At 36.2% G+C, this 121,896-nt stretch overlaps 1 protein-coding gene across 1 annotated transcript; it reads left to right on the forward strand.

Moving 5' to 3' along the window:
• Positions 1-33,261: 33,261 nt before the first annotated feature.
• Positions 33,262-120,322, forward strand: LOC128812810 (nebulette-like). Its single transcript, XM_053987457.1, is given in 28 exon segments — positions 33,262-33,324; positions 33,420-33,491; positions 39,865-39,969; positions 42,086-42,196; positions 48,440-48,550; positions 56,224-56,325; positions 57,941-58,042; positions 64,741-64,848; positions 66,352-66,456; positions 69,911-70,015; positions 71,056-71,163; positions 72,129-72,239; positions 74,889-74,999; positions 76,777-76,887; positions 77,556-77,666; positions 77,917-77,942; positions 77,944-78,016; positions 78,539-78,643; positions 81,812-81,904; positions 85,025-85,117; positions 85,512-85,603; positions 87,510-87,603; positions 89,813-89,917; positions 91,346-91,517; positions 95,576-95,668; positions 96,630-96,758; positions 114,012-114,127; positions 119,676-120,322. Coding segments are annotated over 28 exon segments (2,904 nt in total). The 3' UTR covers positions 119,853-120,322.
• The last annotated feature ends 1,574 nt before the right edge of the window (positions 120,323-121,896 follow it).

Raw genomic sequence — 121,896 nt, forward strand, 5'->3', positions numbered from 1 at the left:
CACTGTGTGTGTGTGTGTGTGTGTGTGTGTGAGATACAGGAGGGAGGGGAGGGTAGCCAGAAATTTAGCTGGTTTCTGTTGCTTTTGGGGCAGTGTATAAATATATGCCAGATGTATAAATGAGACTTGGGAATTGAGTATATCCCACAGGTATAAATGAGACTTAGGAGTTATCTGCTATGCCTGTGTCTGTCGGAAAAGATATTCCTTTGGTTTAGAACAGCATGAGGAACTTGGGGAATCCTAGGAAATCTGCTCCATGTGGGCAATTTGTTTATATTTTGCAACATGACCTTTTCTGACATAACTCTAAATAAAATGTGCAGGTTGAGAGCTGAGGCACACAGTCCTTCTCTGTTAAACTAATAAAGCTGGCTGTTAGAATGTATCCCATGGATCTGGCTTTTGTTCACCTGTGTATCCTGCTCAGTGTTTGATTTCTATTCTCAGATATGTACTGCACAGAAATGGAGCCATTTTCTTAGGCTGTTTCTTACTGGTTTTCAAGAACTGGCTGGAGAGAGGAGAGGGGTTTCAGGAAGTGTTTTCTATTGTATAAGCATTTTTACTCACTGCACTTAAGAACATTGCATTGTAAAGGCCACTGGGGCAGGTCCTTAGCTGTTGTCAGTATTTGCTCACAGAAATCTTGTCATGCATATTTTAAGCCTGATCTTGAAAGCTTTCAGATTTTTTTGCCCTAAGTGTCTATCCAGGTGTTACCTGAGGTGTTTCTTGTTTGTCAGACAAGTTCTCTTAGACATGATTGAATGTATGGATCAACCATCACTGATTTGTATGAAGATGGGGCAATACATCTTACTACAACTGGATTTGGGAAGTCGAGTCTTTATTCCTGATTTTTCTGATGACATTCTTTGTTGCCTATGTCAAGCTACTTCAGTTCTGTTTCCTTTCCTATACAATGGAAATAATTGTGCTGAGGGCCTTTGGAAAACTCTCTGAAGTTATAAGGAAAATGGTAGAACAACTGAATGGTATGGCTGCTGGTTGTTACTTGTGTGTGTAAGTTTTGGAAGTGGTAAATTGGGAGCACAGGAAACAGTGGAGGTAGTGTCTTGAGTCATCCACTCTAGTCTTCTCCTTAGGAATGGCATATCATAAGAGTTTTCAAAACACATGTCAAACTCTGTATTAATCTAATTACAGCTTTAGCCTACGCTTTTTGAAGACAGTTCCTTAATTTCACCTGCTGCAGGTAAAAAGCCTCATCCAATTTTCACAAAATAGTTCTTTATGGCAGGGCGACCATTGTCTTTTTGTTTGCATGGCACTTCTGCCTCTGTTATGTGTTGAGAGAGGTGTCATTCTCAGACTTTTGTTACATGAAGCTGAACAAATGAGTAGTTTTCATGTGCCTTTGCAAAAGTCTCACTATTCCACAGTCTTGACTCTGACTGTTCTGGTGGGAACTCACTTTTTTTTTGAGTACAGAGGCTGAGAGTGTTTTTCATGCTACTGTAAGTGAGATTTAAAAACTACCTGATTAATTTCAGGATTTTATTTGATTTTCTTCATGGCTGTTTTGGTAACCTGCAATTACTATGTGATTAATTTGGATATGCAAGTACCTCTCTTTCCAACTATCAAACCTATAACTTGCAGTAGAAATTCTCTGAAGAGCATATTTTTGCATTAAGTAATATTAAATTCCCTCTGATTGCTCCAGACCTCAAACCTGATTAGTTTTACATAGAGAATCTTTTTTCCAGCCCTACCTCATTAATAAAATTACTTAATAAAATTAATCATGGTCAGACCCTTAAGGTATTTCCTCTTGGTATCTTTCAGCACCATTCTGTTAACTCAACTTGTTAAATTATTTGTGCAATGAGCTGATCTACCTGTCTGAATTTGCAATTCTTGGATCAGTCAATATATTTTATAACTTAATACATAAACATTTTTTTTTTTGTTCTACTTCTCTGTGCCTGCCATGCCCAATTTGGTAGATTATTGGTAGATTATTGTTATTTGGTAGATTATTAACAGTCCATATAAATGACATTTATAATTTCAGAGCGCTTAGTTATTCTTAGGTTCTTTCAGTTTGGACACATAGAAATCTGCATAATAACAGATATATCAGAAATTTTAGTGAACATGGGTCATGCATCTGTGTACATAATGTGTTATGCCAATTTTATACAGAATTTTGGAAATGTAGAGACAAACGTACATTCTCATATTGGTGTACTGGAACAATTAATCTGTGTACTTGTTCCAAAGACATTTATTTATCAGGGTACAGGAGGCCAAATGCCTTGGTAGGTCTGTGTGGCGAGCTCCAAATGCCTTGCCAGTGAATTGTTAAATGAAGGGAAATCCTTTAACGTGCATGTAAGCCTTAAAGTGAGGGGATGTCCTGCTACTCTTTTTGGTTTTATTATGTCTCGTGTTCTTCACTGCAACACTGGATCTACATTACTTCCTCTTCTGTGTTCATTTTACAAACCCTTTTTGAGGGCCATGTTAGGATTCTGCTTCAGCAGACTAGAAGCAGTCTAAATCTGTGTGCATGTGCTTAGTGCTCTAGGTCTGAACTGTGACAATTTCCTTAAAAAACTCTAGAATATGTTTTTAAATTTTTCAGGAGCATTTTTGCACTGATACTTAAGGACTGTTGCCTTTATATGCCATTAGAGCAGTATCAAACCAGACAATAGAAAGCATGGCTTATTTATTCAAATGCAGTCATGCAACCCTCACTTGTCTAGAAGCAGACATATTTTTAATTGCCAAACAAAGTTTGCTTGTGTTAGAATTATTGCTCCAAATGACCTTGGCAATTTGCAGTCCCCTGTAGCTAATAGCTTTCTGAATGAAAACAGTGGACCCTGAACTCTGGAGGTGAATTAAGTAATGCTTTGCTGTGTATTAAGAGGAACTTTCAAGTATGCTTTTTGTACTCTTTGATAACAACATTATTTACTAAAATACTAAAGTACTAAAAGCTATTTAGTCTTTCTTATCAACAGTTAACCTTGATAAACCTTGTCTCCATAGACACTCAGCATTTTTTAAATTCTAATTTGTTTAGTGTGCTCCCTTCTTAAGTGAGTAGCTCACTGAAAAAATGTTGCCCTTTTCCCTTTTGTTTAATGATAGTTCTTTTAAAAGAAGCCTGCTGTCACACGGCTAGCAGTAATGTGTATTTTTTGCCTTATTTCCTTTTCCTTTTTTGTTGTACTTGTTCTTGGTTTCATTTGATTTTATATCTAGAAGTGGAAAGAGTCATTGCTTATTGAAATGGTGGTCTATAAAGACTCCTTTGTCTTTCAAACTAAATTTCTTTTTGGTATCCTGGTCTTGTTCATGTACAGGGTTTTGCTAACATCTCTGCTTTGTCTGTGCTTTCCTACACAGATACTTTCCTCACTTCCCCCTCATACATCTTAAGTTTTGACAAGTTGGTTAGAAATACTTTTAAATTAGAACAAAGGAAATCAAGGCATTTTAAACACTCTTAAAAATATTATTATTTTAAAATTTATTAAATTTTTATTAGTATTTTGTTTTTATCCTTTCCTGGACTTTCTGGCTTAATCCAGTATATATTAATTCAGTATATTTTGCTGTAATTCTGTTGTGGAAATTATGATAATAGTGATGATGAGAATTCCCAACTCCGCTGCTTTGTGGAAACCTGCTTGGCAGCATTATAAAGTAGCCTTAATAAAAAGAAATGAATTCTATTGATAAAAGTGCTAAAAGTCAATGTGGTGACAAGCTGTGCTGTCTTGAAAAGACTGTTTAAAACCCCTAAATCATAATATGATTTTCTCAAGGCTTTTTATTACTGAAATCTACAAACAGGGGTTACGTATATGAAGAGCAAAATATCATGGAAAAAATTCACTTTGCAGAACTGAGAGGAGATTTCTGCAAGTAAACTTTACTTTGAAAACGTGTGTTAAGAATAGAAACATTGAAAGTGTGAGATCTCTCTGAGTAGTGAAACAAATCTGTGGTGCATTTTTAAAAAGCAGTGCTGTTGTCCATTTTTGTCTATTTTAGACCCTCACATCAACATCTGCACACAGAAATATCTGTTATTAAGCTGTTCAAGTCATTAAACTGGATGTACGGCTTTGCAGAAAGAATGCATGAACAGAGTATCATTCATCAATATACCACAGTAAGTATCTGCCAGCTTCCTTCTGGCACTTTTACTCTGTTTCCTTCTTAAAGGAAATGAGATCATTCAAGGTAGGCTTGTCCTTGATGAAAGAGGTGTAAATTTACTTATATTTTCCAAAGTGTTATTGTTTAGGAGCTTGCCAGAATAGCTTTTTGCTGCTAAAATTTTTATGGCCAATACTAAAAAATTGAATAATAAGAAATAGTCTTAAGAATTAAATAAATGTTTATTAAGAAACTTTTTGGATAATTGAAAGCTATGTAACTGTTTGGAAGCAGATTTTAATTGCCAACTTCAACCTCTCTGAGGACAATTTATGAATTTAACAGATGGCAACTTATTAAACCAGTCCCTTAGTTAATATGGGAGACTTGATACCAACTTTTATTCTGATAGATGAAGAATTAACTGGCAGTTTAAAAATTGGCAATTATTATGGCTGTGATCTGATTGAAGTACGTATGTTTGAGCAGACCATGACTCCAGGCAGTAGTGTGTTTATTTGGACTATTAAAAGGCCCTATTTGCTAACCTTAAAGCAATTAACTTAAATATAGCACAACTGTAAGCAAATTGCAGTGAAATGCAACATGACACAAAACAGAATCAGTCTTGGCACTGAAGTGATAGTCATGAAGGACCTGATAAATGAGATAAGCAAAGAATGACACAATTTTGTGGTAAGTTATTCAAGGTAGGACAAGAATAGAATGTGAGTGACAACAACAACAAAAATTTAAGATAAGTGAAAATGTGATTGTAATTTCAGATAAATATGTATGTATAACTTATGTCTATAAAATAATGACCTCTGCACTGACCTTTACCTCTCATAAGCTACTTCTCTAAAGAAAAAATCTCAGTGCTTGGTAACAGTAAAAAAATGTATACATAAGGAATAAATAGGAAAACAACGGAAAATGAAAGAAAAGAAACCTTGATTATACATCTTTGGCAGTCCCTTTTTCCCCACAGACTTTGAATAATGTTTTTGGTTCTGGTATGTTCAAAAGAAAAAAAAAAAGTTCTGGAAAATCATCAAAGATGATTAAATTAAATTGGAGGAATGAATGAGTTCTGGTACAGGAGTCTTCAGCCTAGACAAAAGGGGTTTAAGAATTCAGAAAGATGTAGAAAGCTCTACACAATTATCATAGGGAGTTTAAGTCAGGGAGTGACTGCTTTCTCTGTCTTCTCATGCAAGAACTAGGAAGTAACAAGTGAAGCTCATCAGAAGGCAAACAAACCAAGCAGAAAGAGGTGCTTCCTTGTGGGAAGTATTAAATGACAATTTTTTGTGCTAGAAGTCTTATATGAGTGCGGAAAATCTAGATTAGTTCAAGGATAAGGCAAGCCCTGAGAAAAAATTGTGCTGCAGAATGAGAAAAACCCACATCAGGTTCAGGAAATACACCAGACTGAAAACAATTGGAGTCAAGGAATGTGTATGTAGGGGAAGTATCACATATGTTTACCCTGTCCATACTGCTTCCAGCTAGTGCTTGTGGCCATTCTTGGATAAAGAACACTAGTCCAGATGGACCTTTGGTCTAAGGTCCAACAATTCCAGTACTAGAGACTCTTAAATTCTGTCTTTATATAGAAGCAGTGATGAAACAGTTATATAAAATGTTTTATAAAAATATAACATTTAAAATATTTATATAATAGATGGAAATAAATTCATGCTGAATATAAGTTACTAGCTAAATACAAAGGATACAAAAAGGTGAAGAAGTCCATTATAAATGGCTGACACAGTTAAAAATAATAAAGCCTTTAAAATAAAAGATCATTTTAAAATATAGTTTTTAGCTATAACCAAGATAACTTCTGCCAACATTCTTATTTCAAGTCAATGGAATGTGATTTCTAATCCAATCCTTTCCAATTTTTCAAAGTGTTTTTACATGTTGAATTTGTATTTGAAATAAGTAAGCTCTTGTTTCACATTTGGGATTTAGGCTTTCTAAAGTTACAGCAACATATAAAAAGTTACAGTATTTTTGGAATGAAGCAGAAAGATGTGTCCATCCCACTTCTTGAGATATCTGAAGCTGGACCGCAATACTGTTTATGGAGGGTTTATGGTTAGTGGCTAATTGGCAGATGGCTAATTGGCAGATTTCAAGGTGTAGCAGTTATCAAAGGGGAATCTCAAATGGGAATGCTTTTAGCAGTTTTCTCAGTGGCTAGTCCTTGATTGAAGACTTGAACTAATTTTGTAGGTGCTCTAGTGGACAAAGTGTTTGCTGGGAAATTGATTATAGATAAAAAAGTTAATCCCAGAGGTAAAAGGAAACTTGGTGATCTTTCAACAAATACACTTATGGAGTGATTTCAGATTCTGGGTTAAATGGTCAAAGTCTGAAAATACTTACTTTTAATAGTCAGATGTAAAAGAATCAGTTTGTGAGCCTGAAAGTCAAATGATACTTATCACAGGATGAGAGCTGGATTTGAAAGCCAGAGAAATGAAGGGGTCATTCTAGTTGTTTCTGTCACTGTAGCACTGGGGCAGATAAGGTGATATCCTTGGAGGTTCTGTGAGGACACCACTGGGTAGAAGGAGCACGATACTCTCAGCAGAGGTTGTACAGAATCAGGGCTGATACCAGAGTATGGTGTCCCCATGGTAAGGTGGATTTGAAACAGATGAATAGAGTTCAAGGGAGGACAACAGAAATGATCCCGGGGATTGTAAAGTAATGTTAAGCTGTTGGAGTGACAGCTATTCATTCATATGTGAGAAAGAAATGGTTTTAGTATTGCATAGAGATTTTTGCACAAGGAAAAGTTATCAGTAAAGCTTGGACGTGACAACAGTCCTGACAGAGATATGGCAAGGTCTCCTGGCTGTGGATTTAAATAAACTGTATCTTCCTAAAGGTAGTTGAATGCAGTCAATATTTTTATTTAGAGGAGACATGGCCTGGATCAATGCTGTTAGCTGCTATAGAGAACACTTTTAAAATATCCTGCTCCTTTCAGCATCAGACTAATTGGGTGTGGGACCTTGAGGTGTTCTTTCCCAGAGATACTTGAAAGGACTTGAGACCTTTTCACCTTTTTTTGCAGTGTAGCTGTATCTTATTCTGTGTCAAACTTCTTACTATCCTGAGACTGAAATTTTTTAATGTACTTGAATTCAGTGAAGGGCTTTGGAGTACAAAATGCCATCTTGTGCTATGCAGAGAGCTCTAAGGAAGCTGCAGACAAAGTGAATATTTGTATGAGAAAGAGAGACTTACAACTGCTGAAGGCTAGAATACCATCATCAAGGCTGATTACCATCATCATGGTATTCAGTCTAATTTCTACAGTGATTTTGTTGGGCTTTCTTGACATCTTTCAAGGTTTTTAGGTTATGTCTTCTCTGTGTGTGCTCATGGTGGCTTGCACATAGGAAATAAAACTTACTCCTCTCTCCTTATTATCACTCTTTTTAACTCCAGTTCATGACTCACTACTGTGTAGCAACTCATTCCCTGCAGCCCTCACCAGTGGAATAGGAAGGAAAATCAGAATCAGGAATAAAGTAAAACTTAAGGGTTGAGATAAGAACAGTTTAGTACTTAAAACAGAGTAAATGATAAACCAAACACAGATAATAATAATAGTAGCAACAGCAACAAAAAAAACAGCAGCACAACAGCAATAATAATAAAAAGGAAATTAATAGAGAGAAATAAATGCTAAGAAAAATGAATGATGCTCACTAAAGTTGCTTACCACCTGCTGACTGATACCCAGCTGACCAGCAATCATTTCCTCCTAGCCAATTTCTCTCAGTTTATACACTGAACAAGATGTTCTATGGTGTAGAATATCCCTTTGGCCAGTTTGGGTCAGCTGTCCCAGCTGCATTCCCTCCCACATTTTTGTCTCCTTCTTGCTGCCAGGGCATGAGACACTGAAAAATCCTTGACTTAGGGTGGTACTACTAAGCAAGAACCAAAACATCAGTGTGTTAGCAACATTATTATCACACTGAATCTAAAACACAACACTGTATCAGCTACTAAGAAGAAAACTAATGCTATCCCAGTTGAAACCAGGACATGATCAATTTGTAAATAGGAAGGATTGTAATTGTTTTCCTAGAGCATCTTGGTTTTTAGCTGTCCAGCTTACTCTTGCCTTTGCCTATGCTTCATTGGTTTGTAATCTCTACTGACTGCAGGATCAGAGAGAACAGGAGAAATAGATGCTATTTTCAAGATCTTCCTACATCCGCTGCAGCTGGATCTTCTAGCACATAAAGAATTGTCAGTGTAGAAGTTAAGTGACATATGAAGGGCTTGCACAGGAGAGTGCTGTCTGTGATGTTCAAGTACTGTTTCTTTGGACATTCTCAAATAACCCAGTAGAAATGGAGCAACTGCAGAATCTGATAAAAAAGCTAAACTACTGTTCAGAATAATCACTGTTTCTGGCCTTACTGTCATTGGGAAATCTATATTTTTGCCCTTAGATCAGTTTCCCTTTTGACTTTGTGATTGACTTGTAACATGTTCATGGACATTGTGTTCTGACCACTGAACAACTGAGCTGGAATTTGATTGCTTTGTATTACAAATTAGAAAATTCTTATTTTTTATTAAGCAGCATTCATGGAATGAATGCATTTGATTATAATATGCTGCTTATAATTTATATTCTTCTGTAAGGAGTGGTAAACATTACAGAACTACTTTGAGAATATATAAATACCTGAAATTCATTATTGTTTCTTTAGATCCTGGGTAATCTTCCTTTGTCCTGAGATTGTTCCCTTATTACAGGCATGACTCCACAGATAAATGAATATTGCCTTCCTGTTCATCTTCTCTAAGATAAATAATAAACAAAGCAAAGAAATTGTAAATAAACAGATTTAAATAATCTTAATATTTCCATGATATATTCTGATATAGTTTTTATTATTTTAACTTTCTTACATAAGCAAGGCCGGCAAATTATTATGAAATAATTCTTTCTTTTCCTATTCACTGTTACCTCTGCTTTTTAATACACTTTTTAGTATTTCAGCATTTAAGTTAGAAGAGCTATCGATTTCCCTCAACAAACAAGTAGGAAACCTAACAATATGATGCTTGAATGTGAGTTTGGATAGAACTACTTCAGTAGAGAAAATAGTAAAATGATACACAGGGTGGGTATCAGCTGCTTATGCAGGGACCAGAAGAGTTCCACAATCCTTACAGGTATGAACCTATAGATGTCATTGTTTGTCTATTAGTATTAATATCCTCTGTAGAAGCAGCAGTTTCAGTTCTGATGGATACAGTTGAAAAGCTCAACAAAGTAGAGGAGGTTTGGAGAAATGGTAAAGGATTGACCTAAGACAATATTTTAGTCCCTAGGCTAATAGGTTTTTATTGTTGTTGAATAAAATATTGGAAGGATTTAATGGTTTTGAAAGATCTTGTGAAGAGAGAGGATTTTTTTTGGAGAAAGATACTGTGTGTTGAAGAAAGCAAAACTAAGATCTACTGTCTGGAAGAGGAACTTACATTTGAATTAAAGGGAATATTTTCAAGAGCAAAGGTAATTAGCCATGATTAATCATGGATGATTGATTAACCATGAGGATTGTCAGAAAATGTTCACATTTGTATGAACTTATAAGATTAAATAATGGTTATATTTCTATTGGCAAAATTTTATATTTTTCAGCAGTTTGTGGATTCACAGTAAGAAAACTGGTCAACATGTTACGAGCAGGTAGATTCAAGACAAACTTACCTACACTTTCCAGGAGTTACGGGTGGCAAAGAACAAAATTTATAGAAGTGGAACATTTACTGTTCTTCAGGGTTGACTATGTACACAGGATTGATGGCTGACCATAAGGATGCATTTCAGGCTGTGGTGTGACATTTGTCTTGGGCTGATCTAACATTATGTTTCTGTTTAAAGAGAAGCTACTGCTGTCTGCTGTGACAGTGCCAGGGATGTTCCAACCCTTCTGTGCAGGAAGTTAACACTTGTGAGTTGTGTGGGAAGACTAGGAAAGGACAGGATTCTCTCTTAAGTGACAACGAAGCTCTGAATTGGTTGAAGAGAATTGTGAATCTTGACTCATATGTTTAATGTCTATGAGGAGGTAGGAAGTTAATGGAGGTGGGTAGTAAAAGTACTTCTAATAGTGCTGGAAGTTATTTAAGTTATTTATCCCCCCGCAAAATGTTTAGCTGATCTAATTAAATTAGATTTTACTTCAGTTTAAACTAATACAATTTCTGTGTATCTGGAAAAAACTTCATGAATAGGAGGTTGAAGAAGGTGATCTAGTTGCTTTCTGTAAGATGCTGCCCAAGAGGCATATCAGAGAGTTTAGGCATATCCACCCTTGATGTTCATCCTTGATTCCTGTGTCTTAAGAAATTGTTTTAAGTTAGTGCCTTGATAATTTTGGTTCAAGGTGTGCCAAAGGATTGATGCATCACTGTGCACAGAATTAATGCTGAAAGAAAGAAATGTGTCTCTTTACGTAGAGTATTCATCAAATTCTACTGAAATATGGTCTGGTCCTTTTCTTATTGGTCTATATATAGGCTGAAAGTGGATCCTGCTTTTAAGGGTTGTGAATCTGTAAGAATTTTTTAGTGGACTTTCTTCTGCCTTTTCATGTAGGTAAAAATCTGCCTCCAGCATGAAACTGGAGTTTTCCAGTACACCAAGAAAACTTTGAAGTAAGACTTTCAGTTTTGGACATTTCTGCAACATCAAAAGGCTTTATGACATCCAAGCCCCTGCTTTACAGGGGAGATGATCAGCACATCAGTGAAACTGCTTCTCATAGCTACAGGGAGTATAGAGCTATACAGGTGTCTGAGGATGGAGATCTTTGGACAATAGAGACTGGGATATGGGAGAGCAGAGGTAGGGCACTCGGGAGAAAATTCTCCTCTATAACAAAATCATTAAGGATTTCAAAGGGCTTTAAAGTGTAAGTGCATTTTCAAAACAATTCCAAGTTTGTTATGTTCAGAAAAAAAAAAAAAAGGAAAATATTTGTGGATTGCTTAATGACTAAAAGTTGCTAGAAAAGTTAACAATGTTAAAATGTTACCTTGTGTCACATCATTCACATGCCTTTATTCACTTGTATTGGAATGGACATGGATTTTCCATTCTGCTTGTGGAAACCAATTCCATTTTTCTACCTCAATTTTTAAAACTGGAATTATAAGGAAAAGGTAAAATTTAGGCAAAAGTCATGAATGGTGAAAATAAAGGAGATATAAGACAACAGACATAGGGGCTAAATGTTTTCCCATATTTTAATTGGTAAAGGTGAAAATGTAAAAAAAAGTTTTCCAAAGACTATATTAATAGAGTTCCTTTTTGCACTTGGTTTTGTTGCCAGCTATAATAAAAAACATGAGAAAAATTTTAGTGCTTAATTGGTCAGTTCAAAGCCTATATACAAGATGATACTGAAAATGTATTAAACTTCTTAAATGAAAGTTATGCTGCAATTTAAGTGCCTTTTGCTACAGAGAAAATGGTCCTATTATAGTCTGGTTTTATACAGATAATGGATGCAATTCATTTGAAAAGGCTTTGTAATTTTGTTCTGGTATATGAAATACCATTTCATATATGCCTTTCGGCATTTTTTATGCAAATTACTTTTTCATCAAATGTGGTTTTTGTAGTACTAGCTCTGATTTTCAAAAGATTAGCATTCAAAATAAATTGATGCATAAGTATTGAATTTATGCAATTAAAATGTGCTCCAAGAAGAGAGAGGAAGTGGTTTAAGAGTCTGCTGAGAAGCTTATTGTGTTTATGACTGTTGCAATGACAATAGATGCCAGTTTTGACCCTCTGTTACTAATTTAATTGCTCATAGGGATATAAATTTTCCCTTTGAAAGCAATAAAGACAACGTTTTTATAGAATCAGTGGTGAACATTGAGGCATCCATTGCATTTTGTCCATAATGTAAAACATTCTCTCATAAAGATAATTAAAAATCTGTTAAATTCCACATGGCAGTGACTGAGGTAATTTGTTTCTTGTGAGCTAGGATCAGAAATGGACACTGGGCTTTTATTTTCTGCACAGTCAGAGGATGACTCTGAAGTCCCTGCTAGTTGGCACTCAGGTTGTTTTGTGCATAGCTGTTGCAAAATGCAAGTCATTATTTTGTGAATCATGTATAACCTGTTAGTTATTTAAATAAGTAGAATATGAGTCTCATGTGAGGTTTAAATCAGGTCTGTTTCTTCTGCATGGGACAATCTCTGGGTTGTTCAAGATAATAAAGAAAATTTCTAGTGAATACCACTTAGAGACATATATTTCTTCCCTCAAATTAGATAGGTAGTTTGTATTTATCCTCTCCTGTTGTGGACAATTTTGATCACAGTATTAAGCATTGCTCCTGTGAGGAAATTTATTAGGGTGCATGATTTTGCCTGTGCTGTGAAATTGTTAGCACTTTGAATAAAGGCAGATCTTGACCTGTACTGAGCTCATTGCAGGACTGTAGCTGTAGAGACTGCATTAAAAGCCCCTGGAAAGTATGAAAACAAAAATCTGACGATTCCTATGAGAAAATTGTATTTTGTCACTTTCTAAAGACAGAGCTAATTAGTTACATGTCTTAAGTTACTCTAAAGATGTTTGGGCTGTACTCTTGCTCCATATGTATTGATATGATTACAATTAAGTGGTAATTAAAGGTGATTTGATCTCTGCTGATGCACACACTTCTATATAAAAATGTATATGTAGACTGCTCTACTGACAGTGATGGAAATCCCTAGGGATGTGAAAACTTGTTATACAGAATTCCAAGCAGAATTAGAGCCATAAGTTCAGTTTCCTCTTTATGATTTTTTTTTGCAAAGCAAATACTGGAAAATGTATGGAAATAGATTGAGATTGCTGGAAAATATGAGGACCATGCCACAGGAAGTAAATTTCTCTTGTTCTTCCCCCAAGGAAAAACTCTGTAGTAATTGAAACAGACAGAATGAATATAAGTTCCTCAGCCCTAGTATTCTGTCTAGGAATGCTGTGGCCTGTGTCACTGCCAGGTCAAAATTTATTAAATGATAACAAAATAAAGAAAGATTAAGGCTTTTTAATTTCAGATGTAATTACAGAAAAATATATTTATGTATTTGTGCTATATACTGTGATGTAGGAATTACTGTATGAAATTTATGAGTTTTCATAGGCTAAAAGTAAATATCACAGTGGTCTTTTGGTTTTTTTTTTGTTTGTTTTTTTTTTTTTTTTTTTTTTTTTTTTTTTTTTTTTTTTTTTTTCCCTGATCAGCCTCAGAAAGGTGGATCTGGCACAGCCCTGTCTGTAGTTGCTTATGTTGTGGATGGGATATAGGAAAGGCTGGGGTAGATCCAAAGGTGTGGGGATGATGTAGAGACCTTTGGAGAGCCAGTGTCACAGCTGGCAGGGGTTGTATGTCTGAACAAGAAAAGACAGTAGGAAATCAAACCTTGTCTTTTCTGGGGCTGATGAAAAAATCAGTTAAGAGTTAAGTTACTGATACAAACTTTCAGTCATAACTTCAGTTTCATACAGCTTTGTCTGGGGCCCTGAGGTTTCTGGTGCTCTGTTTCTTCAGTTTTAAGGAGTCATAGTATTTTTCTCTCTAGTTAGGTACATTGAGAGAAGACTGAGAAAATGTAGTGATATAATTTCCATTTCCAGCAGAAGTTTCAGTACTTAGTAGAACAGCCCCCACGTCAGTATTTCTTTAGTTTTATTAGTGGCCGTTTACACTGTCTATCGTGTCTGTTACCTGAGCCTAGATTTAAAGCAGTTCCTATTGCTCTTGTAGAGTTTTTCAAAACTTCAACAACACAGTGCAGGAAAAGCAATTACTTTGAGGTGCATCTATACCAATTCAACCACAAAGCCCTCAAAATATAATTTTCATTTGCCTTTTTGATAGTGTCTGTGTTGACCGTGTTTTTCTTGTCTTTTGGACTACGAATGAAATGGAACATCTTTTGCAGTATTGACCTTTCAGTTGAGTTTGGCAGCCTGCAGTGACTTACTCAGTGTCATTTTGGCATCAGTTGGCATTTCTGTGGAAAATGTCATTACCAATGGCTCTGTTCCTTTAGAGAGATGCCTAGAGGGGAATGTAAGCTTGCATTATAACTTAAAGAAATTACAGTGATCAATACAGAGTTCTGGTATCAGTGTGCAGTAGCGAATATCATGTACAGTCCAGATTTGTTTTCCTCAGAGAAAGCTTAAGGCAGGTTCCATCCACTATGAAGGGAAAGGACTCACTTGCTTTTTTGGGCAATGTGTGCTACTTATGTATAGCCAGTTCTGTGGAATATTAATAAACTGCACCTTCTGCTTGTGAGTGTTCCAGAACACCTGATATGATTGTTTCTGAAATTAAACAGTACTTTTGAGACCTGGAGTTTGCAGACGTTAATTCTAATTTTTAACTTTTGTGACATTTCTCTGTTTGAGTTAGGAGAATGATTTTTATATATACTTCATGGGGGAAAAAATGTAGTGTAAAATTAGGAAGGAAGGAATTCGAATTGATTTCATATGCCCCTGCTTGTATGGAAAAATGTTTAAAAAAATGTCAGCAGAGACATGCGATTTATTCTGATGTTAGTCTGTCAAGAGTATCTTTTTTTTGCCTTGTGGTTTTTTTTTTTTCCAAGGACACCACTGAAATGCTGAAAAAACAGTCAGTCAACCCACAGTCAGGTTTGTTCCATTGGGATTTTTCTTTTTTTTTTTTTTTTTTTTTTTTTTTTTTTTTTTTTTTTTTTCCTTTCTATAGAATTTACAAAAATTTAGAAGTGTAAAAGTAGAGTAAGTGGGAAAAAATTTGTTTCAAATTCATAGCAGAGTAAGGACAAAAAAGGGATCTCAAAATGGTACGTAATGGAAGACATACAAGTGGACTTTGTGCTCTGGGATATTCTGAATACAGCTGTATCTGAATTTAATATTGTGTTGGTCAGAAAATATACGACTGGGGATGAGGATGTGCAGTCCCATGTTGAAAGACTCAGATATTTTTGCTTGTCCCATGGACTTTTCTGTGATCTTAGACAACTCATAATCTTCCTAGATAAGGGAAAAACCCTGTATGAAACAGAAGCTGCCGTTCACATCTAACAGTAGTTGGCATCCCGTGACAAGGAAAACTATAAACATGTAAATTAATTATTACACCTTTGTGTTTATTCTTAGAAGAATCCAAATTGTGCAAAACAATTACAGAGCTGACAATAGAAAAGTGGTGGAGTTCAGGATTTGATAAACATTGTCAGCTTGTATTTAGAATATAAGCTGGTTTGGGGAAGCAAGTATTGGCAGCTCCTAGAACCCAGCACAGTGGAGACATAGTCACAGACCAGGACCGCTCATCAATGCTCCAGTAAAATCTGGAAGCACGGTTTACAATTCAACCAGATATACGATATCAGTTAAGAATGTAAACATCATTAGAGAAACAGGAGTGCCAAAGCAGGAAAATTAACCATATATATCCGGAGACACTGTGGTGGTCTGGTGACATTCTTGATTCATAACTTTTACAGTTGATTTTCTTTTAATGGACAGAAAGAAAAAAAGAGAGTACTTAATGGAAGATTCAGAGAGGAAGTAGAGAAAGAGAGCTGGAGCAAGAAATAGAAGAGCTCATGGGTTAGAATTAGATTAAACTTATTCTGGTCTATTTCTGTTCTAAGGCTGCATTTGTGCATTGTAATAGGATGTACCCAGGAAGCACCAAAAATGTCCAGAAATACAGTATTATTTTCTTGATTTAAACTGAGAACAAGCATGTTGTTAACAAGAGAAGGTACCTTTTGGGGTTCTTTCTGTTTATAAGTACAGTGTGATAAATGAAATACCCCTAAATCTCAGTGTCAGTCTTTCTTGTTCTATGCAGTGATAAAAGGGTTTACTTTTCTTCATGTGATTTCATGTGATTTACTAAAAGATCTTGAATGAAGTCACAGTACTTGCCAAGATTTCATTTCCATTGGACATCTTAAGTAACATGTATTACTGTTGGTTATACTGATTGGGGTAGAAATGGACTTGAGTCATCATGTCTGTAACTCAGTGAGAACTGAAGACAAATACTAACTTCATTTGTTTATTTGAATGCATGTGAAGTAATAAAATTTGTTTAGTGTGTTTCTTCAGAACAATGATGGGCAAGTTCACTTATAAAATCAACAATAGTATAACCTTGAATATTGTGTGCAATTTTGGGCACCACAATATGAGAAAGACATTAAGCTATTAGAAAGTGTTCAAAGAAGGGCCATGAGGATCGTGAAGGGCATTGAGGGGAAGCCATGTGAGGAGCTGCTGAGGTCACTTGGTCTGTTCAACCTGGAGAAGGGGAACCTGAAGGGGAGCCTGAAGGGAGACCTCATGAGGCAATTTACAACTTCCTCATGAGGGGAAGAGGAGGGTCAGGCACTGATCTCTTCTTTGTGGTGACCAGTGATAGGACCCGAGGGAATGGCCTGATGTTGTGTCAGGAAATGTTTAGGTTGGATATTAGGAAAAAGTTCTTCTCCCAGGGAGTGGTTGGGCACTGGAACATCTGCCCAGGGAAGTGGTCACAGCACCAGCCTGACAGAGATCAAGAAGTTTTTGGACAGTGCTCTCAGGCACATGATGTGACTTTTGGGGCTGGTCCTGTGTAGGACCAGGAGTATTTTGGTGATCCTTTTGGGTCCCTTCCAAATCAGAATATTCTGTGAGTCTGTGAATCAAGATGAAAGAATTATATCTCTTCAGTAGTGGTGGCTGTGTACCATTTCCATGTCAAAAATAATTGGTAGATTGTAATTTGTCATCTTCAGTCTAGTTTTGCTACAGTTACCTGATTCCATTGCTGGTAACTCTCCCTTCTTTCTTTGTATAGAGAGTTTCTCCAGCAATTACAGTAACTTTTCAGCAGTACTTGCCAGGGAGTTCAAAGATGAACTCGGAGGCACAGGTTTTGCTGATGAAGCTGTCTGTTGCATTGTTTACCAAATATTTTCTATTCTAAATGTTTGCTTTTGTCAGACTGCTATGTGGAACTTAAAATCTCCATGCCAGTTGTCATTCTGGAACAGTTCTTTCAAAGCAAAGGAAAGCATATATATTACTTTGCTTATGTTTTAATGAATTACCTTTTTTTTTTTGAATAACGTAAATATTTTTTTTCAGCTGCATTTGATATTATTGTTAAAAAAGAAAAGAAATCAAATAGGAGAGGAGGAGGGTTTGTATGATGTATGTTTGTCTGTTGATCTGTGTCTAATTTGCTTTAGGAATGTAGCATGGCTATAATTTGCTATCTGACAGGTACTCAGAATTTCCTCCACATTTTCTGCTGGATGTTGGACTTCTGCATATTGGATGAGCTGAAATATCTGAAACAGGAATAGGGAATTTCTCCCTTCTGTAATGTCAATGCTTCCAAAATCTACTGCCTGCAGGTGATTCCTGTGTAAAGGAGACAGAAAACAAACTGTGGGAAACTGTAGAGGATTGAAGAAAGGTGAAAAAGAAGAGCACTGAAGTTAGGACTAGCTATTTTTCAGTGAAAATGGAGGAAAGGACAACCTTGACAAGGAGATTGTGGGATTATCACTTTGTAAAGAACTGTTAGTGTTTGGGGAAAGGTATAACATAACTGTTAACTTCGGCAGGGGGCTGTTTTGAGCCTGGTAAGACTGGCAGACTGAGATGTGTGGCAAAGGACATGAAAGTCTGTTCTTAGTTAGTCAGCTTAGGTGGCAGAAATCTGTGTGATGGGTTTAAATGCTGCAGCCTGAGTGGAGGCCACGTGAGTATCAGTACAAGAATTCCTGCCTTCTTAGCTTTTGGGAAAATAAACTAGAAAATTACATACAAAATAGTAGAGAAAATGTTACTGTGAATACACTGACATATGATATACATTTGTAAGGTTAGGTAGGAAATGCCAAATTTCAGTTTATCTTGACATCCTCAGTAGAGACCATATGTGTAGTGATATAGTTCTAAATCACATTCAGATGTTTTCATGTATAATATTTTAATATTTTTAATAAGTTAACTACTGTATTTGCTGTACTGTCAGTGTCCAGCACTTGTCTTTCCATCCCATGGTTGTGCATCCAGGACTGATTTTTAGTTGTAAATCTGAAACATGGAGTTCATTCCAGCTTCCAACAAATTGTGGCTCATCTTGGTCCATCTAAAGTATCTGCCATAAACTTCCTGCTTGGGCCCATAATTGTTCCTCTGACTCCTTACTGGAAGACTGCTTTTTCTTAATTCTTATTATTGATTTTGACATTTTATATGAACTGATGTGAAAGTTGACCTAGACCTTCTCAAATTCTACACAATGTGTAAATTTTCTGGAGAAATGTATTTTCTTTTTACAGTGCTTTTGTGAAAGGGTTTTTATTTGGTTCTGAAAGTAGAGCTCTTATCTGAGAAGCGACAAGCTGCAATCTCCAGATCAAACACATCTGTTTTTTGTGTACTTACAATCATTTGCAGATTTAATTTGAAAATGAATGTTCATGCTTAATATCTTTCTTAGTAGTGTTGGCTCTCATGACGTAGAAAAGTATGAGTTTAATTGAGCTTCACAGAGTATCCTTTTGTAAAGTGGTCTGCTCTGGTAATAGCCTTTCATCGTAGGAGAAGTTGTCTTACTGTGTGCCAGCATCTGCTTGGTAGGGCCAATCTGAAAAAGGCCATTGACCAGAAAACAGTAGAATTAAACTACCCTGGTTGGCTTTGCACTGGAGAATATTTGGTATATAAAGAAATTGTAAACTCTCACATGCCCAGAGGGAATGTACTGCAGCAGAGTTTTAAGGAGACTTAAAGGAAGGGGAATAGCAGGAGGAGAGGAATGAGGATGATGCAGGAACCAACATAAGGTTAGACTGTGGGAGCACTGGAACAGTATTTTGCAGTTTTCAGTGTGGTTGTCTTATCTTGGTAGTTTTGTGAGAGCTGACCATTCTTCCCCTTCACCCTCTTCATCTGCTTGCCATAGAAGCCCCACACTAGTGCCGGCAGCATGCTGCTGATGTCCCTGTTGTGATGTCTCAGGCCAGCTCTGATTTCCAGTGTTGTGGCATACACTGTGTTTTCTGTGTGGGTGGTCTTACCAAAACTGTCTCGGAATGGTTGTGTGGAGCTGCAGTAATGTCTGAGAATGGGCCGGTACAGCATGGCCATCAGCTATGGTCGGACTAAGCAGAGCTGGGGAAGGAAAGTGTGAAACTTGAGGTTCATTTGTTCTGGCCAGGGGAACTTAGCATAATTCAGTGTATCGGGAGACTGGAGGCAGGATGGGAGGGCAGTGGCAGAGCAAGCGTAGCAGTCACTCTGACATCTTGAACTGCTTTCATACCACGTCCTGTGCAAAGCACACACTGTGGCAGCACTCCTCAGTAAATGCAATCTGGCTGTAGGATTTAAGTAAAAAACATTTTTAACTGCACCATACAAATACAAGAGCATGTTATTGAAAGTATCCAACAGTGCCTTATTTTCACAAATGTGTTCAGCTTTAGATTTTGGAATAAGAATGAATGTTCTGTGCTGCCAGCTTTTTCTTCTGTTTGTTTCTTCCATAAATTTGAAATGATAGTGGGGACTTTGTGCAGCCAAGCACCGCTGGTGAATAGATGTTGGAAAAAAGAATGAGAAGCCACAGTGGTATGGAGGAAATCATGTGGCTACAGCTATCTGTAGGAAAAATAAACATCCTTTTTCCCACTTCCCCACAAAAATGTTTTTTTATATCTGGAAAAAATATGTGGCTAAGGCAGATAGAGTACTGAAAGGAATTAACATCTATACACAGAATACATTGCCTTATGTGAACACATCATTTAACAAGCTATTTCACCTGAGAGGAAAAGTCTGTCATTGCATTTGAATTTGGGAATTAAAAAAAAATCAGTGGAAAGGAATATAACAATATGGTCAAAAATTAAATTTAAGTTAAATTTCTGCAATACTATGTCTAAAATTACTGACAAAAATGTGTATGGCTGAGCTGAGGACTGCCCCTGGTTATGAAATATTTTGTTTTCTAGGTTTTTGTATCTGTGCATTCTTTCTTTTAATGCATTATTTTGTTTGCCATCTCTATCATTATTGTCTTAAAATGTGTTTATTTTGTATTTTTCCAATTGAGTTTAGGAGTAGAGATACAAAGAGATTTTTCAAAATCACAAGCTGAGGCATGGAAGGCATGAGATTCAAGCTTACCATTTGAAAGACTTATCCAGAAGATAAGGATGTGCTTTAAGGATGTGCTTCAAAAATGTGCATTGTTCTAGCTGTTGCCAGCTTCAAATTCAGCAATAACAAGAATTTGTCTCTCCAAGTGGAGCATTTTTTCCAATAGCATAGGATTCTGAATTAATTTTTAATGAAAGACTAAGCAGAAGTCATTAATATTCAGTCAGAACAAAAGAACTTTACTAATGTCAGCTTTCACTCCATTTTTCTCTTGATACCAAACATAGTCCATCATTCTGAACAGATACTGCACTGGACTGCCTAGAAAATGCAGAACAAAGACTCTGTGGCTGGTATGTTTTGAACAAAACCTTCTTATTTATTTAAAAATATAAAATACTTTGTTTTTTATTTATTAAATGAAAGATCAGGACATCTAGGTGTCCTGAAATGAGGTGATGGGAAACAAAGAAACCGTATGGACAAACACAGAGATGTCTGATTAAAACCAGGATATGCACTGTCTTTGATTTTTCCAATAAGTGACATAGAAGAGATTTCTGCATATTTATGAATCTTAAATACTGGCAGACAATATTTGGCATAATTTGACTCAAACATGATACTTTTTATTTCATAATGAGCAAAGGTGTGAAAATTTTTTGCCATCTTCTGTTTAGATTTGAATCAAGACAAATAAAGCATATTTCAGTATATAGTAGCTTATAGAGGAAAATTGTTCCATTCCAAATTATTTGTTCCCATGGATAGAGAATATGTGAATATATTTTTTCCATACCAATGAGTAAATTAGTTTTTTGGCAGAGTACAATCTGCAACTCAGAGTGCAATAAACTAAACTATACTGTGGATAGCACATCTTGTAAAAAAAGGAAACCTGGATTTTAGTTCTAGACGGAAATTTGCCTAACAATCTGATATTCTATTTATACCAAATTGATTTTAAAATTCTGCTAACTTTAGCCAGTTTTCCAAGTTCTTCTCAGCTCCAAGCAAACTAGTTTTTAATTCTAGAATACCTATAATGATTGCATTGGTAATCAATACATATAAGCTATTGCATCTGTGAGTGAGTTGTGTCAGTGCTTGCATGAAATGGACATGTTAATACAGAGATATGTTTTCATAAATAAGATTATTTTGTAATGAATTATTGAAAGTAGTAAACTTCAATTCAGCATAGTTGTAAAAGAAGTCAGGTGGTGTTAAACTGAGTGAAAAATACGTGCTAAACTATAATTTTAGCAATATCTTTGCATTGTACAGGTAAATGTTCATACTTTTGACTAAAATACAGATCTGGAAAAAGAGAAAGCAACCAGGCTGTTGTTCCTTCAAACATAATATTAATGCAGATGCCAATTATGCTGTTTTACATTGCATGGGAATAGTTGTTCACTGAGTGCTGAGACCCTGTGATATTTTCTACTATTTATGGATTCTGCCATTTTCCCACATGAGAATTCTGTATGGCAGAGAATTTCTCATGTATTTGCTGTTAAATGTAATTCTAGTTTGGTAGAACTGGACCCTTAGGGATTAGTTGTGTTGTCCTTATTGATGGAAAGATAATGACTGACTACACTGGAAGAAAATTGTTGTTGGTTTTTTATAGAACATAGAGCATGCTTCTTTTTAAACACTCTTTTCTTTTGTGGCTAGAATATGAGGAATGACTAGTGAATAAAAGTAGCATTAATTTGACTTTCCAGCAGAATGAATTATAATTTAATTGACAGAAAATCCATGAGGAATGTCCATACTCCTACATTGTTTGAAAATAATTTTAAACCAGATATAACAACGAAAGTTCACTGCTTTTCCACTGGAAGTAAAGTAGCAAAGACTGATAGACTTTTATGTAACAAAAGTGATTAAGTTGGACAATACACAAGTTCACCTTGATTTCTAGATATGAACGAAATCTATCTTCTTGCCTAACTTGTATCTGTACATCTATTAAGTTAAGCTGGGATAAAGATAACAATTTTGCAGTTAAGATGCAGATAGAGGCAGGCCCTCAAAGAAAAATCTAATTGAAGTTTATGAAGTTAAATCTTAATATTTTATTTGTCTCAAGATGAGAGATTATTTATTCTCTGTTTTAAGATTTTTAGCAATTTCATGTCTGACGATTTATTGGCCTTTCTGAAAGTGAGTAACAACAATATAAAATTTCAATTTCAAAAAAAAACTTGTATTTTTAACAAAATTATCAAAGTTAATGAGTATTTAGCATACACTTTTCAGATTTTAATTTTGTCATTGGACTTTAAATGCTGCTAGGCTGATATATCCTATCTCCATCTGCCTCAATATCATGATGATATTACGAAATAATGTTGAGAAAAGCTGTTGTGTCTGGCCCACCAGTCCATGATTGTAGAAGTCCTGATATTGAACTGAAGGGCATTTTGCTGAAGCTGTACCCTGGTGTAGACAAGAACAGAGGGTTCATGGGCCAGAGAAGAGTCTCCTGTGGTTATCACACACTAAGGGCTGGTTGTCTCAGTTCTGTCTGCTACTCCAAAGGCTGTTTGTGTGTTTAATGATGGTGAAACAATGAGATTAAATTCATTATTAGCTTTACAACCAACATAGATAGCATGACTTGTGCCCTGATACTCATTTTTTACCTCAGCTTGATTTTTAGCTGTAGAAATTTCTGACATCTTTAAAAATCCCTCTGGGTAGCATTAGTCAAGTACTGTGCACTACTGGATGTTAATATCCCAGGATTTAAATATAAGCTTGCAGAAGCTGAGTCTGACATATTTTGAATGTCTACATGGAGCATATTATAGCTGCATCTTCCTCTTGCAAAGAGATGGTTTAAAATTGTTGGAAGTCAGTGAAATGTGCCGTTACTTCTGGGGCTGCAGAACAGCATCTGTGGATGTAAGGTTAGGCACTTACCGCCCCCGGGGTCTGCAGTTTTGTATTACAGATTATCAGTATTGCGTACACTTTTCTGATGAGATTGAGAAATTTCTTTAGCTATAGTGTAAAGCTGCCAAAATACATTTACCACAGACCTTAAGGCAAGTATAATTCTTCCAGAGGCAGCCTCAGGCTTTGGAGGTTTTTGTGCTGAAAGCAGGCTTAGACTTCCCATGAGATCCTCAAAGAGATAAAAAGACTAAAAGCTCTTCAAAGCTAGGCCTTAGGCCCTGACATAATTTAATTCTCTGGCGATGGTTTTTGTATGTAAAAAAATGAATAAATATTTACAAAAAATTAAATAGAAATCTACCCAACTAGACTTGAAAATAACTTTTTAATATCACCCATTCTTTTGAATTCAACATAAAAGCATCTTCATATAACTTTAATTTAGACATCAGATGACCAGGAAAGGACATGGTATTTTCTCTTTCTCTTTCTATATGCAAAATTTCAGCAAGGTTATCTTGTTTTTTTTCATGCTGAATAGTTACTCCTGATAACTGAACAGATATTGAAATTAATTTGCATAACAAGTAACGACGCTGTTATTCTAACTCTATTCTGCACTTTAACCCAATCACTTACTAATTGTAATTTAGTTTAAGGTCCGAAATTAAAGAGCTGCTCTGTGTTCTGATCTCCTCCCACTTTTTCCTTTCTTATTTTTTAGGCTATATTAACACTAGATTTTATTTAACAAATAGCAAGATGTTCTAGAAAAATCCCCCAATCTTCAACACTGTGAGTACAGTATTTTAAGTTAATAATTAATTTATGCTGGAAATGACTTAACAGAAATATCACTGAAAAAGCGCCAGGAAAAATCCTGTTGAGAAGCTCTATGGTATCAGCATTAAAACTGTAGGGTAGGAGTCAAGAAATCTTGATTGATTGCAGGCTTCCCTTCTTACTGTGGAGATGCTGCTTTGCTTCATGGCTCCCTGTTCTCCACCTTGTAAAACAGAATGATGGAATCATCATATATCGGCAGGTATATAGCAGGGAGCAGCCCACTCCGGTAGCTATATATCCTCTTCACAAAATTCCAAATGTTCAGAGGAGACTTGAGATATTTTGTTCCCCAAATCAAGTCTGCTGCACCTCTCAGACCTCTGTTCATACCATGATTGTCAATTGGCCATGAATCAGGAGCAGGTTTTTTGGTCAGGCTTACTTAGCCATGGCTGTTCTTACTTAGGCCTGATTCCAGCCTAGTCTTCAAATGCGTGAGAATGAGGAGAGAACTTGGTCTGCTCTGTGTCTGTATATTCAATCAAATGCTTTATCCCTCTATTTATAAAATTCTTTAAATCTTATCCACACGAAGCTGCATGAGTTAGAAGTATTTATTGCTCTTTAATGTTATTAACAGCAGCAAGCAATCAAATCCAAAGATGTTATTTCTGAATAATTTGTAGTGTACAAAACCTTGCTATATAATTTCTTTTGCTTTTCTCCTCTCAGGAGGTGCTTACTGTGGAGTTTCACATAGTACAGGCATTAGCCTTCTTTGATTTGAAGAATTGTAGTTCAGTGTGCTTTTTTAAGTGGTAACTTAGATATACTGTGTTATGTGAAGAGCATCTTAGGGTTATATTTTCATTATTTATTTATAGGAACTATTTTTTCTATAGTAAAATATGAGAACTGACATTTTAATAAGTATTATGAATGTTCATAATAGATTAAGAAGTATGTTCACCTAGAAATACCTGTATTAAGATAACTCCCAAGTTTAGATTCTACTGTCATTGGAATTGCTTGGTTCAAGAGTAACCAGATCACAGGAGTGACTAAAAAGTAGCTGAGACAAGAAATTCCAGTTTTAAGTCCACTACTGGCTTGAAGAAAAAATTCAGACTAGAAGTAAGATAATGCACTAATGTGAAAGCAAATTAAGTAACTGATAAAATGTAATTGCTTTATGTAATTTTCCTTGGGTTTTTTTTTTTTTTTTTTTTTTTTTTTTGTGAACGGGGGAGCAAAATTAATCCAATTTAAAAATAAGACATTCTTCTGCTAAAATCTTCAATGTCTGTTTGGAAAGTGTTAGATCAGCTTTTATTTGATTTATACAAAAGAGATTTCCCTGGGGGTAAAAAAATTTTAAGCTGAAATTTTGCAGCTAAACTATAGGCGATGACTAAAGTAAAAGATAATTTCGATGTAACTTGTTTTAAAAGACTAAAAAATCAGATAATAAATAATTTTAATGTGGTTCAGATATTTAATTAAATCCTTTAAAATGATGATCTGCATTTCTTTGAATATAAAAATACGTTACTAAATGCAAGTTGACATTTCTAAATTAGGTACTTGCCACTTCATCAGTGATATAAGCAGAAAAGTATTTTTCAGGGAATGATGGAAGATGTTTTTATCATCTTGTCACTGTTGTCATGGAAACTTGTGTATATCATTGTTAAACAGACTGTACATAAGGAATTAACGTTCCTGTGACTTACAATTGCCAGCTATTGTATTTTTAGTGTATTTTCTTCAACACTGTAGTCAATGCTTAGGAACTTGTAAGTTGCTCTCCTCAATTACAGCCATGAATACAATTACAGGATTAGGCTGTCCAGAGACCCCATAGTACAGGGTTCTCTGTTAAAAGGTTCTTTTCAATACAGGGTCATTAACAGTTTTATTTCCTAATCCATTGTAGCCTATTATAAGCACTTAAAAATTAATGTTCCATCTATTCAAGTGGACTATTTTGACAGCAGCTTCTTCGGGAAGGATGAGCTGCCCATTGTTGCATTGTGAGCTTCAGGGTGGGCACGGTGGCAATCCATCAGTCATTATAGACTCTGTCTTGAAAACTTTGGATCTTTTCTGAATGTGGATTTTATATATTATGTGCTTTGTTTTTGAATACAGTGCTAAATTCATAGTACACCTCTTGTGTGTCATTATCTTAACGTATCATACATGGAACAATAGACTGAAAGAGAAGCTTGACTGGAAAATCCAGATTTAAGTGCTCCTGGACACAAAGTATATATAACTTGTTTTCTTGTTAAAATCTTATGATGGGCACAGTTCACAAAGTAGAAAAAAAATGGTAATTTTTTTTTTTTCCTCCAAATGAGATTTAAGAATTGGTAATTTTAAGCACAATAAAAGTGTTGTATCTTTTGCATAAGTAAAAGTTTATTTTGTCTTTTAGTGTCTGGAGTTACTTCAAAATATAGCTTCTGCATCAATTATTTATGACTTGAAATTACTTATCTTTAAAAAAAAATGAAGTTACTTAAATACATTTTTCATCATTGAACAAGTGACTTTCATTACCTCAAAAGTACTCATTAAATTTCTTTTCTCATCCTGGTCTGTCTCATTTCATGTTTTGGGGAGTTTTCTGAACACTCTTCTGAAATTTTAAGGCTATTATTTTAAATAACTGTCAGTGAAGAATGTAAGTTTTGTGCTAGATTAAGCTGTCTGCAGAAATTTGATGCAAATTTAACTTATCTGAGAATCACAGTAACATGAAGTATTCAAGAATAGTAAAGTTGTAAAGGTTTTTTTTAAAGATGAATTTTACTTACGATGTTGGCATCATTCTGTTCAGAGAGTTACAGTATCAGGACTACTAAAATACAAGTACAGAAATATGAAGAAGAAAAAACTCAAATACAAGTAACACTGTGGCTTTAGTTTCTAAAAAAATGCTTTCATTAAGTGAGGGTTATAGATTGAAAATTAAATTTATAGGAAATGTATACTTTTTCATCTTCCTGCTCCAGGGGATTCTGTCAGTTCAGGCAATTGAATTCAGTGTAATGCCACAGAAAAAATCTTGGCAAGGAAACATGCCCAATCTATATGACTAAGAACTAAGAATCTGTATATAAGATAAATGCATATTTTCTATTATTTCAGATTACAGTAAGGTGTATATGAATGTATAGTCATAGGAGGAGATAGACGTAGCCTTTTAGGATTTATTGAGGCAAAATAGAACTTGTTTATTACTGGCTTCATACCTTTCACCTAATCATTAATGATTTTAGCTGGGATTTGTAGAAAAAATAGAATTTCCAAACTTTATATATTCCTCTGTCTTTCTTTGAAAGGATTTAGTTTTGGATAAAATGGAAGTTTTGTGAATGGATAACTTTGATCTTTTATCCAAATTTTCTGCATTAAGAGAAAAGCTGTAACTCCCTCTTCTGCTGAATGTGATTTTGCTTTTATGGACACTGTAAGCCAGTCAGCTGATGAGTTGCTTTTCTAGCCATCTTCTGTAGAACAGCCTTATGAAATTGGAGTCATAAGTTGCAGAGCAGAGGGAAGAAAGCTGGGACGTGTATTGCCCCCCACTGGTTACAGGGCACCAGCTGTGGGTGCATTCAGCACACACCAGCTTTGGGGCTCTGCATTCTGTAGGTAATAGGAAAAAATATCCTGACTATTCATTGTTGTAATGGAGTTGGGAGTGCTGAAGAGCTCATCTGCTATGCCCCAGAGCTGTTAGCTCTGATGGACTGCCACACCTAGGTGAACCCTTGAGTAAGGGGACAGGGGCTTTATGACAAGAAAGGGAAAATGCCACAGCAGTCAGGTGGGGTGGATGAAACAGTTGCAGTGCAATCAAATGTGGCATCTCAGCTCTGATCCATCAGCTTGCAAAAGGAGATGTAAGATGGATAGATTTTCAGGCTTCAGGTTATACTGAAGATATTGAGTGGAAGTATCAGATTCCTTCATTGTTGAGGATTTAATTTCTTGACAAATGAAAAACTAGGAAAATATAGATAGAACTGTGTATCCCACGCAGAAAATACTGTTTTGAGGCTTAAAAAATATTGTGTAAACATAGTAAGAAATTACAAATATTGGTAGAAAAATGAAGTGGAGGTTTTGGGGTAATTTTAATGTCTTATTTTGGTTTATTTTAATGTATTGTTCCTCATCACAGGTAAGGCTACATCTGCACAATCCTGTGTACCTGATGCATACTCTCCCTTCTGAATGAGTTCATTTTTCAGGATAATGAGTTGTGTGGGAAAGAGTTTATTAACTCAGGTTACACAGCTTCTGGTATCTAGATTAGATTGGGTATTATTATGTGAAACTAATTGTGGACCATACAGACATCTGAGATGCTCTGATGTCAAAATCCAGTTAGGCTTGACGATATCTGAGAGTGTGAGTTTACAAAAAAATGTCTGTTTCTGTATCTATTAGACATTGAAAATTCATTAGGATTTCTGGAATTCAGAAATCAGAATTCTAACATCTCATTTGTATTTGTCCTTAAAAATATAATTGCCACTCTCTGCTTTACCAAAACATTGAATAAAATAATTTGTACTGAATGAAAATCCTAGCTTAGAGCCATGAGGTATTTGCAGGTTCTGAAGCACTGATGATGAGTGCAGTGTTAATGATCTGACAGATACAAACTCATGGGTAAATTTTTTCTCTAAATAGAGTAATCTCTTGAATTTCTCTAGTTAATGTGAATTGGTATTTCATGTTCAGGGAGGTTAAAATTGGCAGGCTGGGATTCCTTGCATTTTTCTGTTTGTGGTTATGGTGCTGATAGCCTAACTATGAACTTCCTTATGCAGGGCTGCTAGGAACTTCCAGTCTGAGTATTTCTAGAAATGAGAAGTGATTGAGTCTCAGCACTTAAAAATGGCTTGTGTGCTTTTTGAAAAGACACCACCATCTGTGTTATGTTGAATTAATTTTAGTTATTTCGGTGATGTCTGTGTGTGTCCAGTAAGAGCAGAAAATAACATTTTAATTTCAGGGATGTCTGTGGGTTGATTTTTAACTGTCTGGAAACAGGACAGCTAAAGCACTACCTTTACCTCTGTTTTTGTTAGGTTTTCAGTCCAGAATTGAAAGGACTATATTAGTAATGTATATACATCTCAGTATAGTGCTGTGCAGATTTCCAACTGAAATACCTTGGTCCTTAGTTTGCAGCTTATGTTCAAGTACCCCATGAGGAACTCTGCATTAAATAAGTTTGACTTTGTGAGGTTTCTGGTATCTTTACCAGGACAAACTTGGGTTCTGCTCTTCTGTGAAGACTAATCCTTTCAGCCCAGCCATATATATAGATATTGAGTACATCAGAAGGCTTTTAGGGATTATGCCAAAGAAGTCCAGAGGTATTGTTTGTTCAGGGACACAACTGAGAATCACTGCTAAGTTGTTATGTGTATCAGGGCCAAAACAAGATGAAGCCTTTTAATTTTCTGGGCCAACAGTTCCCAAATGTATTTCTTGAAACACTGATAAAGGGACAGGGAGATGGTGGGGCTCTGGCCAGATGTGGATTCAACTATGTGTGATCAAAGTGGGAAATCTGCCCAGCTGTGCACCTGAACTATTCATGCTCTGGGCCAGCTTTCACTCAGGGGGATTTGGGCTCATTTACGTCCCATGTTTCTTCCTCTTCTGCCTCCTCAGCAGATATGTGTTTACATCAAGCACTTGAGTGATGTTCTGTGACAAGAAATAGTACACTGACACCTGGAATGATGGCTCTAAGTGTTGGGAGACCAAAATGTCTCCTTTCATAGCATAAGCAAAGGTTGTGTATTGCAGGTACAGTGCTTCTGTAAACAGTATAGGCTAAATTTGAACGAATGTGAAATGTCCTTGCAGGTGTGTGGAAGTAGAAATGTGGAGCTATGCAGGATTTTCTTACAAAATTTGAATTAGTTCATGTTGGGTCCTTCCCTGAAGAATTCATTTGTACACATTTTAAGGTGATCTCTAAAGCAATAAGAAATTCCAATTTTGCCATGCCCTGTGTGCATACAAGTATTGTGGATACACAGCTTAGCACTCCATTACAGTGTTTTCTTAAAATTCTGTACAATTGGATTTTGCTTAATCTGCGTTGTTTCATGCCACATAAGATTATGAATCATTATATATATATATATATATATATATATTATAATTTTCCACTATATTTTTTATATATATATATGTGTATATAATATAGTGGAAAATGATTCAGAAGTGTCAGTTTGAAGGTTTTGGTATAATTGGGTTTTTAGGTGAAAAGTAATCTTTACTACAACATAGTTCATAATTGTTTTGGGGGTGTAAAAGCTCAGCATTTTAACTAGGTATTTATTAAAATTAAATTTAGTATTTTTATGGTAATTTTAGAAATATTGGAAATGTACATGCACATTTGTAATGCCAAACATTCCTGCTGATTCTAGATTATTTATTGCTTCCTATAGAAGTAGCAAAAGCTTCTTCCCCATGCCTGGCCACTTGAACAAGGCCAGGTTGGACGAGGCCCTGAGCAGTCTGATCAAGTGGGTGGCACCTTGGCCCATGGCAGGGGGGTTGGAACTGGATTATCTTTAAAGTCCCTTCCCTCCCAAGCCTTTCTATGATTCTTCTTGGCTTGCAGGCTGCTAATTGAATCACAGTGCACTTCTAAACCATGCAACTCTTAAATGGTCCTAACAAATTCTTCCCTGGGTTATATCTGGATATATTAAATTTGCAGGCTTGCTTTATTGAACAGTGAATGTTTTCTGATAGTATTCAGTGTTTTGAGGAGAGTGAAAAAAGTGGGACAGGTTTCTGTGTCCTATAGTATCTTGCTGCATCTGTTATGTGAAAAGTTGAATTTTGAATAACTTGTGTATGGTTAGTTGTGATTTTTTTCCCTTATTCCCTTTGTGCATAGTATTATATATTTTTTTAATATAAGCTGAGTTATAGCAGCTGTCTAATGCTTGTATTATGGAATTACATGGGGCACAGGGTATTTGAATGCTTGATTCTGCCTGACCCTGATAATGCAAAAATGAGGAAAAATGAATTGTATCAAAGTTGTTACAGATAGTAGGATTAAAAAAAAAAAAAAAGAGTGGAATGGAATAGAATAGTTCTGTTGGAAGGGAATTGCAGTGACTGTGTAGTCCAACTGCCTGATTATTTCACAGCTGACCAGAAGTGATCTTGCAGATTTTGATTATGCAGAAGCCATTGCAGGAAAACCAGTATTAATATATAAGTTTTGGTCTGCCCAGCTGCTGAAAACCCACCAGATATAATGTTAAAAAGCCAAACACTTCCTTTTTGCCCCAAAACACAAACAGCTTTGTTGTAATTTTGACTGTATTTGCTTTCCAGTGCAAAAAATAGCAAAAAAATTTCCTATGTTCAACAAGCTTTGCAGCTACTAATAATTTTCTATATGTTCTTAAATATTTTTCAGTGTCTCCACTTAAAAAAATTAGTAATTGTAGGAAGGAAAAGGAATTGAAAGCATATAGTATTGGCAATATTATCAGAAAAATCCCAAAGTGATGCTTTAGTGCTGCATTTCTGTCGGACACTTTTGTAGGTACTCTGTCTCCTTACTGTGTGGTCCTTAAAATCATGCATGAGTCTGTTGTTTAGGAATATATTTGCCATAATCTTCAAAAAAGACCTGTTACTGTGAATACTCATAAGACTAAACCATTTGTTTCCACCGGGATGAAGCATCCTGGACTCCAAAAGCAGTCAGCATATATCACAAGTAATTCTCACTTATACAAACTGGGCTTCTAGGTTTAAATTGGAACTTTAGCAAGAGGTTCAAACCTAAAATTTAGGAACTTATATTTGAGAGTGGAATGGAAAATCTTGAAGCTTTCTGTACTATTAATGTATAAAGAGTTCTCTCTTTTGGCTTAGGCTGAAAGCAGTTCCTGCCTTTGTTTTTAATCCTCAATATTTCAAATTTTTAGACTTTAACTAAAACAAATGCTGTGTTTTTTCTCATCTTTGAAATGTTTCTTTTTCTAAGGAAATCTGTGTTTTTAAATAAACTCTGGATATTGTGTGTGGGCACACGGACTTAAAATTCTTTAAGGAGTTGTTTTTAAGAGCACACATTCCTTGTGTCTTTGCCTGATTGCAAAACTGCTAGTGGTGAATGACTTTGCTAGATGAACTTCAAAATCATGACCTCTACAAAATGAGAAATATACAAGATACAGTTTAGAAAGAAAAATTATATTAAAATTCTGGTTTCTTCAATTGGTCTTGTAATACCTTCTTTCTTGTTTTACAGAAGTAAAAACTGACACTGCAACCATGAACATCAGTATATCTTTCAGTTTCATTGCATCTGGAGTCAGTGACTTTGTACTGAAAAAGGTTGATTTTTAGACTACAGACCATGACAGTTTGTAACAGTGAAGGAACATACATGTTTGTGTGAGTACATAGCCATGTATACTTGTAATACAGACTTGTCTGTATCTGTGCATGCACAGGTTTAACCTGCAGCTGACATGATTATGCAAAGCATTTAAGGAATTCTATAAGCTTTGTTGAAAAGAAGTAATTCTGAAAAAATATACTAGCACATCTACTGGAAGATGAGAATAGCGTGCTTGTTTTTAAAGTTGAGGCATTATTATTGGGACGGTAAAATAAAGTTTTGTGGTAGCTGATTTTGGAGTCACTGATGCTTGGTTATACTTACAATTGGGTAGTTTTGCCATAAAGTTAGAGTCAATGTTCCCCTTTTAATCCTGTTAATTTTACTAAATTACTTATGTTACAGATTAACTGCATGGCAGTATTTTAATTGTGTTTGTAGTAATTTTAAAAATAGTTGCTGGGGATAGGTCATTTAATTATACTTTATCAGTAAGAAAGCATTAGCTCTGCTGTGAGTGATAGCCAGCAAGGCCATCTGCAATGCCTTTCAGTTCACTCACTCTGAATTGTTCAGATAAAGACTGTCAAGTGCTGCCTAAATAAGGAAGGAGCCGTGGTAGGGTTAAGTGCAGTGAAGGACACAAATGGAGCATTGATTCCAGGCATGCTGGAGGGTCTGAGCTGTTTCCTGCAGCACTGAACCTTTTAAGAGTTTTCATTGTTTCCCACAAAGTATTAAAATGCGAGTGTCTGCCATTCAGGATCTCAGGGAGGATGAAAATGAGGATTGGGAAGAAGAAAAGGTGAGTTAAACCCCAATATTTTTGCAAAGTACTTATTTCCTTCTATTTTTCCTCTTTAGGACAATAAACCTGTAATGATTACCTTCCTCTTTCAGATCTTCCTCAAGCCTGTTATTGAGGACAGAAATATGGAACTGGCCCGAAAATGCAGTGAATTAATAAGTGATGTAAGTGATGGTGGCTATTCGCATATTTGCATTTCTTCTTTCAAATGCATTTATATTTATGATACATATTTTCTGAAATATGTACAGTGTAGCATGTGCCCATCCAAGGCTCAAATAATAAAAGCCCACAAAAGAATAGAAAAGCACAGATTACTCTGGTACCGTAAATTATCAGCCACAGAAGAATGAGCTTTTCAGAGCTCATTTGGAAGGTATAAAGCACAGGCCCTAGAAAGGGGTGTTTCAAAATGTGGGTCTCAGGCAGAGGATGTCTGCCAGGAGAACACCTTGGCTGCTTTCATCAGGAAAATGTGGTATCTTTTCTGGTTGTAGCCTAATCCTATGCAGTTTAATTGGTTTGAACAAAACTGAGTTCCAGTATACATAGCTCCAAGGAGCGAAGTTAAAAATAAAGATAAATTTTTAATGTTAATCTTTTGTTTGTCCTGATAGATGTCCAAAACTGCTCAGCATATTGTTATTGACTATGCTTATAGGACAAATCTACTCAAATGCTAGAATATTTTAAAATATTTTTTAAAAATATTTAGCTCGCTTATTCTTGATTTAGCAATATAGATTTTTAAAACTGTGGATCAGTTATATAAACATTATTTAAATATCATAAATCAGGTCCCAGACGTTTTAAATTGGAGCAGATCTGATTGCTTCAATGTAACAGGATCAGATTTACCTTGATGGAAATTTATTTTTGTTTCTCTCTGGGACAGTGTGTCGAGAAAAGTAACTTTATCTCTTCATGGGTGCACGGGTGTAAAGAATGATATTTCTCCTGTGAGAAAGCTGGCTGGCATGAGAGTAGACCTTTCTGAGGAGAGAGTGACTTGCTTCAACAAATGTTATAAAGAAACCAAAAAATGGTGTCTGGCTTGTGTTATAATACGATATTTAGGTTTGGGTTGTTGATTTAATGGGAATGGAACATAGAGAATCTGCATTTTAGGTATAAATTTTTAGGGGTTGTGTATCAGAAAAGAACAGTTAACTCAGAAGACCAGTATCTGGGATGTGAAAAGTGTTACAGTGCTGGCTTGAAAGTGTGACTTGACAAGGTCAAAGTTTCCTCTTTCCTCTTGTCCATACACCTCCTACTTCAGTTTTCACAGAAAGAGTGCTGAAAATTGAATAGATCCTTAAGAGAAGCTACCAAGATGACTCCTTTGTAAACTCAACCTACTTTAGGAAGCAGTAGAAATTAATAATATTTTTACTGATAGATATATACATGCTTTCTTTGGGAAAAAAGGGCATATGGTGCGTTAAGTGCCTGTCAACTCTTGTAAAGGCAAAAATGAAAATGGACCTGAAGCACTTATATGACCCAATATACATTTATTGCATCCATGCAGCTTCCTTCTAAACATGGTCACTGTTCTTAAAGAAAAAAAAACTTCTTGAAAAATGCCGAAGAAATCTTTCTTTAACTGAAAAGGAATTATTACTCTGCTGTGTACCTATTAGGAATAATGTTGGCTGTGGCTCTTAATTAATGGATAAATGGAGTGGCTGTATATTCTTGGATTTTCTGCAGGGACTTGAGAGCTAAGGCGAATAGCTAAGTCAAGCCAGGCTTCTACTGCTTATAATGGTTCAGGGATGTGGGCTTTTGCTGAAAACTTGTGATGCATTTAGCCTGCAAGTGTGTTAGATTTTCCTTGAGATATGTCAGGCATAATGGCAAAGTGTTATTAATGCTTTCAAAGCAAGAACAATATATAATGGTCCAAACCAATCTAATTTCAAAAAAGAGGCTCTTTGTTTAAAAATAACGTCCAGCTTTGGGGCTTTATTCAGACTCAGATGAAATCAGAAGGGTTTTTTTCATTGGCTTGAATGGAATATGCATAGAATATGAATTTTGTTTCCCAGATTTTTTTTGCTATAATGGAATTTCTTATGACCAGTGAAGTCCTTTGTACCTGAGTATAAATTCCTCACCCTGCACATTTCATTGTGTAGACCAATAAATTGCAACGAGTTTGCATTCTTACCTTTTTGACTTGTTGACATTCAGAACTTTTAATATATTCCTTATCCTTTTTAGCATCAACCTTTCCACATACTACTATTTGTGTGGATTTATGATTGGTGTGCATTTGTACATTTTATTTGTACAGTGGTTTTATGGCGCTTTCAGTTTGGCCTGCAGATGTCCTTGGGGGAGCAGCCCGTGTCCTTGCTGGCCACGAGACTGGGTGTTTGTCCTTTTCTGATGGTGGAGCTGTCAGCACATCTCCTCCATCAGAATGCAGAGCCAGGAGTGCACATGCCTGAGATACTGGGGTTGTATTATGCTTGCCCTGCATTCTTTCTAGGCTGACTTTAATTTGGCAATATGGTTTTGAAGAAGTGTTACACTGGCAGTCCTTGGTGAATCTGTAATTGCCAGCCTTGAGCTGCACATAGGGGAAGCTGTGAAGTGTTTATGTGCTCCCATTCTTGAGAAAATCCTCAATTTCATTTGAGGTTGGCAGATGTTTGTTCGGTGGATGTGATACCCCCTGGATTGTTTCTCTTGACAGTCGTTCCATTTAATCTCCCTCTATTATGAAATTTTATTCCGCAGATGTTTTCAAAACTGTCATGTGTGTTTGATTTATATGAATTGCCTTCCTCTCCAGGCCTTTTCTCTTCCACATTGAAATCGAGCTCGTCCATTTGCTTGTAGTGTATTTTCATCTCTTCTTTGTTTTGATTATGTGGTGGGATGTTGTCAGTACTGTTATAAACAGAGATGGGAACAATTATAGAAGGTAATTAACCAAAAGATCATAATCCTTTTTGGTAGAATGGCAGACACCACTTTCTGAAGATTCTGCTGAATTGTGGTAATGAGTGGTACCAGCACTTCTTTTCCTCTAAAGGAAAAAATAGGACTGCTTTCTATTTATTTGTCCTTGCACAGAGCCCAACTTTGCTCTAGGATGTCACTGTTGTAAAGAAAAGTCCAAAAATACCTAGAGCCAATAGTGGAAACACTGTGCCAAACTAACAGGGTTTTGACTACCTAAATCTGGGTGCAGCTGTTCCCCTGGACTCACCAATGCTAATCACAGCCTCTAACTCAAGAGGACCTTGAGTTTGCAATTGCAGGAGATTACTAAAATACTATGTATTTTAATAGTAATACTGTATGCCAGCCATTTTCTCCTGCTTTATTCTAGATTCCTATGGCCACAGAGAAAGGATTCTGCATTAGATGGAGTTGTGGTCTGACACAGTCCTTAGTCTTATAAGAGATTATAAGTTCAGAAATGTAGGTTCGGAAAGTGAATACTTAGTGGAAGGAAGTTTCCTTTTGTTCTAGCATAAAAGCTAGATAAGGTTCAGACATTTTTTTGTTTTTCTAAACAAAAATGGGTATTTTAGATATGACAGTTCTACAGCAGATCTTGGCAGGATGACTGTTGACATGGTTACACCACTGATGTTAAGATTATTAAAAATAGCTTTTGAGTATATTAATATTAAAGTTAGATGAGCATGTGTCCCTGAATGAAAGGAATGGTGGCTGCTTGGATTATGCTGTTACCATTGGAGTCTTTCCTTTAGCCCACAGTTTCCCTTCTGTTTTTCCCCCTGAGAAAGGTTGGTGGAACAGGCCACGGGTGAGATGAATTTTCTTGGTGAACCAGGAAGCTTTGGCTTAAAGGTTGGATGCCCTTGTTTTATAAAGTTGATCTTCCCATATAATATCTATTAAGAAAAAAATGCAGCTTGAAACGTAATGTTTTGGTGGTTGTCTAGGAATTTTAATCCACTTTACTGGATAGTTGTGCTGCGGTCAGAATGAGTTTTATGATGAGTCAGGGAGAAGAAAAGGATCTGGAGAGAACTATGAAAAATTGGGCCTTTAGTGAGCTATTGAACTTCAGAAGTATATTGAAAGAGCAGTGGCTCCAGGCCATCATTTGCAAATTCTTCCTATTTGTTTTTTTCACTAGGCTTACCAGATCTGCTCAACCTAAACAGCGTATTTTGTGGTGAGGGGTAAGCCACTTGCAGGCAAAATTTCCTATTCAATATTTAAGACATCTGAATTTTTAATTACCAACTTTGAAGATGAATATTAGCTTCTCTACCTGTTCATTCCATTCATTAGTTGTGTTGGATCATAGTCAAGCTTTTGAATATCTTCCTTGCATTGTTTACATATAAATGCAGGTTTTATAACTGCAGGTGTCATGACTTCATTATACTTGTCCCATTTCATCTTCCATCTTTCTGATTCCAAGCAATGTGGACAATAATGTAACAGAATGGCGTTTGTTGGATCAGAATTTGACCAAACATTTTGTTATATGTTCTCTCTAAATTGCATATTTGAGTCTGTATGCATTTTGTGGCTTCTATGGGTTACTGTAACAAATGTGAATAATAAAGGATTAAGGATTTGTCATTTACTGATTTCAATTCTTTTGAAAGCATGGCTTCTTCAGCAGAACAGCTTTGTTTCTTCTAGTCATGTTCTGTCATTCCCCCCAATTGAGAGATACCTTAGGAAGCTTTTGTGTTTGATTCTTGAATGTAATTATTGCTCTGCAATTAAAATGGATATAATTACAGTCAGCTTTCAGATGTCTGTGGGTGATTTATCTAAGTTGTGAGCAGCAAGACTCTCTGTCTCCTCTGCCAGAGTCACAGCTTTACAGGAGTTTCTACTGGGAATGCCATCAAACTCACCCAGTAGACAGTCAGCTTTATAAACTTCCAATACATGTGTGCAGGTTGGACAGTAAGTGCCTGCTCATATTTATCATAAAAATGCCTTTTTTTGTCTGTTGCTCTGTGATTACCTGGGAGTATGATGTCACACACAGGTTACATGAACCACTGGCTTTGTGAGTAAAGTCATGGCACAGTAATGTTACACCCATTGTTCACCAAAAGGTTTTCTCTGAGAATAGACTGTAATCCAGAAAAGCAGATGATGTGATTTGGAATTGACGTGTAGATTCTTTCAGTAGTCTAAATCTGAATGGTCTCTATATCAAGCAAAATTGTTTCCTGTGTGAGGATAAAGTAGTCATGAATTTGAGATGAATTTGGCACTATCTAATCCATTTTTCAGTAGACACAATCTTTGCCTTAGAAAGCACAGGAGCTGATTCTGTGTAAGCTGCCATCCTTCTCATAAGTTTTCCAAGTCCCTGTAGAGGAGCATTCACTAGAACTTGTGATATCCATTAAGGACTCAGAGAAAGAGGATATTAAGTCTGCATATTTCTGTAATGCTCAGATGCAGATCATATTGCTTCTGTCAGTGCTTGTCAGCAAGTCTAGAGTGCATAAATTTGAGCTGCTGTTAGGCAGAATGTGAAAATGAGGTTAGAGAAATGGTAGCAGATAATAACCATGAAAGCTTAGTACTAAATAATTCAATTTGCATTGATCTAAACAATTCTCTGTACAAAGAAAGAAATGTAACTGAAAACATCTACGGCTATCCATGTAAAGTGTCTGTTGTTAAAACTTAGTCCATCTCATCATAATTCACCATCTTTCTTCATGCAGTTTGTATATAATGAATGTTCCTACATGTTAACCATGTCCATACCTTTTATCCTTCTTGCAGTCTCACTAATAAAAACAATAATTCTGACTTTAGCAACACTCGTGTGATTATATCTGCCCTATCTACTTTTTGTCCCATTGTAAGAAAAATGTTGGTTGCTTAAAAGAAAAGAACTTTCTTTTTTTTTTTTTTTTTTTTTTTTTTTGGCCAAATATGTCATAGTGTTCTGGTGGGTTTTTTTTTCATGGTTTCCTATGTGCATACACATTTAAAAATGCCTCAATTTAAAATTTGCTTGGTCTTGAAGAAATTCTGTAATTACTTGAATGTCATGACTGTTGGGTGCTTTGTAGGCAATAGTTTGGCCTCCTGAATTTATTCATGTAACTCTTGGATTCATAAAGGGGCATTTGATGATGTTATACAGATTCTGTGCTTGCTAGGTCTGTGTTAGAAGTTAAACAATTTTTATCTTTGAGATCAAGGATCAAGAAGATCAATTATTCGATTCTTCTTTCTTTAGAGATACTAAAACAGCTACAACAGTCGTGAAAATGTGCTCTAGATGTAGAGAAAAATCCTGTCTTTTTCATCTATATTATTAAAGAGTTCTGTGACTTTTACATAGCCCTGGTAACGTGCGTGAGAACTCGTAGCTTCCCTTTATGGTTTAATTTGATCCAGCCGGAGGTATTTGCAAGCCGCCCAGCACAGTATCCATGAATAAAATAAAATAGAAATGATAAAAAAAAAAACAAACAAACAAAAAAAACAACGTTTGCTTTTCTGTGTGTGTGTTTTTAAGAACAATTAAACTTCTTTCTCTCCTCTTTGTAGATACACTATAAAGAAGAGTTTAAAAAATCTAAAGGCAAGTGCATATTTGTACCTGACACCCCGCAGCTAAAACATGTGAAAAGCCTTGGTGCTTTTATTTCTGAGGTAAGATCTAAAAGACTGAAAAATTTTCTTGGCTTCTTATCCTTCCTAAAAACTCTTTCAGTTGAGTATTGTGATTTTTAGCAGGGGAAGGACGGCTTATTTCAAATAATAATTCTGTTTAAAGCTGAAGTGAATTTGAAGGCTGTAATTAGTGTATACTGCAATGTGAATAATAATAATAATTTGGAATTACATGACACTTTTATTTTGGGATCTGAAGATACTTTATTAATGGTTCTGAGCAAGTTCTAGCTATCCCATTTTATGTGGGGATAAACTGAGAATAGGAAAGGGATGTTACTTTTTCTGCAGTGATGAGGTTTGCAAATTACACCTATGCAAAATTTCCCCACTGTGGAGATTTCACAGCCTGATATCAAACAGAAGGAGACAAGGAAAATGTTTCCAGATTATCATCCCTGTCCTCCTTCAGCAGCCATCAGGTTGGTGCCATCTGTGGATTGCCCGAGTACTTGCATATCTGTCTATCTGTCAATCTGTCTGTCTGTCTGTCTATCATCTCTGCATACCTGTGCACACACACACATGCAGCTGTGGTGGCAAAGAAAGATCAGCAGCTTCCAAAGTGTCAGAGCAGCATTTACTGCCAGCTCTTCATGTCCCAGGTACAAGGATTGCATCTCTGATTGTTTTCCATGGGTAAGAACAGCAGCAGAAGTTTCACCTGAGAGACAGCAGCTTTGTTTAGGAATCACTGGTTCTGAGTGATTTTTCTGTCACTATGGCCTTTGAAAAATTAAAATTTTGGTGCCTCATTTTTTGTGCCACTTTTATGATTATAATAAAAAAGTCCCAGTATTGCTGTCTGAGGTTACATAACTTATATAAATTCTAAATTCTTTCTGATATACAACAATTTGCTGTGTAGCTTTCAATATAAATGCATCTAAAGAATGCTTTTATTGTATTTATCTTCCTGTTTTCTGAGGAGTGGCATGTCCCAAAGGAAGTAAATCTGATGTAATTGCACTTTATAAGAGACAGATTATGTGTAGTCTACAGAAATACAGTATATAGAGAGTATTTATCTAATCTATCTGATTCCAGAGAATCTGCTGCTAATTATTAATAAAAGATTTAGAGATATAAAAATATTCTAAAATTTTAAACCCTGTAGGTTTGATTTTACCACACTTTTGAGCACTCTGCCTGTTTATTGCAGCATTACCTGAAGCCAGTGATGTGATGGATGGTTTATCTTGTAAATTACCGACCTCTAGTGTCCCATCACGTGTATTTGCAAATCTTGAACACTGATATTCTTAACAGCACATCCACTGCAGTGAAAAAAAGCCCTGTGTTTTGGGGAACACATATATATATTGATATGCATACATACAATCCATTTGGGGAATTAGCCTCTAATAAAGAACTGTGTATTTCACAGTAAATAACTGACATTAGACAGTATAATTGAAAATATTTTTGGTATTTATGATAACTTTCACAGCAGTGTTGCCATTATTGTTTTATGAACTTGGAAGACTTAGATCTGAAGCGAAAGCCTCACATATTTTGAGGTATTGTTCTGGTATCTCTTGTAAAACCCCTTTGTGAGGAGCTGCCAGTACTGAATACTGGAGGAAACACAGGATAAATAAAATGTAATTTAAAAATGAGACTGTAATATGAACAGATGAAACAGAAATTATGTCAGACAGGCAAACTTAAGTGTTCCTCCCCCTTTCTAGCTACATTTAATTGCTGCTATTTATTAGTTGGTAAAATATTTGCCAATAGAGATGTTTGCCTCTCATTTGCTCCCCTTGTTCAGGCCTCTGGAAAAGAGAAAGAAGAAAAATAATTTTTGGATTTGAAAATGATCTGAGAAAGGATAGAAGAATCTACCTTGCTTATTTTATTTTGTATTTCCACCAAAATAATTGAATTTAATTAGTAGATATTTTGCATTGCTTTGTGAATTAGGCACATCCCCATAAAGTATTATTTAAAGATGTTTTTGCTAGAAAGTTAGTGAGAGTTAATGAAATTTTTCCAGTTCTGGTCTATAAAATTTTACTTACTAGGAAAAATAAGTACTACATTTACTGTATCTTCATTTTTGCATTTTATGTCACCTTTTTCTGCCCTCTAGGTGAAATATAAAGGAGCTGCTAAGAAAGACCTTTCCAACTCTCTGTATCAGCAGATGCCAGCCACAATTGACAGTGTATTTGCAAAAGAATTAATGCACCTTCAGAGCAAGGTACAACTTTAGAATTGCAAAAATGATTTTTAGATTAATTGTGTGTCAGAATAAGTACACTTTAAACAAAATATTTGAACGGACACTTGATTGTCTACTTGATTTATTTGGGTGAGCTTATCATCCAGAGTTTATCACCATAACTTCTTAAATTCAAAAACGACTCATTTTTAAAATGTTGACAATTTTACTTATATTTATTAAATATGCATTTAAAAGTTGGTAGTGCATTCATTGATCCAGTGAAATCCGTGAGTGCAATAAGGAATTATTGAATTCAGTGACATTGCATGGTCCTTCTAGAATGGGTAACTCTTATATAACTTTTCCCAGTTGGGTGTTGTATTAGCTATATAAAATATTTGATGCTGAAGGCAAAAGAAAAGCAAACTGCTTTAATGACTTCTAAAGGCACTTAGTGGTAGCAGTAAATGTATTTGTGATGATCTGCATACTACTACTTACAACAAATTTTATACCATTAAAATATGAACTCAAATATATTGAATATAGTGTAAAGCTTGTAAACAACCAGTAAAATAGTAAATTCCGGTTCAGTTGCCTTCCAGGACTCAAAAATATAATACCCTAAGAGTAGGCAGGTGACCCTTCACTTCCACTGACCTCAGTGGGATTGTGAATGTTAAGCATGTGTAATATGAAGGAGGTTACAGATTTTCATTGTTACTCATGAGAATTACGTTGGCTAGAATGTCATGACTTTCTGTCTACCAAGCATTTCCATGGTTTTCTTGGTTTTGCTTTCCCCTCTCTTAAAGGTATCAACTACATATAGTTTAAAACAGCCAGTGGGTGAAGGGAACACACTTCTAAATCCATAATATTGATTGTATCTCAATATGCATTCTTCTAATGCAGTGACAGAGTGCAGTGACAGGAAAATATTCATAAAAAAAAGAATGGACTAAAATTTCAGGACAGCTTGTGGATCAAGGCTATATTAAGCAAATTCATTAACACATACTTTAGTTTTCAGAATTTGAAAAGGAACATGTATACACAAGTTAAAGCACCACAGCAGCTAAAATGACATTAATGTGACGTTTCATTGTAAAGTGAATGATTAGAGGAATTATAGTAAAAATAAATTGGGAATTAAACTTGTATAACATTTTTGAGCCATTAGCTTGATTTATAAAACATTAGTTAACTATTTTGCCACAGATTTACTCCCAAATTCATTCCAAATTATTACATTCTACATTAGTTTACACAAATGAGGTTAATTAACATTGGTGATGTGGCAGAAAAGATAAATAACTGAAACTAAAAATGAAACCATTGGTTCATCAAAAACCCTTTCAAGGAAAAGACTGACATTTTTATTTGGTAGTTTTTGAAGGCTTTCTTCAATCATACTACAGTTCTAGAGAAAAAAATATGCATATAGGCTGAGTTATATTTAAGCAGAATTTTTTCCCACAAAATTCATACTATCCCCTTAGGAGCAGATGCATTATAAATCATAATATACCATAAAACTTAAAGATACGCTGACACATTTTTCCAACTTGTGGTTTACTGCTGCAATGGACCTGAATTTAATGCTACTTTGAGAGAGCTCTCAGGGGATTTTCTAGTGAAAAATCTTCTCCACAGTATTCAAATCTAATCCATATTGTGCCTATCACTGCAGTACCTAAGTAGCTAATACAAGGATTTTAGATTTCATCTGGGTCAGGATATGGCAGAGGGGGTTTCTACTGCATCTGTCTAGCTGGGATTGTGAATTTACAGGTCATCACTTCAGGAGGAGACTACAGATATTCCATAGGAAGGAGAGAGAACAGCACCAGCTGGCCATTGCTCCAGCTCTGCTCCAAAAAGGCTGCTGTAAACACAGAATTGCAGTCTGTTTCTGAGTTATAAAATAACAGTAACCTGATTTTAAAATAGGTGTCGATTTCCTGAGAGGTGGAAAATATGAGTATGTGTCCTCCCTACCCACATTAGAAGAAATGTACACCTTTGACTCCCTTTTCATGCTTCTTGGATGCAATGCTGGGCTGGAATGCTTTTGTGGGCAGATCAAGCAGGACTCTCCTTGCTCTGTGGTGCCATGTTCTTGGCAGGATCCGCAGCCTCGTATGCCAAGCAGGTGCACTGGGACTAGAAGATCATGGTAGGGAAGAAAGAGAACCCCTGACTTTGACCAGAGCTGGCTGCTGGCACAGACTGGGTGCCTCTGGCAGAGGATCTCCTTGCACAGGTGTGTCCTCCTCAAATGTGCTCTCCCCTGATGCAAAGTTTGCTCCTGAAATGGTGCTGCTGTGCTGCTGCTGCCCAGAGCTCTGTCTTCAGCCTAAATAGAGCCCACCCAGTTTAGTAATTTGATACACAGTTTCAAATCACACACATGATTTGGGAAATTGGAGGCAACTAGGGGAAATTTCCTGTTTTTCTCAAGGAGTTACACCCTACCTACAACTGCCCTCCACTGTCCTCTCCAGAGCCAACAGGCTGCCACAGCACCATTGACACGTTTGCATTCTTTAACTCATGTGGCAATTGTCAGTGATTTCAGTGGTGCCAGGATCTCCTCCTTCAGGGGTCCTGCCATGCAGTGTCAGCACTGACACAAGGGTCTTGCTGTAATAGAGAGTATAGCACCTTGACACATGTGGTTCCCTTCCTGTGGAGCCTCTTCCCCATATTGGCTGAATTGAATCATACTCAATTATCTCTTTGAGATACTCAGGAAAGCCTGAAACAAGACTTCCTGCTGGCTTTTGCATGAAACCCATGTTTGCTCTTTTGTGTTTTATGTAGAACTGGCATGAAGAAAGAAATAAATACCCACAGAGAATACATCTATCCGAGACTGGCAAAAAAAAAAAAAAAAAAAAAAAAAAAAATCCCAATGCTGTTTCTGGGAAAAAATGAAAAAGACGTTTCACAGCCCCACATACTTGGGTGGCTTTTATAATTTAAATTTTTTCTCTCTTCACAGAAAATTTGACTGTGGCCTTCTAAATGCCTTTCTTGAGAGTGAGAAACCAGCTTTCCTCCCTCTCTCATTTTTGTCATAATTGTCTCCAGGGTAAGCAAAAAAGAGGAGAAGTCCCTGTCATCACTGAATAACTTACTCTCCTTACCAGCCTACAAAGCTCTCACCAATTTCCCTGTTTTCTGCAGTGAGAAAATAAATTTTATGAGGGCAGTCTAGGTAGGGAGCCTTCATTTTGATTTTTCTGAAAGGAAATGGAAATTTTTAGAGAAATTGCAATATTTCTGTGGAAAATATTGCTGAAGGAAAATTTCTGATCATTGCTAGCTCTGTGTCAGGTCTTTTTCTTGTCTGAAGATCAGTATACTGAATACTTCCTTATGTAAAACAATATTTTTTTAAATAAGGTGTCACAAACAATGATAAAGGTATTTAAAATTGCATGGGGGGTAGTAATGTTAAAAAAAAGTAAGTACTTCATCATTATTTTCATCACTTTATTTCTGCCATAAGAAGTGATTGCACTGTTTTTCTTCATATCTAAAAGGGATAATCAAAAGCAAACTGAAGGCAGTTTAGTTTTCTACTTTGCACAGGGCAATATCTCAAAGAGTCAGTGTTGAATGGTATTTCCTGTTTCTTTATAAAGGTGATGAGCCAAGAGAATCTTAAGCAATATTTTCAACTTCCAGAGGAAGTTTCAGAGGGTTTTTTTTTTACTAAAATAAAAATTTTTGTTGTTTATTGCATCATTTCCAATCATATTACACATTATCAAAATTTTAATGTAATTTTAAGGTTTTTTATGGTAGGAAATGTCATATTCAAGACTTCTTCTCTTTTATGGTGGCAGGTATTAGTCTTCTGGACTTCTATAGTTCTGTTTTACACAAATACATTGGATAATCTAATTCTCTATAGGGAGATTAAAGTGATGTTTTTGGTGTTCTTGAACATTTCCTCCTACGAAATCCTACCTTGTGGATTTTAAGTTCAGAGCACATCTTACTGACTATAAATGGAAATAAAAATGAAAATGTCATAGTGTTTAATGTATGCCAGAACAGGGGGTCAGTCAGAGCTAGGTTAAAAGAACACAAAACCTTCCTTAATGCAGCTTTCTATTGGCACACTGGTGTAAAAGAGAGAAGAAAAATAAAAAATGAGTACTAACAAATTGGTTCAATCTGAAGTCATACCTACTTAAATAATTGCCTTGTATTTCTCAAGTTAATAAATGGCACCACTACAGGGTAAAGGTTATGTCAGTGACCTATAATGCTTGATCTCTGTGTAGAGTAGTTTCATATGTAGATTTGATTAAGGAAATTCAGTTTAGCTAAAACTTGAAAATCATCATGGGTTGAGAGATAAATGTATGCATACTAACCTATAAAACTGATGAAATAATGATAAATATTTTTTCATGTTTACTTGGAAGTGATTTACAAATCTGGGAATGGTTCTACACTAAACTGTCCCAAACTAAACTAGACAGCCATTGAACCCCTCCTAGCCTAGGATTACAACAAGACTATTTCAGTGAGTTAATGAAAATAATGGGAAAATATAAGAAGAACAGATGTCAAAGCAAGTGAAATATTGCTGCATTAAGCTAAAGAAATGGTCATCTTTTCCTAAGACAGCAGATACTCGTAATTTCTGTTAAATTTCTCCTGCTGAGAGTTGATGTGTTACTGTGTTTTCATATCTTGGTTGCGTAGCCCATTCACCAAGGGGAAAATAGAGCTCTTGAACCGGTAAAATGGCAATGTAATAAAATATCTGTAAATTAGTAGATTTTGGGTCCTATGTTCATAATGACATTAAGTGGAGAACATTTAAAAGTGACAGTGTAAGCAAGGAGAATTAGCAAAAGAGTTTTTGTGGCATATGCTTGTATTGTAATTCCACTTTTGTGGGGAATAATCTGTTAGTGATGCTTCGGTCATGTTAAAGATTATGTGCTTTTCCATTTGCAAGATGTAACAAATGTAGGCAAGTTGTAGACTCTTTGTTTCACTGTCAGTTGTGTTTATTCTTGCAGAGGGCTGATTGTTAGACTGGATAAGGAGGTGGTTTCATTTTAAGGTTCCTGATTTGATACTTTTGTTCACATAGTAGCTGTGAAAAAATATGCTTCCCCCCTTCTTGTCTTAGTCTCTCAGCCTGTATATCAGTTTGTAATCTGAGATAGGGCAGATACTAACATATTGCTTTGGGCACACTGCTCTGTAACTCACACGAAATCTCGCTTTAAACAAAAACAGATACAGCATTTTCTCACAATTCTAGTATCCTGTCCTAAAAGAGTCTGAATCTCTGTAGTTGAGAGTTTCCATCTCAAAACTTTCACAGTATTCTTTTATTGCTATTGTGGGTTTTTGTATCAATCCTTTTTCTCCTAATCAGCTTTCTATCTTATTTAATACTTACTCTTTTCTTATGGATTATTTTAATGCTTACTCATGAGAGCTATTAGAAAATGAATTTTCTTGATGCTTGCTACTTTTTAGGCATCAAAACCTAGTGAATTTTCCTTAATATAAGCCTAAGAGCTTCTGACAAGGACAAGTGTAAGATCAGCTTTTCAGGCAGTTGTAGTATGTGAGTGTGTGTATGTAAGTATAACACAGTACAGTGAAAGATGGATGAATGCCCAACATTGAGTTCCATTTCTATTATAAAAGTAGAGGTGTTTATAAATTCACAATTCAATTCCATTTTCATTTACCATGATGACAATAGAATGTAAATATTATTTCTCTTTGTGAACCTGGGGCTAAGTCAAAATGCGTATTGTGCTGTTTGCTTCCTAACAGTGCAAGAAATAGAACTTTGGGCAATGAGTATATAATAAACAGTAAAACTGTTTGTTTATGACAAAAGCGTAAAATATTTTTTCCTCTGAAAATGGAGAATAATTATATAGCTGATTTCTTCAAGTGTATTTAAAAAAAAAAAGTGGCTTTTGATTATGTTTTCCCTGGGTTTTCTTCTCACCTTGTTAAGCTTAATTTTCTGTGTTTGTGTATTACTGTTTCTTTCCCCTGTCTACTCATGCATCTGTTGCAATAACATATGCAGGGAAATTTCACTGCTCACTATGCCTCATATGTCTCTGTTTTGGGTGGAAGCTGCTCGCCATGAAGGAGTTAAATTATTTATTAAGTTTCTTCCTGAATACAGGTAGACTATGCCACTAGATTTAACCTAGCTCATGTTATTATACCTGCTCTTCTCAGGTCAAAAAAGTATAATGTTGCTCTTTTCAGGTTCTCTATAAACAAAAACATGATGCTGAGAAAGGATTTTCAGACTATGCACGTATGAGGGAACCTCCAGATGTTAAACATGCCATGGAAGTCAGTAAACACCAGAGCGATGTAAGTACTCCCCCATCTGAAATGAGCGTGATTGTTTTGGGTAGATACATCTGTTACAGCTTACTGAAATGAATTGGGCATGGAATATTTCCGTATTTCCTTAATTGCTATTTTTTATTAATTATTTGCTTTGAAATAATTTAGGACATGGTGTGTGTATAAAATGTGCTATGAGTAACAGTATGTGAATTTTATTCTGAACGCAGTGGAAAGTGGCAGTTACTGTTTATCAATAGTAACTAAGTGCTATCACTTCAAAACAAAATTGCAGCACAGGTTTTCTGAATTCACTTGTAGCTACTTTTAAAGTGTATAAAATTATTTGTTTAAATGAACACCAGTGTTGTTTCAGTGTCTTCATCTGCCAATACTTGGGTAGTTCTTCAGGGGTGCTGTGTAGAGGAGACAAGTGAGCTGTTTCTACCCTGCTCTTGCACACTTATATGCACATGAAGAAGTTTGTTCCTATCTCATGATATGTATCAAGTGAATTTTCCAAATAATTTAATAGATTAATGTAGGATTTATTTTACAGAATTTGAGCCATAATGTTCGGTTTTATGACTGCTCTGGTTTATATCATTTGATCAAAGTATTCATTCTTGTAGTTTTATTTAAATAACTTACAAATAATTAGGAGTATTTAGCAATATTTTGAAAGTTGATTGCTTTATTTTTTTTTCAGCTGCTTGTTATCTTCTTGAAGTTCTGAAGGTTTTCACAATATAGAAGCCTAATAATGGTATTTACATTTCATATTAGAATCAGGTCAGGTTTGATTTCATGGTCAAGCTAGCATATACTAGCTCAATGCATCATTGCTTGGGGCAGAAATGCTGCCCAGATTAGAATCTTGAATAATACAGACACAAATTTGAAGAAGAATTTATATTAGTTTTAGGTTTTGTAAAACTTGTGAGAAAAACAAATTTTAGGAGAAGATTGGTTAAAATAGTGATGCCATTTTAAGGTGTACCCAAAGCTTTTATGAACAGCTGATGTGTAACCTTAAAGGTTTGATCCAGTTCATACTTGTTTAGGTAACCAAATCAATTGAGGTAGACATGTCATTTTGCAACTCTTTTTTCTTAGATAAATGGGATATTTGATTGCTGCTAACAATGTAGAATACATAGCTTGGGTGTTCATTTTAAATTATCTTAAATTTACCCCATCTTCCCCTATGAACAGAGCAACAAACACTCTTAGGTTATGTAGGCTGAAAACTAAATGTCAATGTTAGATGTATGTCTGTGTGCAGAATCTTGACAGCTGGCTGCTGATTAAAAGGCTGCTGGAAAACTTCAGGGAAGCATTATGTTTGAAGAATAATTTTTTCTTCTGCTGGGAAATACCTGCAATGGAATTCCCAGCAGTAATTTGCAACCTGCCTTGATTACAGAATTCCCTCTTCCTGTCAAACACTGTCCATTTCTGCTGTTGGAAGCATCAGGGTGTCACGCTGACAGAGCTTAGGAGCTGGGAATGTGAATGCCTCTCCCCAGAAGCAAGAGGTTTTTTATTTACCTAGCAGTAGGAATGATGGTGAACTGCTAGGAAAGGAAATAATGCTGGAAAGAGAGATGTGAATCCCTCTCAGAGAAGGGACTAGGAGGAATATGAGACAAGTTCCTGTAGCAAATTAATCATAGTTTGAGGGTTAGTATGCTAGTGCAAAACCTATTCCCCTTCTACAGCTGTATATCACCTGCTAATAGAATTAAGGAGAGCAGGTCACAGATGTGAGGATAAATGAAATGCAGTTGTTTCATCTTTCACCCTTAAAACAAGCAAAAAAAAAAAAAAAAAAAAAGAAAAGGAAATGAAAGAAAACATGGAAACATGGGAGGGAAGGATGTTTTGATAAATGAGAACTTCTAACAGCATGTTAGAAATAATGAAAAAATATGACGGAAATTATTTTCAGCCTGAGCAAACTTCAAGAAATCAAATAAGTCATTCAAATGCAACACAAAACTCTAACCAGTTAGTTTAATGTGTTTAAGAACAGATTCTTTCTGGTTGCTCATGAATAGTTCAGCGCAATGGATAAGTACCTATCACACATAATGGAGCAAGTTATGTAAATCTGGTATTGCTCAGCAGAAGCACACATCTCTTGTGGGTAATATTTGGGCAACATGGTGATTAGCTGTGGATTTCTTCTTTTGCAAGTACAGGTTTAATTAAGAACTGTGTTGGTTTTGATCTTGGAGTCAGAGCGTGGAACAGCGAGCATCCCAAATATGGAGTGTTTGTCTTTCCAAACTATTTCAGGGTACCTGTGTAATCACAGCTTTGAAAGTGCAGAGGAAAATAAGGGAAACTACTGGGCAGGTAGAAGGACAAAGCTCTTTTATCCACCATTCAGCACAGTTTACCTGTGGGAGCAGAATGCATGTTTACCTACAATGCTCTGCCAACTCAATTCAACCTTTACATGGAGGGTTTGCATCTAAGAGGATTAGGATGTGTTTAAGACTATTTACTCAGCCTTAAAATAAAGCTGACATTTATATTCAACTCTGTGAAATGTGCAATTTCCTTTAAAAATTAAAACTGTATGCAGCTCACCATACATTTGTGCTGACATTTTGAAACGGTCATGTGCTGTAGGCCTTCACACCACTTTGAATATCATTAACATTCTGGGCATGTTAATGGGCATCATTAATATGTTTGGGCAGAAACTGGGTAACAGGGAAATACTGTAAAACCTCCTGAACAATGTGATCATATCTAATAAAATAATTTTTCTCATTTTTATACTTAGACTGAAGAAAATTGCTCTCAAATGAACACAAGTAACTTTTCTAATGACAGGAAATACACTCAAAGAAGAATTTAAATACTACATAATGCTTGAAGGGAAGCATGTTTATCCAAACCAGAGTACTTTTCTCTATAAATTGTGTTTTGTGAAGTCAATGTTAATGATGTGACTATGGCATACTAAGTCATTTTCAGAAGAGCGAAATAGGGACCATCAGCCTACTTTGTCTATGCTTAGCTGATCAGTTGACTCATCTGGAAGTTTCCAAACTTGAGACCAAAACTAAGTGGTGGTCTTAAAACAATGTCATGTCACATTTTTGCTTTATGTGTATCTGAGTATCATATGAATGGAAGGATGTAGTTGAATGGTGAAATGACATGGCAACTAAATTTCTAAAGCAAAGGAACCATTTGCTATGTTGTGTCTATGTGGAAGCTGCACATAGCATTTGATGAAGGTACTCAAAGCTGTGCATCACAGTTTTGTCTGTTCCATGACCTGGTCCATCACTGGGCATTTTGAATAGGAAAACAATGTTAAATATTTGTACAGCAGTTTAAATGTTCTGCTTCGTTAAAATGACTGATTCTCCTCACAACATTACATGGTATGAAATAAGGATGTGGTCTTTTGATTTTGCAAATAAGAAAACCACAGTGCACTCATCTATGGACATTTAAAAGGCAGTTTGCACATCTGATTTTAAAGCCTTGGTATCTTTTATACTTATCTACAAAGACTGCTTTTTTAGAGATGTTAGCTGACAGCTGGGCAAACTTCTGATGTATATAGATACAATTTCCACTCCACATGAGGTCAATGATAATTTATATGTTTCACTCACCCATCTAAATTTCAATATTTAAGATGTCTATATTGTCTTAGGAGCAAGTTATTTTTCATTTTCAGCATATAGTGCAGTCACAATCCACACACACATAAAAAGTACATTATTTCTGATAAGACCAAATAGGCATGTCTTAAACTGGATGTGCTTAAACACCATCAGTAGCATACCCAAATGTTAATGTTTGTTTTAATGCAGATCATGGTAAATTCAGGCTTCTTCTGTCTCTCTCTTCAGTATCTGTGTTAGAAAAATCACCTTTCTGACTAACTTTCTGCTGACAGTGGTTGTCAACAGTAGGTCCCCCTGGACCACTTCCAACTGGTGCTGAAAATGATGTTTACTCCTGGTGTAATTGGGACCAATCAATTTTAAGGCCCATTACTGGAAAGGATGACTGCATCAATCTGTAATGGGCCAGAAATGTGTTTGTCTCTTTTACACAAGCCGGAAAACAGTTTTCAACATCATTTGAGCAAGAATTAGAAAAGCTGTTGCCAATGATGATTGTCACCAGCTAGTCATTTTCTTAGTGTTGATGGACCCCAAAGTGTAGATGAGAGGAAAGAGGGCAGAGACACAGCTGACAGGCCATTAGTTAGTGGACTTAACAGCTCTTAGAAAATGCTAATCAGGGACAAAGAGTAAGAGACAAATTCTTATGCAGACAGGTGTGCCCAACTTCTTGCTGAATCCTTAAGAGGGCAAAATGTGTGCATACCTGCTTGTGCACATTTGAGTAATTTATTATATATTGTTTGGAATAGTTTTGGTGTTGGAATAAATGAGAAGATAAAAGATTTCAAGAAAGGTCTGAATCTCTTAAACCCGGGTTTGCTTGGCTCACCATGTAGAAGCTTCTGTTTGTTGATTGACAATCTGAGATGTTTTGCAGCATTGTTAGAAATCTGTTTACTTTATGGCATTGAAGTGCATTCCACTGGTATTCCTGTAAGGTGAAGCATCTTCCAGACCCTGCTGGAGTAACTAGTTCAGCATGTTTATCCTCAGTGGACCTTATGCATTTTATAAGAGCTCAAGGTCTGGCCCTATTAAAATCAGTCTACTAATTATGAGCAGGCCCTGAATATTCTCCATGCTTTGCAAAAACCAGTTTCAATTCAGAGTATGTAATCACATTTGGTATTAAAGATGAAAAATGATTTTGTTCCAATTATTGCTTCACAATAATATTAACAATGTTGAATATTGAATGACTTTTTATTGTAATTTCAAATTGGTAGAAACCCACTTTAAATTTAGTTGGTATCTGTAATTTACTGTTTTCAGCTTCAGAACTCAAGATGGTACATTTTTTTCCCTTTTAGTTGTTCCTTCTTGTTCACTGGCATTTCCCACTGATTGGCCATAACTCTTCATCTAGATCTTTCACTGCTGCTCTAAAATTGTTATCTCAATTACTTTTCTTATGCAAAAAGTCAGCTGGAACAAATTTTTTGTAGACCTGTGGTCCTCATGAAGTGGAGCAATTCTTGAGCCTTTGCTGATTGTTTTTTTGGTAGAGCCTGAGTGACCCTTTGAAGTGAAGACTGAGTAAGGCCATTGTGTAATGCCTGGAAATTCCAGTCAGGGTATGAGCCTCTTGGCTGAACCAGCTCAGGACAAAAGGTGGCTCCTTCTCTGGGTGCTTCTACTGTTTCCTTTCTTTTGTTGCTTTTCCCCTCTCATGGGCTTCTTCACTTTCCATCTTCTGATGCCCATGGGTGCACACACCAAGCCGGTTGCTTTGCCCTGTCTACATCTGTTCCCCTGCTCTCTCAGAATAGCTCTGGTTTTACTGTTCTAACATAGCACTATTAAAAAAAAAAATCACTAGATGGAACAGAATAGCAGCTGTGTAATAGAGGCCAGCAGAGTGTCCCAATGGGAGAGGGTCAGCATCCAGGGATTGAGGTTATTCAGGAAATGGGAAACATATTTTTTCTTTCTTTGGCCTACCTCTGACAAACTACTGTTCTGCTGCATAACATTTTTATTCTCACTGGAGTATGACAAGCTGCAGAATGGAGCAAATATATATTGCAGACATTTGTAAAATGCTAGATGACTTTCCCTCAGACATAAGTAATAGGTATACTGGTTTAGGTGCAGGAAGAATAATAATTCACTCAGGGAAAGATATAGCAATTGGCCTTGCATCTAATATAATTGGAAATGGTGAAATATAAAGGACTGTCACTGTCTTATTTCTCCCCCCCTTCCTTTCCCCGAAATTAACCACAATCCATTATTTCATGTACTATATGATCATGTCATTTGGGAGCAATAAGTGACCACATTTCCTCAACTTTATCACCACTGTTCTTGATTCTCTGATGTTAAATTCACTACATTCCTAATTTCTATTTTGAGCACATATGCTGGCCCTTAATTTGCAATTTACATGGATCATAGGGTGCTATTCAGAAACCTGTTTCTGCTGCCTTTGTGGTTTTCACCTCACCTCATGTGGTCATTAGGATGAACAGCATATAATTAACTAAATTCATGTAAAGTCCTGAATTGCAAATGCTTCTCTCTACCTCTAGTTTCTTAAACATTAGAGAAAGTCTAAACATAACTAAAACAAAAGTTCCAGTGGTTTACACCAGTTGTAAGAATCAACTTTTGTTTTGTATGTATGTGATAATTTGGGCTGAATGCATCAAACCTATTTATTTATTTCTTTTATTAGTGATTACATTTGTGTGTCACGGCAGATTAAAAATTATAAGATCTATTTGTGGGCAGGCAGCCAACAGTGAAGCCTGTTTAGCTTGTCTGCTTAGCTGGAGCCATATGGACACAAAATTACTTTCCTGTTGCATGTAAAATATTTGCCAAAAAGAAATTTTTTTCCGTTTCTTTTTGCAATATCATTTCTAGGAAGTATTTTTGTCACTGACTGCTGCAGTTTATGAGTTTGTTGCATTGTACTCAGAGTGAAACTTTACACTGGAAGTAGGAGCAGAGGTTATAATAAGAAACTTCAAGCTGAGAACTTTCTTGCTGGTGAAATACTATCTTGAGAGATTGATTAACTTTGTGAAGCAACAAAATAAAATCTAAAAGATTTCCCAGTAAAGGACAAAATATTATTTTACTTTCTGTTTCCTCTAAACTTTATTTTATGTTCTCCAGCTTCTGCCTGAAACTTCAATTTGTCAGACACTTTTGAATACCAGGGACAGAATGTCATTAAGAATAATCAGTAAGACAGCCCTTGGAAATTGGCTTAGATTGACACATGCGCTAGAGCAGGAAGAAGTTGACAAACCTTGAAGAGGGAAAAGCAGGATAACTTATGGAGCTCTATAATGTTCCTGAGGTCTATGCTGCTCCTGTGATTACTTTGCTAAATGGAGAATGTTTGGACTCTCCAATCCCTGGTTGAGCCTTCTGGCCAAAGGTTTTCATTATGGTAGTGGCTTTTGCACAGACAGAAAGAGTCAGTTGTGTACTCAACATGCTGGAACACTCACCCTTCTTGTTCCCATAATTGTGCAAAGGAGCAAATAAGTGGTGTTGTGGGGATGCTGAAGTAGAGTTGTATCATTGAATTACATACAAGCTACATGTCTGTCTAGTACTGAGAAAGAAACTCGCTATGATAGAATTGCAGTTTCTCTTCAGTGTTGCTGCAATCTGCAGCCCTCAGTATCAGATGCAGTACTCAGTATCAGAGCAGGAGCTAGTTTATATTAAAATGGGTACAACATAGGAAAAAAAACCTATACTCTTAAAAATCCTCTGAAATTTTATGGCAAAACTTAATATTTGTGCCTTTGCAATGCTTTAATTTTCCACTATGTTTCTAAGTAAAACCATTTTTCTTTTTCAAATTGTATTTTATGCTTCTGAATTTCTTCCTTATTGTGTTACCTTGTGTGTGGGTCTTACCTTACAATTCCTGTCAAGCAGAACTCTGTTGGAATAAATAAGATGGAGTTCTATTTAGTTTGATGTCTGATTTGACAGGTCATTCAAAGCTTATTTATAAACTTCAAACTTTATTGTTTATTTTAAACAAAACTATGTTTTCTTTGACAGGTATCCTATAAGAAGGATGTGCAAGATACTCATAGGTACACTGAAGTGCTGAACAGACCAGACATAAAGAAGGCAACTGAGATAACAAAGATAATAAGTGATGTATGTTCTCCTTTTACTCTCTTTCTATTTTTTTAGACATGTACTTTTTTTATTCCAGTTTTGATCAGATTTTTTTAGAATGCTACTGGAATTCTCAAATGTCTTGAACAGAAAACCTGCACCTCCAAATCTGCTAGGGAGATTTGATTAAAAGAAATCCAAACATAACCAAAACAAACCAGTCTTGCCTGGCAGGCTAGAAAGCTATGGGTTTCTCCTTTTTAGATGTTGACAGTATGATCTTTGCAATTATTGGTAATTGATGTAAGGACAACATGAAAATTGCTAAAGTTGGTTTTGTTTCAGCTTTATTTGTGATAACCATTCTCAAGATAAGTTATGTGCTTGCATGCTATTCTGCACTTCAGAAGACATCCCAAACTTTTTTTTACCTTGGTATGAGAGAAGCTGGCATCCCAGGATACCCCTTCCTTTTCCCATCTCAGCCAGCAGTGACAGGAAAATGTAATTCCCTGCTGTCCTTCCAAGAGCTGTGCAGATGCTGCTTCTTTCATGGGGCTTCTCCTCCCTGAACTCCCCTCTCAAATTCTTTGCCCTTCCACTGTGACCTCGGCTAATGGACAGGTGAAGGAGCAGTTTAAGAATCAGCAGTGTGTGATGCAGTTCAGTATTTTATTGTAGACAAGTCAAACAATATATATACTTAAAGCCTTGAATCAAGTTTTTAAGTAATTAATTAAATGTGAGACTAGACACACTTGGAGAGACAGATTTAAGAGATTGAAACTCACCTTTCATTATTCAAGATTTTTTGAAAACCAAGAACTTCTACTTAGTGTCATGCTCAGCATGCAAATTTACTAATTGCTGTTCAAGTGCTCTTAGAATTAGAGTGCTTTGGGACTTTTATTTCTTCCAGTCTATTCTTATGACGTGTCCTTGCTGATTCACTGTGCTTGAGTAATGCAAGAAGCCTGTTTTAGGCAATGGGTAATTTAGTTTGTGGTATTGCAAAGCACCTATTGTTGATTCATCTGTGTTTTTTTTCTAATGCATTGTGGGGAAAAATTGCAGCAGTTTGCATGGGAGGCAGTTCAGCTGGAGAGATCAGGTAACATTAACCTTGTGGGACTAATTCAGCTCTGTGACACCAGTGCAGTCTCACTGACATCCAGCGAGACCGCAGTGGTAAAACTGAGAGTGGAATTTGACCTTACAGTTCAAAAAAGTTGCCCCTCAGACTAGTTTTATTTCAAGACTACTTTCAGCTGCTGCAAATCATCTTGGGTTAACTGTAATAAGAAATGCTGAGCCACTGTGACTCATTCTGCTGTGATCGGGAGGACAATATTTCTCTGGCTTAAGCTGTGCATTTGGTTAAAATTGAATTTTGTGAATGCTGCACATTGTGTTTTACAATTCATAAATATTATATTGTTAAGGAGCTGAGAAGGGCCTTACTCAGAGCTGATTAGAACAGTAGTGTCAATGCAGACCATTATGTGAGACTTTTTCTACTAGCTTTAATGCTTACATTTCTCTTGATGAAACAAACCCAAACAATTTATTAGTGATTCATATTCCCCCCCCTTTTTTTTTTTTTTTTTTTTTTTTTTTTTTTTTTTTTTTTTTTTTTTTTTTTTTTTATTTTAAGGCAAAGTACAAGAAAGGAAGGGGAGAGCTGAATAAGGAGTCTGCTGTGCTTGGAAGACCCGATTTTGAACATGCTAAAGGAGTTTCAAAACTTTTAAGCCAAGTAAGATTCTCCATCATTTTACAATGATTTAATCCAAGTATCTCATTCCTTAGTAATGCAAAGAAATGCTTAGATTTTTAGATGATTATCTCTAGTGGCCTTGAAGATTATGTTCTCAAACTTTTCATATAGCTTTGCAATGACTGGTAAATTTTGGATACTTAGGAGACCAAATACACATTTTGAAGCAAAAGTATGATGAACTTTGACTACAACTTGTCTCTTGTGGAGATGGTCTATATTTATACGGATTTTCTAGGATTTCTAAAATATTAACTTTATGTAATTTAGAGGCAAATTTTGCTCCTCATTCAGTTTGAGTGGAACCTTACCCTGTGATTAATCCCACTGAAGTAACTGAGGTCTTTTGTGTAGCTGCTTGCTAATGTGAGTAATGGGATCTGAATTTGGCCTGACGTGTAAACCACCTACCTTCCTTCCCCTGAAACTGAACCTTTTATATACTACTGTTATATATTAACCTCAAAAAAAAAAAAAAGTCCTTAACTAAAAAGAAACCTGAAATAGAAATATTCCCTCTTCCTCTTAGTAATTTTCTACTCATGAGATGTACACGTAAGACTCTACTACAGATCATCCTGACATTGTGAGAACAGATTTTTCACTGCTGATCTTTTTTTTTTTTCTTTTTTCCTCCCTTTTTTTTTGTTTGAAGTAGTTCTTTAACAGTGCCTTGCATAATCCTTGCTAGTAATCCAGTCCAGCTACCATTGTAGCTTTTGAAAATCCAGAAACTGCCCTCCTGTAAGAGGAGGATGATGTCCTTTGATTGGAGAAGGCTGTGTCAGCCTTACCAAAGCAAAAAAACCTCTCAAGTGTAAACAGTGTATATACTAGGACAGACTCCGTATCAGTGATATGTAAAAAATACGTGTGTTTTGGCCAGATACTGTCTTCCCTAGAACTAGCATAAAATGAGAATAATGTGTCATAGAGGACAAGCTGAAAACCAGTGTAGTGTCTGTAGGAGGTAGAGCTCCTTTTGCTGTTATCCTTAGATACCTGCTGCATTCACACCATTGTAAACTTTGAAGCATTACACAAGGAGAAAAAGAAGGAAATAAATATTTTTTATTGCTTTGTTGGTGATGTGCTCAGAATCAAAATGGGATTGTGTTTTTCAAATAGATTTCTGTCTTCTATTTTATAGTGGATCATGTTCTCATTTCTCTGCTGATGGGCAAGTCTGCTAAGAGATTATTTTGTGTTTAGCATTGTGCAGGCTTGGAAGTCAGCCTGTACTTTCTAACAAGTGCCAGTGTGATGCTGCTCAGACCTGAGTGTCACTGACAGGAAATGGGACTGTCATTTAGCAAACACATTCAATGGTTTTTAAGTGGGTCCATATCCAAATTTAGTGTGTAATGTCCTTTATATCTACTTAATGGCTGCCTACACACTCTTGTCCTGCAGCTCACTCCTGTGAGCTTGCAGCTGCCTGTTTTTGCCAATGAGACCAAACCATAACCCTTTCCAATAGCCCCCTCCATCTTCCCAAGCCTGGTACCCGTGAGATTGTAGCCAACAATCACAAGTGAAAAACAACAGCTGGATCATGGGGTTCTGCAGGCTGATGAGCCAGCTACAGGAAGGCTTCATCAATGCACTTTTTATCTCGTTTTTATTAGATGTGCTTTTTATCTTGGACAATGCAAGCTGCATCTGCAAATGCTTTATAATAGGGCCTCTTCACTGCCAGGAATTGGGATGGCAGCAGTTCTACTTGAGATCCTACTGTGGAAGGCAGCATTTACTGTGCAATTTTAACTTCTTTAGAGAGTCCAAATAGTGCAGAAGGTGTGACAGGAAGGGAGAAGTTGACAAAATGTATCTTGCATTTGGTTTATTTGTAAAGAAGATTCTTACTAAAGCTTGGTGGTCTGAACTCTGCAGTCACTGGCCCTGGATCCAAGTTTTGTGATCCTTTCTTGTATTGTCCTCTCCTCAGTTTAAGCTACTGTGGCTGCTTTGCAGTGTGTGTGATGGGGACTGTGCTTTCAGAAAAGGGGGCAGCGCCTCAGCCTGACGCTCTGCCTGCAGCAGCGTGGAGGGTGCAGATGCTGGGCAGCTCTCAGCAGCAGGGAGGTGCACTCAGCAATTCCCCCATGTCCTCTGAAGGGAAGGCAGTGGCCATGAGTTGTCTAATGTTCTTATATATTATTTGAGTCATTATAACACTTAGACACACTAATCATAAATCAAGAGCACAGAAGAATGAAGATGACCCCTGTGTCCAAAGAGCAGGGTGGTGGGGCAGGATGAGGAATGCACCTGTGCTAGAGGAGAGAAAGAGACCTAAATATGGGTCAGTCATGTCAGTCCTCTTCATGCAAGAATCAAGAAACAGGCTTGTAACACTTAGAAGATTTAAAAAAGAGTAAAGTTAATGATCTCTTTATTGTCTCCAGACTTTCTGGCTTTTAGAGTTTCCATTTGTTTCTCAGAAAATGGGAAGATCATAAACTTCTTGTGTTGAAAGTTGATAATCTCCCTTAATTGCTTGAATCTATAAGCTGCGACATGCAGAGAAATATTAGTTATTTGACCCTCACAGTAAATTTGCAAAGTTGACAATTCTGATGGATGTAATGGGAAGAGAAGATGATAACATGTTTTAATGTGGTGCATATGGGTAGGTAATTTAGGGAGTATACAGAACAGGAGCAAGAAGAGGTCAGGCAGTGTGGGTGTAACGAAGGGAGAAAGCAATCAAGGCAAGCAGGAAAGCAAACAAAGCGAATAAAATAGTGTTAATGTTTGACTGGCACTCAAGGCTCTACAGAAATCACCGTTTCCTCTCTCTCTCCTTTCTTTCCTTTTTTATTTTTTATTTAACAAAGCTTTTGACAACAACAGCAGCAAAAATAATAGCTCCCAGAACTAGTATATTTACCCACAGCATGTGGTAACCCTTTTCTGTTGATTTTAAATGAAATTTAAAACAGAAACTGTGTTAGCCCTTGTGAAAACATTAAGCTTGTCAATTTGCCGAATGTGCATTGTATAATTTGAGCTATATTTTTCTATTATTTAAATTAAAACAAGCTCTTGTTCGTGACCTCTTTATGTTTTTAATGCATTTTATTAGCTTTTTCAAAGAACTGCTGATATGAAGTATTTATCTTATGGTGTTCAGTAACTGGTTTTAAGATAAATAATTTTGGATATTCATATTTGTTGCTGAATCTGGTGCTTATTGTTTTAAGGATAAAACTATTAGAGGTAGAATGTTTTTCAAAATGCACCGTCTCTGAGATTTTCAGTAACAACCCAAAGACCCTAGGATTTTCTCAATCTTTCTTTGCTTTAAACTCTGCTTGTGCTTTTAGCAGTGAATTTTTCAGTTTTGCTCTTTGTTTATGCTACATTTCCTTCAATATATATGTGCTCTGACAGGTTTTTTCCTTTTTTTAAGATGTTTTCATATGGTCATGAGGAAATGCTTTAGCTGCAAGTGTCGGCTTCATCATGGGATCCCAGTGGTTGAATGATTCAATTTTTGTAGTTTCTTTGTAAATCTGAACAGTGGGTGATGTCATCCACTTCTGAAACTGAACACTCCCTGTGTGAACAGCTTTGAACTACAGATTTGATTTAGGAATGTTGCTGCTAAGCTTCAAAAGACACTGCTCTGTCCAGCTGCAATTCTGACTTTTATAGGTTTTGTGCAAGGTCGATGAGAAGTTTGTTTATCCAGGCCTTATTTAATTCCAGTTTGGTTTTTCAGAGATGTTGTTGTGTTAAAAGCCTGCAGAGTCTGCTCTTTCTTAAGCAGTCTTTAGAGAGCAACCTCCACGCATTTCTTTTAAATTAACCCCCACCATATAATCTCTAAAAAAATAAACAAACTTAAGACTTTAATGAAGATGGTAAACAAGTAAGCATCCTTTTAAGCCCTCATTAAAGTAAAGCCCTTGGTTAATAATGAAATTTGTAGATAAGTGTCCACTAACAACTGTCAATTCTACTCCCACTTGTTTGCTCTTCCACCATATTATAGCCTTGCTAAGACCTCCCCCCTTCAGATGGTTTAGAAATCATGAGATATTTTTCTTCCTTGTTTTTATTCAGAACTCTTTCTCTCAGGCATGTTTCCTCTCTTTAAACTGCATTCACCCAGTTCAAAAGGATGATGAATACTGTGTGCTTTCCTTCACCATGATTCATCCATGGGCTTGCTCTTCTTTCTTCACTCTCTCCCACCCCAAGCTTCCTTTCAAAAGGGAGAAGGAACCAGAAAAATGTTGTTAAAAGAGAAAGTGTACATCTATGTAGCTGTCAATGCAACAAATCCCCTACGACAGGACAGTTAAATGGCTGCTGGAAGTGCTCTGGAGACACTGCCAGGGTTGTCTGTTATTGCTGCGTGTGCTCCGCTTTGCCCAGCGTGACCCATGTGATGGGGAGGGGAGCAAAGGCAATGAGCTGAGCAGCCAGGGCAGGCAGCAGGGCCTGGAGCTGTGAGACAGCCCTACTGCAACCAGAACATTTACACTCACCTTGGTTGGGGGTCTCCTTTAATTTTGGAACCCTCCTGCACATCAGGACACGGGGCCCCATGAAGACTGGGTTCACTTGTCCCCACTCTGTCCTTCAGTGGTAGCGATGTGATCTGAAGTGACTCTAAAGAGGGTCTGTTACCGAAATCTCTAGATTGAAATGCATTGCTAAAAAGAATTTTCAATGATGGCATGAAATGACTGCTGCTGGAAGATGGCAAGCCATTTGTGAGGAGAGGTCCCTTTGGCACCAGCGCTTTCCCACTTAACAAGAATTTCAGTGCCATGTTGTGCATTTGATCTGCGTGCACTGTTTATGGCATTTATTGGCCGTGAGAAGGCAGCCTACAGTAGTTGGATGTTTAAAGATTTACGCTTGGTGTTGTTGTGATATGGGTAAATGAGTGAGAGACAGTTTTGCTCACCCTGCTGTCTTGATCTCTGGATTTTTGAATGACATATTTTCACTGCCTGATTTTCATTAGAAGGCAAATTTTGGATGCACCTTTTAAGAGAGAAAAGCCCTCTGATTTATTCCGTCACTGCTTGTACGGAGCATGAATTTGCCTTTTTCTTTGTATTCAGATATATGCTTTTGCACTTGATCCAATGCCAAGGCAAATATCAAACAATATAAACCAGATGAATATACCAGAAGGCAATAGATACTCTCTTCTACTGTTAGTGTGAAAGATTATGAAGTCCATCATGTGTTCAGATAAAGTTTCTCTTTGAAAGTAACAATGCTTTAGAATTTAATTACTTAGAAAAATTAACCTAAGTGCTGAAATAATAATGTAGTGCTTGAACATACATATGTATGTGTATGTTTCCTGTTTGTGTGGCTTAGTTTTGGTTTCTTGTTATCCTGATTAATGAAATAGTGGACTTTGTGGCTAAAGATAATGAGGTTGCGTAAGCTGAATCATGTTGAGGGTCTTTTGAGGCAAGGAAGAACTGAAAAGGATAAAAACCCCTTCTTCCCACAACTAAGGCTGAGAAAAAAAACCCTGAAGATTGTTTGAGGTGGCTTAACCACTTTATCAGACATTCATGTGGGAATAGAGAAAAAAGGAGTAGGGAAGAATCCATGTATTTATTTAGTGCAGAGCGTGGTAAATTATAATGGATGTTGCATAGGCTCAGATATCAGGTGTCTGCCTAAAATTCATGAAAGCAGCATAATTCAGACTGAACTTTATTCTCTTCCATTATGCCCAGCTGTTTGAAAGAAGCAGACATGTGTGCAGAGTCTCCAGATGTTTGATGATCACTCACAAAGGGAGCAAAGGAGGGAGATATACTATTTGTTCAATTTCGTATTTTCAGATTATGAATTCAGTTTTTCAGCATGTTTCATGGAATTTTTGTGTTTTATTTACTTTTAATGCCATTGTCTCCATATTTATGTATTGCTTATTTCCTTACAAGTATTGTCATTCCCCCTTTTTCTTTTGAACGAGAAGAAAAGATGGTGAAGGTGATGGCAGGCAGTCATTTAATCATGCTTTACATCACTGTAATGAAGTGTGCATTATCCCCAAGAAAGGACTGTACTACAGAGGGATTCCTCAGTGTCTTGTGGGAAATTTCTGGCAGTATTAAAAAATAGACCTAGCTGTTCTGGTGGCAGTCTAGCATAGTGGGAGTGACACGTGGACCTGGTGGTGGGAAGTTTGATTCTGACTTCCCACTTTCAGGTGGTTGAAAAATTTACAAATTATTTGTTTTACAGATGTTACAATTTATTCACCTTAGCGTTTTTTTTTTTTTTTTTTTTTTTTGGTGTTAAAACCACAATTTTGATCTTAATTATGAATCAAATGATTCTCTATTTGATTATTGCCGGTCAATTTGACTATTGCTAGTCAAATAGTTCTGTTTTATTTGATTACTCATGTGGGTCATATGGTCTTGTTTCTGTTTTCTTTTTATAAGTCCTTCAGCACCAGTAATCACGTGTGACAATCTTAAAATTTCAGGAAAACTCAGATACATAAAACTTAATTTGAAACCAACACACGACTGTCACAGGTGTGGGTAAACTGAGTTTCTTTAAACTTTGTTTAATGATTTATGAATAAAGCAATTGCATTTAATAAGCTTCTTTGTAGTCTGAATTCTCTGCCTTTTCTAAGTGCTACATGTTAATATTAGACATGTTTGTTCTGGTGAAAGGTAAAATACAAAGAGAAGTTCAGTAAGGAAATGAAGAATCACCAATACAATCCTCTTGACAGTGCTTCCTTCAAGCAAGCACAGATTGCATCCACCTTGGCAAGTGATGTAAGTTAGTTGGCTTTGTATTTTATGTGCATTTACATCCTGAATAACCTAATATTTGTTCACAAGAAGAATTTCTTTTTTCATCTTATGAATTCCTCTGAGCTACAGTCTCTGTTATACAGTGTGTAGCAGGTACAGCATGTTATCCATTTCTTCTTCTGCTTCTGACAGAGGGCCTGAAGAGTTTTTCATAACCATTTTAAATGAGATTTGTCTCACTTAATTTTGTGTATCAAAAGGTGTGACCGTTTACTCTGAGCTTCTTGCCTTGTGCTTGGTCCCTTTTTATTCAGGAAAGAAATAAACAGGTCTAGAGGTCAATTCTTCTCACCTGTTAGAGGTGCCTGCCTTTAGAGTAGCAAAGTACTGTCATCTCTCCAATGGTTATGGAAGGAGGTTACATGAGCAGTTCAGATTTGGATGTTGGTTTTTTAGACTTCATTCTTCTGCTTGATCTTTTCAATGGTATTACAAAATACAGCAGTCACTAGGTTCAGCAATGGGTGGCTGCTGCTGGAGCCAGACTTTATCAAGTGATAATGCTCTTGGGATGATATATTTAAAAATGTGTTTAATGCTAAAAATGTGATCTCTTTGAGGCTGTGATCCCAGATAGCCAAAAGACAAGTCTTCATTCTGTAGTCCAGCATTTCTGAAGTGTGAGGTACCATGCAATGGGAACAGGAAAAACTGGCTCTGGGAAGGGTGCAGAAGATTATGTAATTATTTCCAAAATCTAAATGTGTAGTAAAAAATCAGTTGAAGCAGTTATTATTATAAGAAATGGGCAAATTGAAGTGAGGAACATGGTACATATATGGAAATAACTAAAGGTATTAGTTTAAAAGATTTCTCAAGCAAGACAGGTAAGGTAGCTAGTTTTCTTCCTGTAAATTTGGGCAAACTGGTCTCAGGAGAATGGAAAATCCTACTGTAGGATGATGAGAAGTTACTTTCTTCTGCTTCATTAAGTGATTATATTTTGCTTTAGGTCACCATATTGCTTATAATTGCTGCAAGCAATCTGTGTTGGATAAAATATCCAGGAACGTTTCCCTTTAACTGCTATATGTCAAACTTCTAAATTGGATGGTGTGATTCCTGAAGCTGGGGAAAAAGAATAAGAATTAAAGGTGTTTAATATGAATAGACCCAAAGTATTGAGTAAGATACTCTTGATTTAAGTAGGGGGTGGGAAGGGAGGGGAGAGGAACAAAGAAACTAATTAATTCTAGCTTGAAAAGTGATACAAAGTGTGGTTTTGTTTTAAGTGTCCTTGTTTGGAGAAAAAGTTTGAGTAGTTCCTAAGTACTTAGCAGAATGAGTCCGATATTGTTCTTTCCTTTTCTTTGAAATAATAGTAGGTGACCACCATCTAGTGGCTGGGAGAGATTTTTCAGGGAAGCACTTCATGTTTTCTCTTTCTGAATGGTCACACTGTAATACAGAGCTGTGAATTATTTTATTAATCTTTACTGTGCATAACCTGAATTTTCTTTCCAGGTGAACTACAAGAAAGATTTGGAAAGCCTACATGATCCAGCATCTGATCTACCAAATCTGCTGCATTTAAACCATGCTTTAAATATCAGCAAAACACAGAGTGATGTAAGTTGCCTTTTTAAGAAAAATAAATCTAGTAAGGAATGTGCTATGTATAGTCACGGTAGGAAACACATTTTTGCTCTCAAATGTAGTGGAAAATAGTGTTGCAACTGTAGTAGATGAGGGGTGTAGTGAAGAAAACCAGGTTTTTATGGAGACATATTTCAGTTATTAGAACAGATAATATATACCGTGGAAGAATCACACAGACTTCTGATGTTGAGTGTTTCTTTTCATATGCCTGAAACATTGACTGTTTTTTTCTTTGTTCTAAGACCTAAAATACTTCTTTCCTTGCAAATCTCATTTTGTCTAAGATCTTGCTTTCATCTGCAAGTCTCTGTACTGAAGTGACCATTATGCTAGTTTCCTATTTGGACTTTTTTTCATGAACAGCCTCTGGAGTGTTAGCTTACTTTGGGCTTCTCTAGCTAAGCTTTTTTCTCCTCCTAACTGTCTGACTCTTCCTACGCTGGGTCAGATAAATAGGCACATGCTCCGTTCTGCCACATAGCAAGATGTGCCCCTTGATGGGGCTGATGTTCTGATATATGATCGTGGTAGGGGTTGAAATAGGAGGGAAGAGCTAGGAAACCCCTGGCTCCTGTGCCATTATGAAGGTTCTTTCCCACTCCAAGAGCACCTATGCTGCATGTCTGTAAGCTGGTTAGCTGCATTTGTCATCTTTACTCCAGAAAACACAGCAGGCCTGCAGAACTGCTGTGGAGAGGCATGAGTGGGTGGTGTTGGGAAGGAAGGTTGCTCTGTGGTTGGCAGGAGTTGGGTGTTTCATAGACAATTAACTCTCATGAGTAGGAGCATACTGGGTCATCTTTTGGGTCAGTGCCTGCTTATGTCTAAAATAATAAAAATAATCCATCTATATTTGATTTTTGTGTTGTTTTTTTATTTTATTTTATTTTATTTTTTTGGAGAATTGAAGCTTTTTTTTTTTGTCTGTCTCACTCCCACTGTGAAGGTAACACTGACTATCCCCTTTTGTAGGAGTAATAAATGAGTTCGAGTCTTTTTCTTGCTGCATTCTTCATGCACTTTTTGGCCCAAATCTAGTTTCCTTCTAGTGTATGGTAAGATTGGCAGTCTTGCTGATTAAATGACCACCCTCAGAATGGACTTCGTCAGTTTATCACCTTAGCTCTAAGGATATAGAAACCTGGACTTTCCCTTAAGGCAGATCATGCCTTGCAAAACCTATTTCTTTCTTTTGTCCTGGAGGTTGATTCATAAATGTCCATGTGCTTGTCTGAGGACTCTGTAAATACTAAGCCTATGATTTTTGCATTGTCCAGATCTTGCTGAATATTTTTATTTGGTACAAGAAGAGAAATGCTTTCCTAATCCCTAAGCTCTCCATTAAATACCTGTCTTTTAAAGAAATCCCATTTTCATAGTCCTTCTCAGACTTGACCTCCCCATGTCATCACTTTTATTTAAACATGGTTTACTCTTCTGCCTTTCTCCCTCCTTTTCCAGTGCATTCCATGTGTTCTCCTTGGCTCTCCATAGCTCATACCAAATCTATTTTGTAATCTGCCACCATTGTAAAAAATAGTCTTCCTGACTTCCCTGTGTTAACTAGTTTCCAAAGACTGGTTTATGGTCTATTTTTTTTTTTTGGCTTTTTTTTTGTTTTTTTTTTTATTCTGAAACACAGAGCTGCTTGCTAATTGCCTGATTTTGCTGTTTCCCTGCAGTACACCTTTCTCCACTGAACTTTTTGTTTCTCATTATCTTCTACATAACATAGTTATGCCTGCACCAGTGTGACAGATTGAAACCTATATGGTTAATTAAACTCATAAACTAATATTGTTGATTGAATGAATGGTTTTGCTTATTGACCTGAAGCGTAGAAGTGTGTACAACATTATGAAGCGCTTATACTGTAATAGCAATCCAGGGGTGTTATACAAGTCAACTTCCATGGGAATAAATTCCAACAGTTAATTGGAAATTCCAACAGTTAAGAGGAAAGCTTGATGGGCATCTTTGGACATAAACAGATTTGGATGGGTCAAACTCATCCTGTTTTATTATTTTGATGAGGAAGAAAATTACAAGGTAGAATTCTCCCTTCATGCCGTATTTTCTGGTTTCACTTGGAATGGGGTAATTTTCTTCCTAGTAGCTGGTGCACTGCTGTGTTTTGATTTAGGATGGAAACAATGTTGATAACACACTGGTGATTCAGTTGTTGCTGAACAGTGCTTGCACTAGGTCTAGAACTTTTCAGCTTCTTATGCAGCCCTGCCGTTGAGGTAGCTGGTGGTGCATGAGAAGCTGAGAGAGGACACAGCCAGGACAGCTGACCCAAACTGGCCAAAGGGATATTCCACACCATATAGTGTCATTCTCAGTATATAGACAAGGGGAAAGTTGTCCAGGGGTTAGGGGTTCCTTGTCAGGGACAGGCTGAGCACTGATAGGTTGGTGATGAGTGACTTATTTTCATTTGCATCTCTTGTTTTTTTCCTTGAGCTTTATTTATATTTTTTTGTTATTTTCCTTTTATTACTGTTTATTATTATATTATAGCTTATTTTATTTAAATTATTTAACTCTTATCTCAAACCACAAATTTTGTCACTTTTACCCTTCTGATTCTCTACCCATCCCACTGGGGTAAAGTGTGTGAGCGATTGTGTGGCTGGCTGTAGTTAAAACATGACAGATATATATGCAATTCTGGTATGAACTATGGAGATACAAAATTTGACACTTTGATATATGTAGAGCAGCTAGTTTAATGTTTTTCGCATTTTAAATCTGTTCCTATTGTGGAGACTGAGATACTAATGAAATACTAAAGGGGGCTAAAAAAGGGAGAACTTTGATGTATTTCATTTTAATGAAGAGGGTGAATAAATAGAACTTCAGAGACTGAATGCGGTGCTTGTAGTTTAGCTTAATGCAGCAAAACGTTATGAGTTTAGCTAAGTTGATTTTATAGAATTTCTTTAAAATTTTCTTCCATTAGCTGAGGAATGGAGTAAAAGTTTGAGATCAGTGTCTGTAGATGGAGGTAATTTTAATTTGTTTCCACTACTAAAGTGTTTTTGTTGTGTGACATTTATAGTTCTTTCCACTAGGAGGCAAACGCAGACCATCATATGTGTTCCTTTGCATTTCAGGTGTAAATAATAATGTTTCTTTTCTATGGAACATAGAAACATCTGACTTTTAGATTAGCAGGAAAACTATTTTTTCTAGGAATGTACAAAAGCTATTTTTTATCATATCCTTTTTTTTATTATTTCATCACAACATTTTAAATTCACATTTGATAGAACTCCCCAGTTTGCAGGACTAAAATATAGTTTCTTTTTTCTATGTTTTTTCTTTCACGGTTATTTTAAATAGTATTTAAATTCCAAAACCTTCTGGATTTTGTCTGTGAAAACAAAATGTTTGGATGTTTGGAAGTTTTTTGTTTCAGTATGAATATAAGAAATCATTTAAGCAAAACAATTGTTTCTATCATTTCAGCCCAGACACTGCAGAACAAATCCATTTCAAAGAAAATGCAGTGCTTCAAAGTCAGGTATACACAATGACAAATGAACACATCTTGCAAAGAGAAAAATGCAATGTTTTAACAATGATTAAATCATGCACAAAACCACATAATAGATTTCAGTGATGTACAGTGCATATTCAATCAGAAGCACCCCATGAGGAGAGAGGAGAATGTTTTTGCAGGACCCAAGCCTAATGGAGAAGCCTGACAGGGAAAGAAATTCAGACATCGCTATTTTTGAAGAGACATAGAAATTAAAATCACATTACTTACTATAAATGCAATATTTTGATTTGTAGCTATTTGCTTTCCTTTAAGGCTTCTGTAAACTATTCCATCATGCCCCACACTGACTAATGGAGATAAGTAATGTGTTTGCCAGTCTTAATCAAAAGAGTGTGAATGAATGAGTTCAGAAGGCTTCTCCAGGTTTCCAAACAAAGTGTATTTCCTTTGTGAGTTAGCACAAAGGAATAAGTTGATGTCTTAACCCTGTGTCCTTCACTGTGATTTTGCTGCTAGCTCTAAGGTCATGGTCCCTGGTAGATGTGAGGGGAGTGTTGGTGCAGGACAGGGTCCTACCAAAGCAGTAGTTTTCCTTCACTTCTCCTTCCCACAGGTACAAACTAAAGTGCATTTGAGAGCAGTGCTTCTGAGCCTGGAACAAAGACCTGTGGAGCCTGGCTGTGAAACAGATTTTGTTGTTGTTACAGTAAATGTGTTGTTTTATGGAAACAGCAGGGGATCCTATTAAAAAGCTGCCAAGTGCTCAGACATAGGTTATTTGGCCAAACCTATGCAATTAGTTTAAGGATTGTACTTGATGCTCCTTATTCCTGTTGTCTTCAAAGTTCACAATTTCTAGGTCTGAATTGTGTAGAAAAGGAATAAATTACTCCAAAACGTATTACCTTATCTAACTGCCCAGTGGGTTAAGTTTAGAAGAAGTCTTCCAAGTCAAAACACCTAAGGAGTATGGCTAAGACAGGATTTGTTTCTTGCCAGGGCAAGCAATCAGATCTCATTCTCTCAGCTGTTAACAGACTTTATTTTAATTTTACTAGGTCAAGTACAAAGAAAATTATGAAAAATCTAAAGGCAGATCAATGCTGGAGTTTGTGGATACACCAATGTATCAACTTTCAAAGGAGGCTCAAAAGATGCAAAGTGAGGTAAGTAAAAATGTACTTTTTGAACAAGTAAAATTTTGATCAACAGAGAGGTTAACAGGCATCTTATACTCAGAAATGTAAGAAAATGTACGAAGCAGAGAGTAAATTGTGAAATTGTGGATATGGTAGAGTTATACTGAGTAGTTTTCTCTGCTGTTCTGTAGTTCAGTTCTTGTGAATTTGCTTTTTTTCTCAAAAGGCCATTGATACTAACAGTGCACACACATAATTTAATTGAGAAGAAGCTCAATAGGTCATCTAGATCAGAGATTAATAACTTTTAAAATTTTCACTTCAGTTCCATCTTTAGAGAGGGATGGTTCTCATGTGGGAGCAAGTGAAGCCACAAAATCCAGTCCAACCCCATGATTTAGCTGAAACATCCTCCTGCCTTTGTAGCCTGGGAAACTCATCAAGAAGGAGGGACTGTTCCCAGGCTCCAGATCAGCACTGGCTGTCTTATATCAGGCCATGTTTTTCTAAGTTTTTTTTAAAAAAAACTTCAAATGATGGAGATTTTGTGACTTCCCAGACAATCTAGTCCAGTGCATTACCATCCATCCTGAGTGAGATGGATGCACCTGTGTCCCCATGCTGCAGTTTGATGTCATTAGTTCTGCTGTGTCATGGAAAACAGATTATCTCAGCCTCTTGGCAGAAACTTTAATGAGTTTTAAACCATTTCCTTGTGTGACATTTGTCTTCTCTTTTCTGTACCAAGAAAACTATTTCTTTCATAGATCAGGTTCAACATTCTCTTTGGGCATACTGTACACATATTTTTGTCTAGATTGTATCTGTTTCTATAAAAAAACTAGATAATGAAATACATAATGAAGTTGCTTATTTGTGTGAAATCTAATTTATGGCAGGGCTTATTTCTGGTTCTGTTTACAATATCTCTCCTGAAATATGCTTGGAATTGCATATGTATGTACCACTAATTGTTGGTTTTGCTATGATAGAAAATGTACCGCAGAGATTTTGAAGAAGGGATCAAGGGAAGACCTTCACTGGATTTAGACAAGACCCCAGAGTTCTTGCATATAAAACAAGTCACTAATCTTCTGAAAGAGGTAAAGGATTTCTTTTTCCTGTTGTTAAGTTGTAAATGAGTAATAAGCACCTCACTACAAGCTGCTGAGTGCTGAATAACTTAAAATTTTCTTGGCAGTTACATAGAAGTAAAACTTTTCACTATAAAAATTGCTTCACATCATTTTGGATTCTGAATAATCCTGTAGTAAGGAAATTATAAAGCTCAGCATACCTGAACCAGACTATCACTGCTCTCTTCAGATAGATAAAGGGGTGGAAGGAAGAATTTCCATTGGTGTCCAGATGGCAGTTTTTCCCTCTGAGTAATTATTTCACATTTATGGTAGCCTGTTGAGATTATACTGATGCCTTGAACTGCATAGAGTCAATTATAACTAACTTAATTATAATAATTATCTATCATACATGTTATGGATAAAAACCAAAGGAGACCAAAATTCCCTAATAGAGCTGTGATATTGCACAACTGTTTTAGTCCATTTTGTTAGAAGGTACAGGTTTTCTGTAAGCCTACTGTTTCCTTCAGATTTGTGAATGTTCTTCAGTTGTATGTGTCACTAAAAATGAAATTTTTTTCCTGTAACTGAGAATCTTTCTATCTTCAGTATTTTTATATTATTTTTAAAACTGTTTTCATGTTAGGTTTTGAGTATTTTGTGAAAAAAATTAGAAGAGCTAGAAATGCTAGAAGAGAAGAGCAGTGCTAGTAGATATTCTGCCTTTGAAGCTGGGAGCCACCAATATCTTGTTTGTATTTATGGTATTAAGAATAGATTTTTTTTTTTGCCAAAACAAATAAAGCACATTAGAATTAAAAACCCTTGAACTTTGTTCCTTTCCTTGTTCTTTATACAACTTATTCCAGTCCATGCTAGATTTCATATACTTAGAGAAAAAATTTTCTTTTAAGATATTTCTTTATAATTAATCCTCTAATAAATAATTTATTCTGATAAGCCTGATTGTCAGGTAGGCAAGTCTCAAGCTAGGTCTGTTTTATGCAGTGGCATTCTGTGATACGTCTCATATATGCCTTCTCACTAGGGAAAAATTGCAAATCAAGCTGGCATCTCATTCAGTTCATCTTGCCGCTCACCGAATGCCTAAAGAAGTGGGTACTGTATGCATAGTTTTATCATGTACTCTACATGTTCATCTCTGAAATTTTGATGTAGCTCCCCTCCTTAGTGCTATAAGCATTAAGATGTTCTCTAATTCTGACCTCCTCAAGCTTTATGCCTTCTTATTTAGGGAGTAAACCATGCCTGTAAGTCAAAGGGGAAGGAAATGAGAAAATGAAAATGGTATTTCCATTAATGCATAACTGCATGAATTTCTGATGATTTTATATGCATATTCAAGGATGTATTCCAAACACAAAGATTACCTAGGTAAAATGAATTAGTATCTTTCATGATTCAGAAAAATTATGTATTTCTTCATAGTCAAGGATGTAGCTCCGTGTTTTTCCATAAAGGTTCATAATCAACTTTGAATAGATACTGCATGAAACAAGAAAAACCTGGAATTAAAAATGAATTAATTGCTCAGTCACTTTTTTTTTTTTACCCAAATGTCAGATGCTTATTCTGTTGACTTCCCACTGTAGAGAATTCTGCAAATATTTGACACTTTGTAATAATACAAACTTTATTCCTGGGACCACATTTACTACTCCTTCAGAAGAGATAACTGAATTAAATAGTTCTGAGTTAAATAGTTCTAAATTAGAAGAAATTATTCCCTGCTTGTTGTAGGACATGCTTCTGATGATCAAGAGAAGCATCTTTAAAAATATCTGGTTTCCTTTTTTTTAAATAAAGAGCTTATAGGGAAATAAAGGTGCTCACTGCTGCTTATGAAACTTAATATGTAATTAGGAGTATTAATTCTTGTCTATGTAAATAATTCTGATAAATATTTTGTGCAATGTTCTTCTAATTTCTTTGCCCGAAAAGCCTAAACCTCATCTGGATATGTTAAGAGTAATTAAAAATCCTTACATAACTTAAAGATCTTGAACTTCAATAGGCTTACATCAGCTCTCTAGGAGCTGGGAAGAGCAAAAAGAACCAAATGTCTGTGGGCAAGTTCTGGTGTGCTTTGAATTTTATACTGAATATTTGAGTACTCTGGAGGCTGCAGTTGCTGAATGTTGATAGATCATACCAGTGCAGTGTCTAGGAGGCACAGGAGTGATATGGTAGGAATATTGCTTCTACATTTTAATTCATCAAGAGGTTGTTTTAACAGGTCCTAGTATGGTGTTTAGGGAATCCGTCCTGATTGGGATGCCATTAATGGAACTGAGGTAAAAACTGCAGCACTGCTGGTTGGCAGAAAGAGAATGCTGCTGCAGTGAAAATATCTGCCCAGAGACAGACAAAGGCCCTAAACAGTGTGCTAGTGCTGTATAGGACACAGCTGATTTTCAAGAGCAAAAAAAAAAATAGATGACGACATTGAAATCTTCTTTTTCAACATTGTTCCTTTTCATTTCACAATTTCCAATTCTATTTTAAGTCTGAAATCTGTACTTCAGCTAATTCATATTTCATAGAAATTTCAAAGGGACTCTTCAGGTGTTTAATAACTGGCATTTCTTTTCAAGATCTTGCACAAAATAAGAAGTAATGAAATCTCTCTCTCTTTTTTTTAATCGTTAGAAAGAGTATCGAAAAGATTTGGAAGAAGGGATGAAAGGGAAAGGAATGACAGTGTTTGAAGATACACCAGATTTGATTAGAGTGAAAAATGCAGCTCAGATACTAAATGAGGTATGTTATCCTATTCTAAGGTTATTAATATCACAGAAGGTTCACTTTGTGTTAAACTCAAAAGATTCCTGGGTGGTTTTTTTTTTTTTTTTTTTTAATCTACAATGAAATATGTAAGTATTGAAACTAAGGCTATTTCTGTTGTGCTTGAAAAATACAGTAAAGCTCTGGATAAAAAACAACACAGGACAGATAATTTAGATTTTCAAGCAAGTAAAAGGTAACTGGAAATTGTTAGTGGGGTCAGTAGATCCAGGATTTACAGCTGTGCTCTGCTGAGGCTTTCCCAGCATATGAGTTTGGGTGGTCTTCCAGACATCCAAGGCTGTCTCTGGGAAGCAACAGGGGGGCTGGAGGGTGTAGGGAGGGAAGAGGGAAGGCAAAGCTCATGCTGCATGTTATGACTGTGGGAAATAATTTCAGATTTTTTATATATATATATAAAAATCTATTTGATATTAATTTTGTATTTATTTATTGTATAATATATATATGCGTGTTTATTCACACACACACACACACACACACACACACACACACACACACACACATATCCATAAAAAATGGAGGAAATACCATGGATAGGGCCAATTTGACCACTGTAAAGAAGTGCAGGAATATATAACTGTAACTCCTGGGATTATCTTTTCCTTGGTGTTTTACACAACATGAAGCTTAGAGGAAATATCTGCCATCCCACCTTTAGCAGAGAAGAATAGAGGGATGATGTATTTCCGCAGGTTAATTTACAATTCTTGCAAAAAAACATGGTTTGTGAAGTAGAGGGCTGTTTTATCACATTTATTTCCACATCAGAGTGAGACACAGATTGGAAGACCAAAAATCTTTTTGCTCTTGTAAGTGATCAAACCATTGTATTGAGTACAAACATATATTCCTTCTTTTTCTAACTAATGTACAAACTAAAAGTAATTAACAAACACGAAAAATAAGAGGCATTTTAGAATTATATGTATTATATGTATTTACCTTAAAAAAGAAGAATTTTCCACCGGCAGAGATGTCTTAGAATAGAAAAAAGGATGATTATTACTACAGCACTGAAAGTAGAAATAGAATATTTAAAAAAAAATCTACAACTATTGTATACAATATTTGCATATTACTTTTTAATATAATTTGCTGATGAACAAGGAACATATCCTTGCTTGGATAAGCTGAGAATGAAATATTAATTTTGTTTTTAGGTTATTGGTTATTTATAATTTATGTCTTGAGGAAAAAGCAGCAATCATAGATGAGGACTGCCACTTGCCTAATGGCTATGGTTCAGGAAGGACCTATTAAATGAATAAATTACAACTTCCTGATCTGGAAGTTCACTGGAAGCAGTTCTGTATGGTATTAAATTTCTAACATGTAGTCTTGTCATAAATAAAATATTTTCTTAAAAGTAAAATGTGTTTCAATTAGACTGGCACCAAGGACAGACTTATTACACCATGTTCTACAAAGCTAAACTTCCCCTTTACTTTAGAGGATAACTAGCAGGCTGCATGGGCTGATTTCCTCTCACCCTCTTTCACATTAAAAATTCATTGATAGAGATTTGTACATTCATTGACTATCTTCTAAAACTTTTCATCCCGTAGTTTATGTGTTTTTTCTGACAACAGTTCACCAAGAGTCTTGAGTACTGTGACTCTTGAAAGTCTTGATTGATTCTAAATCCTAAATTTGAGTGTCTAGTGGAAAAAAAATCTACTTGTAACTCTCTGGATTTTGTGAATGTGATGTATAAATTCTGTCTTCACAGAGGCAATACAAGAAAGACTTGGAAACTGAAATTAAAGGGAAAGGCATGGAAGTTGGTCCGGATACACCTGAGATAAGACGAGCCAAGAAAGCTTCTGAAATTGCAAGCATGGTCAGTACCGCTCCTGGGGTGAGCTTTCCATTCGACAGAATGCGACAAGTTATTGTGGTTGAGAATTCCAGGTGGTGACCAATCTAGGCAGTACTGAAACACAGATTTCTCTAAATAGCTAATCCATTGAGCTCAAAGAGTTGAACAGTTGCATAATCAGTGTAAAGGGGGAAAGTTAAGACTTCCCAGAACTTAGACCTTCCTATCCCCTTTTGCAGGCTGTCCTTGTTCCTCATGAGCCATGCCTGGCCTGGGCTGTGTTTGGTCACCGTAGGCCCTGCTGCTTTTAGGTCTAAATAGCTACTTATTTAGGTAGGGCCAAATGATAAACAGAGTTAGAGAGACACTAAAGCGTTATGAGCTCAGTCTTGCAAAGCCCAGCAGATGGAGAAATTCTCACGTTGTCTGACTGTGGCTGCCAAAACTGCAAAGACAGGTAGATGTGAAAGGCTACATCGGATTTGGAGTGAGCAGTCTGTTAAAAGAGTTCCTTAACCCATCAGCAACTACAGTGTAGGCATGGATAAGTTCTACAAAACTAGTACTGCTGAATCATTTTTTATTTGGTGGTTTATGAATGCTGGTCAGTGAAATTGCACAGATTATATTGGGAAAAATTTAAGAATTTGGCTGTCAGCTGTGAGTATTTCCAATGCTATTCTTTTCAGAAAGAATACAAGAAAGACTTGGAGAATGAAATTAAAGGAAAGGGAATGGAAGTAGGTACGGATACCCTTGATATACAACGAGCCAAAAAAGCTTCTGAAATTGTCAGCCAGGTAAGCACAGAATTGCTTTTAGATTACTTTGAAAGTAAAACGCATTGAGATGTTAAAAACATAGAATCCTCTTGAACATTCGTAAGCTAAAAAAAAGCAAGCAGTGCACAATGAAAATATTAAATTAAATAAATTGCAGAATTTATTTTTATAGCGTGACCAGTCCTATGAGAATAGCTTTGAAGACAGCATATACAGAGAGCTGTAGTATTAGTTACAGGGTTTTTTTCTACCATTTATTTTTCTTCAGAAGAAATACAAAAAGCATCTGGGGAGAAAAGGGGATGCAAGTTGGTCCATATATTCCAGAAATACAGTATGTCAAAAGGGCTTCAGAAATAGCAAGCCAGGTAGACATAGTCAAAAGCTGAATGTTTTAATTCTGTATAACAATGACTGCTTAGCATACTCTGCTCAAAATACTTTTTCTCTAGCTCTGTAGAGGCTTTTGTAGCCATGCTAAATTAATTTACATGTAGTGAAATGCCTTAACTGTCTGATTGTTATTTGTTTTTGGGCCTGTTACACCATGTAAATTGAATTTAATTATTTACATCTATCTGTAGTTATTTTCACATTACCGAATTACCTAATGTTACCTTACATACATCCTGACAGTGAGGGGAAAATATATATGAGGATACGTTATGTATGAAGGTTTGTTATATATGAGGATATATAGGTATATTATATATTTTTTAGTAAGGGGGCAGACAATGGTAACAGTATCATGGAGAAGACAGGTTTAAGTAAATATTGGATGGGGAGGAGGAGGCTCATCAGCAATAAGCATCTTTTGTGCAGTTTGGATATCCTGAGCATAGAGTTGTATAGATGCAAAAAACATAGATGTATAAAAATTATTTTTCCAGAAAATGTACAAAGATGAAGCAGAGAAGATGCTCTGTAACTATTCTGCTGTCCCAGACACTCCTGAGATGGAGAGGATAAGAAGTACTCAGAAAAACATCAGTTCAGTGAGTAATAGTGCTTCTCTCTTTGCTTGTAACTTTTCAGATATTTTTTAGTTTAAATAGGCTCTCTTGTGCCACAGCGTAAAATAGGGAATTTATGAGTAGGTGTCCTTTGAACCATTTCCATAATTTTCCTGGCAAAAACTGTATCACTCATTTCTTTCAGTAAAATAATACCCGGTTTTTCTAGGTGCGACACTGTTATTTTGAATTTCTAAACCACTTATACCACCTTGCCAAGCCACAGTTATTTTTAAAAGAAGATTTTTTTTTCCATCAAGCCCCAGGAAGTACTTTATTTAAAAGGGAAAAAAATCTGAGGCTTCTTACTATACATATAAGATTTTTCATCTGTTTCCTATAATATAAACTGAGCATCAAGACTGGGGTATAAAATTAGAACAGATCAAATTTCATTAAAAAATATATATATATATATGTAATGATTTTATATTACACTGGGTATATTTTTAAATTTTATGCTAGATTTAAGTTTCAGTTTATCCCTAAATATAAATTATGAGGTTAGATTTCTAAAATTGCCCAGTTTGGGATATATTACGTTTCACTTCCTTTTTGGGCCCATTAATGCTGCTGTTTGTAATTCTGCCTTTGCTTGTAATATAACAGAGAATAGGAGTAAATCTGGCCTCCAGAACAAAAGGCCAGTCAGTGGCTGGTTTTTATGGCAGACTAAGTAATACTAATAAAGCCAGTGATTTGAGAGAAAGGAATATATGATACCTAAATGTTTTTAGTATTATCTGACACACGTTTCTTAACTTAGAGATACTCTCAGCTTCTCCAGCTCTCAGAAGTAACTGAGTAAACTCAGTTAGTTTCTCCCAGAGGTGCTTGCCTGCATCTTCCCTGTACACCTGAGGCTTCTGCAGGGGAGTAAGAGCCTGTGGGGAGAGCAGAGGAGGTGACTCTCTGAGCCTGCTCCAGGCTGTTGTCATGTCCAGCCATCACCTGCCCTTTTTCTTCCTTTGAATGAGGACAGCTGAAATCTGCATCTTTCTAGAAGGAGCTCTTGACAGGCCTACTGGCCCAATTTTGCTTCCTGTCATCTGTTGGCTCCTGGCTCTGAATGGTGTGCTGCAGCATAGTGTGATGTGGTTATCCCTATTTCTCACATCACTGGTGTCCTACCAGGCTAGGCTGAAACTCCCTGGAACAGAGGCATCCACGCCAGCCCCTGTGATCTGCTTTCCTCCCTCCTCCAGCCTTTGGTAGCTTTTGATGAAGTCCTCAAGTAGGTCAGTGGCTCTGGCAGTGTGGACTCACTAACATTTAGGTACCAGGCTTAGTTAAAATAGGTATCACCACTTAGTTCTGCCTTGACAAGGCTCTGATATTTCAGAACCCTTTGCAGCCCTTCAGGCCAATCTGAGTTTCAGTGCCAAGGCTGACAATGATCCTCTTTGTTAGTGTTCTAGATAATAAGAAATAAAATGCTTTGTCTTAGAGGTGATTTGTATTTGCTTTCTTTTGTGATTGTCCTGTTCCTGTTTGTGAGCTGGGTCTTCCAAATGTAGGAAAGTAGTTTACAGCAGTGATTGAACTACTTTTTTTCTTCTTTCTCTATGTTTTAATCTTTCATCCTTCTGTGCAGTTTAGATGATAAAGGTAAATTATTACTGAGTGAAGATACAACTGGAAGCAACCCAAATAGATAAAAAAAAATAGTGACCCCTAATAGTCTTCTGATTTTTGGATTTTGTCTCAAGTGTTTTTCTGCCTTAAGGGACAAAAAATAACAACTAGCTCTGCAGATAAGATTGCTGCTGCTTTTAGCTCTCTAGCTCATTTGGCAGATGATTTATAAAAGGATATTTACTTCACAGTAATCTCTTTCATAGAAAAATTCATGTCTCAAACATATTTTACCAATCCTTCCTTGGCAGAGAAGAAAAGTATATTGTAGTCCAATCCACAATATAAATCTTTCTAACTGACATGATGCAGAAGAATTTTCAAGTTCTTACTCATAAACTGTCTCTGTTATCACATGGTAAAACAAAGTTTTGTTTTAAAATTAAAAAAAAAAAAAAATTTAAAACCTTGTTAAAGGTTTTCTGAATATTTAAAAAATAGTTGCAGACATTCACTCTTCTCTAGAATATTTGGCAGTAGTATTCACCCCAGGCTATGGAGGACTTCAAGGAAGTAGGAGGAATTAGTTAAGAATGATGTTTTTATTGTTTAAGGTTTGTTGACAGGAAAAATCAAATAAATCTTGATTTAAGAAAGACAGAACTACAAAATGATGAAGGTTATTTAATTTTAATTAACTCCAGGATCAGACTTGTTTTTTACACTAATGGGCTGAAAATACTTACTAGAGTGGCAACAGCTGTGACACCAAATACTGAAAATCCAGTAAAACTTCTTTAGGAGTTTTGCAGCATGAACTGGTACTCCATAGTTATTTAAATTGTAACTATGCTTGGAATTTGTGGAGCAGTAATTTACTGTCTCTTTCAGTAATTTCAAATGATTGATTCTACTGATGTGCTTTGTGTTTATCCATTACTGAAACAATTGAAATAGAGAGAATTGTATAAACAGCATGTGTATCTTTTAAGAAGTGAGTTTTGGTTTTAGATACAGACCTCAGCTCTCTGGCTTGAACCTAGGAGTCAAAAATTGCATGATTTGGATTGTAGCTCTGGTTTGTTATGGTTATTTTTCCATGAATATTTCAATTTTCTAGTTTGTTAACTTAGAAATAATAGTAATGTCTGTTCACTTTTCATAGTATTTTAAGATCTGAAGACTACAGAAACCAAATAAAATCCTACATGTACTTTCAATAACATTGAAATGAATGAAATTACTCAAGCATAAAGTTACATTTGTAAAACTTTATACATTATTACATAAATTCTAATACTTTTTTTCCCAATTTAAATATGTAATTGCAAATACTTAAAGATACTGAAGTAATTTTAAAGGATGAGAATATATTATTTGGGTTATAGATGAAAACAATGTTATCATAGTTATTGACAATTAGTCCTATTTATGAAAAATTAAAGTATTTGCTTTCTTACCAAGATTTGTAGTCAGACCAATTTAGAACTTGGAAAATTGCCTAACCCTTTTATGAGAACTAGCATTTGCATTGCTAACAGTCTCATAATTATCTTTTCTTTTGGGGAAATGAAGGTGTTTTATAAGAAGGAAGTAGGAGCTGGCACAGCTGTAAAAGATACTCCAGAGATTGAAAGAGTAAAGAAAAATCAACAGAATATTAGTTCGGTAAGTGCTATTAACATGAATTATTCTTATGTGAGTAAAAGGTGGAGCAAATTTTTTTTTTACTATCTTGTTTACTAAAAAGTTCTCCATTTTCATGTCACACATCTCATTCAATCTGCTGGATTTTGGATATAGAGCTCTATGCTAGCACGGCTAGAACTTCCCTATACTGTAGTAGTTCTGTGTCCAAAGGTACCGATTCTAATTGAAACATTGAAACATGAAAAACAAGAAAATATTTTAACTAAATATTTGAGGAAAGTGCTTTGTCTCGCAGGAGTGAGAAATATGAGATGCATTTCCCCATATGGCAGACTGAACAACAATTGTATTTGCAGGTTAGAAAAATACCATGTGACAAAAAAGAAAATCTATCATGTTCTGTTAGAGACTGCATGTATTGCATAGGACTTGATATACTTCCAGATGAGAAAAACTATGTCCAGACCTATGTGAAAAGGTGGACAGTTGGATCTTCTTTATGTTCTGGGGACAAGTTGATCTGTGGATCTGATGAGAATAGTGCTGAATTGATGTTGTTATCTAAGGATGCCAAATGTCTTTGGCACTTTAATAGGCAAATCAAAATAAATTATCAAAATGAATGTTTTCTTCAAATAATACATTATCTTCTGATAAATATGTGGCAAAACTTGGAAAAAAACCTGAAAAGTGACTGCAAAGCAGCAGAGCCCTTGTAACTGTCTTGTTCATTTCCTTGTTATATTTGGTGGGGACTCCTCTGGGGCATTTTTTATGTTTATGATATAAAAATAATGTATAGACATGATACTATGTTGTGTTTAATTATTAGTTAAAATATGAGTTAGGGTCTCTGGACACCTATTCTCATAGAATTTTGTTGTTTAGTGAATAGTGTTAAACACCTAATTTCCCACCAAAGTAAGGTCAGTAGAGAATTTCCAAAAAATTTTGAAAAGCTCATATTTTCCTTAAAATGTTTTTTCTACTCTATCCATCACTATTCATCTTGTCATTTTGAGTCACAGTGCAAGCTATCATGTGTCCTAAATCCTGAAATAATTGGATATTGAACAGTTGAAACCTGCTTGTTGGGAAGCTGTTGATTTTCTTGATTTGAGGGTGAGGGTTTTTTTGTTTCTTTGTTTGGTTTTTTTGTTGTTATTTTGCTTTTAAATTTCCAATTACCACAGACATTTATTTCAAGAGTAGTCACACAGAAAGGAGAAGTCTTATTCTAACACTTTTTCACAATACATTTCAAAGTGAAATGCAAAAAATAGTGTACACTGTTCTTGCTGTTTTAGAAATCCTGAATAGTGGTGAAGAGGAAAAATGAAAGGTTGATCAGTATGCTAGTAAACACATTCGAGCAAAAACCCACCAAGGGAAGTACAAAATGCATTAGTGGTGTAGTGGTACTATGTAAATAACATGGCCTTTACCTTGCTAGTCTTTGTGTAGAGTTAATGTTTTACAAAAAGTTATTTTATTACATGTAGTGTACTTGAAATTACTTTAGTCATGTATAATATTTATTGGAGGTGTAACATGCCAAATTTAAAGGCAATGTACAAGAATGTTTCAAATTACATGTCAGTGAGAGGGAAATTATATTGTGCAGTAAGAGGGAAATTGTATTGTGTAATTTACAGGAGTCCCAAAGGAAGGGTAAATTACACCAATTTTGAATCCATTAGATTTAAATGTTTTACACATATTTTTGAATTTAGCCAGAAGAACTTGAGACAGCCTTAAAACTATTTTCTGGGCTAAACAAAACTACTATGTGGAATGTGAAGCAAATTTGCAGTGAAACAAACACCAGGGCACCAAAATAACACATGCAGTACAACCAACCACGCATAAAAGTCCATTGAATCACATTCTGAAAGTGATCAAATTCTTCCAGATTACATATGTAAGAGGAAAACGTAAGAATGGTGTTTTCAAAGCCTAAAATATAAGGTGGTGACAGCCAAGGAGGTTGAGCTCATCTCACCTGTTGTGATGATTGGTTTGGAAGAAACCAAGATCTCACAGAACTTTCAAAGCAAGCCACAGACCCATGGACTGTAGCTGAATCTGCACTGAGAAGCTATAAATAACTAAAGACATTTAAAAACTTGTTTATATTGTGGGGCAGGCAGGATTGGACACAGCACTGGGAAGAAGAAGTGCTTTGGGAGAATCTATTTGTGTTTTCATTAGTGTGAAATCTGTGAGGAAACTCTGGTGGTATGTAAGTCAATACCACAAAGCTGGGGGGGTCTTATTAAAATTCAAGTAACAGACATTTTGAAGCATTTTAAGGATGAGTAGCACTGCCAATTTTTAAACTTACCTAACAGTCTCTATTAAAAGACCCTTTTTTCTAGTGCTGTAGTCTTTTTGCCAGTCCTAAACTGTCTGGACTGTAATTTTCCATTCCTGCTCTGTACTTTGGACTGGTTTGGTTTTATTTATTTATAAATTTCAGTCAAAGCAGCTTCCAAGTATGAGCTTACAGGAAAACAAGTTGTTTTGTCTGTGCTATGAAATTGGGCATTCTCCAGAAGTACTGTGTCTTGAGAAGAGAGTTGAAAATTTGATGTTAGGAAAAAAACAGTAAATATCTGACAGCACCTGCAAAAGCTTCAACAATCCAGACAACTACATCCTCACCTGTGTGTCACATGTGCTTTTAAAGAACTTAAATGAGACTTTGAAGCCATCTACCCTTTTAGGAACACCTAAAAGGCTTGGTTTCTGAAATGGACTGGTAGAATCCATAGCAAGTTAATAGTAAGACCAAGTCATTTTCAAAATGGTGTGGATCTCCAAGTAGTGTATGCAGCATCCCAGTTATGGTGAAAATATCCACAATCCCATGTGATGTATATTCCCACTGCAAGAGTTTTAGTACACTAGAATTGTTATAAGTGCTCTCTGCTCATGTTATCAAATAAGGTACATCAGAGAGCCTAGAAGACTGTTTTAGAAATTAAGTATAACTGTTGCTTTTCAGGCCAATGATGTTAGTAGATGTGGTCTAGTAGTGCAGTATGTGTAAGGGTGATAGTATAAAGTGATAGATGTGTTTTAGTGCCTGTCTCTCGCTTCTTTAAATTGATAATATTTTTAATATCTGTTGTGCAGATTAAATACAAGGAGGAAATTCGACATGCAACAGCTATTTCTGATCCACCTGAACTAAGGAGAGTTAAAGAAAACCAGAAGAATATTAGCAATGTGTGCCTCATTTTCATTTCTTGCACACTTCTCTCTGCTGTATTAAATGTTATTAATGTGTCTTGGTGAATATATCTGTGGTGTTTGTGCTACTTTCTGTTTGTCCACAAAGACCAATTTAATCAGTTAATTGTAAAATGATAATTCTTTGGCCTGCACTTTGATTCATAAGAATGAAAGTGAAGTATTTCTGTTGAAATAACAATTGTCTGTGTTTGAAATAGAAGAACTGCCAGAGGGTGAGTACTATGTATTGTGTGGGAAGATGGGATTGATTATTAAGGAATGGTACTTTCCATCCAAATGCAATGTGCTCTTTAGTGATGTCTAGCACACTTTATGTATTTCTATTACTTGGAAATCTCTGTTATAATATCTTCTGACATGTTTGTAGGTTCAGTACAAAGAACAGCTCTGCAAAGCTACACCTGTGAGTGTCACCCCTGAGATGGAAAGAGTCAAGAGGAATCAAGAGAATGTCAGCATGGGAAGTTGCTATCTTTGAATACTTTGTATAATTTTTGGGTGTAGAAGATGAATACAAAGTTCTGTTTTCTGAAGTAGTGCCTTTCCTTTAGTCTGGGGAAAACTAATGTATTGTAAGGTGTTCGAATTCAAGTAATGGAATTACTTGAAAATCTTCTCTTAGGAAGCAATTGTGACAAGGCTTTGCTTTGTTTGAGATGTTATTATCTTCCTTGGATATTTGCAGAAAATCTTGACTTTTTTTTTTTTTTTTTTTTTTTTTAAACGGAGTATCTCTTTCCAGTTTTATTTTTCTTTGCTTTGAGAAAAATTAGCAACAGTTGTGCTCAAACTTCTGCTCTCTTACCTGTCTCCTTCTGGTTCCCCAGTAACCTCTCTGTCAGAATTTAGTATTTAATGGCTGAGATAACCATTTGCAGGGACACAGAGAAGAAGACAAGGACTGGAGCATGCTACTGCCTTCCTGCACTGGTGAAGTTGTACCCTGTTGAAGAGTCCATGAGAGACCAGGCACTCTCCTCACTGAGAGCTGCCATCAGCAGCTGTGGGTCATGGGTCCACAAATAGCTGCAGTGTTTCCCGAGGGTGCTTTCTGTTGCATTTGCCAAAATAATTTTGAGTCACAATTTTCAAGAATTCTGTCCTTCTAACTCAACTTCCGGATTACTGCTGATATATCTGGCTTTCCTAAAATGTATTCTGTTCAAAAACGGCTTTCCTCTTTTTCAAACAGTCTCTATAGCATTTCTACTCAAACTGTTGTTTACTCTTCATCATTTTTTGTGTTGTGAAAACTTCACTGGAAAGTTTAAATTCTTTTCAAGTCACTGGAATAGCTTTGAGTGAAGATTCTTTAACTTCAGCCATTTCTAGAAACATTAATTCTTGAATAGTCATTTTACCTTCATAAATGTTAATTTACAGGTCTAATCCATTTAAAAGATTACCATAGTTTTAGTAAGACATTAATTTTTCAATTGGAATACATTGATGTGGACAGAACAAAATTGTGTTGTGCTGGAAGACAGTTGCTTAAGCAATAACTGCCTTACTGCCACAGTGCACTGCAGAATTATGAGCATAATGTATCTGCGCAGTTAACCTTATCACTTAAACCCAAGAGCTTGCTTTTGTATGGAAGCATTTATTTTGCATAAAAATATAAGAATGGTATGAATTTGTTGCCAGAATCGGTTACTAAATATTTACCACATCTGACATCCCAGCATGTGGGGCTAGAATTAATGTTAGATTGCTTAGTCTGTCAATTCCACATCCTGTCCTGATCTGCTTTAGATCCTGATCTAGCTTTGGATGTGCATTTGGTTAATGCATTGTGTTTGGTTACAAAGTGATGAAGGGGATATTCCTAGAGTACATTTAAATAAATGCATAGTGAAATTAGGCTGGATTCAATTGGCAATTGTCTGATGTACTGCACCCTCTGTGTTTAATCACCTTTGAATGTGTAATATATAAAATTTAGAACATAGATGGAGACCTTATAGAATTTCTGTGTCTTGACAAATATGTATTTACAGTGGACCTTCCTGAAATTCAGTTTTTCATATGCTTTGCTTGCCTTTACTGCATTATAGTGGCTTAACCCTATTCCAAATATGAGTTATTTCTCTGTAGAGCCAAGGACCAGTCTGGTGAATGCCAAGATATTGTGTGCATATGTGGGTATATATCCACAGAAATGCATTAATAAACAGCCTGTATGTAAAAAAAATTAATGTTATCTTTCAAAAATCAAGTTTTATAAACTTTAATAAACTTCAGATGCATTTTAGCTTTTCAGTTGTTTCCTGGATGACCTTTGAAGTCATGCATTTTTATATAAAACAAAGATATATTGCTATATCTGAAATAGTATGAATATATATTTCCTATTTAAATAATAGGTTCACTACAGAGAGCAGCCTGGCAAAGCTACTGCTGTGAGTGTCACTCCTGAGATAGAGAGAGTCAGGAAGAATCAAGATAATATCAGCTCGGCAAGTTGTTTGAATCTTTTTGTCATTCAGATTTTTCAGTCACTGTAGAAATATAAACATAGATATGCTTTTCCTTTTACAATTGCTATGTCAAAGAAATCCAACTACATCATTCACTGATGAGATATTGGTTTCATTCTTTGAGGACATGGACTGCATATATGTGCAACAAACATATTCAGGGTTGTCTGGTTATTTTTGCAAAAAAAAGTAAGTGGTTGGGTTGGTGTCAGTATTTTTCGAGGAGAAAGTCAGTAGAGGTTAGGGTTGCCATTCTTTGCAGTAAAGAAAAAAAGGAAATGAGAATTTAACCTCAGTGCAAATATTTGGGTTTTTTTTGTGATTCAAAGCATGGAAGTGTCCATTCCATTCTGTGACATGCCACCTCTGTTAGAGTTGAGTAGTTCTAAATACTAGCAGTTCCACTGCTAAATACTAAAGAGTAAGATAATATCTATTTCTTGGCTTTTATGGTAATAAAATGTAATTGCTATTAAGGTAGTGTAAGAAGCAGGAGATAATTCTATTGAGGACCAAGGAAGAAGTGCAAAAAGCCTGATGAAGTAAAGGAAAAGACCAGTTATATTGCAGTCCGTCCTCAAGACTGAAACAACATCTGTGGCAAAGTCACTGCAGATGGTAAATAGAAGACCTTTCATGCAGAATCACTGTGGCAGAAGACAATTACAAGTGGTGAACACTTGAGAACTGAGTGTAGGAGTGAAAAGTAGGTTGGATTTGTCAGGGAATATGTCCAAGGACAAAGGAATGGAATCTGACATTATAACTGCACATATCTTAATCATGTTCTTAAAATGCTCATGAATATTTACCAAAGTCAATTATTTTTGAGGTGTGTAGTTGAAAGTAAGAGGAAAATGTCACAACAGTTCTAGTCTTCAAATATTTTTTTAATTTGTGAAAATTTAATGTGTTTCACCAAGTGACTCAGGTTGTTGCTGTTTTACAGGGATAAATACTTCTCTATGTTAATGAGAAAGATAAAAATCAACCTATGTTGACTGTAATTATTCTGTCCAGAAAATGCCTTATATTCAAAAGCATATGTAGCTGAATATATTTTGTAAGAGAATTTACTGTTTAATTAAGAAGGCTTTGAAGAATATGCAGTACCATATATTTTTTGTTTCTCATATATTACTTCAAACTTACCTATGAAACACAGACATCTAGATATATATTTTCATGGGTATGCTTTCTTAGCCAATATATAATCTTAAGGAGGGTTAGACAGTTTCAATACATGTTTTTTCTCATCACAAATGCATGTTGAAATAGATTTGCATAACTTATATGAAAAGTAATACTTGGAGTGTGAAGACACAGGTAAATCTAAAATATTAAATAACACAGTACACAGGTTATGGTGTGATGTAGGGGCTAAGAGAGGCCATTGGTAGAAGAATTCAACAAGACAGAAAAAAACCTGTTAGAATACTCACTCCTGAACCAATAAGTAGGATCAGCTACTTTCACTATTTTAGAATTCTGAGTAGGTTTTTTTTCTTATTTTTAACTGATAATTAACCTTATATCTTTACTAGTCTGTAAAATGCCACAAAATAAGCTAATCAGGAGAAATGTGATGTAAGAGATTCAGTATTTACTGATGCACTAAACCCAGAGCACAAACATTTGTTTAGGATACAAAATATTCAGATTCTTCCCAGCCATGTTGCTTTGTGCTGCTAGTAAAGACTGGCTATTGAATGGGAGTTATAAGCCTTCCAAAATATTAATCCTCTTGTAAGACTTGAATTCCCTGGGTTTCTCAGGTAATCCCAATCCCACAGACTCTGTGTCTGTCTTGGTAATAGGAAGGTAGCTTATCATCAGCCATAGAAACATGTTTTAAGGATGTTCTAAGTCACAGTGGTGTTTTCTTAGTATTTATATTATTTTTCAGTTCATAAATGAATGATTTCACTTATGTCACAAATTTCAGCTTTTAAATCAATACTTTATTTTGAGTAAGTGATTGATGGAATAAATGTGCCTTTTGGCCTTACCAATATACAAGGTCAGCTGTATCCTCACTGTGAAATAATTTACTGCCACATGAGTGTAAAGAAAGAAGAGAACTGTTAGGCACTGTGGTTTGGAAAGGTACTGTTGCATGGTGTGATTCTCACCATCCTTCCTACTGTAAACAAAAAAATTCACCTGTGCTGTTGTTGCTGTTTTGCAGGTGAAGTACAGCAGTGATCAGAGGCAGATGAAAGGTAGACGTAGTGTGCTTCTAGACACACCTGAGCTAAGGCATGTCAAAGAAACACAAAACAACATCTCGATGGTAGGGTACTTTCTTCCTGTGACTAGAGCGTTCTAAGGAATGGCACTTGACTTTCACTGGATTTTGCCTTCCATTAATATAGGTAACTAATGAAACTCTCTCCTCAGGTATGGAAGGAATATTTTCTTCTTACGCCTGTAGAGGGAGTGTTTGCTAACTGCATAGGAGTGTCATGAACATTTTCAAAATACTAATAAACAGTTTTCTAACAGTTAAATGTCCGTTCTTTTGGCTTTTTTTCTTTAAAAATGTACACACATTATTTGAGCATCACAATTTCACTGGATTAGGTGACACACTTCACCTTGTGCCTGTGCATGTTCCTGGTTTCTGCGTGACATTGGTTCTTGGAATGAGTTGTTTTGTGTGCATCAGCTTGTGTGAGAATGTTTGTCAATTTAATTAATGGATGATTAAGTTATTTATAATGTAATATGCATAAGCAGCAGTACTACCTTTATAACTCTTACTAATACTGGGGTTTTGTTCCAACACTTGGTGCTGTAACACTTTCTACTCTAATGTCCTTTTTTCTATTATTTTCTTTTAAAGCAGGCAGTTTAGAATAACTTATTCTTTCTAAAAGCCTATTTTTAAAGCCAGCTGACATATGATAAAACAAAAGAGCAAAATATACATTTTGTATGATACTGTGCAAGTAGTCAAAATTATCAGGGGATGAAAATGCTTGAGTGTCGCACTACGACACGAAATAACTCACGCACTCACACTAAGATCAAAAGAGCAAAAGTAACTCTTATTTTTGACTTTGCAATATATAGAATTCCAAAAGTGACAGTGGATTGGAAGATAAAATTGCTACCTCTCTAACTACACTGGTCAAACTAACAGTCTATCAATTCTCTCCTCCCACAAAAAAGAATGCAAAACAATCATTATTTACATGATCAGTGTGTGAGAACTCCAGTAGAACTATGTAAACATCAGAAGGCTTAGAAAACTTTTAAAAGAACTTTAAAACTTTTGAAAGAACAGGGCAACACTTGAATTCTTTAGAACTACTACTGCTGGAATATTTTTAGTGACAGATATATTTGTCTGCATCAATAGACAGCTATCCTGTCTTAGAGAAGAAGGGAATGGACTAGGTGACCTCCTGAGTGAAGGTCTGTTTCATGTTCTGTGTGATAGTAAGATGATGCTTTGCTGCTTAAGCTAGTGCCTAATTCAATGTCAATGGAAAAGAAATGCCAAATTGATAATAAAATATCAGGAAAACCAGTTAAGGTGATAGAAAATACTTGGCTGGCCATCCAGCCTATCTCATGTGTATAACAATTCTGCTATGGTGCCAAGTCAAAGTGTATGAGTGCCTCATAAACCAAACATATATGTATTCCTGCACAGAATAACCATTTGCTGTCAATTGCAACCTGGGGAAAAATGTAATTCTGCTTGTTTTCCTAGGTAAAATATCATGAAGATTTTGAGAAGACAAAGGGCAGAGGCTTCACCCCAGTGGTAGATGATCCTATAACAGAGCGTGTACGAAAAAACACCCAAATTGTGAGTGATGCTGCATATAAAGGTGTGCATCCACATATTGTTGAAATGGATAGAAGACCTGGAATAATTGTTGGTAAGCTGTTAAATACTGTTGTTATTGAAGGCATGGTGGGGAAGATAAAAACCCCTGGTTTTGCTCTCCAGATTCCATTTTCTCTCTTTTTTTCACCATGAAACTTCTGGTTGAACTACAGGTTCCATGTCAGCTTCTAGAGAAGTCATAATGGGAATGAATGGGAGATATATTGTCATTTGCTCTGTAATTTTTTAAAAAAATATATGGATAGTTGTTACTATTACTTTACATTTGAATTTTGACTCTAAAAGGAATGTCAGAATATCTACAATCTTAATTTTACACAGAAGAAAGATGATTAAAACTGATTTTGCAAGCTATCAGTGTTTAAATTTTGCAGGCCAATTTGAAATTTCTCCTTCTGTCAGTCAGTAATTTCTTCAGAATTGCACATAACTATTTACGTTGTGTTTCACAATTTCACACAGCTTTAAAAATATCTCAGGCTGTAATTCATTACTAACTCTTTAGATTGCTGGTAAGCCAGCTACCAGTGTTGAGAAGTGATGTTCTGAAAGATGGTCCAAGATAAGGATGAGTGTTCAAGGGATAGAATATAGATTAGATTTATATGCAAAGTCAAGGTATTGCATAAAGGTATTATTTGGCATAACCATAATGAGCTCTTTTTAAAAATTGAAGTGGATATTTGAAATTGCTGAAAAGTCAGCAAGTCTACTATGGCATACGAAGCAGTAATCCTTTTTTTTTTCTTCTCATTTCTTTTTGTTTTGGTGTGTCCCATTTCTGTTTTTGTGTGCTTTGCAGCCATGTAGACTCCAGAGGATCTGCATACAGAAAAAAACATACTGAGATAGCACTCTGAAATTCTTCATATATAGTGATAACAGTGAGGCTGACTTTAAGTTTGCATCACAAAACCCTGAGAAATTGCAGGTGAAAGGGACTAACTTGTCGGTCACACAGGCCATCCTCCTGCCTAAAGCAAGGTTAACTATGTTATTCCTGGCAGATACTTTTTCAGTCTGTTCCTTAAAGTCTCCAAATAAGTCTCCCACACATAACGAAGTATATTTCTTTCCTTTTTTTTTGCCATCCTTTATGTGTCTGTAGCTATGGTAGCCTTATATGAAAAGAGGTTTCCCAAAAGTATGTGTTAAGAGAGCTCTGCCTGGGGCAGGTGCTGATGATCTTCCATCACTGCTCACTTTCCTAGTTGTGGTGCAGCCAAAGAAAAAGAAAAATGCTTCTGTAAAATTGCAGTGTGAGATTCAGTTTGCAATTTGCTCTTTAGTGTATGCTACAAGCCCCCTGCTCTCTGCTGCATTGCATGTGTGCTGTAGCCCTGTGTAAGAGCCATGTGTGCAATCCCATGTTCAGCAACTGAAGCCTTGCTAGCACAAGCAGATTGGAATGAAGGACATCTCTGAGATAGATTCATGAGCTGTAAGAACTGAAATATATAGTATTATTTATCACCTAAAAATACTCCAGTATCAAAACACGGAAATTCTTAATTTCCCATGCCTGCCAAACAGCAAAAATTGTACAACTACATAAAGGAAAAAGGCTGTGACTATTTCAGCTAATGCTTTTTTTGGAATAAAATTGCAATTATAATATCTACTTGTTTAAAAAGAAGCAGAGCTCCCTGCTCGTGAAATGTCCTTGGCAGCTCAAAAAAAATCTGCAAACTGAAAAACGTACTTAGGACTCTCGTGAGTATTTTTTGTAGCCGTAAATTGTTCAGCCAGTTAGGAAAAGTGTGTCAGAATCCCTCTGGTTGATTTTTAATGTATTATTGGCGAAGCTAGAGCTACTCTTTGAAATGCCTGATTACTAAAATTAATGACACTGCTCTGGCAAATAGGCACTAGTTTTAACCCTACTAAGCCATTCTAAACCCATCAAGATAAATTGATGTTGGTGAGCTTTGGATCTGTTACTACAGAGAAACCACAATTCTCACATGAATATAAGGATATTTTACCTTGGCAAAAGGTACCAGGGATTAAAATTGATTTGTGTTATATATTGCCAAGATTCTATGTATGTTATTTCAGATTACAGAGATGGATAAAATCAATACAAATCAATGACTCTTGCACTGGTGCTGCCATGAAGCCATACTTACAGTTTCACTTACTAAGGCATGATCAAACAGGACAAGCTGGGTGTTCACCAATTCCCCTTCTCCTTCTCATGCCCATCAGTACTTTATGTAGGTGCATAATTTATCTCCATTAGGACTAACACATAGTTTATCAAAAGATTTTGCATTGGCTTTTATTTATCTTGGCAGGAAGGAGTTAGCACTACGCCTCACCTTATGGGAATTGTGGTAGATAATGTGTAATGTGCAATGTACATACACTGAATGTATTCTAAAGCCATGGGATTTATTTTGTTAGCTCTGTCTGTTCTTTCCATTGCATCTAGGCTATTAATCATTTGAAACATGAAATATTTGGGTCCTCACAGTCCTACTTTACCTACAACCCATTATTTAGCTTGGTACCTCTCAAACCAGCAAAAGAACAAAGCTGGGAAGACAGTTTTTTTCCTACTTCCAGTATATGGAGTAAATCTTGCAGCCAGGTCTGCCCAAGAAGAAACTATAGTAAAAATGTGTGATCTGGTAGATTTGTGCTTTGACTGATTATATTTTACATCAAGATTTTAGTTGAAACTGGTTTGAAGAGATTAAAAGATTTATTAATTTTAGACATATCAGATATCATAGAATCATTTAGATTGGCAAAGACTATTAGGACCATCAGATATTACCATTAACCCTGGTCTGTCAAGCCCACCACAAAACCATGTCCTCAAGCATCATGTCAACACATCTTTTAAATATCTCCAGGGATGGTAACTCAGCCACTTCCCTGGGCAGCCTGTTCCAGTGCTCCAGGGATGGTAACTCAGCCACTTTCCTGGGCAGCCTGTTCCAGTGCTTGACACCCTTTCAGTGAAGAATATTTTCCTAATATCCAGTATATAAGCCTCCCCTGGCACACCTGGGGCCATTTTCTTACATCTTGTCACTTGTTATGTGGGAGAAGAGATCTATTCCCACATCACTACAACCTCCTTTCAGGCAGTTGTAGAAAATGATAAGGTAGCCCTGAGCCTCCTTTTCTCCAGGCTAAACACCCCCAGCTGCCTCAGCTTCTCATCAGATTTGTGCTCTAGATGCTTCCCCAGGTCCATTGCCCTTCTCTGGACTCTCTCCAGCACCTCAATGTCCTTTTGGAATTGAGGGGCCCAGAACTGAACCCAGGATTTGAGGTGTGGCCTCACCAATGCTGAGTACAGGGTTATGGTCACTGCCCTGGTGCTGCTGGCCACGCTGGTGCTGATCCAGGCCAGGATGCCATTGGCCTTTTGGCCACCTGGGCACACACTGGCACAGGGAATTGCTTGTTAAGTTCAAGAGTGGACATAATTTTATCATATGGTAGATGTGTACAATGCAGATTTCTGCAGCTGAATTTGTCGCCTTAGTTATTTTTTTGATTATTAATTAAGAATGCTAGATACTTTTGAGTTTACATGAATTAAGCAATTAGTAGAAATTTATTTTGGATGAGCTATAGCCCTGATTATTCTTCTTATGTTGACATGATCTCTGCTGTATATTCAAAGGAGAGTCTGTAGTGTCTCTGTCAGCTGTGGAGCTGTGTACTGCCAGCTGTCAGCTATAGGGATATACGCTGCAGCATCTCCACACATGCGGATACTCCTGGTGAACTGGGGAAATAATCTTATACCTCTGGTGATTTTGGTTCTGCTCCTGGAAGAGAACTCTAATATGTTTATTTAGACTTAAGAACATATTATGGTCATGTTTAGAAAATGCAGAAAAATTAGGAGCAAAAGTCTCCTTAAGGTAATGTTAGTGCTTAAAATGAATACACTAGGTTCTTTTAAGCAGGAAATTAAGCTTTCTGATCTCTTCAGGTGAATATCTAGGTATTTTGGTTAATTTCTAGATGAAGGAAATTGATTGCTGATTGTTAAAGCTCATTCCTTTCATGCTTTTACTTCCTTTTTTGTTTGTCTGTCTTATACTTTCTGTGCTGTGGAAAAAGATCTTAAAGTTTGGCGCACAGATCCCGGCTCCATCTTCGACATTGATCCTCTGGAGGACAATATTCAGTCTAGGAGTCTGCATATGCTTTCTGGTATTGCTTATATCCTGACTTCTCCCCAGTTCAGCTTTTCATGTTTGTGAAATTAAGGTGATACTGTAAATTTTCAGGTCAATATGCCAGCCATATGTTTTATAAGCATACTTGCATATATATATATATATATATTTATAACTGTTGTAGTTTAAAAGCAGTATTTTATAGGAGATGTGGAGATAAGAAATAGTGAAATAAATCTTATCTTAAACAAGTCATTCATGCCACTTACAAGTAGCCATTTAAAAAGCATTGACCTACTTTGTCCCTGCTATAAGTAGAATTTTCAAATAGTTGGACCTTATAAAATTTATAGAAAGTGACCTATTTACAAAATTGATTTATTTTCCATGCACATTTTGCCTATATGGCACATAACATTATGCTTTGTTCAATTATTTTCAACTCCAAGGTGTTCATAATTTTAGGATACATAGAAAAGAAGAGAAAGCAATGTAATAACAGGGAGTGGGTTTTGGCTTTACAAGTTTATTGATACTTTTCCTGCATAGGAGTGTTTATTGTGAATGTTTAATTTTTCACATGCATTTCCTTTGCTACTTTGGAACTTTTAAATATTCTTTTGAGCGACATACAACTGTATTTCTACATGCACTTGTATGCATGCTGGGATAAAGGAATAATTTGATTTTCCACTGGAAATTTTTGTATTCTTCATCTTTATCCCTTCCCTTTCTGGTATCTTAATACCACCTTCCATTTCTGCTATTCTTTTAAAGCAAAGAAAAAGCTTAGTTGTATTAGATTTTGAAGCAAGCGTTGGAACTAATGGTGCTCAAAATGGAAACAAATTGCAAAGAATTTACTTTTCTCTAATTTTACTGCCATCAGTGTATGAATAGCGATGTTAGCAGTGGTGGGGTTTATGTTGCTGGTTGTCTTTGCACTTCCATCATCTATTTACTGTGATATTCTTTATTTCTTTCTACCTTTGTAGAAAGAGCAAGCCGTTACAGTAAGCAGTATTTACATTCTACCAGTCTGGGGGATTATAAATCAGATGGCTCTGACACGAACCCCACCTTTTCTTACTGCAGTGAGATAACAAGGCCATCTGATGAAGGAGGTACCCTTTATTCCCACCTTGTTTCACTAACGACACTGTTGCAGTGTGTTGAGATTTCACAGGCCTGTATTAACTCCATATCCTTGTGTAGTCACAAGTAGAAACTTTGTAAGCTATTGCCTGATTGACAAAGAAAGTAAAGCAAGACTGCGCAGTTTCTGCGTGCCATACCATTCTATTGTGAATTCTCTTTCACAGTTTTGGTAATGCTGTTGGCTCCAAAGCCCTGTTAACTCCTATTTACAGTGCTTTAAAGAAACTGTGTTGTGCTTTCGCAAAATGTACATGAATCTGGTTTTATTTTTTTCTCCTGAATGACACACTGTAACTGAATGAAATACACCTTTAACCTGAAAAAAGCATATTTACCTTGGGCTTTTCAGTGGGTAAATCAAGTATATAATAGTATTTTAGTGACTAAAGTACTTTTTCCCATATTCAACTATGCAGGTTTTTATGGCTCTCTGTTTTGATCTTTAAAAAAAAATCCAAGGAATTTTATTGTGTTCTCTCTCACATAACTAAATTTTCTCATCCTCTCAGTGGCTTGAGGACCAAGGTTAACATTCATCTGGGAAGTGTATGTAGTCTGTTATGGTTTAACATGGATTAATATTAGAATACTTTGACAAATCTGCATTCTCAGGTATAAACCCACATTGTGTACCTGTTTGATGCTGTTGATTAGAACATAATTTAGGAAAATGATGAATAAGGGTCTAGTCATCCTAGTGGTGTTACAGTATGCACTGGACTTGAGTGATGAATTGAAAATATTCTGAATCATTGCATTCTAATTAGATAGTTTTTAAAATAGTAATTTCTGCTTCTCAGTTGTGAAAAAATGGTGCATTGGAAAGGTTATCCAAAGGGTTACTTTTTTTTTTCTTGTAATAAACCAATTAGTTGCTCACACAACATTAAATTACCCATGCTTTTAGAAGATTTTAAGACATCTTAATTGTGGACTGCACTTGTTCATGTTCGCCCATTCACTGGAGTAATGTGTTACTGTGGAGGTTGGTGCTTATGGAGTCTACCTTCATATGGGTGCTGTGTAAATACATACAAGCAGCTCTGATTAAGAATGGGTGAGGGAGAAGGTGTTCAAACTGAAGTGCTAACTCTGAACAAAGAAAGAAACACATATCTTTGACAGAAATGCCTTTTATCATATCTGGCTATCTTTATTTGGTATTTTAACTATATTCTCATCTCTTTTAATAGATGATAGCAATGATCCACATTTATGTTGTTTTTTCTCTTCCTGTGATGGTGCAAAGTGGCCTTAATAGTCCAGTGCACGTTGTTTGTCTATAGCTGTTCTGATCTTTTCTTTGGAAGTATTCCAAGCCATTTCAACATTGCCAGCTTGATTTGATTTTTAACAGATATTTTTTATTACTTGAGAATAGGAAATGGGCTTTATTTTCCTCGTTGTTCTGGCACTAGTAAGCTTGTTTTTTGTGGCTCTATTTGCATCTATTGTTGTGGTGATGTCTTGAATACATCCTTTCCAAGATCAACATATTTTATCAAGAGGTTGTTTCTGTTTTAACCCAGCTGACCAGCCAGGATTTGAGCATCTGTAGACAGCTCCCATTGCAGGGAAGAAATAAGTGCCACAGCTAAGTAACTGAACATAATCCTAATGATTTACAAGAAAATGCCATTTCTGTGAAAACACTTAGAGACAGCTAGCAGAGGATAGCATCTTTGGCCAAAAATGCCAATCTTTTTCATCCCATTCAAAAGGTCATTTTGCACATAGCCACAAGACAAGTTTGCCCATGACCTTTATACAATGTCTCTTATACCATAAATGAGAACCAAATCCATTTTGGTGAGATTCCATGGCTGTTTCTCATGGAGTTTGTACTCTTAGATCAGCAGAGTTTCTCACTGGCCATTTTTCTATCTGATGGTGTTGCCAACATGAAAGACAGTTGGAGACCTGTAACCAATTTTACAATCTCTGAGTGTCTTTGGCCTTGTCTCATCATATTTCACATATTCCTACATTGTTCAATTGAAAAACTTTATTTTAGATACCTTTACTGATATTGGATACATAATTCAAATCTTCGCCTGCCACAGCTGATGGAATTGTTCCTTAACTACCTCTTCCCAGCCCTTAGCTGGGTCTCTGACTTAATATCAGATGTTAAAGGCTTATTCAGATCTAAATAACTCTCTCTTCTCTTGGGGAGTTTTAGTAATAACAGCACAGGGAAACGACTAACACTGTTCATTAGAATTCTTTCTATTTTATTCCCTGACTGTTATTTTAGATTATGATGTTGAGTTGACCCATGTGTCCTTCTCTACAAAATCAGTAGATTTTTGCATGATGTAAGTCTAGAAAATTCCCTGTTAGAGTATTTTAGAGTATTGCTGGAAAAATTCAATGGGAAACAATTGTTAACAGTTTTCAGCAAGCTGATGCAGTTCATGGGCTTTCATTTTAATCATATTTTTGAAATCACTTTTCAACTTTTTGAGTAATTACTTTCAACTTGGCTAAAAAGGAATAGAATAATTCCTATGATTTCTCTCTTTCAGTCCCGCTTTTAACAGTGATGTTGCAACTTCTCAGGCACAGAACTCATTACTTTTGGAAGGGCTTTTCAGATTTTTTTCTTCAGAAAGAGAGGTTGAGATATATGGATGTCAGATTTATTTTTGCTTATAAAGACAGACGAGGCAGTTTTTTTTTCTCCACAGAACACTAGGAAAAAGCAGCAAAGTTCTGAAGTTTAGGTCTCTCTTGACAACATTCTTTCTGAAAAACATCTCAACTGTTGTGTTTTGGGTTTTTTTTTTAGATTCTTTATAAAGTCTTTTCTGTCTGCTCTGATTTTCCGTACAGCCTTGTACAGTGGTTTTCTCCTAGCTCTTTCCACACTCACTCTCTTGCTTCCCTTCCTTCCCTTTGAGTAAAGTTCTGCCCTGTTAGTTTGCATTCAGGCTCCAGGAAAGAATGATTTGGTTCAATCATCATATGGCTCAACACCTCTGCCAGTCTGGCACTATTTTGGAAAGTCTCTAGTTGAAACCTTCAGGGCTGGTTTTCTCCTCTTTGGCATTTGACCTTTCCTTTTTCTTTTTTTTTCCCTTTGATTTCCTCTTAATGTCCAGTTTGTATGCACATTTTTTTTACTTTTTTGATGCACACCTTTGTCTAGGTGTGTATCAGCATATTGACATGATGCATAAATGTTTTCCTTACCACAGGTTCAGACTTTTTCAGTATAAGTGACCATTTATTTTTATTTTAAATTGTTTGTAGTCTGTAGATGGAGAAAAATAAGAGCTGACTGTCAGTTCATTTTCAGTTATGAATATATTGTTACTCTGGTGGGGAAGAAACATGGTTTCTTGGTTATTTTCTATGTCATCATCATATTATCTTAAAAGATACATAGAAATCAGTCTGTAGGAGATGGAAATCAGTTTTGCAATACTCCCAAAAACACATGTAATGTAGGAAACCTTAGTGGATATTAGGACAGAATTTTCAAGGGCCTTTTGTTGTGTTTTAAACATGAGTGCTGAAATGTCATATCTTTGGCTGGAGCCAGCATGTTACTGGTTGGCTGCATGTGTGCTATTTTCACTTGTCTTCTTTAGCCAGGCTTTTCCAGCTCAGTTCACCTGCTGCCACCAGACAAGTAGTGAGCATAAAGGAGCCTTGATGTGATATGATATTTTAAAGTCTCCCTTTCTTTTTTTTTAATGAAAACAGTCTGGCAGCAACACACAAGTCTCTATCTTTGCCTGGTTAGTTATCTTCTTTTACTCACACTGGCAATCTAGATACACAGATTTTATTATCTACCTTAAAAGTAACCTGTAGGTTACTGTGAGAAAACTGAATTTTTTTCTTAGGTACTTCATTGATATTACATAACAAAAAAGCAAGCCACAAACAATTGGTGCAAACAACCTCTGAGGAATAAATACAGCAAATGGGCATTGCTGTCAATATGACTCCAAAGTCTATGAAGACTGAAGAGAACACAATACTGGGTCTCTTTTTTAAGGTTTTGAAGTCTTTATGTAGCTTGGAGTGGAAGTTTAATCAATGAGAAACAGTAAGTCCTTTTATTTCTCTCTCTCCAGTGGCATGTCATTGTGATATGAACTTCTGAAGAAGAAAGGCTCCAAAACAGCTGAGTCTGCTCCCCTCCCTTCCTTCAGACTCCAGGGGTTATCTTCCTCCTTTCCTCACTGAGGCAGGAGCTCACTGTAGGCCACTAGAAGAACTGCTGTTTGAGCTGCTGTGTGAACACAGCCCTGCACAGAGCAAACACAGACCTTAGGTATTGTTGTGTGTCACTGTCAGCAACCTTGTTCTGTGTACCAGCTCAAGGAGAGGCCTTTTAGTCCTCAGCCTAACACTGACATTTTAAATGTTAATTTCAAGGATGTCTCCTTCTCTTTCCCCAGCACACACCAATATCTGTAACTCTGTATGTAAAATGATTGTTCATGGGATTTGTCTGAGGCTTTGACACTCACACATATACACCACAGAAAATCCTAGAACAAGGAACTTTGCTGTTCATTCTGCTCCTGGTTAGTCTGGTCAGAAGACTACAAACTACTCAGATAAAATAGAGAAAATCCCTCTTTATTTCACACACTGGACCTGCAAATGTTTCCCAGTATGAAGCCAAGGAGTCTCCTTGCACTGGTATAGTGGTCATAACTCTTCTCCTGTGCCAAGAGCTGAATGAAGAAGAGGAACGAAAATCTTGAAAATCCCTTCCTTGATCTGTCTTTCCCATGCATTTTTATAAAAAACCCTCTGGTTCTGAGGTTGGGAAAAATCACCCTTAAGTAAAAGACAAGCTGAAGAAAAAAAGAGGGAACAATGTCTTACTGCTCTTTATGTTGTAATAGAGAGATCTGTCTTCCATGTCCAGGTTCAGGTGTCAGGAGTACAGGGCAGGAATCCTTCACTCTTCTTCGTATTCATATTCAGTTGCTAAGCTCTGCCATTCTGGGGAGGTCAAGCAGAATGGCACAGCAGTTACATTTTCTTCTCTGTCAGTCAGGAGAGGATTGTTCTTTTCTGCTAGGTAGCTGAACTCTGTTTCCACAGTGTTCCCCAGAGTCCGGAAATCAAACATGGCATTCAGAAGGAGAGGAATTGTACAGTTCACGGGAAGAACGGGAGGCATTTGTGTGTGTCTTGTCCCCTTTCAAGTGTGTCAGCAGGCTTCCCTGCCACAGAAGGCTGAGCACATCAAAATGATGCTCTCTGTCTACTCTTGGTAGCTCTTAGTGAGGGTCACATTGATGCTTCTCTAAGACACCAGACTCTTACATCTGTTTCTGACTTTTTTGTATTTCAGACTAGATGGTACTTTGGTTTTCCTTCTTTAACATGCCAGTCTCCAGCAGGTTTGCCAACCTGAAAGCTAACATGTGGGAAAAAAATAGTTTTCTTCCATTCAACAGCATTTTGGTAAAACTGTTTTTTCATCTTGGTAATCAGGTGATTTTCTGTTCTTAAGTGTGTAATGTACTGCAAATGCTTGCAGTCAAATAATAAATAACTTACCCCACAAACTTCTGTGATATTTTTGAACTTAACTAAATAGTTCTCCTGTATGTTATACAGACACAAGTGCATGTATATATTTGCAATCTCTCTGGTGCCACAAATTATTTAGCATGAAGAGCTTTCTTTGTTAAAGAGCTTGCTCTCCAAAAGCAGTGAACTCTGGTCTTCGATTCTCAAATATATTTTTACAGAAATGATACAGTTTCCCTTGTAAAGGTTTGCTGTAACCACATTGTACCCCAAAAGGATGTGGTTTTTCAGGCAGTAAGACAGAGCTCTCTCCCTTCTGAAAATTGCATCTTTCATTTGAAGAAGGTGTGTTCTGCTGTTTTAGCTTCTGCCTCCTGTTTTGCAGTGACTCCTAATATTCAAAGGGCATTTTTTTTTCCTGATTTAAAATAATGTCATTACAGTTAGAGGAGTTCTTGAAAGCAGTGGGAGGCTTCCTGGTGTTAAAAACCTTCTCACCTCTAGATCTGAGGTAAGAAGAAAAAGTAAAGACAAAGTTAGTTGTAAGAATTTAGATTTCAGTTAGAAACAAGTTGAGTATGTTCCCTACAAATGTGCTAATTTCTATTTGTTTGCATGATAAGAGGATTTCTGCTTAATATATAATTTTGTCTCTGAATAATCCATTTAAGCCTTTTAAGCCATGTAAGTATAGGAATCCAGAAAGGCATTGGGGCTACATTTATACACTATCTTGTGCATTATCAGTTTTCTGTCCTAGTCTGGACTATTGGACTTTAAGTGTCCTCTCATGAATGCTTTTTTAATGCAGAACATGAGAGAAATTAGTCCAGAAAATTATATTTCTTTCTTTTCCACCACAAAGAAGTATTAGCTATCTGTAAAACCTGATTTTTTAACATAAAGCTTGAAAATTCATATAGTAATTCAAGTGATTGCTTAGTTAAATTTTGATTAAGGTCTGGTGTAGGGTGCTGGGAATAAAACTAAATACTCCATGCTGGTTAAGATAGAAATTGTTGATTCATCTGAAGGCACATTTTTATTCAGCATGTGTTCACTGTGTTCATGAGTTAATGTTCCAGGGAGAACATACATTTCATACTTACAAAATATTTATGCTTAGACTCCTTATGCCTATCTTTGATTCCCATGCTTCTCTCCCACACTCTTGGCATCTGGCACCATCAAAAGACAATCCTCACACATCCAGGTGGAGGACAATCCAGAAGAGATCTCATTTTTAATTTCTGTAGTATAGCAGCAGTTCAGGGGATCCTTCTGTTTGTTCTGCCTGCTGTCTGAGTTTGATGTTCCCTTTTCCATTAAACAGTTGGTGAGCAGAAAGTGGAAAGGAAGTTTCCAAGTGACTCAGCAGTTGGAAGTGTTAATGGCTCCCTTGGCAAGGAGTTGTTTCAGTTGTTCAGTGTGGTTCCCTTGAGCAGCTTTTGATACACTTCAGAGAATGTTATATCCAGTAGACAATAAATATAATTAGTAAAATTGTGTGCAGTGACATAGATGATCCTCGTTAATGCTATCCTTCCACCATTGTTCAGATTGGTTATTCCCACTATGCAAATGAATCGATGCACAGAAATCAAAGCACAGCTTCTGTGAGAAGAACTTGCAGGCTTCTCTCTCTAATGAACAAGGGCAACAGTAGATGTTCAGTAAATGTAAGAGAATTCAAATTATAATTGAAGGCCTGTGGGTAATGTAACATGTTAACCTTCATTTTACTAAATCTTTCCTTTTGTGAGGAAGCCTAGAGCAAAGCTGTGCCTAGTCACAATTTAAGTAGGAATTGCAGCTTCCTGTGGTACACCATGGCCCCACTAGGACTGAGGATGCCTTGGGCTGGCTTTAAGACATTTTGTGCCTTCATAAATAAAATAATGTAGTTTGGTCTGTGAAGAGAAAAAAGTCAGATTGTACTGCTGTCTCAGCTGAGACATGCTGCAACTTAGGTTGAATGTCAGGCAAAAAAGTCAGGTGGCACTAAGGTCTGTTTGTAACAGACCCTGTGATATGGTTGTGTTCCAGGCACAGAACCAGTGGGGAAATGGGGGCTGTGTACAACTATTGTGGCATAGCAGCTGTTAACAGACACACAGGCTGAACTCCATGGACTGTGCAGCTACCACTGAAGAAAATGCCAAACTAATATTTGTAGTGGTGTCTGAATAAAATGATCTTTTATATTTGAACTGCTAGAAAAATTCCTATGACAATATATAATCTATATAATATATACCCTGTCAGTAATTCTTTTTTCCTCAGGTTACAATAGAGTATTTAATGCATTTAATTTACTTTCATGAGGAAAATGAGTGAATTAAACATCTAGAAAAGATATTGCAGTTGAATATCAAACCATTTTTTTTGTCAGTACATTTAACTGGTTTAGAATATTCTGTGTTCATAATAATAACCCTAAAATTACATTTTTGGATTCAAAACTAGGAACAAATAAGACTCTAGTTTTAGGATTAGAAGCCAAATAGTTTAAGCAATTTTCTCTTTTACAGTGGTGTAGTAAAAATTTCTCAGTGGAATCTGGAAGGGGGATAAACGGTTTGTATTTTAGGTGAAATAAATTTTAAGTGAAGTAGATGGTTGTAGCTGGCCATAAAGTCCTAAATAGTCAGATATAGAATTCATACAACTTTTAAAATCCCCAAAACAACTGTTCAAAGAAGTTGGATGAAGATAATAATTAATATAATTAATTCTAAATTGTAATTTTATATTGGGTTCACTTTCATTTTGTGCTGTTTTTTAGCAAAACTGACAAAAACCATGAATATGAATAAACACTACAAACAGCCTTTTCCTATATTTTTAAAGGCTGATAACACTTAGAAATATTTTACTGAATTTTCTGGGAGATCATTTAACACCCTATTTTATAATAAACACCCTTACTTTTGTTTGAAAAAGTTTTTGTTTGAAGGGCCTACTATGGAATTACATTTATCAAATAAATTCTTTTAAATGTTTATGGTCTTGCAGTCCTAAATGACCATTCCAAAAGCAGTCTGGGGAAGCTGATGTCATTTTCAGAACATCAAAATTGTCTGCTCTGCCAGAACAGGACTGGCTTTTGCTTTTTGTAAGCTATGAGGCTGCCACTTACCACCTCACTGATCCAGAGTCAGATGCAGGCAGGGACTCTATGGCTTGTTTGAGATTTGGCTTCTTCTCCTCTCCTGTTGCCAGAGCACTAAATTATGTGTAGTTAATACTTAACAACTCTGTGATGCTTTACTATGACAGTAATGTATTAATGATCACAGAAGCTTTTGAGCTATTACCAGTATTACCCAACTCCTGTACCTCAATAAAAATGATGCTCTAAGCAGTATCCATGATCTCCTTCTGGTAAAAATATTCCCTGTGTTATTGTCTTTTAATGATGAGGATGGATGTCCTGTTGACTGTCCTCTTTCTTTTAACACTGACTATAGAAAATAGGACATCCTGGGTTCCTTTCTTTTTTCTCTAGACTGTGATATTTGATAACTGCTTGCAGACAAAGCTTCTGGAGACTGTGCTAGCCTAGGGCTTTTTAAAAACCTATTGCTGTTTTGCAGTTACTGTGAAGAGGAATGAAAGCCATACTTTTTTTTTTAAGGGAAAAAATTGTCCATGAGAGACTGACTTTTGAAATACAGAGATTTAGAACCCTCAGAGGGACCAGAATGGACCTTGGAAGATAATTTGCCATGAAAAATAATATAATGGAATTGATGGATCCACCATTCCTTGAAATGTGAAGAATTAAGAAGGTCTGAATCACCAGACACATAGACCATGATGTACTAGAGAGACAGTTTGCCAACTGTTCTTCCACTATCCTAGCTAGTATTTCTCAAATTCCCTCTTCATCTGCTATTGGATTTATGATGGACTTAAAACACAAAGAGCAGCATAACTATTATTATTGCTTGTTCATACAAATCAAGAACTTCAGACTGAAATATGAGATAGTCCCTGCCTAAAAGGAAACCTCAAATAAAACACAGGATTCCAGTGTCACATGAGCACACTAAACTTTTTTTTTTGTCTTTGATATTCCTTTCAAAATGTCTTAGTTTTCTCTGACGTATGCTCAACAGCTATGAGATCTTTCGTTGCAATTTCGTTCTAAATCAGATTTTAATTTTTATGTTGAAGTTGCTCTCAGGATTTATAATTGCATGATTCTGCATTTCCCATAATAATCTACTTCAGCTTACATGGTGGATACAACATAGTTAGTCTTAATTATTGCTAGCTGATAAAATGGTGTTCTGAAATAATGATTCTTTAAACAATCTTTGTCTAATCATGACATTTATGAAGTTTAGTTTAAAATACATTATTTTATAAACTGTAGTATGTCAGTAAGTAGTCATGAGAGTAAAGGTGTCTTGATTTTTTGCATGATGAGTAATTAATGATACTTTAAACACAAGATCAGTACTTTTGTTGTACTCCTCTCCATAATTTTTTAATGTATTTGAAGATTGCACAGTTTATGTCTTATATCTTTAGAAATTAGGTTATGGAAACTTCCTAAGCTGTAACACTCTGAATTTGCTATTGAATCCAAGTAGTTCAGAGCTTCAATTCTAATGAGGTCAGTGAGCATGGCAGATATTTATTAGCACCCTCTGTGAATTAGGCCATACTTTCAGGTTGTTATTTCGACAACCTAATTATATCTGGGTTTGATATTCCAATTTACTATTACTGACTCCTGTAATGGATAGCATGCAGACAAACTGCTGCTTCTGACAGAACCACTGAGAGCAACCAGCTTGGTAGCTCAGACATCCATGAAGGCAGGCTAACTGACTAGTAAAGGGCAAGGCAAAGAGGGAAAAAAACCCAAAAGAAATGAAGAGAAAGTTACTTTTACAAGAAAAAATGCCAAGATGCCTTACCATGGTGTTTTCTACTGTTCTAAAAACAGCATTTTTCTGTATCAGATCTCATCATCTTCAGTCTTCAGGTTAGTGCTTTTTATATTGCTTACACAGTCTGAACTATTCCCAGTAAATTTGACTGTGCTATGCTACTCTTTCTGATTAGAAAAAAACTATGTAATAGATAAGCTGGGAATTTTTCAATGTTCGTCAGAAGATAGTAGTTTAAAAGGAAAACTTTTATATAGGAAGGGTTACATGTGATGAATGTCTCAATGCCAAAAGAACCACATTTTTCAGTTTGAGATTTTTAAAACAAGGAATCCAGCTTTGTGTTGAAATATATTTAATGTTGAAGAGCCACATAAACTGTAATAATGATTGAAAATTATAGATACTTTGATATGATTGGCAAAAAAAGTCTCTTTACCCAATTTTTAACATTTCGTTTTGCATGAAACTTTGGGATTTAAGAAAAAAAATTTCCTCTTATTTGGGGACAGGAGAATTCTTGGCAATCAGTTCTGCACTGTAAAATTATTACTGAGGTTTTCCTAATGTATCTGTCTAACATTCCTGTACTCTTCTGTTTGTTTTCTCTACTTCTATGACTGCTTTTACTCTATTCTTTCGAGACCATCTCCTTGATCAGTACTGTGGAGTTGCTGGAGATTTCTGTACCTCATATCAACCTCCCTGGGCAATCCTTGCACACTCATTGAAGTATTTTAAGTTCTCTGACACCTGTTTTTACTGTCAAGTAAACAGCACTTGCTGGCTGCATTAGGCTTTATAAACTTCCACTATGACTTTTAAAAAATATTAGGGAGACCTAGGATGCAAGCAGTTTGCAAGTAGCTGAGCAGTGTCTGCCACATGCAAGCACATAGGAGTACCTGCATTACATGGGGTGCTTTGTTTGGAGCTGGGTGCTGGGACATGTGGAGGGAAGCATCTGTGAGAGGCTCAGCTCTTTTGTGGTTTTAATTCAGAGGCAGCTTGCGCAATAGAGAGGTGCTTAGGGGGACATACCTTGCAACAGCTGAGCTGATCTAGCTGTTCATTGCTTTCTGTTGTCCGTGGCCTTGGGTCCTGCCTCTGTCCTTGCACTATATTTGATCTGATCCCTGGCTGAGCTCACCAAGCCAGCAGAACAACCTAGCTGAGAGGAAGAAAGGGGTAGCAACAGTGTTAGGCTGTCTCAGCCAGCTCATGGGGAACCGACCTCAGATATGCAGTAGGCAACAGGGCTGGATTGCCTGTAACCTCCTTGAGACATGACTCCTGCCAAATTCTTCCAAAATTCTTCCAAAAGTTTTAACTTCAGCAGAGAAGTTAAGTTCAGCACATCATCTGCTCAAAGCTTGGCTGTCATAACAGTCAAGTTACTTTTCTACCCTTTATGCATCTTTAACAGTATACCCTCATCATATATAACCTGCCTTACTTGTTGACAAAGTGTCAAGATTCTTGTTTCTGATTAGCCTGTGATATGGGCCTTCTTTAAATCTCTTACTGAATTCTTGGCTAGCAACACTTATGTTCTGTTTATGCTGCTGTTGGGCAGGATCTGAACTTCTGCAGAATTAATGCGTTAACCTCCTTCAAATCTCTCCTTAAAACTGTTTCTCAAGTTGCTCATATGATTAATGCAGTGCTGGGCTGAGCTCATCTCAAGAGCATGGGAAATAAAGAGGAGAAATTAGAGGGTTTGTGATTGCTTGAAGAGGTGTATTAAAATCTGCATCCCAAAATAAAAATTGACAGGACAAGGCCTGAAGAAACTCAACCTATCTGAAAATTTGGCTGTGATTTTAAATGGGGACAGACTATATTATTCCTAGAGGCTTCTTGAGAAAAACATTCAGTTTAAATATTTCAGTGATGGTGTGCAGCAGCCAATATCTGGGGAAAATTATAGAAAACAAAAAAATAAATTATCTACCCAGAATTTGTAATCAAAACAAACTTTTTAACACTTTCTGGAGAAGGCTTTAAAAGGTATCAGTTGTTATTATCCACCAGCTTTAAGAGAGCAGTAACAGTTCTGTTTCCTGTATTTCCTAAGGTTTAGCCAAGGAAGTGTCAAAGGCTCTGTGCAGTTCAGGCCTGCAGTTCAAACCTGTGCACATGGACAGCACATGGGGTGACCTGAGTCCCCAGGAATGTCCTGTAGGTCTGCATCTCTCCATGTGTGATTGCATCACTCTGATATGTCTTCTGTTGCCTGGGATATAGCTGAGGCTTTCTAAGGGAAGAGCCAAAGAAAGAAGGAACTGAAAACTGTGGGGAAAGCTTTCTAAAGAAAGTGTGTGAAGCCTTTGCCAAATGTAGCAACCTGTGGAAAATACAGCAGTAGCAAGGCAAAAAAAGGGGAAGGACTTCCATATATGTGGATGAGCATGATTCCCATAAGCAGCTTGATCTGTTTTGAGTGAGCTCATTGTAATGGCAGTAACAGAGAGACGTATGATGATGCTGTATTCTGGCTCTTTTGTGCCACTCAAAGTCCACAGCTTTTTACCTAATGTATTGCAGACACTAGAATTAAGCACATACTAATCAAAGTCTTTATTTTTACTTTGTGTTCTCTCATGTTATGATTACAGAATGGTGCCATTTTCTTTGTGAGTTGTATAAAGTCTTAGGAGTGAAAGTAGTGACTTGAGATATTATCAGAATAGGAAGGATCCTATTAAATCCTTAACAGTGTATGATGTGTATGAGAGTAATTTGAGTGGGTATTTTATATGAGGTTCAGTAATTGGCATGTGTTGCAGTAAATGGCAAAAGTACCACCGAGGATATATTGTTTTATATCATGAATTATCAAGGTTCTGCTGTACAAAAGAATGGAAGAGAGTTTAAGTATGGTATTGATAAAATGTATCTCAGAACCTAACTTTTAACTGATTTTTCTTTATAGCATAACATTTCTTTTTAAGCTTATAATTATATGATGCTCTGTTAAGGATTCCTTTCCTGTTTCTACATTTCGACCTTTTTCTTTCCCAATTCTTTTCAAAGCATATCCTGATCAGACCCTCTGCAGATCCCATTGTCTGGAGCAGAGAGTTGATATTTGCTATCATTCTTTCAGCTGCTTTTTTTTTTCTTGGAGGCTTCCTCTCTGTCTTACATAATGTTCATTTATTTTTCTTGCTCTTTTCTCTGAGGAAGCCTGTAAAGATACAGTAAGAGATATATGATACGTTTATTCAAGTAGATAATTTAAAATGAATATCTGGCTTGTTTGGTAAGTGGGAAAAGAAAAAAAATAAGCTTTGATAAATCAGAATGCATCTGGTAAAGTCTTAATGCAGAAAAAAAAAAAAAAAAATCCACCTGTACTTCTGGGAGCAATGGCCAGCCCTCAGCTCCATCACCAATAAATCTGGCTTCAGTTAAATGAATTTCATGTTCCACCACTGTATTTTATTGTTCCCTTAGGTTAGCTAAAACCATTGCTTTTGCTGCTGCTGCAATCAATGATGTTATAGAACTTTATACTTCTGACTTAGCCAAAAGATTGCAGTTAACTATGTGTGATGGTGGTGAAAAAAAGTCAAACTCTTTCTCTGCGTCATTTAATCTCACCTTGAATCATCTGTATGTCACGAGAAACACAGCTCAGACATTGTCTCTTCACTATTCTGCTTATTTATATGATTCCCAAATAGCCTTCCAAATAGACCATCCTCTGAAAGTTTCTTCAGTATTCTTTGTTAAAAGTTGTTAGAAAATAATGATTGTTTTTGAAGTTTTTTGTAGAATACTATAGCATTCTTTTAATGGAAAAAAATCCCAGCCCACATGGAATTATTCAAACAAGTGTCTTCAACACTAGTATGTGCTGATATTTATGCTCACATATATGATAGCTAAATAAATGACTAGAAGATAATTAGCAAAGCTGATTCTTCTTTTTGTTTGTATAAAATCTTTTTCTAATACTACAATTTCTATCACTTCCTGAAATTTCTCATGCTTTGGAAGAAATGCTTTATTTTTGTAGATTTATGTTTTCCATCATTGCAGGTAAAGTAGCAAATGGCTTTGTTGAGTCAGTTTGACGGAATTCTCTCAGCTTGTGAGAGACTGATTGCTAAAGAGCAAAGCACATTTCAGACCTGCAGCTGTCACTTGTCACAGAGGCAGGAGCTGTGGGTTATCCTCCCCAGAATAAGCCAGTTGACTTGGAGGTTACAATGAAGCTGACCATCAGTGGGCTTGCTGCCTTATGCTGACAAGGGATGATTGATAGGAAACGAGAAAGAGCTCTTTTGGGGAGAAGGAATCAAGAACAGAAGGTTCCTACCAGCCTCTGCTTCTCTTGGGAAGAAGAAAGGGACTCTCAGGTTGTCTGACCCTGCCAGGGACCAGGGAAGAGCTACCAGCTCTTTGTTGTTGCAGGGCAGGCTTGCTGCTGGCTGATCAGTGGCCAGTGTTGGCTGAAGGTACTCCTCCTGCTAAGTTAAAAAGCTGTGCTTAGTTTTCAACCCATAAAAGTAATTTGCTGCTGGTGTGAGGAGATGAGACTCTGTTGGCTTCGACAAACTGGCTTACAGTTCATGCTGGTGGTAAATTAGACAAAATGTATTCATTCCAGCTTGATCTCAGAACCTTTGATTAAATTATGTTTTTCTCTATTTTCTCACAAAGGGCCACATCTGCTCATGTGGAAATAGCTTGTAACAACATTGAAACATAAATTATTTGATGAACTACTTAGGACTATTCACTTAATGCATGATAATCCTGTGAACATGTTAATGAGCGGCAATTCTCTGATGATTGAACTGCTTCAGAATGTCTTTCTACTTATATGTCATTAGAATGAACTTGGCCCTTCTAAAACATCCATTATTCATCATGTTCCAATGCTGCATCTGACTGCATATCACTTTAATTTCCCTCATTTAACAAAACAATCTATTCATTACAATAGTTTGAAGCATGTTTTCTAAATAAGAAAAACCCTAGTTAATATATAGTATTAGTTATCTTTACAAGTATAGTAGAGCAAAGTGCAGCATCCTAAATTGTAATTACAGACTTAGTGCATTTAAATATGCTAACTAAAACTAAATGGAAGTTTTAAGAAGAACCTTTGTTGAAATCAATTTTGTTAGCTGGAGAAGCAGGATTAGTAAAACAACTTGCTGAAAGCACAAGGTTGACCTTTCTTTCTGAAATAGTTGAGCAAAAATTTCCTCAGTAATCCTTTTTTTTGCATGCATTTCTTGTCCTGACAACTCAAGAAGCAGAGAGTTATCGAGTAATACTAGTGCAAATATGAATACTTATCATAAATATATATTTGTATTGGGTTTTCCTGTTTTTCCCATGTATTTTTTCATTTTACAAGTCCTTGGTCCTTTTTCCATTGTGAACCCCATTAAATCTTATGTTAGATTTTCTCCTTTCTGAATCTATGTGTGATGGCTGCTGCAGAAGTGATTCTTACTTCCCAACAAGCTCAAGAGATCTATCCCAGGAAGTGCTGGACTGCTGAATGACTCCATATTTGAAGATTTTTTAATCATGTGCTGCATAAGCTCTATCTCCTTTAACCAAAAGACAGTTTTTAGAAGAGGAGATAGATAGACTATCAGTTAAATAGACTGATACATGAAAAGTATCAGCAGAAATACATTTGTTTTTCAGTGTAGCTATATGAATTCCCCATTGAGCTAGTAAAATTCTGGCAAATAACAGTGGAGATGGGCTAATAACCTCCATACAAGCCAGAAATCTTTATTCTCAGAGAGCCTGAGTCTTGTAAAATATGCACAAATATGTGGTGACTACACTTTAATCTTTCTATTTTGAAAACCACTTCAGTGTTTTTAATTTTGATTTTAAAATACTTTTTGGCTTTGCTAGGAAAATAGTCACTTATGCTGGGCTTATTTCTCACAGTTTTTTGATCAACCCTGTTTTTAACACATTTTATTTCAGTTCCACAGTAAGATGTTTGGGCAGATGTGGGAAGTTTATGAATGCTTTTCTAGTAAGCAATGGAGTTAGAGATCCCTGTTGGTTGTATTCATGCTTTCAGCAGCTCTTGGTACAATAGAAGTTAATATACAGAATTATATAATAATACAGAATTGTTAAAATGTGAATAAAATATGTATTAAAGAAATGGAACATTTATGTGGTAAGATGAAAATACTGAATAAGGTGGACTTCAAAATATACAAGTAGCATTGATCTCTCTGTGTTGGACTAAGAATGTTGATGGAATCAGAATAAACTAAAAAACTTGACTGTGGGCTCACTTCTTAAAATTTCTGCCTCTTCCTGTGAATCACAATCATTCTTTGTTCATAGCCTCATAAATAAGAGGTAGTTTACAATGAGTTGAGAATTAATTACAGTGAAGTTTTAGTGAACCATTTCAAAACTGTATTTGCTTTTTTTTCATCATTCATTCCCTAAAGATGGCAGCTTATGGGATGTATATTTAGTGCCGTATCTGTGTCAGTACCAAAATTGAGTTAGTGGTGTCTTAAACTTTTGTAAAACTTTTAATGATTAAACTTCTAATAGTATGTTAAACTTTTCCTTCCAGCTAACCCTAATAGTGTTTGTGGATATATTGCTATAGCTTTGGTACATTTATGTGTAAATCAGCCTTTAAAAAGCCTTATGTTCTTTATGGAAATAACTCTGAATTGTTTTGTATGGAGGAATTAATGCTATTAACAGTGAAAATAGTCTACCATTTCTACAAAATGTTAGATAAGGGCTGTTTTAAAATATTAATTAATGTGTGTGTATTTTTTAATGCAGCCCCTGTTCTCCCTGGGGCATATCAACAAAGCCAGACTCAAGGATATGGATACATGCACCAGACCAGTATGTCATCCATGAGGTCCATGCATTCACAGCCTCATTCAGCAAGTCTGGTGAGTATTGAATTTAAAGGAGAATTTTGTTTGTTAAGCACCATCATCAGCTATTGTGAAATCTCTTAAATATGACAGAACCCCTAGAGTTCTATAGTTGATCTATTTGACTGTCTTTATCATAAATGTAACTGGTTGTCCTCATGTATATAAAAGATTTGTGACTATGGGCAGCGGTAAGAACTTCTATATCAGAATACATTAAAAAAAGGTATGATATTCAGAGAGCAGTGAAATAACTGAATTCTTTTCCTACTTAGCTACTTCAAACAAATAGTAGATGCTTGGACAGTGTTTCACAGGCTGAATTTTGATGTTATGCTCTGCGATGAATTCATGCTCCTAGCAGTGGATGAAAACCAGTGATCTCTTAAGATCACCCTGTTGGTTTAAATCAGTTTCAATTTTTTTTGACTTGCTAATTTTGTGCTAGCAGGCTTTGTGCCTACCTGTATTACTTCTGCTTGTGTTGAGCTAGCTCAGACTCCAGATTGCTGTGCCCTTTCTAATTGCACACAGCAGTTGTGCACCAGCTCATGTAAGAGCCAAACTGAGTCACACTGGTTGGCAACTGAGATAAAGCTTTATCATGAAACTGTGGCTGCCTCATGAAGTCCTCAACTGTTGTGGATGGAAATATAAAGCTGGAGTGAATATTTCATTTTCAGAGTAACTGGTCATGGAGGGAGAGATGAATGGTATTCAGCTGGGATTTTTAGGAAAGTAAACTTCTTTTTTTTTAAACTCCCTATATAAAAATTTCAGTTTTAATGATTATCATATTTTTTAAATCATATTGCTGCCTAGGGATTTCCTAGCCGCCTAGAGATCCAGCCACCTTTTACCTTAAAATATTGTCATTTTGAATTTTAAACTATTTTGAATATTTGCACAATTGCTATCTCTATGAGTAAGTCACCTCTACCTCTAAGGTGACTACTACATTGCCACCTTTTTTAGAGATGAATAAATATTCAATTATGAACCAAACTTAGAGCTTGCTGAGCTTAAAAAAACCTTTTTCAAGAATGGATGAAACTTGTATTTTTTTGTAAAACTGAAACTCCATGACATTTTATATTGTAAAGGTAATGATTTTCTGTATGGCGTGAATAGTTTCAGGCTTGTCAGATTCTCAGCTGTCTGGGGCTGAGGGGGCTAACTTGCTGGAAAGTCTGGGATCCAGATACCTCCATCATTGAGTGAGTCAATAACCTGAGAAACTCTTTAGACACCTGCATGACAGCTGTGAGACAGCTGATAGTGGAATCAACCATTAATTTCCAAGGATATTGCAGGGCACTTTGGGAGCTGGTTGCTTTCCAAAAGAAACAAAATCCAAAAAGTGGGAGACCTGGAAGCCTGGGCTTTGCCAGCAGATATGCTAGTCACTGGGGAGCAGAGCAAACAGCCCTCAAATCCAGCAGACAGAAAATGGAGATGCCTGCAAATCTCAGAATGCACTTACCAGCCTTTGCAGCTTTGTGGGCTGAGAGATGACTACTGCTTCCTAATACCTCTGTGTCCCAGTGACTTACCTGACAGGCTGTCAAAACAGTGTCATTTCAGTCATCTTGAGAATCATCATTTGCCTCTTCTTCCAGATTTGGGAATGTGAAGGTAATAGGAAAAGGAAGGGAGCGATGTTAAAGAATTTTAAAAGTAAGATTGACTTATTTCAACAGATTTATTTTCCCTGTTGTGAAACTGTTTTCGCTTGACATCCTTGTAAGTGATAATATGTTGTCATGGGAAAAAAATGAAAACAGCAAACATCATGATTTAAACTCATTTTGCTGTTAAAAACTGAGAGGATTTCCCTTTAGAAAATAAACCCCAAGCAGTTCCAGAGAGAGGAAATCAAAGACTGCTGGCCTGTTGCTTACTGCTAACTTGCCAGTCTGGTGAGGAAGACAGTGTGATCTTACCACCCTGGGGTGATGATTCTGCTCCAAAAGAGGCATCTCAGATGCAGTTAGAAACCTGCCAGGCTCCCTTGTCTTCCTATGTTAAGACTAGAATATTTTCATTAGCCTGTGCAGCTTATCCAGGTGCATTGCATATGTTGCACTCAGCTATTGGGACAACAACAGAGTGGTCTCAGAGTGTGCCTGGGGGAAGCCCCTGGCTGGGGATGTGTTTAAATGTAACAGACTGAAGGTTAATGACTGTCTTAGAGAACTTTTAAAATGAGGTGTGGCCATGCTGTAGGAGATCTGACAAACCTACACAATATTTAGGTGTGTTGCTTTCAGCTGCCTGTTCAGTTCTGGGCTTGGAGCAGTACTACCAGAGATGCGATGTTTGGCTAATCACAGAGGGAGGAAAGATGAGAAGAAAGTTCCTGGGGAAGGAGACTGAAGGAAAGGAATCCTAGAATAGTGACCTCAAAGCCTGAGCAGCTTTTGAGACTTAGCTAAAAGGAGGGAAGGTGATAAAGTCATTCATCAGTGCCTGAGTTTTGCCAGGACATCTCTAGGGCAGAAGTGATTAAGATCCCATGGGTTATATCAGGGCAGAGATGACTGCAGAGTTAGCTGCTCTAGTACATTTACTCCTTTCAACTGAGTTGTTGTATTGTTATCAAATTTGTCCCCAAGATGCATAAGTTCATTTTATAATCCTGTTCAATGGACTTCTATATTAAGAAGCAGAATTTTTCTAATTTCTAAATTTTCAAAATATGGTTTATTTAATTTTGAGCTCTGTTTTGTATTAGGCATTATCCTAATGCAATCTTTGGATAGGTTTTTTTTTTCCTCAAATAAATTGCATTATTTTCTGATTCTTAACTTTTCCTTGCTTTCTGTGAGCAGTTCTGCATAATGGGGTGAATTAAATTGTTGCTCAGGGTACAAAGCGTTTTATAACAGAAAGCCCTGAAGGCTGTTTTCCTATTTGGAAAATAATGGGGTGTTCACCACACACTGTTTGATATTCAAGAGCGGTAGGAAAACAAAACCTACACTTCAACTTGGCTTTCCTTGATGGCTTCTGTATGTGAAGGATGCTGCAACTGTTACTGCTCTTTGCAAGGAGCCATCCATAGAACCAGTGTGAATTGGGGTGAAGTGGAAATACACACCTAACAGCCCAGAACAGGCTGGGGAGCTGAGAACATATTAGCTGGATTTCAGTTCTTCATTTGGACAAGTCTTCTGGTCGGTCTAAGCAGTGGGTGTGAGACAGGCCTTTGAGGAGTTGGGAGATAAGTGAGTTCTGACTATTTTCTAGAACTCCAAACTTACACCTTCTTGTAACTTAGTACCCGCTAAACTCACTACTGAGGAATACTGAGAAATAATTCACTGAAATGCATTTTAAAATCCCTGCTTTGAGTCCTTTAGGCATTGTAATTCTCGATTATATAGCCCAGACTACATTCTGCAGTGATAATTAGGCATTAAGTGCTAACAGGATTATTATGGAGATTTCTCCTGACAGCCATTTAGCACCTAATTAGGTGTTAAGGCCATAAATTTAGGTTTCTCAGCAGCATTTAGGGCCCTAATAAATTCTTTTAAAGTTTGGAATTGCGGGCTTGTCTTCACAACTGTGCACCAGTGATGTAGTCAAGCTGCCTTTTAGGAGACAGCAATGGTATGTCCTTTGCCATGGTGCTCTAAAGAAGAGTGAGCAAAACCTCTTTATTTTTCCAATTTTATGTTAGTTTAATAAAATATTTAATCTCTTCACCAGTCTTTTCCCATTTAAGGGAGACCTATAAGCATGGCTCTAGGCAAAATCCGTTTGCTGCCTTATACCAGATATAGACTTGCTAACATTTTTCTTAAATGGGCACTCTTCTGAAATAAATTGTTTAAAGGGCTAACTGCTGCTGAGTTTGTTGTAATAGCATATTTTTCACTGCTTTTTTGGAGTTAGTTTCAAGGCTCAGCAGTGAGATCAGTTGAAATAGTTGGAAAAAATAAGATTCTGAAAGGCAGAGAGCCTTTTGACAGCTAGTTGTCTACTTTATGACTATTTAAGGATTTTTGGTGATGATAGAACCCAAGAAATTACTTACTGTCATGTAGTGCATAAAAATTATCCTTTTTTAACTGAGTTCCATGCGCACTTGGAAGACATTAAGGAACCACTAGGAAAGCACATACCTCTGGTTGAAAACTGCTCTTAGTCACAGCCTGTAGGTCAGCAAAACTACAAGGCATGGCAGAGAACAATAATATAGCACAAGATTCAAATGTAGTCTTGTCAGGAAAGGTGGTCTTCAGTGCTCTCCAGTGTTTAAACAGGAGCTGATTTCTCTGTCCTGTTTAATTTGCACTAGAAGTATATTTCTAGCATGGGAACAGTAATGATCAGTTGCCCTATAGAGTCTGGATTAAATAATTTCACGTTTCCAACATGTGACAAATGGCTTGCTCACTCCATGTGGAGCAATCTCCACCTTTTTAAAAAATAGTTTTATTAAATACACTCAAGCCCCCATATATATGATATGAACTAAAACTAATTCAAAGCTGTTTTCTTGATCAGAGAAGTTTGCTGTATTTTAAAAGGCTCAGACAATAGTACTAGGCATGAACTCACACATTTACTGTTTTGCCTTTTTTTCTCTCTAAATTATTGTACCAGAAAAATTCAGCTACATATGGTAACATAGCAAAAATTACCGGAAGGGAAATTGGATATTATCAGTGATGCTTGAACTACTTTTGACTTCTGTTAAGAGCCAGGGTAAGGAAAAGAAAGTACTCTTGGGAATTTTAAAATGAGCTAGTTTTATTCTGCTGTTAAGATACAAGGGGAGACTGTTGTTCCTGAGTATGAAAATCCACTTTGAATTCCAGTAAAGGATGGCATTTTACTGGTTATGAGTGGAAACAAATACTCTGTTTAGAAAAATAGAGAAAAAAGCTGAAAGCTTGTCTTATAGTGGGCAAGGTTGTGGGGAAATTTATCTTAGCTTATGATGGTACTTTATATGCTAAATTTTGTCTGAATATGAAAATATAAGTACTCATAAAAATTATTTTAATAGAATTTTTAAAATCTTGTCTTTCCTTTAGATAATAATGCATTCCTAATTCTTAATTCGGGTAAAATCCTAATGAAATGAAGGACATTCAGTGAGATGGAAAAGTTAATGGCCTGGATGAAGACGATGTTTCTTCTTGTAGTGAAGGCACAGGAGAAGCTATTTGTGAATCATGCAAATAGGGAGCAGAAGCAGAGCTAGCCTGGCTGGGTGTAATGAACTGTTACTAGTGAATTAATGAAACAACAGACTATTTCAGTATGCAGTGAATGGCTTGAAATCTGTTTGTTTGAAGCCATAAGACAATGTGAGTTAACAAAATAATTATTTTGCTACTCAGAACAAGGGCCTGTATTCACTGTATATTTGACAAGGTGTAGAAGGGAATACTGTTCCTTTTCAACAGGTAACTTGTGATTTCTCTCTCTGCTTTGCTCCCTCTTTTCTTTTTTTCCTTCTCTTTTCTTCTTTGAGCAAAGAGAAGGAATCAAGGTATCTCAGGTTTAGACTTGAGGCTTTACACTCTTGTTTTCTTTCCTTCAACAGAGAACATACAGAGCTATGTATGATTACAGCGCCCAAGATGAAGATGAAGTTTCCTTCAGGGATGGTGATTATATCATCAATGTGCAACCAATTGATGATGGCTGGATGTATGGTACTGTTCAGAGAACTGGGAAAACAGGAATGCTTCCAGCAAATTATATTGAGTTTGTTAATTAATTTTTGTCTCTAGTCCTTTGAGCTTTATTATGATTTACTTAAAATCTAACCTTTTAGAAAAAATCAGAAGAATCTTTTAAGAGTTCATGATCATTACTTTATCACTGCTATAACAGTTTGCATTTTCACTCAGAATCCATTTTAGAGTCCTTTAAAAAAAAAAAAAAAATAATCCACAAGAAGCCCAGAGCTTTGAAAACAGCATTGCTTATAATAGTGCTCTCTCAAAATGAAAAACATATATGGAAGCCTGGTGTTGCCAGTCCTATAAAAACTTCAGTCAATTAACTGTAAAGGGGTAATGCCTTTTCCTTACACCTGAAAGACGTTATAACCATAAAATTGATTCACTTCTTATGGCACTCTGAAGTCACAGGAGGTTAACACACTGAGTTTGAACACATCTTCAAATTATTAGGGAAATGTTAAATGTTTAAGCAGTTAGCTTCCTAATAAAAAATAATATGTTGAGTAGATAATGCAGTCATTTGAAATGAAGACAAGTAACATGCCAGTAAAAAAAACCCCAGTAAAACCCCCTACTGCCCAGCAGCCTTACAGTAAATATGTCTATTTTGACAGCAAAAATTTCCTGACTCTTGCATATCCACATTTATTCTCGGATTACCCATTTTTTTCTTATTTCCAAGTGATCTATTAGCTTTGCTTCCATCCTAATCCTAATCCATCAATTAGACCCAGGTCTGGATTCATGGTTCTTCAGTATCTTTTCCACAGAAGATTCCTTGCAAAGACTATCTAAAATATAAAACTTGTCAACTCTTCTGTTTCCTTGTAATAATACTTAACATTTAAACAGAAACTTTCATTAGGGCAACGTACAACCAATACTTCATGTTAGCTCCTTTGCCTTCACCTGTAGTGCTGTAAATAAATACCCCACGTGCGGCCGCGGTGCTGTGCAGTCCCACAGAGCCTGCAGTCACATCCCATTCTCACCACAGGTAACTCGCTTACTGGCTGCTTTGCTGATGAGCTGATGTCCCTTCCCTGCTGCAGAAACACTTGTGCCTCCATCAAGCAGTGGAGGTTATTGTAGTGCATTTCAGATCAATGGCCTATTGCTTCAGTTTGCTCCCAAATTCTTGGTGATCCAACAGTGGGTTGTACGCTTGCCAAATGATTAATGATGGAGAAGAATTATGTTTTCTTTTAGTGGCTTAATCTTTCTCATAACTGACATCGAAGGGAAAGCTAACTAAGCAAAATCCAGCATACTCTGTTGCCATTCTGTTTCAGTTTAGCCATCTGTTGAAAACAGTAAAAATATTCTGCTGACAAACCTTCACATGTGCTATTTGATGTCTCTTAACTTACAGCCAGAACTGAGAGATCCAGGTCTCAGTCTATGAAGCTGGGAGAGGATCTAACAGCTGGTGACACAGTGGATAGTAAGAGGGATTTTGTCAGCAGGGTTTGGTCACAGGCAACTTCTTTTTGCTTTGACTGTATTCCCTCACAAGGAGAAATTGTGGAAGGAAGGACAAAAGAGTTAAAGACTCATGTGAGAAATTATTTCTGTGGATGCAGAAATGTGTAAGGAAGAAAATGTTTTTCTGATAAAATAATTTGTGGAGCTCAGCCAGGTGCTAAGGAAGTTAACTTTGGAGTAGCCCTCAGAATATTGAGTCTGCACTGGCTTTATTTAATTTCTAAAATTTTTAAAGTAGAATTATATATAGAACTTTTGGACAGTTTTGTACTTCTCGTCTCACATAGCAGGAAACCCTGCAGTAACTATTTAAAAATTAAATAAGGAAGGCAGTATGGATTTGTTATGTCAACTGAAAGTTGTCAATGCAAATCCCTGTAAGCTCTATTTTTGCATACAATTTCCAAAGAATTGGTAAGCTTATGCAATTTTATTTTGGGTCTTGCTAACACAGGGATGATACCAGCTGCCAAGCAGAATGGAATAACTGCATTAAAAAAGAAATTTAAAAATGTCCGTGACTGTGGAATTACCTGTGCTTTCTTGTCAGCAGCCTAATTTCAAGGCTAAAGCTGCCCAGGAGAATCCAGC

Source organism: Vidua macroura, chromosome 1, assembly GCF_024509145.1.
Source record: "Vidua macroura isolate BioBank_ID:100142 chromosome 1, ASM2450914v1, whole genome shotgun sequence".
Taxonomy (NCBI): Eukaryota; Metazoa; Chordata; class Aves; order Passeriformes; family Viduidae; genus Vidua; species Vidua macroura.